The 143,687-nt window shown below is 45.0% G+C and overlaps 3 protein-coding genes, 1 long non-coding RNA gene and 1 pseudogene across 7 annotated transcripts; 2 read left to right on the forward strand and 3 right to left on the reverse strand.

Annotated features, from left to right (window-relative positions):
• Nucleotides 1–12,937: 12,937 nt before the first annotated feature.
• On the reverse strand, nucleotides 12,938–30,260 carry GP2 (glycoprotein 2). Of its 3 annotated transcripts, none has more exons than XM_077141724.1 (12): nucleotides 30,145–30,260; nucleotides 29,725–29,815; nucleotides 28,759–28,888; nucleotides 25,784–26,209; nucleotides 24,095–24,205; nucleotides 21,848–22,059; nucleotides 21,258–21,406; nucleotides 19,810–20,055; nucleotides 18,717–18,879; nucleotides 17,616–17,700; nucleotides 16,277–16,321; nucleotides 12,938–13,443 (listed from the first exon to the last, which is right to left on the reverse strand). In XM_077141724.1, exons 3-12 carry the CDS (start codon nucleotides 28,829–28,831, stop codon nucleotides 13,385–13,387), a joined length of 1,569 nt encoding a protein of 522 aa, XP_076997839.1. In that variant the 5' UTR covers nucleotides 28,832–28,888; nucleotides 29,725–29,815; nucleotides 30,145–30,260; the 3' UTR covers nucleotides 12,938–13,384. The 3 variants fall into 3 exon arrangements, with proteins under 3 accessions (XP_076997839.1, XP_076997840.1, XP_076997841.1); XM_077141725.1 differs by having other exon boundaries at nucleotides 29,725–29,788; nucleotides 30,145–30,163; XM_077141726.1 differs by lacking the exon at nucleotides 29,725–29,815 and having other exon boundaries at nucleotides 30,145–30,242.
• A 3,992-nt stretch (nucleotides 30,261–34,252) lies between these two features.
• On the reverse strand, nucleotides 34,253–46,554 carry UMOD (uromodulin). Its single transcript, XM_077140267.1, has 10 exons — nucleotides 46,470–46,554; nucleotides 44,386–45,162; nucleotides 44,186–44,293; nucleotides 42,724–42,932; nucleotides 41,823–41,971; nucleotides 39,545–39,790; nucleotides 36,900–37,062; nucleotides 36,355–36,436; nucleotides 35,623–35,664; nucleotides 34,253–34,548 (listed from the first exon to the last, which is right to left on the reverse strand). Exons 1-10 carry the CDS (start codon nucleotides 46,552–46,554, stop codon nucleotides 34,487–34,489), a joined length of 1,923 nt encoding a protein of 640 aa, XP_076996382.1. The 3' UTR covers nucleotides 34,253–34,486.
• An 8,909-nt stretch (nucleotides 46,555–55,463) lies between these two features.
• On the reverse strand, nucleotides 55,464–105,266 carry PDILT (protein disulfide isomerase like, testis expressed). 2 transcript variants are annotated; one of them, XM_077141727.1, is made up of 12 exons: nucleotides 105,023–105,266; nucleotides 95,202–95,419; nucleotides 81,935–82,141; nucleotides 76,196–76,329; nucleotides 74,870–75,007; nucleotides 72,494–72,604; nucleotides 72,278–72,403; nucleotides 69,246–69,443; nucleotides 60,349–60,469; nucleotides 58,073–58,251; nucleotides 56,802–56,891; nucleotides 55,464–55,836 (listed from the first exon to the last, which is right to left on the reverse strand). In XM_077141727.1, the coding sequence occupies exons 2-12, from the start codon at nucleotides 95,410–95,412 to the stop codon at nucleotides 55,603–55,605; spliced, it is 1,749 nt and encodes a 582-aa protein (XP_076997842.1). In that variant the 5' UTR covers nucleotides 95,413–95,419; nucleotides 105,023–105,266; the 3' UTR covers nucleotides 55,464–55,602. The 2 variants fall into 2 exon arrangements, with proteins under 2 accessions (XP_076997842.1, XP_076997843.1); XM_077141728.1 differs by lacking the exons at nucleotides 95,202–95,419; nucleotides 105,023–105,266 and adding an exon at nucleotides 83,272–83,445.
• On the forward strand, nucleotides 57,224–76,811 carry LOC143667468 (uncharacterized). The gene is made up of 3 exons (XR_013168049.1): nucleotides 57,224–57,277; nucleotides 66,183–66,334; nucleotides 76,592–76,811. It is a non-coding gene; the product is annotated as an uncharacterized LOC143667468 (long non-coding RNA).
• A 37,519-nt stretch (nucleotides 105,267–142,785) lies between the features above and the next one.
• Nucleotides 142,786–143,687, forward strand: part of LOC143666772 (FMR1-interacting protein NUFIP2 pseudogene) — a 2,105-nt pseudogene continuing 1,203 nt past the window's right edge.

Below are 143,687 nucleotides of genomic sequence, written 5' to 3' on the forward strand. Positions count from 1 at the left end.
AGTCTGCAGTCTCCTCCAGGAGACCGGTAAAAGCCACGAACCCATTCCACCAGCCTGCCACGGCCTACAGAAAAAGGGGCTCAGACCTTAATGTCAAGCAAACCCGGGCTCTAGTCTCTGCTCTGCCACTTACTAGCTTCACAACTCCTGGCAAGTGGCAACTTCTCTGAGGCTCAGTTTCCTCAGCTAAGAGCAAAAAGTAGCCCCATCATTGGGTTGTTGTGAGGATAAAATGAAATGCCGATAGCAGCTCAGATGTATTGATCCTTTAGAACATCCTTTAGGTACGGGGCTCGGTGCCTCATAAAAATAAAATGCAATGCTGCAAAGTAGCCACGTGTATTCTCCCCATTTACAGAGGAGGAGACGGATGGTCAGAGAGGTTTTGTGACTTATCCAAGCTTGCCAGCTCAGGGATCCTGGAGGCAGTCCCTAAGCCCAGCGCTCTTGGGTTCAAACTCTCTACTTGCTTTTTTCCAATGTTGGGAAAATGGCAAGAAGATTGCCTGGTACAGTGGGTAGTGAATATATGTAACCTCCTACTCTATCTGCTAAATACTTACATCCCTCATTACATGCCTGTAATATGTCCCAGGTATTAGAAATGCAATGATAAATTTCATGCAACCCTTGTCTTGGGAAAACTTAAGGTGTTTTAGCAGGAATATAATATACATATATAATACATATGTCTGTTTATATTAGACACATAGACAGCTGAAGACAGTGTGATATAAGAGTCAAGAACCCAGAATCTGGAGCGGCTAGATCTGAGTGCAAATATTTCCTGCCCCAACCAACCAGCTGTGTGACCCTAGGCAAGTCACTACACATCTCTGAGCCCTTGTCTCCTCATCTATAAAATGTCATTTTCAATGAACAGTCCGTGCCTTATGGAGGTGTTATGCAAAGTAAAAATGAAAATGTACCCATGACCCCCAGCACATTGGCCAGACTAGGTTAAATACTCCGTAAACAAGTAAATGTCAGTATTTTGATTATCCACTCAGTTATGCTAGAACCCAGAGTAGGAAATCAGGAGGGACTCCATGAAGGTGGGGAGAACCTTGGGAGAATGGCTGTCGGCCAGGCAGTCTGGGAGAGGAAGGTCGTTTAAGGCCAAGGATGGAGCTGGAGCAAAAGTATGAGACAGTCTGGGGTGTATGAGGCAGGGCATGCTGCAGGAATAACAACAGCCAGCATTTACGGAGCATTTACTATGTGCCTGGCACTGCTTTAGGCTGATACTTCACCACCTGAATGCACCTTAGAAAAACCTGCGGCGCTTCTTGTTTCATTTGCTTTGATACGTCCCCAGAGGTTCTTATTTAATGGTCTGGCATGGTTCAGCTACTAGCATTTTTTTTTAACAGCTCCTCAGGTGATGCAAATATGCAGCCAGGCTTGAGAAGCTCTGGTGTCTTCCAAGTATTAACTCATTTAATCTCTATGACAACTCCACATAGTAGGTACCAAGACTGGGAGAGATTAAACAACTTGCCAGAGATCACCCAGCTAGAAGCTGTAAAGTTGAATCAAGGCAGCTCTGACCAGTTGCAGGAGAGGAGGCAAGTCCTCTCCACTCTCAGACTATGTCTCTCCAAATGAAAAATGAAGTTGCATTTTATGACCAATGAGATCCCATCCAGTTCTAACATTACCAGATTCCATGAATCTGTGCCTAAAAATTACTCATGTAATACTGAAAGGGCCCTCAGCCTAATGAAATGTCAGAACATATTGCATGCTTGTCCATTCATTCATTCCTCTGTCTATCCGAAAGTTTTTACTGTAACTTCATCTGCCTAATGCTAAGGATGCAGCGCCCTGCCTTCCCTACCCTCTGAGCACTGATGGCTTTGCTGGGAAGACCAATATTAGCAAATACTAACAATATTAACAAATAATCCTGCAACCAAAGTGCTATACACAAAATGGACCACTATGTATTTGTGCTGAGGGAGATGTGGGGAACATCATGTAGATTGGAGGAAGGTGTCAGAAAAGATCTTCCCAAGAATTTGTTGTGAAGCTGAGACGTAAAGGAGAAGAAGCCAATTAATGGAAAAAGTCAGAGTAAGGCACATTACAGGCAGAGAGAACAGCAAATTCGGACACAGGGCCTGAGGCAGAAAAAGCTGGACTCATTGTAGGCAGCGAAAGATGGCGAGGGTGTACAGACATCATCGGCGGGGAAAACGCGGATGTGGGAAGAGGTTGGAGCCGTCGGCAGATACCATAGCTTGCAGAATCTCATAAGCCTTAGTAGGGCAGTGGGAAATCATTGACATGTTTTAGTCAGAGATGGTAGAAGGCTGTCAAGATCAGATTGGCATGTTTGCAAAAATTCCTCTTGATTCTACATGGATAAGAGATTGTAGAGGGGTCAGAGTGGAAGTGAATAGCCCTTTAGGAAGCTTTTGTGTCTGTCTGAGTAGGAGCTGAACAAGGCTTGGACTGGGCTGGTGGTGAGAAGCAGTTACCCTCAGAGTTATCTGGGAGATTCACCCATCCATCCATCCACCTATCTATCTATCCATCTCTCTGTGCATCCACCCAACCACCCATTCAATACCTGAAGGGTCTTTAAGCTCCAGGTTCTACACGAGATGTGTGGGATGAATAAGATAGTCCATTTCCAGTAGGAGTTCACAAGTTAGAAAGGTAGAGAGGGCCATATTCAAATTATCACGGTTCCATATAGGTCACAACAGCAGAGAGTGCCAAGAAGTTTTGGAAGAGACTCTTCAGGGCTCAATGGTGAGGGGAGGTGAACAGCTACAGGATGATTCACCACTCTGGCTGCCATGAGTGAGGACTTTTCTGGCCACTGGGAAATGAACACATTTGAGGGCAACAGCAAGACAAGGGGAAAATGACAGCCTTGGAATTTGCTTGGGGATAGGAAAAAAAAAAATCCCAGGAAATGTTAGGAAGTAGACACCTCCAGAATGGATGGAGCTGTCCCATGAATCTATCCCATGGAGTCCTTCAGGATAAGTTTGAAGCCTTCTTGTTGGCATCCCATTGGGAATTATTGGCTGGATTGCAGCCTCTGTCAGCAACAGCAGGATTGGCTGTCTCTGCTCCAGGCACAAAAGGAATTCTTCCAACCAGGATGCTGAGACTCTGGGAGCAGAGCAGCCATGGGCCCCAAAGCAGATGGGGCCATGTTTAATGGCTAAGGATGTGCCATATGTTTAATGGCTAGGGATGTGAACTCTGGAGGCTCTCTCTTGATTCAAATCCTGCCCCTGATATTTGCTAGCTGTATGACTAGGGCAAGTTACTTAACCTCACTGTGACGAAGTTGCTTATCTTATAGGTGAAGAATATAATTGTACATTTCTTATGAGGATTAAAAAACATATGGTATGGTCTTAGAACATGCCCTAGTGCCTGTCACATGATAGAAAAACTCTATGTATGTTTGTTGATAAGGTCAGTCCCGTTTTAGTTACTTTGTTGGGTTCTGTAAGCAAACTTCTGGAGTTAGACATATGCTCTCTGGTGGCAAGGGCAGTCCTAGGACAGAAGTACTAGTGTCTAGGGGAAACTATGGAATGAAACGCTATCAGGTGTAGTATTGTGTCTGCGGTAATCTGTATAGTTTCTTCCAGTAAACAAAAACTTGAAATGCCTTCCCAATGATTTTACCTCCCATTCCCAGGCACATGTCACTCAATCACAACACTCTCCTGCCGGCCTCATATCCAGTGGGTCTAAAGGATGCTTTAGTGAGACAAGCTTTGAGTTTTAGAGTCATATTTGGTTTCAATCTCAGCTCAGCTGTTGGCAAGTAACTTACCCTCTCTCTTGAGTACCAGCTGTTTCTACCAAAAACAGTAAATAGCTTGAGAAACTTTGGGATTAGGTAGCTGAAGCCCAAGTTAAATTGCTGACTCATCAGTGGTGGGGCAGAAAAGCTGTGGAGCTAGAAGCAAGCACAGACAGAAAGTCATGTACCATAATGGTTAAGGTGTCAACTCTGGAACTCGACTTCCTGGCTTCAGATCGTCTCTTCTTTTTTATTTCATTTGGATCTTGAAGTGCCCAAGGTCATGAATCGATAGCTGGGGCAGTGCCAGCATGTTCGGCTCTGACCATTGCTCCCGGAACTTCTAAGCATTTCATTAGACTCCTCTCTTTAGCAGGTGAAGTGTTTTCATCCTCCCTCGGGTTTGGTAACTGGGGCCCAAAGAAGTTAACAACTTTGGCAGAAAAGGGTTCAAGCCAGCACGTGCTACCCAACATATGGATCCACCACTAGGAAAGTGTGATAACAATGGGTGGTTGCACACTGGGGTTCACATCCCTTTGTCTAGTCTTTCTTTAATATGGTTACCTTGTATTTTAAATTCAAAAAGAACAAAATCAGAATTGGGAATGAGAATGGACCAAGAAGAAGATGAAAGGCTGGCCTGCTCAAAGATTGCAATGAGTAATTTCACTCAATTTCCTTGATATGCACCCTGAGTAACTGTGCCTGCCACTTTCTAACTGTGTCATCTTGGGCAAGTTCCTTAATGCCATCTATATTTTCCTTATATATCAAATGGATTTAATAATGTCCCTCCCTCACAGGGTTGCAGTGAGGGATAAATTTGTTTGCCTTTCTCAAAGTGTGTAACCCAATGCCTTGAACTCAATAGGAACTAAACAAATGCTGTGTCCATTCAACCAGACACAGGCACAATCTCCCGCCTTCCCTCTTGACAGGAGATGATGAGCATCTTTGTTGGATCCACTCCCAAATCCTCCTCCTTGCCACAGGCACAACAGCCCAGCTTACCATCGGGACCTCTAGCAGTATTTAAGCTTTTTGCTGGGCTTGGGTAGGGGAGGGGAAGAGCCAACTCACCAATGGCTTTCAGAGTCTTATTCAGACAGATTTGCATGATAAAACATTTCTAGATTCAATTCCAATTGAACAGCGGGGCTGTTCTGGGTAGCTACGTTTGCTCCATTGGAACACACTCTCTTCCACTGATCGTTGTCCTCTCAACAACTTCCCCAGTGACTTGACTCTTTTCCCCAGAAATGGGTGGAAGTCAGGTAAAGCTGAATTTGAATATGGTCCCTGGCTCCCACTAACAAATTTCATTGACTCTAAGATGACTTTGATTCTAAAGCACACAATTATTTTATCTATCACTGAGACTAAAAGAAAGCTGCCTCCCCAAATATGACATGCCATTAATTATAAAACTTACTCCAGTTTCAGATGTCATAAAATGTGGGGAACATGAGCTTTTAGGGGGTCATTTTCCCTTTCTAAGGAACAAGTTGAGGAAATGAACAATTAGCAAGTGTTTACCATATGCCAGCTCCTCAAGTCACCTTCATAACAACCTGGTGAGATGGGTAATAGCAGCATCATCCCCACAGGGGAAGAATTGAGTCTCAGAAAAGTGAGCTGGCTTTCCCAAGGTCACATAACTAATAACTGAGTGACCTTGGATGTCCCAGTCAAGCTGCCTTCTCTGGGCTGCCTTGTGAGGTCCCCTTCGCTGATGGCATGCAAATATAGGATGGGTCACCAGACAGGGAGGTCTACTCAACAGATGGCTGGTGCAGTTATCTATGCACTTGTAAGATACAAAAGTGAATCTGCAGCTCACAAAGGGAGAGAGCACCTCGGCGAGTTTAGTGACTAATGCAAGGTCATGATGCTAAGAGGATGAGCTGGGATGTGAACCTAGAATCCTTTCACTAAGTTCAAAGTCTACTGCAAGAAGCAGAGGAGTTGCAGCAGTCAGTAGATAAGCAGACAGGAAAATAATCCAAGTGATTATAGGATCATTGCAAGAGTAAGGAAGGAAATAAACCAGGGGATGTGGCAGAGAGGAAAGGAGTGAGTGATCCAGAAAGGTGATCAGGAAAAGAGAGATTATCACTGGACCCTCAACCCATGCCTGGTTTGAGGCTCAAATCTGGTAAAGCGCATAAGGCACGTATCCTAATATTTGGCGCCTCAGCAGTTCCCAATAATTGGTAGCTATAATTAAGGAATAGAAAATGATTCCTCCAAGATCATTGTGGAGTCAAAGGGGGGGGGTGCATGCTCTTGTTCCTGGACCCCTTCTTGCACGGACTAGGAAGGAGGGTGGTCAGGCGCTTGGGGCGCGGACTTCTGCAGACTCCAGGCTACCACGGACGGCAGCGGCCTCGCGCACGCCTGGCGACAGCGCGAGGAAAGCCAGGAGTCGTCTCCACCCGCCACGTAGTCGCTGGGTGACCTTGGGCAAATCATGTCCCCTGTCTGGGCATCTGTTTGCTCATCTGTAAAATGAAGGTTTAGGCCTAGATGGGTTTTTATGGTCCCTTCCGGCTCTCAGTCTGTGTCATCCCAGCTCTGACCGGCTCCTCCCTCCGTCTGCGGATGTGTTCCCACAGTGCCCTCTACTGGCCATTCGGCAGAGAACAGGCACTGCGCTGACCTCAGAAAGAGAGGTGCTCACAGCTGGGGCGCTTGGGACACAGAGCCCACCAGCTGCTCCTCCCCCATGGCGGACTGGAAAACCTTGGGGGCACATGCGGATGAGAACACGTGCAAAAGGGTCGGGAAAGCTGAGAATCGCAGAATTTTGGAAAGAGAATTTATTGCAACCGCAGCAAAATTAGTTAACATTTGCCTAGTGCATCTACCAGTCACCGGCTAGACGTTATGCATGCAGCGCTGAATTAACAGGAGCAGCCTGCTTGAAAGAGGAACCGCTTATTTGCGACCTAAGGATGCAAGCCGTCCATTTGAAGATCCGTTGGAAAGATTGTGACAGGCAAAGAACATCATGTCCAAAGGCTCTGAAGGAGGAGAAGTCCTTGGTGTGTCCAAGGAACAAAGGAAGAGGAATCGATAATTACTGCGAGGTTCTACCTAGATGCTGGACTAGAGAACACTGAAATGTTAAAGCCATTATGTGCATTTGAATGTGGTTAAAAGGGGAAATCTTAGGTTGTATCCATGTTATTAGAATACAATTTTTAAAAAATCCATGCAACTGCAAAGCATAAACAGTGAGCCCTAAGTTAAACCATGGATTATCGTTACTAGTACAATTATAAAAATTGTAACAAATGTAACAATGCAAGGTGTTAATAATAGGGTAGGATAGGGGAATTGTGTATTTTATGGCTGATTGTTCTGTAAGCCCACAACTTCTCTAATAAAAAAAATCATTATGTGGGATGGAAGTACACTCACCTTGGGAAATTGCTTGGCAGTACCTGGTAGCACTGAATATACGCATACACCCCCAACAGAAGCAGGTACTATATGTTCACCAAACGATGTGTACAAGAAAATAGCACGCTTCACAATGGCCAAGAATTGGAAACCACCACCCACGCAGTCATTAACAGTAGGACGGATCAATAAAATAGGCTCTAATTCTTCCAAAACACAATATGCAGCAATTAGAACAAACTATAATTAAGCACAGCCATCTGGATGCGGTTCACAAAGAGAACCAGACAAAACTAATCTGTGCTGCTAGGAGTCAGGATACCAGTTACCGTGGGGAGTGCAGGGACCGGAAGGAGCAAATGGGGGCTTCTGGGGACCTGGCAATGTCCTATTCCTTGATCTGGCTGCTGGCTCCTTTTTTTGAAATTCATTGAGTTGTGCATGTATAATATTGGTATTCTATGCCAATAAAAATGTATCAAACTCGTTGTGTGACTTACAAATGAGTTAGATGTGACCCTCTTCACAGTCACACCCATGTCATCAGCAGCAGAAGCAACACAGTCACAAATATTTGGGGGACAAGATCCTAAGCGCTACTTTTCCATCCGAGGAGTTCCTACCAGAGGGGACCCTTGCCAAGGTAACTCAGTTCTATTGAGTCCCTGAAGAGTAAAGAATGGCTGCAAAGGGGCTGGCTCACCAAGCTCTTCAGAAAGCGCCTGAGGAATCAAGGAAGGGATGTTTCTCCCAACGCTTCTCCTGAGTTCTGACCCAGCTCCCTTCCTGGGGTTGAGGAGCACAGAGGCATTCGCCCAGGCTCTGAACCAGCCAGAGGGTTCCGAGGCCAAGTTTACCAATGGGAATTTGTCTTGGGACAGCACCAGCCTGGACAAGAGGGCTGGGCTGGGGTGGGATGGTTTCATGTCCACGGCTTGTCAATTACAGAGTCACAGATCATCCAGTGGAGCAGAAGGGAATCTCATTATCCTGATTTACAGATGACCCCCTGGTGGCTGGAGAAGTTAAGTGGCTTTCTTGGCCTCATATATAAGCAGAAGTCAAATTGAAATGTGAACGTCTTGATTTGGAATCGAGTGACCTCTGGATGTCAGTTTTCTCATGGACACAAGTAGGTGATTGGGTTGGATCACCTGAAAAGCTTCTGAGTCTCCCAAGTTGGAAGACTCTTAGAAGAGTTCCTGCCAAGTGTGAATATCATGCAGCCTTGTCAGAGTTCTTTAGTAGCCACCACACACACACACACGTCTGGACACAGTACTGAAGTAGGTTTTTAGGTGTTATTGCAGAGCCCCATGTGTCATGCAGGGAGGTAGTGTGGCACCGAAGAAGGCGTGCACCTTTTAAATTCAGCAAACCTGAGCACAAATCTTGGGGTCTATCACTTCCTAACTTCGTAACCTTGAGTGACCTTACCTAACGTTCTTGAACCTCGGCCTTGGATGTAGGTTGTAGGAGGCAAGAAGGAAAGTAAAGGGGGCAAATAAAGAGATGCCAGAAGCAGTTTAACCCACTAAAAGTGAAAATAATAGTAGCTGTGATGATGATGATGTGCTGCAGCTGTCCTCGGAATGATGCAAAGTGGCTTCACATCCTTTCTTTCCTTTATTGCCCTAGCAATGCTCGGAACTGTTAGAGCAGCTACTATTTCCATTTTCATCTACAAAGAGGCAAGTGCATGCTTGCCTGGGTTGAGACCCACACCCAGAGGTTCAATCCTTTAAAATTTTACCTCTTTCCAATGTCCTTGGAGCCAGATGGTAAGCACAGAAATAAAATATATGCAACCAGAACCCCATGCTCACCAGAACCCAGGTCCCAAGCTAAGTACTCTATGCAAAGAAAGCTAAAGCCGCTCTCTGCCATAGACCTCCCAGAATTCAGTATTTTGTCTGGTCTCACAAAAAAGACTTACTCTGACACTCATGTGTTTGCATGTCCCTCTCTCTGACTTTCTAGGCTTTCTTTGCTGATTGGTTGGTATTTGCATTAAGTTCAGGACTTCAGTCTCCCAAGCTCCTTACAGGTTTTTTTCCCTGCCATTACATAAGTAGGCAGCTTCATTCCACTTGCCCTCCACCAATACCATCATCACTATTCCATTACACTCAAACTTCTGACCACCGCCGCCGCCGCAAAGCCACAGAATCTGGGAACTAAGGGGAAAGAAAAGCAACCATCTGCTTACAGGATTTCTGTGGTAGGGCCCAGGGTTCCTGTTTCCTATTCTGATTTAACTCTTTTACCTACTTGTGCCAGTGAGTACATCTCCTTTCCTTCTGATACGAAGTGGTTTCTTCCCCTCCTGGAATTTGATTATCTGGGGTGGGAGTGGGGGTGGGGGGCAAAAGAAGCAAGGAGAAAGGGAATGGCCTGCTTCTTCATTTACTTAGCCAGCAATATGCGAATGTGGTGAAGTCCCTGCCCTCCAGGAAGCGACAGTCTGGTGGTCGGGGGTCACAGGACGGGACGAAAGTAAAAACTTATCAGTTCAGATGCGGTGAGAGACATGATGACGGAGAGCTCCGGGAAAGGGGTCACAGGCCAGAGGGCCAACAGCTCCAGACTGGCGAGGAGGGTAAAGGGAAGTCTCACAGGGTCCTGAAACCAAGTCCTAAAGCAAAAGTCAGCCATCCCCCAAGGAGTGGAGAGGCTCCCAAGCAGCCCCCCAAAATGCCCCAGGTTAAGGCAGGGTCGTGGGAAATAGTACATCCCCCAGGAACTGGGGGAAATTCAGTGTAGCTGGAACCTGGATTATGAAGAGGAGAAGTTAAGAGCTGAGGCTGAAGAGTCAGGTTCAGAAGGTGGGGGGTCCTCAATCGAAATTTCCTCCAGGTGACCAGCTCTACCTTTCTCCCACCTGACTCCCGCGCCTACCTGGTCACCGCACAATTTACAAGAGATTGAGAAAGGGCATGCCACTTCTCTGCTGGGCCTCAGTTTCCAAATTCCCTGGGGCCACGTCCTCCCTTCGTCTCCCAGGCCTGAGCCAACTCTCCCTTCTCCAAATCCTGCAGCAATGCCTGCCTCAGTCTCACACGGCTTAGCTTTGCTGCCTGGAATTTACCCAACCGATTTCTCCAAGTACACTTTACATTTCTCGAGGCCAGGAACTGCCCTACACTCCCGGAGTCCTCCCCCGGCTGCTCTAGTGCTCCTTTAGGACTTGCTGACTGTGGGTGAGATTCGCACTCAGCGCCTCTGGCCTCCTACTCCACAGTTTCCAAGGGCTGGGCCCAGAGCCCAATTTTACTGTGCCCTTGAGGCTGGATTTCTTCTTGGCCCAAGGCCCAGGTGGGATACGGGCATATGACTGGGATATGGGGCACAGGAAAGCTAAGGGGGAGGGAAACAGGGGGGCCCATTCCTAGGCCTGGGGGAGTTGGATCCAGGTCTTGTGTCTTATGTGTGCATGTGTATGTTCGTGCGTATACGAGTGTGTGTGCTTGTGCATTAGTATAGGATGTGAGTGTCCCTGTGTTGTTTTTCTTACAACTGTGTACGTGAAGGTCTGACATGTCTACATATACAGCCCTGTATTAATCAGTCTTGTATAAATCAGTGTACCTTTGTTAGCATCACCATACATCTATGAACGTCAAAGCCTGTGTGTGTATGCGAGAGGGGCTGTGCTGGCCAGGTGTGGGTGTGCCCACAGATGAGTGTTAGTAAGCAGGTATATGCTCCCATGTGTTGTATGTGTGTATGGCGGTACAGGTGGGTGCATACGTCTGCATTTGTGTGTGTGTGTGTGTGTGTGCGTGTGCATTTTGTATAAACACATAGAGTACCGTGTCCGGTTAAGAGCACAGGCTACCTGAGTTCAAGTTCTGAATTCAGGCTCTAAGAACTACAGGCTTTTGGGTGTGCCACTGTCTTCTTTAAGCCTTCAAGTCTAAGGTGAAGATAAAATGATGCAACGCCCACCAGGCACTTAGAGTAATGCGTGGTGCAAAGGAGATGCTCAGAAATGCTAGCTGTTACTAGGCTATTTGTGGCAATACATGTGTAAGTGGCCCTGGGCTGGAGGGTACAGGTGGGGCACACAAGATTGACAAGTATATTTGTTGAAATGTGCACACCGGTACAGATGGGAGTATCGGGGCATATGTGTATGAGTCTGAGGTCGGTGTGTGTGTGTGTTTGAGTGTGATCTGCATGGGAGAGCCTCTGTGGAGATTCGTGTTCCACCAGATTGTGAACATTTTATCGGCAGGGATGGTGTCTCATTTATTACTGAACCTCAGGCCCGTGGACCCAGAATAGAGCAGTTTCTTTGTAAGTTTGCGTTGACCAAATGAATGAGGTAGATTCAGCATTTCAAAACTGTTCCTCAGGCAGCGTGCCCATTTGTAGAAAACTAAAAGCTGTATCTAGCCAGCTAGATGAAAGGTAGATAATGATAGATGGATGGATGGATAGATAGGTAGATGGTAGAAGGATAGACTGATTGATTGATAGAGATAGCTAGAAAGACAGACAGACCTCAGTCAGTTCCAGTAAGGAGAATCCATGCATCTCTGTTCCTGGTCCTTTTCTATGGCAACACCTTCCTTGGAATGTAGTCAGGAAGGATACTCTGGGAAGCAGGGGGTAATTCCCATAGAACCACTTGTTTAAAGAAGCCACTCTCACGGTGGCCTGTGGAAATTCTATCCAAGAAACCCCATCAGGCAGCTCCCATCAGGGTGTCCGCGCCAGCTATGTCTGTTTTCCCCAAACCTGCTTCAGATGAACAGGTTAGGGGAAGCATTCTGTCTCAAACAGGGGGAACCACTTTGTTTCTGACACAGGTTGGATGTGGGACATCAAGATACTAGTCAGTCTTTTTAGGTCTTTGAATGAGGAAGATGTGAAGCTGGGATGTCCTTATTTATCTAAGAGATGAATGAAGAGAAAAGGCTAGTTTCAGAGAGAGAAGAAAAATGAAGAAGATACATAAAGAAATGCAGACTTAAGGGGCTATGTAGCTTCAGGAAGAGTGACAGAAAGACGAACAAATCTTGGCTTCTAAATGGTTTTCCAGACCTAACTCCCAGGCCTTGCACAGACAGAGTTTCTGTCCAGCCCTTGGACTTTGAGAACCAGGATCTTTATAATTAATTCCCGTTTTGCCTAAATTAGTTGAAGCGGGTTTCTATTTCTTACAGCCGCTGTCTCTGAACAAGGCAGCTACCTCTGAAGGTCTCCTCCTAGCAGAGAAACAGGCTTAGCATCCAGTGGTCTGTCCCTGCTCCTGTCATTTCTCCCGAGGCCAGCTTGGAGATGCATAATGCAGTGGGAGAAGATGTATTCTCCTTTTGTGGCATCTTGTAGAGTACCTGGTGAGAGCTCATTAAAGGTTTCCACAGAGGAACTTCCCCCAACTCTCTGGCTCTACTGCTAAATTGTCATGGGAAGGAGTGCATCGTTTTCTGCTGGATTCCCTGGTTAACTCTACAGAACAAGGACAGCCACTATTTAGAGCTAGAGGTGTGCTCTGGGGCAACAGGGACTCTTGCAGCAGTTTCTCCAGGATGTAGGTCCCAAGGGTAGATGTTTTGTGATTCTAGGCAAACCAAAGTATACCTGTGGAGGGATGAGGAACAAGGAGCTATAGGGATGAGCGTTTCCTGGAGCAATTTCAAAAAGTGACACTGTTTGTGATGGCTCAGTTCCCTTACATGTTGCCATGGCGATTGTTGAGACCATGATGGAAACACATCGGAAGAAGCAGTGTGAAAGCAAGGGTCAGTTCATCAGCAAGGTTCAATTCATCAGCAATCAGAACAGAAGGTACTGGAAGATTCATGGGGGGTGGGCCCCTCTTTCACGTGCTTACACCCCCCCCCAACACCTCTCCCTTGGAATTACAAATATGTGCTACTCTCTAATGAAGGGTGGAGCCACACTTAGGCACCTAGCAAATTTGCCTTCAAAATCCCACTAATAAATGGGAAAGTCAGCCCAGCACAGCCCAGCACAGCCCCACCATGAGAAAAAGAGGAGTACAAAGGCATGGAGAGGGTTAAAGAAGGGGAACGTTCCTCCCCTTCCCCAAGCCGAGCCAAGCCTTGAGTCTATATCAAAACCGTCTACGTGATTTGGAGATGGAACCAGCGATGCTGCTGAAGGCTGTGTGGGAAACACGGTCAGGCGATGAACCTGAGCTTCGGAGCCAGATGCCCAGCTGAGTTCTCAGAACAGCCAAGCCAGGACGACAGGCAGGACAAGCATGGGCCAGAGGGCCAGGAACCCTGAAACGCAAAAGGGACGACAGTCAAGTGTTGGACTTTGGAACTCAGCAGCAAAAAGGAGCTAACCCTCCTATCTTTTGCTGTGCAAGCACGAGAAAGACAGCACACCCTTAATATTCAGTCTGAGTTACGGCTCCTGGGAGGCAGTGAAGGGGTGATAGACACAAAGCTATCTATCCACCAAATGCTTTTTCATTTTTTCCTCTGGATGCAGCAGAAGGTCATTTTCCCCACCCTCCCTTGCATGTCACTAAATTCTGCCCAATGGTACATGGATAGAAGTCACATGTGCCATTTTCAGACCTGGTCCTTAAAATTGCCTGCATGCCACACCAGGCTCTTCTCCTCCATCTCGGGACCACATGCAGAGGGTCTGGGGTAGGACCCTGAGGGGAGAGCGGACTTACCAGAAGGTCACAGGTACCTACATGGGGCAGAACTGCATTTCTCAATGATTTAGTGAACATTAAACCAGTATTGTGTAAAGCTACAGAAAATAAGGGAGTGTTTGTTACAGCATCTTGCATGATTTACTCTGACTGATACTGAAAAGGAAGAACAACACAAAGGTCAAACAGTGCTGACTCAGCAGCCAGACTGTTGAGCTTAGAATCCTAATTCAAAAACTAGCTGCGCAGCTCAGGCAATTTATCAAACCTCTTTGTGCCTGAGTTTTCTCATATGCAAATAGAAATACAACGCCAGTGATCTCATAGAATCTTTTTTAAGGCTTAAATGAATGAATTCTTATGAAGCGTTTAGAGCAGTGCCTGATAGATGGTAATCCTGTAAGCCCAGGTTTTGAAAATTGGACTCTAAGGTTCGGGGGGCTGGGATGATATCAGTTTTTCATATCCTGGGTGCTGAGGAAGAGCATGGATCTTGGGCGACAGTTGCCTTGTATCGGGGGGCCCAGATGAAGCTTGTGCACCCCCCCCCACACACACATGCTTATTATCTCTCCACACTACCAAATTATTACATCTCCTTATCTCCCAAATTCCAGAGTAACTTCCTGATGTCCTGGCAGTGGGGAGAGAAATATCATAATTTTCAGAAACAAGTTAAAGAAGATATATGAAACAGACTGATGTTGAATTAATTCTAAAATATCAAAAATGCTTGAAGGGGGGCATGGGGAGTTCAGTGGTAGAATTCTCACCTGCCATGCAGGAGACCCGGGTTCAATTCTGGACCCATGCACTCCCTCCCCAAAAATAAATAAAACCATTCAATAAATGGTGCTGCAATAATGGGATACTCACATGGAAAAAGGATGAAATGTGACCCCTACCCCACAGCATACGAAAAGAAAAAAAAAATGCTTGCACTATCAATTCGAAGTTTGAAAATAACGGGTGCCCCCTTGTGGTGATCTGCTACCACCACATCAGATTGATTCCTCCACCCACCTGGTACCCTAGAGATGAGTCAATGCAGCCAACACTACTGAGAAACCATGTTGTTTCGGGCACTGCGCTAATCTTAAGGACTGGCAGAAAGGAATGAGACTTGGGGTCTCTGCCCTCAAGCTGCTTACAGTCTGGACTCTAATTATGCTCATTAAGGAGCACTACTTTTCTTAAGCAGTGTCTAAATATTAGCACTAAGTATGGCTTCATTTGGAAATATTCAGTCTTTTATCTGGTTGGGGATTTCAGAATAAGAAGAAATTTTTCACGCTTGTAATCAATATAGGTCATGTAGGGAGACAGAAAAATTTCAATAGCATGTGCTTTCCATTCTGTCCATACTACATTTCTTAGATTTGTCTACTTATCGAACTCCAGTTCATCCATCAAATCCCATTAGGTATGACCGTCTGCTGAAATTCTTCCCTGACCTTACATAATGCAGTTACTCTTCCATGTGCACCTCTGCACCAACCATTTGTTTTTATTGCTGTGCTTGCCACTTATCTGCTTACAACCCATTTCATTTTTGCTATCATTTTTCCTTCTGCCTATAAGGCTCATTTCCCAAGTATTTGCACATCTGGCTCCTTTTTCTCATTTGGATCAGGTATCATCTCTGAAAGTTTCTCTGGTTTTATTCCTCCTACTCTTATAATGCAACTATTAAACATTGGTTATGCACATGGCCACTCAGAAAAAGACTATACTTTCCAGGTTCCTTTGCAACCAGGTGTGGCCATGTGACTAAGCACCGACCTATGAGGTGTAACTGGAAGTGTTAGGTGCCAGCTTCCTAACATTCCAAGAATGTTCCTTAGCATGCAGCCCCTCCCCTTCTTCCATATTTCCTCCATCCTGCTGCCTAGATCAGAAGGCTGCTGACTGCTATCTTGGAGCATGAGGATAAAAAGTGGAAGAGTGAGCTGGAAGGAACCTCAATCCTTGATGACTTCACTGTGCCACCATACTAGCTTTAGGATATGTGCCTCCAGACTCCAGTTCAGTGAGAAAGAAATAAGCTTCTGTATTCTTTAAACCATTATTTCCCATGCTGGTAACGTTCTATCATATCATCCTCTTTTATTTATTTAGAGCAGTTATCACTATCTAAATTACCTAGCTTACTTGTTTATCTTTTATTTATTTCTCTCACTGAAACATAAGCTTCATAAGGGCAGGCACCCAATCTGCTTTGTTGACAATTCTATCTTCAGTGCCTGGCACACAGTAGGCACTCAATAAATATTTGTTGCTAAATGACTGTTTCTCCTGCTAGACTGTGAGCATCTCAAGAGACAAAGTCTTGGGTCTGATGCATTTCAGTATCCAAAGCCCTAGCAAAGAGGCTGGCATCCAGGGCTGAATTGAAAAGAGGGTAGGGAGATGGGGGCAGGGGGAGGTTGGAGAAAATGATGTACCTGCAGTGCTGGGGGTTCCACTCATGACTCCAAGAGACTGGGCACCTGCAAATAAGAGCAGAAGGTGAGGGTTTCCCCAATCGCATCTGCTGATCTGAGCACCATGGCCATAACTGCTCCAAATCCTCTTGGTCATTATAGCCACTGACAGTTAACATTCTGGAAGCATCTGTTCTTGCCCAGGCATCTTTCTAAATACATTACATGCCCTTTAACTTTAATTCTCCTAAGAAATCTGTGAGGACCATACTCTTATCCCCATTTGACAGATGAGAAGACTAAGGTTCAGCAATGTAAAGTGTCTTACCACGTTGTCATTGCCAGTAAGTAGCAGAGCTGGGATTCGAACCCCAGTGTGTCTGATTCCAAAGAAGTTCCTAGCCCTCCAGCTAGCCTATGGCACCACATAAAGCATCAAGCTGAGGTCTCAGCAAAGAGACAGGGTAACTCAGGGCAGACCTTTTCTCAAGGCAGGCTATTTGAGACTCAGTTAACTCATCTGGCAAATGGAAGTGGTAACAATATTGACCTCCTAGGAAAGTTATAAGCATTTAATGTGATAATGGGCAAAAGGCATTTGGCATGGGCTAGGAACAAAGAAAGTATTATCATCATTATTATTATTATTACTAATTAACACTGCTGCACCCTAATTTCTTTAAGACAAAAAAGAGCTTTACTTCTTTGGGGTTTCTTGACTCCTCCATGCTGTTGGGAATTAAAAAAAAATGGATAGCCCTGCAAGCCCACAAAGGGGACAGATGAAACTTTGGGGAAGAATTTGGAAAACTTCCGCTCCATCATGCTCCCGAATACTGTAACTGGATTTTGAAAAACGCAACCATTTATTAGATAAACAAGTTGCACTTCAGTGGTCGTTAGAACATCATCCAAATGGGATTGAGTTATGGGATCTGGAAACGGGTGGACTAAGGAAAAGAACACATGTTTTGGAATCAGACAAAGCTGGGTTCAATCCGAACTCCAGGAACTCATGGGCCCAGTGCTCTTGAACGGGATACTCAATCTCTCTGAGCCTCAGTTTCTCCCCTGTAAAACGGGGACTTTGGGGAGGATTAAGAGAGTTGATGGATGCAGAGAGCTCCGCGTGGTCTCTGGCAGATAAGCGCAAAATCACAAGTGGCAAACATTATTGTTACCCAAAGCACCTCATGGAAAGAAAGATTCACACCCACCCCCACACACACACCCACCACCACCACCACACCAAGGGGCTGTACTGAGGAGGCAGAAAGGCCCTGGGTAGTTGGGTTGGTGACCCAAGGCACCGTCAGCACTTGGTCAGCTGCCCCTTGTCACCAGGGCTCTGTCCACTTACCTCTCCGAGTGATGGGTCCCAAATCTAGAACCTGGGCTGTGTCGATGGCCACCACTTCACTGCGGCGTTCACTCCGCGAGCACGTCTGTGGGGGTCGGGAAGTCCTGTTATATCACAGTTTAAATGCACGGTTCCCATTCAGACCGCCCTCACGATGGGCATCTTTGGCCTAAGAACTGGGCCGCACCCACCAGATGGTCCTAACCTGACCCTGTAGTCCCCTCCATGGAGGGAATTCTTACTCTCATGTCAAACAAATCTGGGTTTGAATCTCATCTCCACTGTCTCGTAGCATCATAACTTGGGGCAAATTACTTCACCTCTCCCAACCTCGCTATTCCCATCTATAAAATGGGTAACAGTTGTACCCTCCTAGTTGTGATTATTGACATGGGATATGTCTGCAACCTACTTAGCAAAGCACACAGGTACACGGTAAACATTCAACAAATGCCAACTACTGGGAGACAGTGACAAACGGGCTAAGAGCTTGGGCACTAGAGTCAGACTGCCTGGAGACACAGCTCAGTTGGACCTTCTAGCTGTCTGGCTTTGGGCAAGTGTCTTCTCTGAGCCTCAGTTTCCTCACTTTTGCAATGGTGTTGATAAATGCATCTACCTAAAGGGGAGTTGTGAGAATTATATTAGATAAGGTACAGGGAAGGTTTAACACAGTGCTTGACATGGAGAAGACACTAAAAAAGTCAAATATTAGAATCCTTTAAAATATGCCTTGTGTCAAGGAAATTTAATCAGCAGGCTCCTTCTCTAATTTTCCTTCTAGGTTCGGAAAAATTGCTTGCACATGGGATTTTTGGAGTCCTAAAGTCCATTTCCTTCTTCCCTCCCTTCTTTGCTACCTTCCATCAATCACCCACTCACCTCACCCTTCTTTCCATGTCTTCATACAGCCATTCAACCTTCTTTCCTTCCTCTCTCTTTCCTTTTCTTCCTCCCCCCACCCCTTCCTCCTTCCTTCCTTTGTTCCATCCATCCATCTACCCATATTTCCAGTAAATATTTATGGACGGCCTGCCAGGGTAGGCCTACACCAGGCTTTGAACTGGCAATCCATAGGGTCTGGTCTGTAGAGACACTCACCGGCTGGCACTGTTCATTAAGGGAGTCACAGAGGTGAACCTCACAATGCAGGAAAACTAGGTCATAATTTCCGGCAAACATGAACATCTGAACGGAGAATCGGCTTTCCGCAGACACCCCATTCTCCTTCACGTGGATAGTGGAATCACGAAGATTTGGGCAGCTGGGAAGGTAACAGGGACAGAGATCTAACTTCTGGAGCAGCTCAGAGGTCCTCAGAGTCCTGACTGCACTTCCAATCCATACCCAATATAAGACAGCATGAGAGAGAATTAAAGAGGCACCCAGGTCCCCTCTACTGGGACAACATGCGCGTCTCTTAATTTGTCTATGTTTCCTCCAAGATGTTATCCATAAACTCATGTGGTTTAAGTTATTGGGGGCACTGTCTCTAGCTGGTGACAGACTGGCTTCAAATTCTAACTTCACTCACTTTCTGCCCAAGTTAGTAGGGGCAAATTACTCAATCTTGCTGAGCCTCAATTTTCTTATCTATGAACTAGAGGCAGAAATACTCATCTCACAGGGCTGATGTGAGCATTTAGTGAGACAGTCTATGTATATTGCTTGGTGCATTGCTTGGCCCACAGTTATGCTCAATGATAAATCTTAGCTACTATTATCACTATGATTTGAATCATAATCTCAACAGACATTTCTTCAGTAAGTGATAGCTATAATAGTTTGTCCCATAACATTTGTCATATTGCTTTCACGTTGAACCATATTAGTATCAGTATAAAATTCCATCTTACTTAATTGAGCCTATTTTCAAACAACGAACCTATTGCCAAAGTTATAAAGAATACCGAAATGAAAAATAATGGGCATTTCTTTAACCTGCCCACCTCTTCTCCATTAATGCTTAATTAATTCTGCATTAATTTTTAGGCTAAAAATTTCAGGACTCATAGTCCAGGGACAAAGGGTATGTTCATGATTGGCAATACCACATTATTTTTCCAAAAGAGGTAAACCAATTCACACAACTGCCAGGCATGGAAGAGGTGATGTGATTATTACCCCCACTCCCTGCAAAAAAAAAGAAATAAAAATCAATAAGGTGAAAATACAATACCAGGTGGCCCAATACCTGTTTCTGATGATGTAGTATTTCACAGGGTCAGCCCTGTCCTCAGTGGGCGTGGCATAGCAGTTCCTCAGCAACAGGTTAAACCGGGAGGTGTCTCCTCTCTCCAAGATGGCGCCCACATAGAGTATGGATTCCACAGATAGCACAGCCGCGGCCCCCTCGTAAGGAGACGTGTAGTTCTGGTCTTGGAAAAGGGCCATCCTGACAGTGAACTCTCCACTTCCACCCATGCTAATGTTCAGAGAACTGAGGAAAGGCAAGCCACAAGAGTTGGAGCCTCAAGCTTTGACTAACAGGAACAAAATTATCAAGCTCTGCGGTTGTGCAAGATTGTGGGGCAAAGGCGTATCATTGATCTTTCAATGAACGATTCAATGGTTTGCTTATATCTTCCAGGCAATAAACTTGAAAGATACATAAATAATAAACAATCGTAGAGGGAGTCCATCTCTACGATTTCGGCCAATCTTCGTTGCATCCCAGATCACATATATCTCCATCATTCAAAGAATGGTTTGAAACCCACACCCCTGTAATTCTAATCTATAGAACGGAGCTTAGACCCAGATCTCTGGGTTCACAATTTTTAACAGCAAATATTTTTCCTCTACACTGAAATCTTCAATAAAATGCCAATTTGGAAAAGATAAATGACTTTAATCTTTCTTTTTATGAACCTTGGACCCCTACACAATATAGTCTGAAAAGCATTGAAACAGGAGCTGCCTAAAGAGTGAGCCTAGAAGGCAATGAGAGAATGGGAAGGGTACCTTGGATTTCTGAATTTCCTAAGTACATTGAGGAGTTCATTCAGTAAGGCCATGTTCCAGTCGTTGGGGATACGGCAGTGAACAAAACAGACAAACTCCCTACCCATGTAGAATCACACCAAAATTGCCATTTGGTTCTATTTCTGATGGTGGAAGTGCCACTTTTTTTCTAATCAGATCACTTTTCTTAAAAAACAGAATGCAGGATATACTGGCCTCAAAAAACTCCACATCTGCAAGGAAGCCTTCCTGCCCCCTCTATCCCCACTCCATCAAGATTAAGTAGGGACCTTGGTTTCTGTTCCTGCAGCACCCCACATTTCTCCTAAATAGCATTCATCTCATTTGTAAAAAAAATTATTGGCATAATTAGTTGTTAAATCTTATCTCCCCAAGATGAATGAACTTATCCTGTGTTTCTGTCCCTTAGCACATTTAATAAACATTTCATGCTGTTGCACTGCTTAATAATAATAATCATTAATATCCACATAATATTCTATTTCTATCTTGCTCATCTTTAATATACAATTAGCAAATATTTGTGGAATGAATAATTGAGTGAATGGAAGCTCCCAAAGGAAGTCAGTGGCATCCTGTGGGCATCCCAAGTTGTACTGGAAGCGAGCGTGACCAATGTCAAGGTTGCAGGGCAAAGGGCAAAGGTCAGTGCCATACCTTACAATGGGCTGCAGGGCAGTTTGAAGGCTGACTTTCATGTCTAGTGGATAGGCACACTGGAAGTTGATGTTGAGAACGATGTCTCTGATGATGTAATCGTTGACCAAGGAGAGGGTGTTTTTGTAGATGGCATGGGTTTGATTTCTCTTTGGCAGAAAAACAAAGCCACGTATGTGTTTCCACGTATGTGTCTGTCGATTGTCTTGAACTCAGGTCTGACACCAGAGCCAATGACCTCAACTGTTCTGCTCTTCTGCATTCTGATCTCAATCAGACACCTCCCCAGAGACACTGGCATATCTGGGGTGAAGACCCCAGATCCAGAGCGTCCTACAGATCTCGCTCCTCTGTTGACTCCTCCCACGCCACCCCTGATCAAAACGATCATAACCACAGTCTGCAGTCATTGACCTCAAGAGTCAGAACTGTCCTAAGCTTTTGACATAGATGAACGTGTTTAACCTCACCTATTCCTACAGCCACGTAATTTGCTCATGACTTGTGTGAGGACTCACAGCCACTAAATGGGGGCACCCACTAGCCCCACCGCCCACCCTTCTGGCTGCAGTGGATTGAAAGTCACTCACCTCTAGAATGTTCCCGCAGGCAGCAGCCTGGGCCGGGCTGGTCACCGACATCCAGTTATTCTCCTCCTTTTGCGTGACACTGCTGCAGTTCCAATCTCGCAGGTAGGCAATGACCTCCTCCCCTAAACCCAGGCTTCCCAGCCGACACCTGTCCAGTGATACCTTGAACTCTTTGGCTCCACAGTCCAGCTGAGGCTGCAAATTGTGGACATCTGGAAAGCCGAGAGCAGTGCAGACAGAGTGAAGCAGGAGCAGTGGGCCAAGCCAACGTTCGCTGCCCAATTGCAAAGCCACAGTGCTCACAAGGAAGCTGTGAGTTGGTCTGGGACCCAGCTAAAAATCACCCCCGGCTATGTGAGGTCGGCAAGAAGCACCTAGCCAAAGGTTTCTAACCAACATGTGTACAGGCTTGGCTAGAGTTTTGATGTCCAGTTTCCCTTAGGAATTGGATCTCTGGGAAAGGACTGTCCTGCATTCCAGACTAGAATTGAAGGTAGAAACACACTACTTCCTTCCAATTCCCGGCTTTGTGAGGCTAGCACACTTGACAAGTTCAAAGACACCCCCTTCATTCATTCAACAAACATTTCTTGAGCAGTTACGATCTGCCAAGTAATGTTCTAGGCACTGGAGATAAAGTACTTATCAGAAGCAAGAAAATCCTAACTTTTAGGGAATTTCCATTCTGAAAGGAGAGACAGATGGTAAACTAATAGAAATAGAATTTAATTCACTTGCGAAGGCATTGATTTAACATTCACTTATAATCACCTTCTCCATGTGCTAGGAACATTCAACAGAAGATAAAACATGGCCACTAAGCTGAGAATCCCTTTGTCTTGTGTAAAAACCAACATGTCAACAGCTCTTAACAATTCAGTATGGCGCAGATACTAAAAGTTGTAGGCTCTGATGCAGGGGTGTTTTGGTTAAGTCAGGGAAGGCTTCTTAGAGGGCTGCAACTTGATTGGTAGGTAGGAGTTGTGCAGCTAAAAAATGTAAGTAAGAATATTCCAGGCTAAGGAGACAGCAGAGGCAAAAGTATGGAGAGGTGTAAGGTAAGATGGTGTGTTTCTACAAGTGCAGAGTTTGGAGTCCAGGAACCCAGAAATGGCAGGCCTGCAGCTGTGGGCAATGGAGACGTAGGGAAAGGGCAGACCCACTGAACAGCCACTGTTCTTCCACCACTGATGAAGCCGGAGGCAGGCCACCTGCTCACCCCATCAGCTGAGAGGCCTGCCAAGGATGCCTGGCCTGGTACAGATCCAACTTCTGATCCTGCAATGGTCCCAAACCTCAGAAAACAATGCCGACCTTCTGGGGTCTCATCCTCCCAATAAGCAGAGAGCCTTCGACAGCGGGAATGTCCCCTTCCTATTCTCTGCTCCTCATCCCCCAGTCCACTCCTGCCAGGCATACCCAGTCACCACCTTGTCCACACCCCAGTCCGGTTTTCCAAGCACCTCAGGTGCTTTCTTGTCTCTCTGCCAAGGAGACTCTCTTTTCTGTAGAGACTGAGAACATGCTCAGAGTAAGGCAGGTTTGTGCCCAGAGGAAGAGGCACAGGCCCTTGGTTGAGTTGTACAAAGTAATCGTATTGGGAAGTTCACCCAACCCCCATGCTGGGCTGATGGCCTGTCAATGGCAGCCTACCCATGGCCCACCTCCTCTGCTTGCTCACCTCTTGGAACAAGGAGCTTATCTCCTCCCGAGCCTGCCCCTGTGGACTGCTCTGATACAATTCTCACAATAGTCCTTATCATCACCTTATCCCCATTTTATAGATGAGAACATCAGGGCTCAGGGAAAGTGACTTGCCCCAGGACACAAAGCAGTTACCTGGCAAAGCAAGGGTGGCACAAGAGTCCGTCCATGCCCCTCACATGAAGCTTCTGCAAATAGTGAATGCAGCCCCCACCTTGCAGTCTTCAGTAACTTTGTCCCTCACAGGTCAAGCCACCCAGGCCAGTCTTTCCTTGAGGACTTTCCAACTCTTTCTGTGCTCTATCCCAGCCCTCCCATCCTTGCAAACCCAGTGGCTTCATGTCATCTGGATTGAACACTGGGATTCCCTTAGCATTCCATGAACCCCCCCCCACTCTGTCCACACTCTGAAGGACGCCCACTTCCTCCCGTCCCAGGTCCGCCGGCCCCGCCCCCAGCCCCGCCCAACCGGGCCCCACAAACTCCGCCCCCTCCTCGGGCCCACAGGCCCCGCCCCCGCCCCGTGTTGGTCCTGCTGCTCACCCGAGCCGTTGAGGTTGCGTCTGCAGTAACAGCCCCAGACCCCGTCTTCCGCGCGGCACTCCTCCTCGGGGCGGCAGGCCATCTCACACTTGTCCTTCACCGTGGAGGGGTCTGGGAGGGGGGTGAGACACGGGGGAAGAGCATCGGATGCAGAGAGGACGCGGCCTGCCGACACGGAGCCCAAACCTCCCCAAATCTCTCACTCTCCCCTGGCACGGAGGTCGGGCCTACGGTTGTGGGGCACTTAGTGGAAGGGTGAGGCCCCCCCAATGCAGTGGAGCCGGGACCCCAAGCTGCCAGCTTACTCCTGATTGCCTCGCAGGCCTAGGCTAAGAACTCTCCGTGCTTTGGATCCCTCGGGGCTCACGATAACAGCAGGAGGCAGTGTCGCAGGCAGTGTGGGGTGCGACCCCAACTCCACCACGTTCTCACTGTGTGATGCTCTCTCTGTGGCTCCAGCCTCTGGGGTGGCTATGGTCCCTATCCTCCTACATGAGCAGGATTAAATGAGCTAATGTATCCAAAGACTTTAGGATAGCGGCAGGGACTTTGAGCATTGTTATTTTTGCCGTTATCCTTTTTTCCGAATAGAAAACTGAGGCTGAGAGAGAGAAATTAAACTGCCTGAATAGAGCCAGAATGCAAAAGAACCTGAGTTCTCAGGTAGACCTTGCTACCTATCATAACCTGCTAACCCCAAACAGGATCATTCCAGCCAATCCCAAAGAACACCTAGCAATTTATAAGATTCCATAAGGGTTCCAGGCACTAGACTAACTTGCCAGGAACCTACAACCTCCAGATGGGTCCCTAGTCCAGATAAATCCTGAATCCTAGCCCAGCCTCTCCAGAGCATCAACTAGTTCCATCTCCCTACCCCATATTAGTGACAGACTCTTCCAATATCAAAAATTTAGAATTGCCATAGCCCAAACAACCCTAATGAAAGGTATGGAAAGATCAAAGGTGCTGGTGGAATTATACATAGAAGATAGGACTTAACAAATGACTATGAATGCTAAATCATTAAATTGATATCTCTTTTAGTCTCCGGTATTTTAGAGCAGCTAGAAGTAAAAACCTAAAATTGTGAAATTGCAACCCACGTCAAAGTCTGAAATACGTTCTACAACTAATTGTGGTGCTGTGCTTGGAAATTTATAGCTTTTTTGTATGTATGTTATTGTACACAAAAAAAAAGAAGGAAAAAAAAAGTCGATTGTGATGATAAAAAAAATATTTAAGCCCGCTAGCCTCCTATATTCAGGAGCAGCTAGAAGGGAAAATCTGAGAGGATCGTATAGTAGTCCATGACAAACTCTGGGATCTGTCCTGTAACCACTTGTTGAAGAGTGCTTTGAAAACTATTGCTTTGTTATTTCTTTGTTTTTGCATATATGTTATGCTATACAATAAAAAAAGTTTGAAGAAAAGAACCTGAGTTCTTAATATTATGCCACATGCCATTTATAAATCAGATCTCACCCTCACGTATGAATGTCTGGCTTTCCTTGGAAGTGTTAGAAGACCTGGCAACCTTGGCCCTAATCCCACAGGGAAGAGCCGGCAGAAAGTAAGTTCTGAGTAGTCTCCATTTGCCCAGAAACCCCTGCTTTGCTGACCTCGGGGCTTTTATTTCACGGAGTCCCCCGCCACACCGGTGCCTGTGGGTTCTCCCCCAGTGCTTACCCGTGCAGAATCTCAGATCACACTGGGGTGTGCCCTGGAGCCGGTACACGTGGTAGCCACCCTGGCAGGTCTTCACCTGGACTTCAGTCTTCCAGAGGCAGCAGTTACTGCTCCAGTGGGCACAAGCAGTGCGGGTGACAATGCCCTCCTCCACGGAAGGGTGGGTCCCATTCAGCCACAAGGGAGCAGCTGTCTGGCACCGGTACACCGGTACACAAGTTTCTGGCATCCTCACCCCTCCTTCGCCTACAAAGCGGTACCAGCCTTGCATGTCCCGGTCACATAGCTGGTCACCTCCTGTGTACTCTGTGCTTCTGGAGGCTTCATCCAGTTGGGTGTAATTCTGGCAGGGGTCAAAACAGAGGTTGGCATCTGTACATTCCAAGTCCAGCCCATAGGAACCGGCATTGATGGGAGTTCTGAAACCTGGGAAAAGAACAGAGCGTACTTGGGTTTACTAAGCACCCCCCAAACCTACAGAACTTGGATGTGCTTTTGCAGATGTGCTAAGGACCCTATTGCAGAAAACAGGCACCCAGTCCAAATTAAACATCAAACTTCATCACTCTGGCATCAGAACAATCAATGAAGGCTTCAGGTAGAATTCTATAATCATTGAAGACATCAGGGCCATGCACCTGCTCAATCCCAGGGGGCCTCATTCACACTGAGCTTGTGCACTGCACCCCCTGAAGTTGTGAAGTGCTTCCCTGTGCAGCCTCTAGAGCTGCCCTGTTTGACCCATCCACCTTGATACTTGCTTTTCTCATTATAAAAGTACAACAAAAAAATTTTGAAAAGTACGACAGACTCATTTCAAAAAACCTCAAACATCATTGAAGTGGAAATAAAAGTTGTCATAATCCCATTCTGACCCAGAAGTAACTATAAATCCATTGTATAATCTTCACATTTCTTCCTCTGCATACATTTAAAAGATTTTTTTTTAAATAAGATGGGTTTAATACTGTACTGCTTTTTTACCTCCTGTAATTTTTTCACTTACTATATCATAGACATTTTTCCGTAGATCGAACACAGAATTTTTCAGCTTTGGCACTACTGACATTTGGTTGGAGGATGCTTCCCTGGGGACAGGGAAGGGACCCGTCCTGTGCACTGCAGGATGATCAGCAGCATTCCTGGCCTCCACCCTCTAGAAGCCAGTAGCCCCCTTCTGTTGTGACCCCAAAAATGTCTCTAGATATTTTCCAATGTCCCCTGGGAGCAAAATCACACCTGGCTGAGGACCACTGATCAACAGAACCATTTTCTGAGTGCTAATCTTCTGTGGTTTTTAACTGTTTCAGGGACTGTGACATAAATAGCATTTTAAACAGATGAAGAGCCCCCACCTTGGGGCATGATGTTTGCCACCTCTGTGCCCACCTATCTTCTTATTGACTTAAAATGTTTCTTTCGATGGTCCTTTCTAAAACTTACTTCCATCCTAAGCAATAACATCTGTGAAACCGTAGGCATGATGTGCTAGTTATATACTTTTTCAATTACGATTGTTGATAATTTTTCCACGCACCCTTAGGATATATGTGTTGATAATTTTTCCATGCACCCTTAGGATATCTGTGTTGATAATTTTTCCACGCACCCTTAGGATATGGATGTCCCATTTGGGAAAGCACAGCCTTAAGGGGTTGTTATGGGATTAAATGAGACAATGTGTGCAAAAGCACAAGCAGAACTCCTGGGTGACAGTAAGAGCTCAAGCTAGTTAGTTCTCTTCTCTTCTGGTGTGTTGAATAATCTGAGGGTCTGAGTGGCCTGTATCCAGGAAAATGGTATCAAAGAACAGGCAAAACCACTGAGACCAAAAGCAGATTTGTGGTAGCCCAGGGCTGGGGGCAGTGGGGAGTGGGGAGTGGCTGCTAATGCGCATGGGGTCCATTTGGGGTGATGAAAAAAAAATTCTAGAAGTAGATACTGGTGATGGTTGTACAACACCGTGAATGTACTGAATGCCACTGAACTGTATGCTTTAAAAGTAGTGAATTTTGCATTATATATTTTGTTTTGTTTTTGTTGTTGTTGTTTTACTTTTTTGGGCATAGACAGGCACCAGGAATCGAACCCGGGTCTCCGGCATGGCAGGTGAGTACTCTGTCTGCTGAGCGACCGTGGCCCCCCCAACATTATGTGTAGTTTTTTTTTTTTTAACATGGGCAGGCACCAGGAATCGAACCCGGGTCCTCGGGCATGGCAGGCAAGCATTTTTGCCTGCTGAGCCACCGTGGCCCGCCCCATTATGTGTATTTTATCTCAAGTTTTCAAAGAGAGCTTTTCATGCCTTGCTCCAGTACGTGCTTCTTTTAAGGACACGTGTCTCTGCACCTGCTGTCTTTGGATGATTTCCTGCACACCTTTACATTTTCCCATCAGTGGCCATGAGCTCAGTTCTCCCACCCACCCCCCTCCACAGGTAACGAGGGCAAATGTCCTCCCCCTCTAAGGTTAAGCCTGAGAACCCTTTCTGCAAGTATCTAAGATGTCCCCATCCCAGAAACTCAGGGAAAGGGACCCAAGAGAGATCCTCAATGCAGTCATTTCACTGTTCAGATGAGCAAAACTATCCCCAGGTTAAGGAAGGCACTTGCCAAAGCATGGCCTCGTGAGAGGGCTGCAGAGAGAGGAAAGCAACCAAGTCTCTCCAGTCCCAGCCCTTTGCCATCTGCAATGATTCGTGTCCTCGTCTTCCAGTCCGGGCTCTCTGATCTTCACCTTTGGGCTGGGGACTTAGATGAAGTGCCTCCCACCACCCTTTAAGAGCCATTTCTGATTTGACCTTCGATTCGTTGAGATAATGAGTAGATTCCCATCCCTCTCATCACTCTTCCCCTGGCCTCCAGTTTCTGGGTCACTGTTTTAGACTTGCCCCATTCTCTTGCCTGAGGTTGGACCTCTGCACCTCCTTGCTCATTCTCAGGCATCTGAGTCGACCAAGCGAGAAGAGCACTCACCTGGCTGCACCGCAAATGAAGAGCCCAGAATGCAGGAGGCCAAGGCCAGCCACAGACAGTGAGAGGTGGCCATCCTTTACATAAGCCGAGGTGTGCAGGTCACTCAAGAGCCTGCAGACTTTTCCTGCAACTACAAGAGGGGAAAACCTCAGTTAAGATCAAAGCAGCAAAGTCTGGGCGTGAGGGTGAGAAGGGAATTCACATCAGCTTAGCACCTGCTCAGTGGCATGACTTATACTGAGTCCCTTGCAAACCTTATCTCATTTAAGACTGAACCGCTCTACCTGGAAGATACTATTATCATGCCCATTTTACAGATGAAGAAGCTGAGGCTGAGGGAACACTCATCCAAGAAGTATTTATTGAGTCCCTTCTCTGTGCAGGCACGGCACTAGAAGTTAAGAGCTTGCCTAAGACCATGGGCCCATGTCCTCAGAAATTGAACCTTTAACGTTCTTTCTGAAGGACAGCATTGTTTTAAAGCTGGGTTGGCTTACAGAAAGGGGGTGGGATGGTAGGATGCGAGACTGGCCAAGGGTTGATGAAGTTGACAGCAAGAAAACCAAAGGCAAGGCTGGAGCCAGCCAGTTCTGCAGAATGTCCTAGAAAGTTCTCCAGATGGACCCAGCTCAGATTTGGGGTAAAGGCTCTCTGGGGATTTGGGGCAGAGGCTCTTTGGAGAGTGGCTGGAGATGGAGTGCTATGGTGCCTGTGAATATGTGAATACCTACTGACAAAAAGTAACAACAGCCCTTTCTTCCTCTATGCATCAGGCACTATGTTAAGAGCTTCCTGAAGGGGGCTCCATGCATGTAGACTCCGCGAGAGTGGGACCGTGTCAGACCAAGCTCCGTGTCCATTGTTCTTGGCACATAAGAGGTGCTCAATGAAGTGTGGAGGAATGAATGAATAAAGAAATGGAGGATACAAACAAAGCAGTGAAAGGGCTGCCAAGACCCAACTTACATTTCCTCTTCTGGAAAACTTCTTTGCCAGAATGGGCAAATCTTTGGATGAAATCTTACGGGCTCTGGAAGTTTCAATTAAAGTCAGAGATCTGTTTCATGAAGGGATATTATGAACATGTTATCAGACATGGACGGGAGAGCACCCAGCCCTGAAAATTCTCAGAAATGAGGTCCTAAGCAGAGGCTTATCTTCCGGGTGGAGGTGCCCAGGGGCAAGGGTGAGGCTGGCATCTGGAAGCCTGGCCCTGCCAACAGGCAGCTGGAATCAGCAACTGAGCAGGACATGGAGTAATAGCAGAACCGCTTGACAATGTTTAGCATCCAAACTCTTTGCTGGATCTTGACAGTTTCCAGAAGCAAACAACCCCCAGCAGGTCCAGTGGGTCAAGAGAGGGAGCCCCTCAGGGGCAAGACTTACCTTGGGTGAGAACACAGAGGGTGGGAAGCCCTCCTGCTCTGGCCAGCCGTGGGAAAGCAAGCCTGCTGTGAGCTGTCCTTTTATCGCAGTTTCCCACCCATGTGGCTCTCCAGGATTGGTGCTGAGTTAATCTCAGAGGCTCATGCCAGGCTGGTGGGGAACGGTGAGAGAAGCAATCCAGCACAAAGAATGGTGAAAGCAGGGCCCTTGGCCGCCACCACCCCTAGGTAAACCCTCGCAGCAGTCTAACCTTCATCCAAATATTTCTCGAAGCACAATAGCAATACGCATGGGATGCTGAAGGCTTTGCACCTCTTACTTTTCACACTTAATCCTCACAATAAACAAAGGAAGCTCGTGCCATATTTACTAGCCGAAACCAAACACTAATAATCAAAAGTAAGCTTAATATCCAAAGGGAAGTAGGAAGAAATTAAACAGACACTTGTTTGCACAATGGATTTTCAGGCGTACTTTGTGTCCCCAGCTAATCACCAAGAACACCCTGCCTCCACCCCAGCATGGGGCCAGTTAGAGTAAGGGAATACAAAGGGAAGGGGAGTGGGTGCTTCCCATTGGGGGGCCATAGAATCTGCCCAACTTCAGATGCTTAATGCTGAGGAGCCTGGCAATGGGAGGTTTGGTGGTGGTGAATTATGAATTGGCAAAAGACAAGAGAAGGTCAAAATGAGCATCAGAACAGCTCCCCTCCAATCCCACTCGATAGGGGGCTACCCTAGAGAGCGGAAGCTAGGGGCCTGAGAGGAGGTGCTAAAAGACGTTGGATGTTTAAAATACATGCTTGGACCTGGCTTTCATGGCACGATTGATATTATGGAGTTCATAAAAAGCCAAAAAGTTGTGCAAAGTGAGTGGCCACTGCCTGTTCTGTGTTCCTCTGGGACTCTTGAAGGGGCAAAAGGTGGCAGAGTTGGGGGCAAAGAGTGGGGCATCCTGGCATTGGCAGCATTTTCCAGTAAAATCCCAACCTGGTGCTACACGCGACCCTCTCTATTCTAACGCAGTTGGAGGAAAAAAAAAAAAAAAAAACTTCTAATTGTGGAACTTATCATAAGCACAAATACAGAATCCCACAATTCATCTGGGCCTACAAAATAACCCAGGGATCCATTCCTAATGGCCATGCACTTCCCCCAGTGTCCCCAGTGGCCACGCTCCACCTTCTCCACCCTCTTAAATGGTCCCTGCAGCTGTCACTACCCACTCAGCCCCCATTCTCACTCTGCAGGCTTCTTGCACCTTACTTCAAAAATTCAGGTCATCACGCCTGGCCCCACTCAATGGGGTGCCTCTGTCCCCTATAAGCAAACAAACATCCACCCACCTTCCTTTCACCCCCCGATGAGGTGGTCCTCCTTCCTTTCAAAGGCAGTCCCTCTAGCCCTCTTCTGACCCCTCCTTTTCCACCTGGGTTCTGTGGCCAAAAGTGCACTCTAAGGTCACCCCCTAGCCAAGTCCACTGGACATTTTTGTTTTCACTCCCTTTGTCAATCGTAATTGTTTGCTCTTCCTCTGGGTACTCTGCATTTCCTTGAGTCCCACATGACATTATTTTCTCGATCTGCCACAATCTATTTGGAAGCACTTGCTCTGCTCTTATGGGATCCACGTCTTCCATCTGCCCCTAAAAGTGCTGATAGGTCTCCTTGTTCTTGTCACTCCGCCTGCTCTCCTGGGAGATGTCACATTCTCTCACGGTTTCACGCACCACTCACAGGCTGGTGAATTCCAGACCATTATCGCTGAACTTCAGTTCCATCTACCCAGCCACGTGCTGGACGTCCCGGCTTATGATGAGATGCCTGAGGACCTCAAACCATCAGGTCCCAATCTGAACTCGCCAGTGCTCCTAAATCGCCTCCTCTTTACTGTATCCTCTATTTTAGTCAAGGCCCCATCACCCACCCAGTCACTCAAGCTGGAAACCTGGCTCACTCCCTTCCAGCTTGGTTCCTTCTACCCTCACCCCTTACTTCCAACAATCACCTAATCTTGCTAATGGGTCTCTCTGCTTTTATTCTTGTTCCCTGTAAATCTATTATGTCCCCTGCAGCCTGCTGCTGCTGTATCATCTCTCCAGTATCATTCTTTTACTCCTGGCACTCTGTGCTCCCTGCTCACAGCTCCCACCCCACCTACAGCTTCTCCTCTGCACACGGTAAGCCCCAGCCTGTGAGTTCATCCTCATCTCCAAACCTTTGCACATGCCACTGGATCTCTCTGTATCCAGTCTCTTCCTATTAATCATGTGTGTTAAACTCTTCCAGGAAACCTTCCTGACTGCTATCCAGGCTGGCTGATGCCCCTCTTCTGTGCCCCAATGCCTCTCTGGGCTAGTTCCAATCACATCCAATAATCTGCAGACCCTGTCTCCTTCTGAAGGCTGTAGTATCTTTGTGGAGTAGGGATCCTATTTTTGCCGGCCTGTACTAACCAGCACCTGGCTTTAGGACTGAAGCTTACCAAGTACTCCTTGAGTAAACAAATGGACAAAATTAAAATATGCATGCCCCAGACCCTCTCCAGTGAGTGATGTCTCAAACTTACAGCTGCCCTAGACTCAGTTAAACCTTGGTAGAAAGAAGCAAGATCCTGCCTCAGGGCCTTTGCATTTGCTGTTCCCCCAGCCTGGAATACTCTTCCTCAGATATCCATGCCCCTGATTCACTCCCTTCTCTCAGCCTCTGCTTAACATTATATCGTTTCTAGAGAGACCTCCCCTGACTATCCTATATAAAAGAACACCAGAATGACTCTATCCCCCTTTCCTTGATTCTTTTCCTATAGTCTTATCACTACCTGACATATCATATAGCTATTGCATATGTACATTTCTCTTTTAAATGTAAGCTCCTTGATGGCAAGACCTCAGTCAGTTTTGATTACTTGCTGCTTCCATGGTGCCTAGAACAGTGCCTGACATTGAATAGATGCTCAAAATATCTGTTGACTATACTGAGCTGGACAATTAATTGAGAAAACAGAAAAAGAAAAGAGAGGAGACGAGAGGAGACAAGAGGAAAGACACAGCATTAACTCTGATGTGCTTCCTTTTCCCCCGCTCTTTTTATCTTGGTCCAGACTTTTTCTTTATGTGTTGTTGTTCCTGAGTCAAAGCATAAATGAGTCTGCACGTGGCCCACCAGGCAGTCAGCTCCCCAGTCCTCCTACATAAAACTCTGACGTAAGAGCAGCAGGCATGCATGCTCACAGCACATACCTGTGTGATAAGCGCTCCCTTAACTTAAGATACACTGGCTAAGCAGCCCCCATTTGCTGATATACATGTGTGTTTTTCCCTGGGATCAGAAGGCTCTAATAATGAAAAGAACCTTGACTTCTTCTGGAAAGCCACAGCTGGAGACCAGAGAAGCAGCTGGCACCCGAGCAGATATTTCCCACTGGCATTGGTTTCCTTTTGCCCACTTGGCAAAAGAAGTTTGGGACCCCTGGGTTATCTGGGTGTCCCTGGGCCCAGTCACCCCATGGCTTCTGGTGGTACCTCCAAAGACTCTCCTGGAGGTGCCTTCGTTGCAAAGCCTCCCCTCCCAGTGGGAGTAATGAGTTTGTTGTTCACCGATGATGGGGTCCTGGAAAGAAGCTGACATCTTCTGGGTTGGGATGCAGAAATGCATCAAAGAGAGGGTGTCCCTAAGATGTGCCAGGTCCCTGACATGACCTCCTTCCATTCCATACCTCCTTTAAGGACTGAGAGACTCCTGAAGGCAGGGGTTACCTTCTGCCATATTAGTGCCTCCCCAGCACCTGGCACAGCGCTGGCATATAGTTGGTGCTTAGTAAATAGCCCTTGAATGAATGAATGAGTGAATGGAGCTCAGAGACATCATGTATCTTGTCGAAGGTCACACAGCAGAATCAGAGTTCAACCTAGACCCTCTGATCAGACTGTGAACTCCATGAGGGTAGAGACAGGGTCTGATTTTACTTGTCTTGGGACCCCCCAACGCCTCAGACCATATTTATACATTTAAGGTGCTCAGTAAACACCTGTCGAATGAATGAATGAATGACTTCAAAGCCTGGGCTTTTGAAAGTGATGATTATTTTGCACACTCATGAAGGAGGCAGGGGTCTCATATACAGACACATTACAAGTCCCATCTGGAGAGCAGGCAGCATTTAATAACACAGGCTGTTTTTCCAAGAGTAAGGTTGAAGGAGAGAAAATATGAGAAGCTGGTTGAAACATGAGCCCCCTTTCCCGTGGCTGGAGCACCAGCCTGTGCCATCCACCCCTGAATTCCCCACATCCAGCCGAAGTGAGGGGGACCTACAGACCACAGGTTTTCCTGCTTCTGGATCACTGAGACATCAGGGTCAAGGCAGCCAACAGAAGGTGAAGCAGCCAAGCTTGCAGGAGCCCTGAAAGGAAAGCAATGACGGGGTCACCGCAGGCACAGACGTGCCTTTATGTGAATGTAAAAAAAGATGCCTCTCTAGGCAGATTCATGGGGAAAAGCCATCCTCTCTGGATGACCAATTAGAAAGAGGCAGCCACTTTGGGTAGAAAATGGAAAAAGGTGCCCTTCCAGGTGGGCCAATTAGAAAAAAGGCAGACTTCCCCTGGTCTGAGGCTTGGTAGCCCTCTTAGGGTACTCTTGTGCAATATCTAACCTACTCAACCATACTTGGTGACCCTGGGGGACGCTCACAGATGGCAAACCTCTCAGGACACCCTGGATCTCCAGCTCTGAGCATACTGTGCTGGGCTAAGTTAGCTCAGACCAAACACCGGGTCCGTGAACGCCCTCCATGGACCTGGCTGACCGGAACCAAGCCAGACAACAGCTTCACTGGCTCACTTTTTATCCCAATTTCCAGACAACTGAGTGGTCATGAAAATCAAGGATCTTCAAAACGCCACCAGCCCCTGCCTTTTATGTTCAGAGGAGTAAAGAAGCAAAGAAACAGGGTCCCTGCTTGGCTTCTGTGTTCATCCCAGCACTAAGTATGGGAGGCACTCAACACCTGTGTGTTACCTGTTGGATGATGCTGGAAAAGACATTGATGATGAGCCGTGACATTTTAGCAGGTGCACAGATGTAGTTATGGAGTGTGTGAGTGCCCATTTGTGCCCAGGTTTGTAACAAGTGGGTGTTCATCTGTACCTGCAAATACATATGCAAGCACTTGCAGTTGTCTGTGCATCTGCATATACAAATATGTATGTATGCACACGACTTCGTGCATGTGCAAAAGTGCCCGGATGATCTACAGACTTGTGTGCCTGTCTGTGCATGCCTGTGTCTGTGTGTACAGATGCACTGTTCTGAGATGGCACGGACATAATGCATAGCCCTGGGGGCAGGTGCTTGCATAGACACAGCCAACTCTTCAGTGCTCAGAGCAAGCTGGCGCATACCCAGGGACCCAGAGATGGAAGCTCTAGAGAAGGTTTCTGGAGAAGGCCCCTCTGCAGAGAAGACCTGAACTTACCCAAGCTGTGGGCAGCAGCCACAGACACGACGGCCTGGACATCTGTAGGTGGAAATGGAGGGATCAGTGCAAAGAGAGGTACAAGGGGAAGAGATGAGGTTGGCAAGGGGGCCCTGGGAGAGACCTGGTCCATCTTTCTTCACCTGGAAGCCAGAGTGGTCATTTAAAAACCCAAACCTGATCATGTCACACCTCTGCTTCAGGCCCTTCAAGGGTTCCTTCTTGCTTGAAGGAAAAGGACCCAAACTTAACAAGAATGAACAGGCCCCATGTGCTCGGGCCCCTCTCCATCCCCATCAGCTCATTCTGCATGGCTCTCCTCCTTCCAGCCTCCCTCAGAGATCCTAAACAATTCTCTTCCTTTCACTTATCATAACTGCAGCTATGGACAAGTGGGATTATTTAAATCATGTCTTCCCTGCCGGTCCAAAAGCAGGGTCTGTGTCTGTTTTTGCTCATAACGAGATCCCCAACCTCTAGCACAGAGCCTGGCACACTACAGGCAATAAAAAAAAATAAGTGTGCAATGAATGAATAAGTGAACTACTAGAAACTGGCCAAAGGAGGGCAGCTTCCGTTCCATCTTGCCTCCATGTTCCACCTCGCCTCATGGGATCTGCTTGCTCCCAGTTATTCAGATCCCAGTATGATCCCAGACTCTGTTATCCCCCCACTCCTCTCCAGAGCATATTCCCTGCCAGGAATGTGGGGGCAGGGAAGGTTCTCTCTCACCTTTCCGTGCGATGGGACCCAAATTCAGGACACGGGTTTGGTCTATGACGCCCCCACTGTGGAATCTGGTCCCAGAGCAAGTCTGCAGAGGAGAGTGACAGAGAAAACTCCCATGAGGTAGACTGAATGTGGTTTGCTGTGGGGAGAGAGGTGTACACCTAGAGGAGCCCCCAGGCTGAGGCTTGGGGATGAGGCAGGTGGAATGGAAGATGGGTTCCATTCTAGCTCTGGATATCTGGGTTCATATCCCACCTCTATCGCTTGCTAGAGAAACCTCTCTGTGTCTGTCTCCTCATAAAGAGGAGCAGTTTAGTCAATGCTACAGCACGGTGTCAATGCTACTTGATTTCCCAAGGTGTCTTGCTTGGTCACACCTACCCCATCTTACTGCTTACTTTGTACCCGTGTACTAAAAGAGGGAAATGTAGTGGAAATGTATGTTTTCTTTCAGAACTTGTAGCCCATGCGTCCTTGAGGTCAGTGATTACGGGAGATGGGTGCAGTCAGGTGATGGCCAGGAAGCTGGGAGGGGAGAGCCAACTCACCGGCTTGCACTTCTCGCTCCTAGCGTCACAGAGGTACACTTCGCAGTGCAGGTAGACCAGGTCGTAGTTTCCAGCAAAACGGAACATCTGGACGGAAAATCGGCCCTGAGGGGACTCCCCATTCTCCACCACTTGGATAGTCGCGTCCTGGGTGCGTGGGCATCTGGGAGGGTCACATCATGTGGCTGGTTAAGCCAAGACTCTGGGTCAGATTTTGCTCCGCCACCTATCAGCTGTGTAACCTTGGGTAACTTTCTTAATCGCTCTGTGACTCAGTTTCCCCATCTGTATAAAGGGGATAATAGTTGTAACCCAACTTATCAGATCATTGTGAGGATTAAATGGGTTAACTTGGCAAAGTGCTTAGCATGGTGTGTAGTACATAGTAGGTGCTACATATACATGATGCTAAAGTAAAAGTATCAATGCACGGTTGAAACTATTCAAAAAATCAGCACTTCTTGATGTCCTAGGAAATGACCTTCAGGAATTGGTAGCTACCTTTTATTGGATGTTTATCTATGGTATGCTTGGTGCTGATTTTAACAATGGAGACTTCTGAGTACTGAGGACCACTGGCCAAACTGGAGAGTTTGCATGTGCCCCCATCTGCACATGCATTCATTGCACCCAAGCACACAGGCGAATTTGCACTCAGAGTCACACCTGCAGAGACAGGAAAGTGTCGGGCTGGAGAGGGTGCACAGGTGTTCTGGTCAGACAAATCGGGCGCCTCTTCTTGTTCACAATTCATTTAGAAAGGAGGCTGATTGCTGACTACATTGAGGAGGAACTGACATGAGGACTTCTGGGGTTGGCTCTGTGGCCCCCCACAAGTCAGATCTGGCCCCAAAACTGTGTATTCCACTTGGCAAAATCAAAGCCCTGAGGTTAAGCGGACCACCCCTCCTGAAAGTCCGAGTGGCCACCTTTGCATGGCCCTTGGTTGTCCCACAGCCTCAACACAACAGGGTGTCCAGTGGCCCCTCCAGCCACTCACCCCCCTCTGCTGTCCTGTGATGTCTGGGCACCTCTCCTAGACCAGCAGTTCTCAACTCATGTCTCACACACCCAGGCAGAAATAACACTGGCACACCCAGGATTTCTTCCTGCTTATTTCTACTTTCAACACTTGCCAGATTTCCCATAATGTACATGCAGCGCTTTCATACTCAGAAAAAAAAAGGTTAAGAGAAAGTCCCTGAATGTTCATATGCTAAGAATGTTTGTGCTTGTATGTTGTTATGTTTTATCAATTTTAAAAAAAAAAAAAGAACCCCCAGCAAAAAAAAAAAAAAAGAAGAAAAAGCCCTTGCCCAGTAGGTAGCATTTACCCTTATTTCACATATGAGAAAATTAATATCCAGAGAGATGAGGAAACTTGAGTCTCAGAACTAAGAATTGGCAAAGCCAATTTGAACCCCAATCTCTGTGATGCCACAGTCAAGGTCATGCCATTTGTTTCCCAAATTTCAGTTCTTTATTGCCTCATCTAGATAGCCCCTTCATGAATGTTTTTTTATTCATCCAACACCTGTTATGATTTGCTTACCATTTGTCTTGAAAGTCACTTAGAATTCTGCATTTACTTTTTTTTTTTTATTTTGCATGGGCAGGCACTGGGAATCAAACCCAGGTCTCTGGTGCATTTAGTTTTGGAAGAAGTTTTAGCTCGTGTCCACAAATGGCAAACAGTCTCATTTGTCATTAATAAAGCATGACTATAGAGATAAACACAAGGTAAACAAAACGGGGCTTTTACATTTTGGCTCGAAAGTGTTGACTGAAAAAAGACAATTAGGCAGACTTCTTTCTTTTCATTATGAAGGCAGATTAGCAAACAATAGACAGGTCAAGTTACATCCAAGTGAGACCTTCCCTTTGAGGTATCCAGGCAGATTCAAAGAGAATTGAGAAAGAAATAGGTCACCATCTCTAGGTGATGCTTTCCCTGACCTTGCTAATAAAATTGCAAATATTCCTCTCCTTCCCCTGCTTAGTTTTTCTATAGAATCTTTGTATCAATAATGCATTTTAGTCTTGTTTAATGGTCTATCTCCCTCCGTAGAATATAAACTGTCTGAGGACAGATGCTTGTCTCAACTGTTTTCATTGCAGTATCCACAGAGCCTGAACACAGTAAGCTTCCAAAATTATCTGCTCAGTTTATGAAAAAGTGAACTAGCAGTTATCTAATACCTTGACACCCATAGCCTCGCTGTTCCAACTTTCTCAGACACGTCCCCCCACCCCGAGCCCCGGAATCTCAGGAAGCCTATATCCCACCTCAAGACAATGTTCTTAAATGCATAAAATAAAATGCACAATAATTATAAAGGAAATGAATTCACTCAAAACAGTTCTCAAAATAAACATTTGATATAGGTGCTTCTTTATGAATGCATGAAATACTAAGGATGGGTGGAAATTCTAATAACTGTAGCAATTCAGAAGGAATGAAGGACATAAAAGTTATCTTGTATCTTGCTAACAATTCTGCCGCTTGTTGTCTCTACTCGTAATGGATGCAAATGCGAAATTTCGGTTCAAGGCTAACGAACAGGAAGACGTACATTTTCCGCCATCCAAGTCCAGAGACCCCCCGAGTCCATCCCCGAACCCCCAGGTAAGCACCTCAGCCTTACCGGTCTCGGATGATGAAGTACTTCACAGGATCTGTGGCGTTGCCGCTGGGCGTGGCGTAGCAGTTGGTCATCAGCAGGACGAAGCGGGACAGGTCGCCGCCATCCAGCATGGTGCCCACGTAGAGAAAGGCCTCGGTGGACAGCGTCACGGCCGAGCCTTGGTAGGGCTGCGTGTAGGCGGGACTCTGGAAGAGGGCCATGCGCACGGTGAACACGCCTGTCCCGCCCACGCTGATGTTCAGGGCACTGCAGGGAGGACAGAGGGGCTGGGTGAGGGTCTCAGAACATCAGCGGATGGACCACCCTTCGGGACCTGCCTTCCTGAGCAGTTCCTTGCCATTATTTGCTTTTTAAATCCAGAGGGAGGACTGGAATGCACCCACCAGGGCTTTGCAAACTGCACGGAGAACTCCCCTGGAGATCTTTATTGAAATGTGGGTTCTGACTGGGCAGGTCTGGGGTGGGGGCCCAGGATTCTGCATTTCTAACAAGCTCTCAGGAGATGCCAGTGTCGCTGGCTCAGAGACCACACTTTGAGTAGCCAAGGACTTAAACCATGCCCGCTTGGTTCCATTGATGCCTTCAGGACTTGGAATCAATCCAATCCTCAAGGGAACCAGACTCCCAGCTTTGGTCTCAACCTAGAACAGGTTAAAAGGCATGGGCTGGGTGCACTGGTGGTTCAGTGATAGAATGCTTCCCTTCCATTCTCAGACCTTGTGCGCTCACACACACACACACACACACACACACACACACACACAAAGGCATGGGCTCTGAGTCCCACAAGCTTAAGTCCTGGTTCCACTGTGATGTACCAACACCTATATCAGAAGCTTGGGGTGTTTTAAATGGGTTACTATAAACTGGTGTATACTTCATTAAATGATCCCACAAAGGGCATGTAAGAACCATGCTCAGGAAATAAGGCTTGTGAAAAGTACTCGATAATGTGGATGTCCAAGGTGAACCGAGGGGAGAACCAGGTTCTCAGTTTGGACTCAGGATTGGAGGGAGCAGAGAGTGGGACCAAGATTTCCATCCCAAACCAGATGGGTGGCACCCTGGAGCCCACCAGGCCTAGTACACAACCACGTGGCTCAAAGATGTTGCTTCACTGGTGAGTGCCCCAGCCAAAGCCCTCTAATCAGCAACCTTCTTCTCCCACCCAGCCATGCATTTGCCTCAGCTCCCAGCACTCCTCCTCAAGTTTGGTTGACCTGGAGAACTTGTAACCAAGGCCAAGCTTTAAACTGAAGATCATGGAGGAATGGGGGCCCAAAAGCCTGGGTTCGAATCTCAGCTCCACCACTTACTAGACTCTGCAACCTTGGGCACATTACTCACTTCTCTGAGCCTCAATTTCCACACCTGTATAATGGGGATAATAACAATAGTAATAGCTACACCTGCTAGGGCTGCTGTGAGGTTTTAATGAGATATTCCATGTAAAGTGTTAAGCATAATGCCTGGCAGGGAGTAAACTCTCAATAAATGCTCATCATTACTAAGACTATTGTTTTTTCCAGCATCAGCGTCATTGCCCTGTCCAGCTTCTTCAGAGATTTTCAATTTTATTTGGCAACAGGATCTTTTTTTTTTTTTTAACATGGGCAAGCACCAGGAATGGAACCCGGGTTTCTGGCATGGCAGGCAAGAATGCTGCCTGCTGAGCCACCGTGGCCCACCCAACAGAATCTTTTTAATATAATAAAATCTTATGTGGCATGCAATATGGGTTGAACTACTTCAGTTCACTTCTGCAGGGACTCCCACGCCACTTCCCTGAAGACCCTCAGACTTCAAGGAACATAATCTGAAAAATACCTCTTCTAATCCAACTCCTTCAATTTCCAGAGAAAGAACCTGGGGTCCAAGTGTTGGCCACGATTTACCCGAAGGCCCACAGTAGAGCTGGACTGAGCCTTTCCTTCCTCCTTCCAGACCAAACCCCCTCAGTGCCCCCAGTAAGCCAGAGACACTAATTTTTGATTCACATCTGCAGGGCACTGCTGTGCTTCTAACAGAGGCAGAGCAGGTATTTCTAAGGCCATTTCAGAGATGAGAAGACTGATACCCAGCAAGGTTGACTTCCCAAAGCCATCTGGGTTAGCAAGTGACAGAGCCTCGAGTAGAATCTGGGCTGTGGAATTCCTAGCGGGGCTCCTCCACTGGGCTTCCCTATGGGTGGCAGGGGACAGGGAAGCTCAGGGCCTCCTGGGTAAGGTGCTGGGGGATGGAGCCTGTCAGGGGCATTGGCGACCCTCTCTGGCCACACCTGACCACTGGCTGCAGGGAAGTCTTCAAGCTGACTTTCATGTCCAGGGGGTAGGAGCACGCGAAGTTGATCTTGATGTTGACATCACGGATGACGATCTCCTTTGCCAAGTAGAGGGTGTTGCTATACGTGGCATGGGTTTCATTCCTCTGTGTCAGGGGGGTAGGAGAAAGGGGCAGGAGAAGCTGAGTAAGACGGCAAAGCCAGAGGCCACCCCCAAGTGCCCTCCCGGTCTCCATGACAAAAGGTTGCAAGAGCAGTGACCAATGACGAACCAGCACCCTGTGCCAGGCTTTGTACTAAATGCTCCTCCTGCTACCCCATACTTCCTCTCTGGACAACGAAAGAGACTAAGAGCCCTGCACTGAGTTCTCCACTAATGGTGGAATTTCAGACACCCTGCTGAGCAAATGAGACTTTATTCTTTCTGGGAATAAGGGAGGCAGGAGAAAGCGGTGCTCCATTTGCACAAATGTTTTCTCTGGTTCCCTCAAGGAGGGCTCTGCAGGCAAAGTCTTGGTACTCTGAACGCCGGTGATGCAACCCCTGCTTCTCAGGCACTTCCACGACGACTGGAGAGAAACAGATCTGCTTCTGGACCCAGCTCTGACATTTACTGGCTTGGATAATTCACTGCCTCTCTGAGCCCCACTTCCCCCATCTGCAAAAGGGGGAGCTATCATCCACAGAGTGCCTTACTGGCAGCTGACATTTCTTGAGCACTTACAAGGTGCCAGACACTGTCCTAATTAGTCCACGTGACTTAAGGAGCATGTACTATCATCACCCCATTTTACAGTTGAAGAAATCGAGGCACAGCCAGGCTGAATGACTCACCCAAACACATCTAACTTGTAAGTGGTGGAGCTGGGGCTTGAACCAGGCACGTTCCAGGACTCACCATCATCACAGTCCCACACGGGCCAGCCCGGGCTGGGGTCACAACAGACACCCAGTTCCGGTTGCTCCTCTCATTGAAGCCTGAGCACTGGCTGTCCTGCAGGTACATGAAGACCTTCTCAAAGCCCAGGCTGTCCAGCTGGCACCTGCTCAGGGACGCCTTGATGACACTGGCCCCACACTCCAGCCTGGGTTCCAGGAGGGAGACATCTGGAACAGTCAAGGAGGAGGGGTTGGGGGCAGGGGGGGCTGTGCCTGAGGCTCAGGGGTCAGCACATCCCCAAGGGCAGGTCCTAGCTGGCCTGGCTGGCCACCCCCTGGGTACTCAAAGGCACTTCAGCTGATCACACTAGTGTGAGACCCTGGATTGGCTTCAGTGCATCCTCTGGATGGAATCTGGGGGCAACTGGCCAGCCCCCCTTTCCCTATGTGTGGGTTGTATATAAAATGCAGGATGATTTGGGGTTATTAACTGCCCCAGCCTGTGATTACACTGACTCCCAGCCGAGGAAGAAAAAAAAAGTCAATTGCTATTTCTTTCCAGCTTTTCTACATCACCATGAGAGTCCTGTTTTGTCACTGCTGTCTTTAACACCCTATTCTTACTAATTTTCCTTGTAACAAACAGAGAGCAGGCCTCCGACTCAGAGTTTGGGGGCAGGTAACAGCATTCAGCTAGAATGGCTTTCCTAAACTGTTTTTTCTCAATTGAAGTATTACACAGCAGCATTTTCTTTTCGCTATCTTCGATTTAACAGTTACCATCTATCCAAGGGAAGTGTTACTTGTCACAGACAGACACAATAGGGACTATAAACATCCCAAATTTACTTAAAAGAAGAAAGGATTCAATCAATTTGAAGAAAGACAGGTAAAGGAATAATAAAATTCACAGTGTTTGAAGGTAGTAGTTGGATAAAGCAAAACTTGCAACATTGGCCCTAGGGTGTGACTAAAATCAGGACTGGAATTTGAGAAATATTAGCCTGTGTCAGTCATTTTACAGATGGGGAAACCGAGGCTCTGAGAGGGCCAGGGCTGTGCCCAGGGACTCTAGCCGGTCAGTGGAGAGCCGGGCCCCGGAACCAGCAGAGTGCCAGCTCACTGCATTTTCTGGTGCCTAGGAAATGGCCTTTGGCGAGCAGGGGACCGTGACTGAAACTGCTGCATTGTGGGGGCCTCAGAAGGAAGGCTGGGGGTGAGGGGGTTCCCAAAACTCTGGCAGTTTGAGGGTCAACTAAGAAGAGACTTAGGAAGCCCCAGAGAGCTTCCTGCTGGTTTGAATGGGTACTGATGGGATTTCCTTTTTCAAAGCTATTGGATAATCTGTGTCCCTGGGTCACACTCATAGGCGCCCCCCCAACCCCGACCCGCCACCCCCACAGGAACACGTCTCTCCCCCAGGCCCTGACCCTTTCCTCACCACCTTGTTCTCCCACGCCCACCCCCCCAGGGGGCCTCACCGGTGAGGTTGAAGTCCTCCTTGCACTGGCAGTACCACCTGCCACTATCCGACTTGCAGGCCTCATCCACGCCACACTGCTCACACGTCCCCTCCACGGAGCTGGGGTCTGCGGAGTCACAGCGACAGACCGACAGGCTGAGGACGCCGCGCCCCTGTCCCCCGCGGTGGGGCGGGGAGGCGGGGAGCAGGCCGGCTCACCTGTGCAGTAGGCCAGATGGCACTCGGGGGGCGGCGTGAGGTTGTAGACGTAGTAGCCTCCCGGGCAGGCCTTCACCCGGACAGGCGCGTCCCACAGGCAGCAGTGGCCGCTCCAGTGCGCGCAGGCCGTGCGGCCGACGATGCCGTCCTCGCTGGACGGGTGCGTGCCGTTGAGCCACATGGGCGCCGCCGTGTTGCAGCGCAGGGCCGGCACGCAGGTCTCCGGCAGGCGCACGCCGCCGCGGCCCACGAAGCGGTGCCAGCCGCGCAGGTTCGAGTCGCAGGAGTAGCCCGGCCCGTACGCGACGCTGCGCCAGTACTCGTCCAGGGTGCGGTGCGCCTGGCACGGGTCGGCGCACACGTGCGTGTCGCCGTCGGGCACGCAGTCCAGCCCGGGGCTGCAGGAGCCCGGGGAGCACTCACAGTGCCGCCCGTCCCCCCAGTAGCCCGCGGGGCACACGCACGAGTAGTTGCCCGGGGTGTTGACGCAGGCGGCCAGCGCGTGGCAGCGGCTGAGTCCCGGCTCCGCGCACTCGTCCACGTCGGTGCAGCCGAGCCCGGGCGTCAGGCGGAAGCCATCGTGGCAGAGGCACGTGTAGGAGCCCAGCGTGTTCACGCAGCTGCTGTCGGCCGAGCAGTTGGTGGCCCCCGGCGTGGCGCACTCGTCCAGGTCCAGGCAGGTGAGGCCGTCGCCGGTGAAGCCCTCCTGGCAGGAGCACGTCGTGGCGGCCCCGTTCTCGGCGCAGGTGGCGTTGATGTGACAGTCAGAACAGCTTCCTGCGGACAGGAAAGCCCACCCAGCCTCAGAGTGGAGGCAGCCAGAGCAGTGTCTGGCTTTCAATCGCAACACCAAGATGACATTTATTGTGCCCCAAAGTACTCCCGCAAAAACCTGGAAGCAGCGGGAGGGAAGTGCTCAGCCCAAAGAAATAACTTCTGAAGGGTGAAAGGGGAGATATTTGGGAGCCACATGGATGGGTTCCCCTAGACTCTCAGGGAACCCACCTACCAGCCGACCACCCTCCAAAGCAAACAAAAAATTACAGAACCCCATGATAGAGCCTAAACTTTCACCATTCCAACTTCACTGTTAAGCTTTACCTTCCAGCTGCATCTTTTAAAATATCCACATTGCAACATCCAGAGGAATCATGCAGAGGGCTCTTGACACTGTGGTGGGAACTTGGGGTGAGCCTGCTGCCCCTTCCTATTTTTGCACATTATGCCTTCTGCTCAGCTCTCCTTCCCTACCAAAGAGCCTTCATCCAGACCCTGCTCAGTGTCCCCTCCCCTCGGAAGACCAACTGAACACACACTTGGACTGCTCCTCCTTAACCATAGTAGCAGAAATGAAAATACTGACCTGCCGTTTATTAAGCGCTTAGGAGATGGGCAGGAACTAAGAGCTATGCTTTTCATTCATTATTTCATCACATCCTCTACAATGGCCCTAGGGATCAATTTTTTTATTATCCTGATTTTGAAAGATGAGCAACTGAAATTCTGAAGATTTAAGCCAAACGATTTAAGCTGATGAGCAGCTGAGCCAGGAGAGAAGCCCAGGTGGCAGGCCAGAGGGTGTGTGCTTTCTACCATGACACCAAAATGGCATTTACTGCCCCCAAAGCACTCCAGGGAAAACATGGAAGCAGCAGGAGGAAAGTGCTCAGCCCAAAGGAATAACCTCTGAAGGGTGAACGGGGAGGTATTTGGAGCCACCTGGATGGGTTCAAACCTCCCTGCATGCTTGAGTATGTTCTAGGAATCTGCTGGAGGCCTGAGAATATGTTCCAGCCCCTGCTTATCAAAGTGTGGTCCATGAGCATCATCTGGGAGCTTGTTAGAAATGCAGCCTCTCAGACCCCGTTCCAGATCTACTGAACAAGAATCTGCATTTTAGCAAAATTCCCAGGTGAGTCCAGTGTACGTTAACACCTAAGGAACTGATTTAGAATAAAGACTGCACAAATCCTAAATGTAATAGAAGGGTAGAGACCAACTCTTTCGCTAAGGGCATCGCTCCCTGCACACACATGGGCATGCACACACAGATACACACATACGCGAGAGTGCATACCACTTACTTGCTTCCGGGGTGTCAGTGGCTGCAGCTGTGATGAACCCAGAGGTCACCACCAACAGCAGCAGTAGAGAGAAAAGCCTTCCCATCCTCTCTCCTCTTCACAGCTACTTCTGGTCTTAGGAATTGTTGCCCAAAGTCAAGGACAGGTAGCCCCCTTGGAGTTGCCTCCCAGTCTCTGATGCAGGAGGTCCTGAAAAAGGATGGATGTGACAAATATGTGATCTGACTCCCCTCCTCGCAGTTGGGAGGAGCTTCGGCTGTGCCCTGCACAAGCCCAGGGTGTGCCATGTCTGTAGACTACAAAAAAATGTGCAAGCCACGGCCCTGGCTCTGGTGGGGTTTTCCCCACCATGGACCCGTCCTCCTTCTCCCCACACCCCAGCCCTGACTTCCCAAATCCTGGTGAATGAGAAACAACTGAATCTCTTCTTTGAAGCAGGAAACGGCAAGCAGGGGTAGTGTTCTGAATTCACTACCTTTACTGGGAGAAGCTTTGGGCTTTAACAACCAACTCCTGCCTTCCTGCTGGAAAACTTTAAACTTGCCCAGATCCATTTATTCATTCAACACATATTTACTGAGGAGCTATTATATATCAAACATGGAGCTATTCACCAAGGAGAGCGGTGTACGAGACAGGTAAGATTCCTGCCTTTATGCAACCCATATATTGCAACGAAGTAGCTTGAGATAAGCAGCTGGAGAGGTAATTAGCCTTTGCAATGCATTTTAATGCTTTTTAGAGCAGGCACTTGTATCACCCAATTGATGAGGTAACCCTAGGCGAGTGTTACTCTTACCCTAGATTTTGAAGCTGCAAAATAGAGTAGCATGGAGATCAAGTGTGTGGGACCTGAAGCCTACAACCAGGATTCAAATCTTTATTTTACTCCTCACTAGCAGTGTGACCTTGGACATGGAACTTCAGTTCCTTGAGACTCAGTGCCCTCATCTGAAAATCTGCTTCCACCCAGGGAGCACCCACTAGGAGCAAATCCCTGAGCTCCAAGAACGGGTGCTCTAGATCAGTATTCTTCAAACTTTTTTGACCCTGACCTACAGTGAGGAAAACATGTCACTTCATGACCCAGTGCATTACATGCATGGCTAGAGGCAAATACACTCACACAAGTTAAAGAAGAGTTTCACGGAATGGTACTTATCCTTATGATGTACGTTGCTTGCTGATGGATTCTCTTCTTTTTAATTATAAGAAAATTCCTGTCCAGCCCACTGATGACTACATGACCCATTCTCGGTGGTGAACCATAGTTTGAAAAACACGTGATGGGTGATACCTGGCTCCCTATGGTTGCTATGGGGATTAATTAAGAAAATATACACAAAGCAGGGCCCAGCATGTTCATTGCTGTATCCCCAGTGCATGGTCCATAGTAGGCATTCAACAAGCATTCATTGAATGAGTGAAAAGCTGGCAGTCGTTATTCAGAAAGCCTCAGAGAGAGGGAGATTGAGTAAGGGCACAGACCCAGGTGTGTGACCCCAGTGGCCAAACCCTTAACTTCCTCTCCCCTTCCCCAAATAGAATAGGACCCGATAGAAAACCAGATAAAGGGCTACAAGGAGAGAGCTGAGACAGTCTTACCTGAAGCCAGAAAGGTAGATTTAGTCTGTTCCTGGGTACCTGCCTCCTATATATATAAATATTTGCCCCTGCAAGAAATCTCTCCTCCAATTATTCTCTGGTTCTTTCTCTTGAGATTGTTTTCTTGGGGGCGGACTATTTTTTCTTGTGACGTAGTGTTCTCCTTTTCAAAGCCCTGAAGTGGATGCTGTTCTGTTTGCTAATGAGGTGCCAAATGATTGACATTTGGGGGTCACCCCTGTGTCTGGAAATACAAGGCTTCTGTTTTGCACCTTTGGGGAGCAAGAGATTCCTTAGTTAGAAATTAACTGGTAAAGCAGTGCCAAGGGCTTGGTTTTTTCTCGGTCACCGAACAGGGCAAGGTGGACCCAAGGAACCAGGCAGATGCCAGTGTGTGCAGCCAGGTGCGCTAGGATGGCCATCGTCCCACGGAGGCATGCCCCTGTGGTCACTGCGTTTCCCTATCCTAGAGTGTGTACCCATTGGAAATCCACCCCCTCCTTACTGGATCACCTGTCTCCCCTAGGGTCCAGGTGTGCATGGGAAAGTAGTTAGAATAGCAGGTCAGAGCTGGAAGTCAACTCTGACATCACTGGACCTAACCCACCCTCTGAATCGAGAAATCTGAGGTCCTACCTTGTAGGCCCTTACAAGGTAGAATAACTTCACGAATCAATACACTGGCTGTGGAGTCAGGCCGCCTGGATCCTGGATCTGCCAGTGAGCTCATGACTTAGCCTTCCTGGGGCCATTTTCCTCATCTAGAAAATGAAGATCCCAGCAATACCCATCTCATAGAGCTGTCGTGGTTGTTAAAGGAGGGGACGCAGGTAAAGCCCTGCAGGAATGGTTTCATCAGTGGTGGGCATAACAATGGCTGTTCTGCTGTTGCATGGGGGTGAGAGGTGACAGAGCCATGTCTCATGACCCAGTGCCCAGTGGTTGACAACACAAAACCCAGTGGAAAAACAGACGTCGATCACGTTGGGAAGGTGTGTGAACTTGGACTGAAAAAAAAACTGACTTTGAACCTTGCAGTTTTTCATTTTTTACCATGTAATCATCCAGGGTATACAATCAGTGGCTCACCATATCATCATATAGCTGTGCATTTATCACAATCAATTTTATTATGTGAAAAATAACATATACACAAAAAAGCAATAAATTTCAAAGCATATTGCAACAATTAGTTGCAGAACAGATTTCACACTTTGGTATGGGTTATAGTCCCACAATTTTAGGTTTTTATTTCTAGCTGCTCTAAAATACTAGAGACTAAAATCAATATAATGATTCAGTAATCATACTCATTTGTCAAACCCTTCCTTCTCTGTATAACTCCACGATCACCTTTGACCTTTCTCCCATTCTTTAGGGATATTTGGGCGATGCCCATTCTAACTTTTTCATGTCAGAAGGGACTTTTGATAATATGGGATAGGGGGATGGAACTAGTTGATATTCTGAAGAGACTTGCCCCTCAGCATTTCAGGGTTTATCTGGTCCAGGGACCCATCTGGAGGTTGTAGGTTTCTGGGTGTTAACCCTAGTACATGGGAACTGTAGAACCTTATGTAATGCCCTAGGTGTTCTTTGGGATCGGCAGGAATGGTTTTGGTTGGGGGTTAGCAAGCTATGATAGGTGGCAATGTCCCGCTGAAGTTTGTATAAGGGTGACCTCCAGAGTAGCCTCTTGACTCTGAACTCTCTCAGACACTGATTCCTTATTTGTTACACTTCTTTTCCCCCTTTTGGTCAGGAGGGCATTGTTGATCCCACGGTGCCAGGGCCAGGCTCATTCCTGGGAGTCATCTCCCACACCGCCAGGGAGACTTTCACCCCTGGATGTCATGTCCCACGTAGTGGGGAGGGCAATGGTTTTCCTTGCAGAGTTGGGCATAGAGAGAGAGAGGCGACATCTGAGCAACAAAAGAGGTCCTCTGGAAGTAACTCTCAGGCATAGCTATACGTAGGTTAAGCTTCTCCAGTACATACATAAGCCTCACAAGAGCAAGTCTCAAGATGGAGGGCTTGGCCTATTGATTTGGGTGTCCCTAATGTTGGACACAGTATCCGGGATTTCCCTGGTGGCAAAGTTTATTAGTTTCACATTTTTTCTCTCACCCCTCAAGGGACTTTGACAGTACTTTTTGATTATCTTCTTAATATACTCTGGGATGTATGCAGGCATTCCATTAAGCTATACAGGATTAAAAGCCCTCATTCTTATTGTGGGCTCCCCGTGTTTTGATTGTTTAGGTTCTGTACAAAATAAACCTTTGTTCCTTTGGTCTCAAAGAGTAGATGAGGTTCTAAAATATAAACAATGTCTTCCTTACCTCTGTATTCTGAATCACCTTAATCCCAAACTGATTGGCTTCATTCTTATGTCTTAGTACCAGGTTATACATATATAAAACAGTCTCTCAAAATCCAGAAATAACAATTACTGCCCTAGACTAAAGGCAACTGCTATAAGACCTTACGATCTAGGCCCCAGTTTTCTTATGAGTATTTTCTAAATGAGATCATACGATATTTGCTCTTTTGTTTCTGGCTTATTTTGCCTCACCAAATGTCCCGCAGGTTCATTCACAACGTTGCATGCCTCATGACTTCGTTCCTTTTTGTAGCAGCACAACATTCGATCATATATATATATATATATATATATATACATCATTGTTCACCAATCTCCTTTGCAGTCAGTGCAGCCTTCAGCCACCTCCATTCATTGGGCATCATGTATAATATCCAAAGTCAACAGTCCGTCAACACTTTCAATTTTAGATAATTTCATTGTTCCCGAGAGAAAGATTACCAATAAACACACCCTCAGCAAATAGAAAATCCAAACCTTCCCTTAACTCTTGTCCCCCCCTCCCCCGTTGTTTACCCCTGGTGCTGCTGTGGTACTGTTGATGTTTTCCTGTCACTCATAGCCCGTAGCATGCAATAGCAGCTTTTCCCCTATAAGCCGAACTTACCCACTCTTTATACGAGATTCACACCTTTGCAGTAGTTTATGCAAGAACTTATTTATATTTGTAGTGTTAATCAGTGGGGCACGTAGGTTTATACAACCCCTTTCAATCTTGTCTACCTCCAATGTGGTAAGATTACTTATAGACCCACTGGTCAACCTCCTTCACATCTCTCTATCCCCTTGCATTGGAGTTCAATCTCATTAGAAACCGTTCACCCATCTCGAGCTTCCCTTATATTCTGTATTATAAGCCTCTGATTTTACCTTTACCACGATCATAAAAGTGGATCACACAGTATCTTTCCTTTTGTGTCTGGCTTGTTTCACTCAGCATTATGCCCTCAAGGCTCATCCATCTTGTCATGTGCTTCAGGATGTCATTTCGTCTTACGGCTGCATAATATTCCATCATATTTATATATGACATTTTGTTAATCCACTCGTCTGTTGATGGGCACTTGGATTTTTCCATTTTTGTGATTGTGAATAATGCTGCTATGAACATTGGTGAACGAATGTCACTACTTTTAGCTCTTCTGGGTATATATACCTGAAACCTTCATTTAGGGGGAACTTTCTCTTCCTGTCTCACTCAGAGGCGGTGCAGCCATCAGCGCACAAGTGTACCATCTCCTCAGGATAAATTCCTGGGAACGAAATTCCTGGGTCAAAGAGGTAGCACAGCTTTAAGAATTGGATACTTCTTCCCAAATGGCAGCCCAGAGATATTTTTTTTTAAATGAGTTTACAATCCCAGCCACAGCTCCCACCGACCCTGAGCTTTGTCAGCCTGTTTTTCTCCTTTGCCAGAAAGATAAGGGAAAAATATCTCATCTTTGTTTACTTTTGCAATTCTTGGACGGAAAGAGAAGTTCTCATTTCTGCATTTGTTTGTTCACTGTTGACTCTTCTTTTCCAAACTGGATGTCTGTGTCCTGTGACAATTTTTTTTTCCTGCAGGCATGTTCCACCCCCACCCCCACCCCGCCTCAATTGTTTTAGACAAAAATAAAAGCTCTTAATATTCTTTTTCTCCATCCTGGATGAGGTTTATAATTTTTGGTTGGGAAATAAGAGGCCATGTCTCAACCTGAGTCTGGCTGTCTTAAAAGGACTAAGGGAATTTGGCTTTTGGAGTGGTCTCAGTGGAAAAACTTGGACTCTGGGCCGGAGTCTGACAGTGACTTAAGAATCACTGTCACTCCGCACAGTGGGGCCCCCTGCTCTATTTCGTTAGCTGGTCACTTCCCCACTCTGTCCTCAAACCTCCTACCCTCTCCCCAGCCCCACTGGCTTAATGAGCCCGTGTTGTACTTGCCTCTAAGCCACGGCAACCTCATCCGCCTGGTCTACCACGAGTGCACACGCTTTCCACGTTTCACCTTCCTGACGCCAGCAGGCAGCGTCCTTCTAATAAAAGGCCTCTCTTTCCTCATCTGCTGCTGACCCTTCCTCTCACCTTCATCCTCCTTCCTGCTTCTCCTCGCTGCTGGGTTATTCCCCTCATCTCTAAGGCTCTCCCTTGACCCTACAGCCCCTCCCCAGCTACCATCCTATTCCCCACTTCTTTCATAGCCAAACTTCTCAAAAGATGCACCTGCCCCCCTCTCCACTTTCTCAGCTTTCACTTACTCTTCAGCCCACACCAGTATGCTTTCAGGGACCACCAGCTGCACCGACGTTTCTCCCCAGAGATTTCCAGGTGACCAAATTCCATCACTGTGTTTGCTGTTTCTCTTACCTCGACGTCCAGGGAAGCGTTCAATGACTATTTGTTTGTACCTTACTCCATCTCTTGGCAGCTCCCTCCTCCTTGAAACCCTCTTCTCTCTTAATGTGCAAATGCGGGTCAGACCCTGTAACTTAAGAATTTTGGGGCTGCTGCAGACACCATGCCAAGGGCTTTTACAGTTGTCACAGGCAGTGAAACCAGCAGCCCAAGGTCCAGGAAAGGCAGCTGGAGTTCCCAGAGGTTGAGCAGCTCGCCCCTGATGACAGAGCTGGCTGGTGGTAAGCCCAGGTTAAAACCCTGGCTTGGCTTTACCCTCTCGGATGTACTGTATTCCTTGGAGGTAAAGAATCCAGGCCCAGCCATGAGGGAGCCTTAGGGGGACAAGTGGTTTCAGGTCTTTTCCAAGAGTGTGAAGTTAAGGTATGGAGTTTTGATAAATTGATCATTTGGAACATATAGGGAAAGAACGAGAGGTGGTGTGTGTTGGGAGAGGGGAAGGGGAAAAGGCCTCCTCCCCAGCACAGGACTACCCCCTGCCCTGCTTCCTATGCTGCTTGCCCTGTACGGAGCTACCACCTCCAGGGACCCCAGCACACCTGGGGGGGGCCAGCAGTGGTGCCCCCGCTCCCTGGCTCCTGGCCTGTCAGGGGCTCTGTCCCATGTGACTTAGTCCTCGCAACCCCCACCACCACCTGGGGGGGGTTCCCCACCTTCACCCAGCAGCCATCTGGCCTTACCGCCGAAGCAGGTGAGCTGCATGCCGTGTCCTGAATACTAACACCTGGCCCTGTCAGGGTATCTGGCACCGGTGAGTTCCAGGGCCCCAGGCTGTTCCCTGCTGTGTCTGGACGTGGACAGGCCAGGGCGGTGCGGGGAGCTGGCTCTGGAGACCTGAGAAAGCCCGGGTGGCCTCTGCCCTCCATGACAGGTGAAAAGTGGAATGGCCCAGAAAGTTTGTGGAGACCAAGACCCCTGAAACAACACCTCCAACCTTCTCCCCAGAGACGCCCTGTTATCACCTGGCTGAAATGATCATCAGGATTCAGCTGGAAAACGGCCCCCCAATATGTCATCTAATTCCTTGATCTGTGAGTGTATCTCAGACGGCAAACGGGACTCTGTTGATGTGATTAAGGATCTTGAGAGAGGGATCTTGGATTACCCGGGGAGCCCATGGCAATTACAGGGGTCCTTATAGGAGGGAGGCGGGAGGAGTCAGAGAAAGTTAGAAGATCTAAGGAGGAAAGTAGAGGCTGGAGTGATTCGAGGAAGGGGCCCCCAGCCCAGGAAGGTAGGCAGCCTCCAGAAGCTGGAGAAGGCAAAGGAAGTGATTCTTCCTAGAGTTTCCAGAAGGAACCAGCCTGATGACACTTCATCTTTCATTCAGTGAAATCGATTTTGAACTTCTAGCCTTCAGAACTTTAAGAGAACAAATTCGGGTTGATTTAAGTCGCTTGTTGGTAAATTATTGCAGCAGCCATGGAAGATTCATAGAGTCCATTTTGGATCTGGAGGCAGCACAGTTGGCACCTCCCCTTCTGGGATGACTGTGCAATCATGTATCTCTCACTGTTAAGGTGCTGCCTGACACAGAACTTCTCTCATTCAATCTGTTGACACTTACTTATTGAGCACCTACTATGTGCCAGGCAGAGGTGTTGGCAATGGGAATATGGTGGAGAAGTAGAGAGACCAGTCTGTTCCCAGGGGCCAGTATGCTGAGGGGAAGGAGGCAATGCACCAGTGCACAACAAAATAAGCTTCTTTCAAACATCAGTATTCAGGGAAGGCTTCTTGGAGGTGGTGACGTTTGAGTTGAGCTGTGAAGGTTGAGGAGGAGATAGCTAGATGAAGATCTGGGGGGAGTTCATTTAGGCTGGGAGAACAGGCACGAGGAGAGAGCAGGCTCAGCTTGTTCAAAGACAAAGTGTGTCTGCAGCCTGGAAAGGAGACTGGCTTTTAGCCTAAAAGCACTGAGAATTATTTAGAGGGTTAAAACAAGGTAGTGATGTGAGCACTCATAGCTACGGCTTTGCAAATGGTCACCCCAGCTACTGTGTAGATATGAAGTTTGGTGGGGGGAAGGGCCATCAGAGAGACCAGTAAGGAAACATTGGAGCAGAAGGGGGTGAGGTCAGTAGAGATGAGAAGAAATGGGCAGAGCCATCACAATTGGATGTGGTATTAAGAAGAAAGAGGGGAATTGAGGATGAGTCTAGATTTCGAGGGAGTGGGTCATTCACTGATATGCAGAGGTCTAGGGGGTGGGTCTCTTTCCTACTATGCCAAAATACAGCTCAAGCAAATTAATCCACCTTGTTTGAGAAATTTAGCCTAACCCCATGGTGCACTAACCGTGTTGCAATGTGCTTAGGTGCACGGTTTCTGGAGTAAGATTGCCTGGGATCAAATCTCAACCCCTTTCTAGCTGAGTGATCCTGACTGGCTGCTTTACTTCTGTGCACCTCAGTTTCCTCATCTGTAAAATGGGAATAATGAAACCGCCCTCTCAGTTACCTGAGAAGTAGGTGAGTGCCCAGCATGCCTTCTAAGTGTTCAATCGTTGTCATATGCCTTTCCTTGCAGCCCTGTCTGAACTGCAGACCAAACAGCTCTTTTAAGTCAGGCAGCCCCAGCCCAGAAAAGGAGGTGATGAATCAAACAGGGCCAAAGAGATCCAGGGGTTTTATTATCCAGTCCCCACTCACTCCCCAACAATGATATATAATTTTATTGGCTTTAGATCCATCCAGGAAATGATGCCAGGGCCTGGAAGATGGGCCCCTTCCCTTCTGACTTGGAAGAAGTTATAGTTCTTCCTTGACTTTTGGTCTCTTCTCTTGCCTTGGAAGTTTCTTTGGCTGAGGCACCCCCTCCTCAGCTGGCTCTCTCTGGCCAGATGGCCTTTCCAGCTTTGTCACATTCTCCCGCTCAGGCAACCTATGTTTAGTTAACACTTTCTCCTCAAAAAATACCTTCTCTTCCTCTTCCTCAGGTAGTACTTCCTGTTCTATCAACTCTCTTTGATCGATAGGTAATATCTATTTAAAAAGAAGAAGGAAGGGAGAGAGGGAAGAAGGGGATAAAGAAATGAGGAGACAAGAAATATGGGATGACAGCAATTGTAATTGTCAGGGTCTCTCTTCCCGGGAGGAAGTCTCCAGACAGGAAAAACCTTGTCCTGAGATCCTCAGAGACCCATCTGCCTTGGGTGGTGAAGGGCTCACTGTGGTTCTGACCACCTGGCATGGCGTCCCTCCCCCAGCAACTCCACTGGGCAAGTGGCCCAGCCCGAGCCAATGCCCGGGGCGCTGACCGGGGCTCCCAAAGAAGGAGGTGCTTTCTTTCTAAACTGGTAGGATCTTAGTTTGGAGCTATGGGGAGCTCTTTGATCCTTCATAGGCAAGAGATTACTTGAGAACGAAGCCAACATAGAGGAAAACAGTTGGCAAGAGAGAAAGTAAGTTTAACACAACTCTAAGCTTCTGGATCCACCCACACCTGACAGTCTACAAGTTATATGGGAAAAATTTTTTGCTGCTTAAACCAATGAGTGCTGTTTTCTGACATCTGCCATGGAAAGGGTCCTGATTAATGCAAATGGCACCTTCTGGCAGATGGCCTCACCAAGGCAAGGGGAGGAGAAGGAGAAGGATGGTCCCTTCCATCAGGAAAATAATGCCAGCAGGCAGAGCCCGGCAAGGCACAGGGTTACCATCTTGGGAACAGGGGACCCAGGGAAGCAGCTTGCAGGAGCCGAGTGAACCTGCAGAGCTTATGCCCTTCCCTGTTTCTAAACCTGCCATTTCTGCTTCCTCCTAGTAAATGCCCTTGAAATAAAAGTGACTAGCAAAGTAATCCAAACTGGATGCATGGTCTCCCATCCTCAGTCATCTCCAGAGAGGATGAGATTACAAAAACTTTTAGCACACTCTTTTCCAGTCCACTGAGTTCCTGGCAATTCTATAGGGACAGAATAACTGAGGGTCTTGCCATTTCCGCTTACCTCATCCTCATACTCAACAATGGTCTTGATTTGGCTTTCCAGGAAGTCAGAAAAGCCCTTCATGGTATATTCTCCCTTATATATCACAGCCTAGGAGGAAAGCAGAACCCCGGGTCAGGACGGTGGCCTTGCAATCATACATCCAAGGTCAAATTCTTAACAACCTGAGTGACCTTGACAGGTTACTTGGCCTTTCTGAGCCTCTGTTGGTAGGGCTCCAAAATAAGGATTTTTTAATAAACATTTCTCTATCATAGGGTTATAATATAGTGGTTCAGAGCATGGACACTGGAGCCAAATTGCCAGGGTGCAAATGCTGGCTTCATCACTTAGCTTTGTGATGTTGCTGCTTAACCTCTCTGTGACTCAGCAACCTCACCTGTACTATGGGGATAATAATAGTATCTACCTCCTTGTGTTGTTATAAGGATTAAATTAGGTTATATACGAAGCCTTTATAGAGTGTCTGATGCAAGGTGAGCACTGTGTTATTTGCTGTTATTATTATTATAAGAATGGTTATTATTATTTTAGATAGCATGTGGCTCGTGGTGGGTGCTCAGCCATCCCTAGTTCCCTTTTCTGTTTCAGTCTTTAAGAAGGTCAGGAAGCTGCTTCCTGCCCACTGGTTGTCTAAATGCCTTTTCTGATCACTTCAGACCCTGTCAGACTTAGCCCCATTTTCCAGGACTCCTCCACACGCATCTTCTGCACCAGGAGAATGGACTCTTCTTCCTGGTGCTGGGGTCCCACCTCTTCGTTCATTTTACTGACAGTTCAAGCCTCCCCTCCTCTAATCCCATTTAACCCCCCCATCATTTTTCAAAGTTCCAGTGTCTACCCTGAAAATGCCAGCCACATCTGCCCTCCAGAACCTGTCGCTCCCCTCAATTCCAATTCACTTAGAGACGGTCCCCACCATGGTGTCTAACGCCCTTCCGCTCCCCCTCGCCCACCCTCAGCCATGTTCTTCTGGGAAGCAGGGACCCCAAAGCTTACACTTCATTGACTGCACCTCCCCCCCCACCACCAAGGGGCATGGAGCATGTGTTCCGCCAGCACTGGGGATGGGGAGCAGCTACCATCCAAAGGCGTGAAGGATATCGATGGCATCTAGCGTGCATCCTTCCTTCTTCACCGTGAAGGAGCAATGGGGGCAAGAGCTGAGAATGGAGCTCTTTCCAGGGAAGGCAGAGCTGGGGATTGGGGGATGCTGAGTCCCTGGGGACGGGATCACGTTTTCCCTGGGATGAGTCCCGAGAGCCCCTCACCTGTTGGGAGTCGGTGGGGAAGAGCCGGAAGAATGGGTACCGGTCCAGGTACATCAGCTGGATGTCGTTTGCCGTGATGTCGATCTTGGCAATGGTGATTGTGGAGTGGTTTTGATACTTTCTGCCCAACTCCTCCAACAGCGGGAACAGGGCTATGCACTTTTCAGACCAGGGCGCGTCTGGAAGAGAAGGACGGCTGCTGGGGCACCCTCCCAGGGACGCTGAAAGCTCCACCCCGCCCCCAACACCACTGCCATGTCCTTACGTGCCGCCCTGCTGCTCTGCAAACCGCACTCCCTTTCTCCTTTAGCGGTGCATTAGGTCATGTTTGTATTGCAAACCTAGTTCCTGGGCCTTATGAAATACATTAGAAACAAAATATTTAACTTAGTCTCCTCCTTCCACCCAGACACTAACCCTTTTAACGTGCTGGCATTTTTTTATATATATATATATTGTTTTTAATCCTTTCTATTAATACAGCTGTCTTCACCAGCTGAAGAAAAAAAAACAAGAAAAACATTTACCATAGATGATTCCTCATGTTTTGCCAAAGTGTTTTAGCGTGTATGGACACGTGAGTGTGTGTGTGTGCATGTGAGACGTGCATGTGTGTGTGTGTGAGACAGCACAAGGGTTTTCCAACAGAGGCTAAGCTTTGTGCCAAGGTGACTCCACTGTTAAGCAGGAGACTGGGTGTGAGGACAGGAGCCTGGACTTTGGCCATCCTGCCATACACTGCCTTTCGGTCCCATGGAGGAGGATGTCCCCAAGAGTGAACCAGGAGTTGTACAACGACCCATGGAAAGATATGTCCCTTGGAAATGGGTGGCCTTGCTCACGGACAGTCCCTTGAGCTCTGAGACCAGCCAGGGACCAGCTCCAGCGTGGAAGGGAAACTACATGTTGCCTTCTCCCAATCAAGTCTGGAGGTCTGGGTTCCTGGCTCTGTAGGACGAATGGCCTCCAAGGACCCCAGACACTCCACATGTGGGTCATCATCCCCCACCTACAAACCTAATGCCACAATTACTGTCTCCTCCACCACCAGCATCCCCAGCAGCCACCTGGAACCAAGTGGTCCCTGACGAGGAACAGGGGAACCCCTGACCCTTGAGGGGGTGGTGGCAACAGAGCTCACTTTGAACTTCTTGCCTCGCTACTTCCTTGCTCTGTGACCTGGGATGAGATGATAACCTCTCTGATCGAATTTCCTAATAAATGTCATAGCAAAGGCCATCATGCCGCCTGTTGGGAGGAAGATATGAGCGCACGCACGTACAAGTGGACTCATGCATTGTAAGTGCTCTATAAACAGTAACTCCTGTTAAAATAAAAGATATGTGGCAAGTAGCTTTGGGACCACCGTTCTCTGCATCTCAGGGCAGGAGAGGATGCCTCTGGCCTGGACTCTCACGTATAATTCATTCAGAGACAGTGGAGAGAGGACAGCAGCCCTCAAGGAGCACTGGAAAGAATCACAGTGATAGGAATAAAAACCACAAAATGTTTTTACTCCTCAATCAGGAGCTTACAATTTGCCAGGCCCTGGACTGAGTCCTTTACATGCATGATCTGGGTACCCCTTGGTCACCCCAACTCAGCATAAAGGGGTCATTTGCTAAGTCACGTCACACCAGAAGCTGGGGCACTCTGTGGAGCAGTTATGAGGGTGGGCTCTGAAGACAATGCCTGGGCTCAAATCCCAGCTCCAGCACTCACTAGCTATGTGGCTTTGGGAAACTCTTTCCTTCCCTAAGATTCTGTTACTCCTCTGTAAAGTGGGAGCAATAATAGCAGCTATTTTCTATTAGGATATTATAAGAATGGCATGAGATAATGCATATAAGAGCTCACTGGGAGCTCTGATACACGATGGCACTCAATCAGTGTTAACTTCTGCATTTTTATTGTGGAATCAACCACAGGCCTGGAGTACGTGGAAGGTGTCTCACATGTTCCAAGAATCGGATTTCTGAGGAGAGAGTTGCATTGTAGCTGATAGCATCATGCTGCAAACTCTTTGGATGCCTGAAGGCCATCTTTGGCAGGATGCTTTGATAGGTTCTGGAGATATCAGTGCCCAAGAATGCAAAGGCAACATTTAAAAAGTAATGTTAGGGGATGGGTGCATGGGTGGTTCAGCAGTAGAATGCTCACCTTCCATGCAGTAGACCTGGGTTCAATTCCTGGACCATGCACAAACACCACCCCCCCCAAAAAAAAAGTAATGTTGGGGGAGATTGCCTCCCATCAGTCTCTGTGGAGATACTTACAGAACATCACAAACACATCCCTCTCCTTGTCAAAGACAACTATGTTGAAATTCTTTCCCACGAGCTGCTTAACTGGCCCCTGGTCCCAATATTTTGGAATCTCTTCACTGGATTGATGTTTCTAGAAAGAAAATCCAAGAGGTCTAACAGTCTCTGGAAAGGAGCTGGCAGTTAAGGCACACGCCCTGATTGGGAACCATGAAAGGTTTCCCTTACCGAAGAGGGGAGAGGGTTAAAGACACTGAGATAGACAAAGAGCTTGATGTCAACGCTGGATTGTCCAAGGGAAACTGGGACCGAGGGCTGAGGAGCAGACAGAGCTACAAACTTGGATGGATTCTAGCATTCCCACTATTTCACTCTGAGGATTCTTAGATGAGAGTGGGGCTCACATCTTTAATATCTTATCTAGGTTGCTTTCCAGAGGGCTAGCCTCTTTCCCCCCTCAAGGTCTTGGATTATGCTGTTCCCTCTGCCTGGAGTGTCTTCCCTGCTCCCTATTCCTGCCCTGACTTCTTTTTCTAGACATCTCACCATCATCCTTCAGAATAACCTCAAGGAAGGTCTTGACTGTGTCAGGTCCTGCTCTAATAAGTTCTCATGACACTTGGTGCTTTTACTTGTATCATTTATTCAAGATTATCATTTATATTTATTTATCTGGCTACTTGATTGGTGTATATCTTTCCCTCTAGGTGGAATGTCATGAAGGATATCCCCCTTCATCAATGAGTATCCACTGCCTGAAACAGAGTAGGCCCTTCAAGAACTATTTTGTGAACGAATGAGCCAGTTCTTGCTTCTTCTGGAAGGAGGTGGTAGAAGTCTCAGGCCACATTATACTTTTCTTTAGAACTTTTGCCTCTGGTATCTCTAAAATCTATACCTTCTCTCCATCTGCATGGTTCAGATAGCTTTCATCTCTCATCTGGATCACCTCAGTAGCTTCCGAATGGTCTCCCTGCTTTTCCTCCTCAGCCCCTCCATGCTTTATTCTTCTGCCATGCAAATCTGACTACTGATTGCTCTTCAGATAGCAAGTCCTTAATATGCTGACAATGCTCCTTCCCCTAACGGGCATAAAGAGTCATTCAGCTCGAGCATAAAGGGCCAGGAGAGGGCAGAAAATGATGAAGTGGACGGTAAAGAGAAGGGGAGACCTCACATTGTGAAATGGGGGGTTGGGGGCTCAGGAGACTGGAGGCCATGAGAAGGGTGAGGAGTTCTAGCATGGGAAGTACTTGAGAAGGGAACTGAGAAGGATGGGACGCTTGAATCAGGATTTCAGAGGAGGTGACACCTCTACAGTGTTGCTATGAGAGTAGGTGGTTGAGGAATGGACGACATCAGTGTATTAGTCAGGGTTCTCTAGAGAAACAGAACCAACAGGAGAGATCTGTAAATATGAGATTTATAAAGGTGCCTCACACAACCGTGGGAATGTAAGAGTCCAAAATGTGTACAGCAGGCTGTGAAGCTGGCAGCTCTGATGAAGGGTCTGGATGAACTCCACAGGAGAGGCTCGCTGGCTGAAGAAGCAGTGAAAAAGTCTCTCTTCTTTCTTAAAAGCCTTCAACTGATTAGATTATCTTGTTGTGTGGGGGACACCTTAGTTGATCACAGATGTAATCAGCTACAGATGCAATCAACTGAATGATGACTTAATACACCAGTCTTCCGATTTATCAACCAACCATGAAATATCCTTGCCGCAATGGTCAGTCCAATGCTTGCCTAACCAGACAACTGGGCATAATCACTTGGCCAAGTTGACACCAGAATCTAACCATCAGAGTCCACCCCTTGTCAACTTGGCAGCTATACACATCACCTTGAAAACACGCTTAATTTCCAAACAGAACACAATAAAAGACATATGTTTTGCCTAACAATACTTAACTGTCCTGTGTACAACAGAAAACGCACTACATCTCTCCAGAATAGGGTGCAAGTCCTTAGGTAACATTCATTCTTAAACTTCATATCCTATGACTTCAATACTATAACATAAACAATACAATTTATGTCATATAATAAGAGGAAAACAAGATATTTGCTTATACACAAATGCAAACATACTCTTTACAAAGCAGGGAGGAAACAGTCATATAATCACTGTCCTCATTTCTGTACTAGTCACGTGGTCACAGTTTATTTTAACCACTACGTTCTTCTACTACCCATTCCATGTTCCCTTTACCCTCAGCAAGCACTTCAGCTGTCCATGGTTCTTTGCCAGGTGGGGTGATCCAAACCTTCATTCCTGATATTTCTTGGCCATTGGTAGTCCTGCATGGATTGGGTTGTCGCAGTTTTCCATTGACTAAGTAATAACAGACATCCTAGAGGATTTCCTGTAGTCCAGGAAAACTCTTCTTTACCTCCGCTGTGTCTTATTTCCCCTTGATAGACAGAAAAGTAATCCCCTTTCATGCCTGTTGATTCAGTGGATGAGAAGACCAAAGTGCCAGTTCAATGGAATCATTGTTGTGTCTCCTGATAGGAGCACTTCTCCTTTTGGAACGAAGACCTGTAGACCAGCAAAGCTTAAATTTCAGGTACAGGAAGCTAAAATTTTCTTGGTGGATCACTGGGGTGATGGTGAGTGGTACCACTCCCATTTCCACACCTTGATTCCTGGGCCCGTGAATCCTGGCTACAGAAGAAACAGCACGATAGAGTGGACGCTGATTCAGAGCATACACAGCCTCCTGAAAAACAATGCTCCAGCCCTGCAAGGTATTGCCACCTAGTTTGCACCTTAATTGGGTCTTCAAAACGCTGTTCCAGAATTCTATCAACCAGATGCCCCTGGGTAGTGGGGAATATGATAAGACCAGAGAATTCCATAAACATGTGCACATTCCCACACTTCATTTGCTATGAAGTGGGTTCCTTGATCAGAAGCAATGCTATATGGAATACCATGACAGTGGATAAGGCATTCCATAAGTCCACGGATGGTGGGTTTTGTGAAAGCATTGTGTGCAGGGAAGGCAAATCCATAGCTGGAGTATGTGTTTATTCCAGTTAGAACAAATTGCTGCCCTTTCCATGATGGAAGTGTTCCAATGTAATCAACCTACCACCAGGTAGAAGGCTGATCACCTCAGGGAATGGTGCCATATTGGGGACTGAGTGTGGGTCTCTGCTGCTGGCAGATTGGGCACTCAGCAGTGGCCATAGCCAGGCCATACTTGGTGAGTGGAAGTCCATGTTTGTTGAGCCCATGATAACCTCCATCACTATCAGCATGACCACTTTGTTTATGAGTCCATTGGGCAATGGCAGGGGTTACTGAGGAGAGAGAATGACTTGTATCCAGAGGATGGGTCATCCTATCCACTTGATTATTAAAACCTTCCTCTGCTGAAGTCACCCTCTGGTGCGCATTCGCATGGGACACAAATATCTTCATGTTTTTAGCCCACCCATAAAGGTCTATCCACATACCTCTTCATCACCAATTTTCCAATCATGTTCCTTCCAAGTCCCTGACAATCCAGCCAAACCATTAGCCACAGCCCATGGGTCAGTATACAAACGCACTTCTATCCAGATTTCCTTCCAAGAAAAATGAGCAATCAGTGCACTGTTCAAAGTTGTGCCCACTGGAAGGATTTCCCCTCACAACTGTCTTTCAAGAATATCCCAGAAAGGGGTTGTAGTGCTGCAGCTGTCCACTTTTGGGTGGTACTTGCATATCATGCAGAACCATCTATAAACCAAACTGCTCAGTCAACTGACTATAAGGAAATCCCCAAGCTCTGGTCTGAGAAAGAGAAGGTAATGTGACAGGATTGGGGGCCATGGGCATTTGGGCCACTTCCTGATGTAACTTACTTGTGCCTTCAGGACCTGCTTGAGCCCTATCTCTTATGTACCATTTCCATTTTATGGTGGAGTGCTGCTGTGCACACCCAACTTTATAACTGGGTGCGTCAGACAATATCCAGCTCATGATAGGCAACTCAGGTGTCATGGTAACTTGGTGGCCCATGGTTAAGCGTTCAGTCTCTACTAAGGTCCAGTAGCAGGCTAAAAGCTGTTTCTTAAAAAGAGAGTAGTTATCTGCAGTAGATGATTGTGAAGTCTTGTGGGAGGGCTTTGCTCCAAAATCCTAAGGGTCTGCATTGTGATTCTCCTATAGGGGCCTGTCAAAGGCTCCAGGCAGCATCTTTATTTGCCACTGACACTTTCAGCACCATTGGATCTGCTGGATCATATGGCCCAAGTGGCAGAGCAGCCTGGACCTGTCTCAGAGCCTCTTCTTGTTCTAGTCTCCACTCAATTCTAGCGACTTTTCTGGTCACTAGGTAAATGAGCCAGAGTAGCACACCCAAATGAGAAATATGTTGTCTCCAAAATCCAGAGGCACAACATCTTTTTTAGCCATAAGGAGGGCTAGACGCAACAGCTGATCCTTCACCTTAGAAGGGATATCTCAACATGCCCTATACCACTAGACACTAGAAATTTCACTGGGGTGGAAGGGCCCTGTATTTTGGTTGGATTTATCTCCCATCACCTGACATGAAAATACCTTATCAATAAGTCTAGAATAGTCGCTACTTCTTTCTCACTAGATCCAATCAACATGATATCATCAATATAATGGATCATTGTGAATTCTTGTGGGAGGGAGAAATGATCAAGTTCCCTGTAGACAAGATTATGACATAGGGCTGGAGAGTTGACACACCCCTGAGGCAGGACAGTGAAGGAATACTCTGGCCTTGCCAGCTGAATGCAAACTGTTTCTGGTGTTCTTTACTGACAGCTATTGAGAAAAAAACTTTCGCCATCAATAGCTGCATATCAGGTTCCAAGCGATGTGCTGATTTGCTCAAGCAATGATACCACATCTGGGACAGCAGCTATAATTGGAGTCACCACCTGGTTAAGTTTACGATAATCCACTGTCATCCTCCAAGACCCATTTGTTTTCTGCACAGGCCAAAGAAGAGAGTTGAATGGGGATATGGTGGGAATCACCACCCCTGCATCCTTCAAGTCCTTAAGAGTGGCAGTAATCTCTACAATCCCTCCAGGAATCTGGTATTGCTTCTGATTCACTATTTTGCTAGGTAGGGGCAGTTCTACTGGCCTCCACTGGGCCTTTCCTACCATAATAGCCCTCACTCCACAAGTCAGAGAACCAATGTGGGGATTCTGCCAGTTGCTGAGTACGTTGATTCCAATGATGCATTCTGGAGCTAGGGAAATGACCACAGAATTGGTTAAGGGACCCACTGGACCCTCTGTGAGACTGATCTGAACTAAAATTCCATCAATCACCTGGCCCCCTACTCTGACTGGTGGACCAGAGTGACATTTTGGGTGTCCTGGAATGAGTGTCACTTCTGAGCCACTGTCCAATAATCCTCCAAATATCTGTGCACAGTCACCCTGGTAAAAGGTCATAGGTCTCCTTGGGGAAGGTCGGGAGGAAATTTAACAGTGTAAATTTGGGGCAGTGTAACAGGGTCCTTTCCCAAGTGTACCTGGCCCTCCCTTCATTCGAGGGACTCTGGGTGTGTAAACCGTCTCAAGTCTGGGAATTAAGGGGTATGACTCTGTTTTGGTAATTCAAGTTAGAATTCTTCTGCTTACACATCTCAAACAAGAATTTAGTAGACTGCCCATCTGTTTTATTTCTAGTACCCCATGATCTACTAGCCAATGCCACTAGTCTTCTGTGAGTCAGATTATTTTGACTGCTGCTTTGAGTCTGCTGTCTATTGTGGGGACCACGTCCACCTCGTCTGTGGTGATTAACTGTCACCACATGGCTTCTACCAACTTACGGTCTGATCATCCCCATTTTGTTTAAGGATTCCAGCTCAGTGACTGTACTTCCCACAGTAACACCTGACCTACAGAGAAGGGCAACTACAGAGCTCTTCAGAGATGATGGCGCTAGTCTCATGAATTTATGTCTCAAGGTTCTGCTGAAAGATGTGTCCTCTGGACATTCCTGGGATGGGTGAGCAGTTCTTCCATGATAAATCCACTCTAACATTCCATTCCTCTAAGCCTCTGGATCCCCTCATCTACATTATACCAGGGCAGTTCTGGCATTTCCACCTCAGATAATATCGGCCACCTCTGATCCATGTTTCAGCCAACCATCCAAACAAACTGATAATGCTCTTTCTAGCCCCTCTGCCTACAATACTGAAAGCAGAATTTCTGCTTAGTGGGTTCATATCAATAAATTCAGCTTGATCCAACTTTACATTCCTCCCACCATTATCCCATACCCTTAATATCCATTCCCACACATATTCCCCTGCTTTCTGTCTATATAGAGTGGAAAACTCATGCAGCTTTTCTGGAGTGTAGTGTACCTCCTCATGGGTCACACGTTGGTCATCATCTTTCCAGGCCTGTTGGGACTTTAGTCTAGTTATAGGTCTTGAAGAAAAGAGGAATGGCGGGGGTGAGAAATGAAAAGAAATAGAAGTGTCTTCCACGCCAATTACCTCAAGGCATTCAATTGCAGTTTCATCTGGTGAAACAGGATTAGTTGCTCCAGACAGAGACTTGAGGGCTGTTTACCCAGTGGAGGTGGTTACAGGCTTAGCAGGCACTGAAGGGTTAATCTCCTTAGGTGGAGGTTGGATGGCAGACTCCTCTGGGCAGACTGGAGGCTGGGAAGCTCTTTCCTCAGGACAGTCCTTTACAGATCTATCTGGCAAAGGCTCAAGCAGCTTCTAAGGATCCTGTCTCCCCATCGTCATCGTTATCAAGCCTTTTATCTCCATTTTATGTTTCAGGATCCCATTCTTTTCCGATTCAAACCCTTACTTTAACAGCAGACCCCCTGCAAGGTTGAGATTTTAATTTACATTGTAAATCTGCTACTCCAACAATGAGGCTCTGTGTCTGGTTTTCAGAGATCTCAAGTCTTTGACGACAGGAAATAAGGTCTTCTTTCAGGGCAAACATGGAAACTTTTACATCGTTCATACAGTGCTGGTGTTGCAGATTTGAAGCCTTCAGCTCATCCCTTTCCCTCATCACTGTATCCATCATATCTAAGAACAACCAGCCAACATCATTGCACCTCTTAATGCCACAGAACTCTGTTAAGGTGTCAAAAACACTCTCACCCAGAGCCTTGCCGCATATAAGCATACAACTAACAGAATCTAATGGCGACATTGAGTATCTCTTTTGCCAACTCACCCCATGGAATGTCAGTGCATGGAAACAGAGTCATCAGTGCCTCTGAGTCTAGTCAGAGTAGAAAGCAATTATAAAAAACCATTTTTAAGATGCTGTTTCTCTTGAACCACTCCTGGTGCCAAGCTGTATTAGTCAGAGTTCTCTAGAGAAAGAGAACCAATAGGAGAGATCTGTAAATATGAGATTTATAGAGGTCTCTCGTGCAACTGTGGGAATGGAAGAGTCCAAAATCTGTAGGGCAGACTGTGAAACTGGTGGTTCTGATGAAGGGTCTGGACGAACACCACAGGAGAGGCTCGCTGGCCGAAGAAGCAGTGAAAAGTCTCTCTTCTTCCTTAAAAGCCTTCAATTGATTGGACTATCGCATTGTGGGAGACACAGCTTAGTTGATAGCAGATGTAATCAGCCACAGATTCAATCAACTGACTGATGATTTAATCCACTAGCCTTCCAGTTTATCAATCAGCTATGAAATCTCCTTGCAGCAATGGTCAGGCCAGAGCTTGCCTGACCAGACAACTGGGCATCATCACTTGGCCATATTAACACCAGAACTGAACCGTCATCACACCCAGCTAGCAGGAAAGAGAACAGGGATCTGAATGCTGATGTCTCTGGTAGTGACAACAGGAGATGGGGGGAGGGGAAATCTACCGTCAGAAGCTTTACATCCTCAGAGAAGGGCTGCTGGCCAGAAGACAGCACAGAGGGTCTAAAGTTTGAAGCCTAGGGAGCCAAAGGATCTGGGGTTTTTGAAGGTGGAAGGAAGAGAATAGGTTGGGAAGTGGCAAAGAGAACACCAGTCTCATCACTTAAAGCTCTTCTGCTCATGCGCTTAAGAGAAAACCAGCATCTGCTTGCGAAGGCTGCTAGGGAAGTGGGGTTTTTTTGTGGCTATGGGTCAGAAGGCAATGGAAGCCCTTGGGGATGAGGAGGCCAGGCATTTCAGTTGGCCTGTAAAAATCTCAACTTATTCTTGTTGTTCCAGAACACTTTTTTTTTTTTTTTTTTGGCATGGGCAGCCTCCGGGAATCGAACCCGGGTCTCCAACTCAACAGGCAAGAATTCTTGCCACTGAGCCACCGTTGCACCTCCTGTTCCATAATACTTTTTTAAAAAGTCCCTTTTACTCTCAAATGGGTCTTGGTGTGGAAAGTAAATAACTTGGTCCCTCAGCAGGGTAGCTGAGAATATAGAAAGTGCTAAATAAACCCTGGTGATGTATGTTGCCTGTGTGGGAAACTTCAGCAGCTTCTGCTCCCTTTAGGCAAAACAGACCACACCCTCCCCCACCCCGCTCCACTTCGCTCAGAAAAAGACCTCGAAGACCTTTGAGGCTGAATCCTGATGGCTCTATGGGTTCCACCCCTCCCTCTGCCCATAAGCATTTGTCTACTCTTGGGCTAAGTAAATCCTTCACAGTAGAGTCTGAAAGAGATCAATTAGGCTGAGGGTCAGCATTTCAATAGGAAATTCCGATGAGGGAAATGCCTTTACTTTAATAAAGGGCTAACGGGATTACAGGCTCAGGACAGGTCAAAATTTGAATAGATTTAGGGTGGGAAAGATGAGGGGATTTGCCCACACTGAACCAGGAGATCAGCCCTTATTCCACACCCCCATTCAGGGGGCTCAAAGCCGGCAGTGTTTCGGAAAAAAGGATGAGTCTGAGATTCTGGATAAACGTTGTCCAAGAAGGAACTTACCTTGGCACTTCTATTCAGGAAGCTGCGGCCAAATTTCTTGAGGTTCTTGTAGGTAATCTCATCCGCAGGCATTTTGTACCTGGCATCAGAGCTTAAGTTTAGGATTTGGACAGATGGGACATCGACCTCTGTGATCCGGAAGTATTCAAAGACACGCCCGTTTCTGGGTTCATCTGTGTTCACAAGGATGAAGAGGATCTGCAAAATCAAACGGAACTCATTTCTCTCTGGATCCTTGGCCAAGGGAGAGAGACTAGTGGGGAACCCGTGGGAATGCACTAATGGAATGCAAATGGCGGAGTCTATGGAATGCTTCTTGACTTGGTAAAGGTCCCCTTCCTGCAGGAAGGTGCAGCCCTAACAGAGCACGCAGCCAGGAAGTGGCCACCAGATTGGTTTCAGTCCCCCACTTGACCCCTTGGGTGCAGCATCCTTGTGCCAGGAGGGCACTGCTCCTACAGCCAAGGAAAGCCCGGCAGCCCTGAGCTTGCAGTCTGCTTCCCCTCCCTGTATCTCCGTTTCCTTATCTGTAAAATGATGATTATCAGAGTGTGGCTGTGAGACTCAAACAGGACAGCGTATGCAAAAGTTTGGGAACTGCAGGTGGGAAATGTTCAACATGTTTCAACTCATTATTATTGTTATTATTATGCTAAATTATTCTTTCTATCAAGGAAATCCATGATTTCCTATTTGTGGAGTGCCCACTATGTGCTAGGCATTTTGCTAAACACTGGGGATGCCACATGTCCAAGGAGGACAAAGCCCTGCTTTCATGGAGTTTATGTTCTAATGGGGAAGATGGACACTAATGCTTTCATGGAGTTTATGTTCTAAAGGGGAAGATGGACACTATTGAATAAACATATTAGTAAAATACATTCAGATAGTGATGAATACCAATTAGACAATAAAACAGGGTGATATCAGAGTGACTGCACAGATAGGGTGAAATAGGGGCTCACTGTAGGGTCGAGTGGTGAAGAGACAGCATCCTTGAGAAGGTGGCATTTAACTGGGACCTGGGGGAACAGTGATCCAGGCAGTGCAAACATCCAATGCAAAGACTTGGAGCCAAAACATGAGTTTAGAGTATTCTAGGAATAGAAAGGGAGGGCCTGTACTGGGACCTGGGGGAACAGTGATCCAGGCAGTGCAAACACCCAATGCAAAGACTTGGAGGCAAAACATGAGTTTAGAGTATTCTAGGAATAGAAAGGGAGGGCCTGGGCAACTTCAGCACCATGAGGTTAGAGATGTGCATGGGAAATGAGGTTGCAGATGTGTTGGACTTTAGTGGCCCTGGTAAGGTGCTTGGGTTTTAGTCTGAACGTGGTTGGAGGTCATAAAAGGATAGCGTTGTTTTTTTTAAAGATCACTCTGGTTGCTGTGCAGGGGATGGGTTGCTGAAGAGAAGCAAGAGTGAACATAAGGAGATCAATTAGAGGCTACTGCAGATGGGAGGTGTGAGGTAGTCACAGGTTATTCATCCATCAAAATCTCAAGTACCCTATTAGGTGGCAGCCACTCTTCTAGGTGCTGGGGAGACTGGGAAAAGCAAAGCAAACATGTTAAGACCATGGTTGTAGACTTTTAAGAATTTGGACCATTTGCTATGGGCTGGGCATAGAGAGAACAAAAATGATATGGAGTATCATCTATTGGAAAAGTAATATTAATCCAACTGTTTTTCTTTGGCTCTAAAATGGATCAACATCAGTAAACACTATTGGGGAAGCCTGCTAATAAAGGTAACAGCTGATTAGAACCTCATCTCACAATATATCCCAGTGTAAACTCCAGCTAGATTTAAAAATTAAATAAAAAATAAACTGAAAGAAAATATCGTTCAGTATTGACTATTATAACATAGGAGAAAAACAGAGAAAGTACTCCAATTATAATTGACTTAATGGCATAAAAATCGTAAAGCTTAAAGTGTAATAAACTGGGAAATATATTTGCTGGCAATATCTTTGTGATTGGAATGATCTTCCTTCAAAAGAATGCAGTGGGGTTCACATGACCGCTACTTTCACACGCTGATCCCTGACACCCCGTTTTGTTTGACTTTCAGTTTTTAACCGCTTGATTTGAATCTCAAAAGAATTTTCTTCTAAAGAAAAAAAGTCTGCCATTGTTGTACTTTTTGTTAAATGGAAAAATAAATAGTCCCCACAGCACACCTGCTGGCAACTACAGTAAACATAGGGATGAAGCTTAGGAGAAACAGATTTGCTTCTAATGATGGCAGTGATCACGTCGACACTGACATCTATAATTATAAGCACCACCCATTGGGTCCCGGCTCTTTGCCTTACAAATAGCATCTCCAATTCTTATCATACCATTGGAAAGTAGGTACCCATACTGAAAAGTTAAGAAACTGGGGCTGAGGCTGAGGCTGAGGCTGAGACATTAAAAAACTCACCTAAGATAATATGGGTTGTAAGAGGAAGAGAATTTGAACCCCGGTCTGAGTGCTGTTAAAGCACAGACTCAAGTTACCTGCTCGACAGCCTGGGCTGCGTCACACCTTTAGACTTCTCACACTCTGCGACCTGGGCCAGGAGGCGCCTTCCCTTCCCCTCACCTCCCAGCCGAATCCCATTCATGGTTCAAGGATCCACACTGTGGCGTCCCCACTCTTACCAGAGAATGACCCATCAGAAAGGCAGCCGAGCCACCATGCTTTTACAGACCATGTATTAAAGGAACAAAGGAAGAAGGAACATAGGTTTGGCAAGAAAGGAAGAGACACTGGGAGGGAGGAGAGTGGAGGCTTTTTAAAAATTAAGTCTTAGAATTAATATCTATAAAATTGATATGCAAATGCATATGAAAATCAGGATGCCTTTTAGCCATTTCTGGGGATGAGCCTGTCATTTTCCTTTCTCACACATGCAACAATTATTAGCAAGTGGTGAACGATTTCCGGCTTGGTTTATCAGCAGGGCAGGTGAATTAGAAGGGTCTACAGATGGTCGATCCTCCTCCCAAAACCCAAAAGAGCAGTGGCACTTTCCACAGACCTTGTTTTGGAATTCCTTCGATGCCAACTTATAATGCTGAATTATGACAGCAAACGACTCTGAGCTTTTGGAGGCGAAAAGCAGCATGTGATTCAGGATGTGTAGTTCGTAAATCAGATCCTTACTCTGAAATAACAAGGAAAACAGGTCATTCCATGCGCGCACACCCACAGCTGCCCCAGCTGCCCTTCCCCCCAGGACCCTCTGCTCACTGACCTCAGTGTTGTATTCAATAACAAGATCTGTGAGCTGCTGTTTGATGACTTGATTGAGGATAATTTTGTTGGTACTGTCATTAATTAGCTCCTGGCGGTTCACGACCTTTCCCTTAGACAAAAGGAGAAAAATGTTGGTGGGTAGTAGCTTTCATGATGCAAGCACTTAATAAATATAAATAGCACAATTTCTTCCTTAGATCAAAGAAAAACAGCAAGGAATGAAGGCATCCATAATCCATAATCCATGTCCTTGATAAATCTAGATAGCTGGGCACATTAGCCTATGGATGGTAAATGGGTGTGTGGCAGCTGTGACAATCTCTCCCATCTCCAACCACAAAGAGTGTAACCAACTGTGAGCCCCAGCTGCTGTGCTCTGATATCCATCACTGGTTTGTGCTGAGGCCATGCTTCTCATACGTTGCTTCCCGTCAATTACAGAATATATCAGGGATTCTAAGGCAAGCTTATTATTAGGAGTTGAGGGGCGTGCTCAATGGAAAGCTTTGCTTAACTCCCTTAGAACTCCACTGCAGTCTAAGTCTCCTCCAAAGGATCAGACCTTTACCATACTCTGATGGCTCTCTTGGTCTCCCCCAACTCCTCCTCGCTTTCCTTCATAAGTGTTTTCCCCTAATAAATCTTTGGCACGTCCACTCTTTATGGGTGAATGTGTCTCAGGAGGACCTGGACTAACACAGGATATAGCATGATTCTTTGTATCCCAGGATCAAAGCCTAGGAGAAGGAGAAAGAAGCAGGTCTCTCCCAATTTCTCTTTTTTCCATCTCTTCATCTTCACCAATCCTACCGTAGTTCAAACCTCTCAACTGGACTCTGCAATGGTCCCCTAAAACTCTTCCAACTTCACCCCTTGTTTCCTTCCTCTCTATGTCCACACTTCAACCAGAGTTAATGTAGAAACACAAATCTGAGCATGTCATTCTCTTGCTTAAAACACTTTGAAGACCCTCTTTCCCTGCCAATTGTCCTCTGGATAGAATGCAAACTTTCTACTGATCATGGCAACAGTAATAATATTCATTAGACTCATCGAGAGCCCACATTGTGCCAGCCACAGTTCGAAGCATGTTAAATGGACTAATTCATTCAATCCTTTTAACATCTCATTAAGTTAGGTACTATTATGTGCCCCATTTTATGGGTGAAGAAACTGAGACATAGGGAAATGAAGGAACTTGCCCAAGGTGCTAACTAGTAAAAGGTGAAGCCAGGATTCAAACCCAGGCAGTCTCACTCTAATGTCCATGCTCTTAGGCATTGAAATAGGCCAAACCCATCTCGAATATGTTTTCCAAGTTGGCTATTTATCATTTGATTATTTTGTGATGGGGTTTATTCTGCAGAACTTTAAACTTTTTATGTGGTCCAAATGTATAAATACTTTCTTTTTATGGTTTCCAGGGTTTATGTTATGTTTATAAAAGGAGCTCTTCATTCTAACATTAAAAAATAAATGTTCCCATGGCATCTTTAAGTCTTTCCATAGCTTCACTTTTTTTTTTGTATTTTTAAATCAGGAATCCATCTGGAATTTAGTTTGGGGTAAAATGTGATATATGGATCGAGCTTCAGTTTTTTCCAAAATGACTACCCAATTATCTCAACATTACTCATTGAATAATCCCTATTTTCCCCACTGATATAAAATGCTATCTGTATGATATACTAAATTTCCATCTGCATTTGGATCTATTTCCAGACTGCCCCATTTAAAAACAAAATCAGATTATCTTATGCCTCAATTTAAAACCTCTTAATGGCCTTCATGAAGACACTTGCAGTAGAGATAGAAAGATGTGGATGGATTCCAGGGGTATTTTGAACATAAAATCAATAGGATTGGGGTGAAGGATTGGCTATGAGGAGTGGAGAAGAGAGAGGTGTTAGGATGATGCATGGGTGTTCTCACTAGCTCAATGGGATGGGAGTGATGGTGGTGACACTGAGAGAGAGAAAAATCCTGGGATTGGAGAGGAAACCATGACTTTGGGCCAGGCCATGTTAAGACATCTGGCAATGGATGTAAAGGTCTAGATATTAGAGAAGTCTGGCTGGAGACGGATATATACATGGGAAATGCTGATGGGGGGCGGACGAGGGAGCATGACCACAAGTGTTCAATTGAGCCTCTACGAGCAACATTTCCTGGTTAAAGACAGAAGGAGGAGCTTATGATGGACAATAGCTAGAAGAGCCAGAGAATTAGCAAAAGAGTGATTTCAGGGATGTCTGCCAGTCCAAAGTCACACAGCACAGCAGTGGCAGAACCAGAATTTGAACCCAAATCCCATACATTTCCCATTATATCGAACCAGAGACCCCCTCGCTAGCAAATGGGGTCAAAGTCCTACCTTTTTGAACACCAAGACACTGTCGAGGGTGACATGGAAATGTCCCATGGCATTGCCAATCGATATCACACCAAAAGTTAGCTCGGGGTAGTCTTTGATCACGTCGAAGAACAGTTCTGCTACTTCCTCCTCTACGTCCTGTTTAGGAAAGGACGTTTGTTAAGGCTTTGGTAGAAAGCAAAACGCCTGATTTATATAAGGAGAAGGTGGATATAGCAGCCAATTTGTCTCCTCACCTTTCCAAGTTCTGGGGTTTTCTTTGGTCACCTAACTCTTCTTTCATGGCTATTTCATACCCCAAAAGTTTCACTGGCTACGACCAAGCCCAAAATAGGGAAATGCACAGAAATCAATGTAGACAATCAATAAACTTGACCTTTTCCAGTTATTAGAGTGAATGCTTTTTTAACCCTGGGGTTGAGACTTTTTAACATTTGCTTCATAATTGCTTTCAGAAGAAGCTATTACTTTGACCACATCTAGCACCAAATATAAACATGTATCAAGCTATGATTATTGTCTCAAACTTTGTTCTTTAGCTTGAAGGAAAACTGGGGCCAAAAGCACTGTCCCAGAGAGGGGGAGAGAAGCACATTCTCTCTCCCTGTATAAATGTAATGCTAAAGTTCTGGTTTCCACTGGGAGAAAAGGAGGACATCCTAAGGTACATGAGACATCCTCCGAAAGTAAAAATAATTTGCAAATTATTAATCGATACAGAAAACAAAATCAATTCAAAGCTATCACGAGACGGTCATTAACATATCTAATTTTTTTATGTCCCACCCCAAACATTGTACTCTGCTGCATCGAGGATGAGGGTTGGAATCTTTTCAAATGGCAGCATACTTATAATGTGTTATGGATTTTAATATGCAGAGACGCTTGCTTGCAAAGGGGTTAAGGTGAGAGGCTGGCCTGGCCCAAACATGGCTCCTTGCTGTCAGAACCATAAAAAGCGATGGCTCTCAAATCAGAAAACAGGGCATCCCTCTATTGAATGATGTTCTGAATGGACCCCAAAATTATTAGTTCTACTCTCAAAACCAATTAAATAAATACGTCAATCTCATCTCTTCCTTCTCTATTCCCATCCATCCTTTTTATAGCTGGCTTGTCCTACCACCTCTGCTTCCATTTTTCTTTCTCATTTTAACCCTGCCAATTCTGCCCATCCCCCCCCCCAAAAAAAAACCCCCAGCTCACTGGATGGGGAAGGATGGGCATGGAATTAACTCAGCTAGAAGGGCTCCCCTCACCGCCCCCTCCTGGACACAGGACCCCTTCGCAATCACAAAGCCCCCTCCCACCTGTGGACCCCTGTACCTGGAAGAAGCCAATGATGATCAAGGGCCTCGATTCCACAGCCTCCACCATCTGCTTAGTGTTGGCGAACAAAAATGCTTTCTGGCTAATCTGTCTTCTCAGCCAAACGACTAATGCAGTCGACTCAACCACTCCTGCAGAGAGACACGGTTAAGTGGATTTCACGGAGGTTACTCCTTGAGCTGGAACCAAGATCTGCCTTCCCCAAGCTTAGTAATCAGGAATATTTTGTCTTGGGCTCCCAACCCCCGAAGGCCGGGAGCAGCTCTTCCATCTCCCTAAAGTCCCAAAGCAGGGACACAGACAGCAGCAGGGAGGAGAGCCAGGCATCCTGCGGAGCGTTCTGCAGGTACTAAATCCTCGTGACATCGATGCTCTTATCTCACTATTTTGCAGACGAGAAAAGTGGGGATTCAACTTGCCCAACTGGTCACCCAACTGGCAAGCTGAGGAGTCAAACCCAGGAGGAAGCATTTCTACCTTTCTTTTCTTATCCACCCTCCAAAGTGACTGGGAGGATGGACTGATTTTCAAAAAAATATATATTAATAAAATGTGAATAAGAAGACCAGAGAAAACCGTGGTAAACGTGTGTACGTCCAGTTCCTCAGGTGAGACCCAAATCTGCTCTCAGGTCACAGAACCCTGACTTACATTTCTCAGTTATCATATGGGAGGAGCCAGGCACGCAAAACTGGACACATAGACCACCTGGGAATAAGCAACAGGGTGCCAGAATATTCACAAGGCGCCACGTGTTTCCCAGGATTATCAGTGGCACATTGCTGGCAGGAAATGTTGTTTTATATTAAAGCCTGCTATAGAAGAGAGTGAACATTTTAATGATGAAACAATGTATTTTTAAAACCACGCTTGTTGTGAGTTGCTTTGGGCTATATCCACAGACCTTTACACATTCACTCGTCATTCCTTCACTCAGTCAATCATTTGACAAATATGCATTGGTTGCCTGTTATGTGATCAAGTGGTGTGCATGGTTCTGGGGATATAATAGTGAGCAGAGACAGACACATTGCCACTATTCCATGGCTCTCGTTTTCTTGTGCAAGGCAATCATCAAATAATTTCACAAGCAAGAGCATAATCCCACCCCGGGTAAGTATTTTAAAGCAAAGTTATATGAGCCTAGAGCAAAGATATCTGAGCTCGATTCAAAGTCAGAGAGAGATTCCTGGAGGAAGCGGCACATAAGTTGAAACCTGAAGGATGCACAAGAGTTAACCAGGAGGCAATAAAAAGAAGGAAAAGCTCCAGGCAGAACAAGCAGTCTGTGCAAAGGTCCTGAGGCAGGACAAATCACCACAGGAGGCTTGGTGAATGCACACTGAGTTGCTGAATCAGTTGGAAGGACTTATTTCACTGATTTTGCTTCTGTTTCTTAAGAACATAAGACCATTTTTAAAACTTACACTGAAGCATGATACACATGCAGAAAGGTGCACAGATTATAAGGTATCATTTGAGGAATTTTCACACCTAAATTGTAAGTCTACCACCTAAATCAAGAAACAGAACATGACTAGTCCCTCAGAAGTTCCCATCGTGCCCCCTCCCAGCCACTGCCCTTCCCAGGGGAACCGCTATCCCACCTTCTAACAGCACGCATCCGCTTGCTGGTCTTGGGCTTCACAGACTTTTCTGTACTTTGGGAGCTGGCTTCCTTCTGTTTGAGAGCCATTCACGTCCTTGTAGATTTACCCCCACTGCTGGGTGGCATTCCTTTCCACAACTTATCAGTTCTCCGTTGAGGGCATTTAGGTTGTTGGCAGCTGGGGACCATTATGAATAATTTCTATGTGTGTCTCTGGGGACACATGTGCATGTACATCTATCGGGTCTATTCCCAGGAGGGCAATTTCTGGTCCTGTACTCTGCCATGCTCAGCCTTACAAGCTAAGGAGAAGGCAAATCTTAAAACCACAATAAGTTGGGCCCATAGAAGGCTCACTGGTGGCTGTAGTGACCTTGGAGGAACAGAGAGGGGAGTAAGAGGTGTCATACCATCCTCCGACCACTGAACTCCACGACCTCCATCTGGGCTGCCCTTTCCTCGGCTTTTCAGAGAGCGGTTCCTTCTGGGTATTCAGATCTCAATTTGTCCTTTTACCACCCACCCTACTCCCCATCTCCATCATCTACCACCCCCAATTTTCCAGTTCTTCTTTTACTTATTTCTTCACTGAAGCTATCGCTTTCTGAAATTATTATTTTGGGTGAACGTGTTTAGTGGGAGCTCACGGAGCCTCTCTAATGCCTGGACCCGCCAGGTGCTCAAGAAGTAATTGCAGGGTGAGTGCATGAGGCGAGTGCGTGATTAGGTGAGCTGGCTTGAGGGAGCTCGATCGACGGCCCCCGTCTCTGGCCTGTTTGCCCCCCTGGATCCGATGGGACTGTGTAAGGTAGCTGTGAGTGTGGCAGAGAGTCCACTCCTGTCTGTGGGCTGGGCACTGCCCCGGTGGCTGGCTCTCAGCCAGAGGACGTGGTGACAACTGAGGTGTGACTGCTATGGCAATGATTGACTGGAAGCTGCGCTCAGCTGCCTATTTCCAGGTGCGAGCTGTGAATGCATCATTAATAAAGGCCCTCGGGGTTACCTGAATCTCCTGCTCTCCAGGGAGGCAGCCAAGCCCGAGTCTCCCACCATCAATCCTCGGAAATTAAAGGAGAGTACGGACTTGGGCTTTGACCTGGCAAGGACTAAATCCCACCTGCCTCCTGAAGGGGGTTTCAGCAAAAGCCACATTGCAGGAGCCATGTAAAGCACCGTCCCGCCTCTCAGCTCAGAGCAGCCCTGTCAAGGAGGCAGAACTGGCATTATTCGTCCTGTTTGGAAAGGAACGAATTGGAAGCTGGGTCTAAGAGGCTTGCTCGAGTTCACACAGCTAGTGCAGGCAAAAAAGGCTGGTTTTAAAATCATGCATCCTGAAATCCTAGAATGAGCTGGGACTCAGCATCAGGGATTGAGAAAGCCTTCTCAACTGAAAGGAGGAAGAGAGAAATGAGACAAAATGAAGAGTCAGTGCCTGAGAGATTTCAAACAGAGATGAGAGGTTATCCTGGAGGTTATTCTTATGCATTATATAGATATCCCCTTTTTAGTTTAAGATGTATTAGAGTGGCTAGAGGGAAGTGTCTGAAAGTAGAGCTGTGTTCCAGTAGCCATGTTTCTTGAAGATGATTGTATAACAATACAGCTTTCGCAATGTGACTGTGTGATTGTGAAAACCTTGTGTTTGATGCTCCTTTTATCTACGGTATGGACAGATGAGTAAAACATATGATTAAAAATAAATAAATAATAGGGGGAACAAATGTTAAAATTAAAAAATATATATATTGGATAGATGGAACTACTAGTGGTCAATGAGAGGGAGGGGTAAGGGGTATGGTATGTATGAGTTTTTTCTTTTTTCTTTTTAGTTCTTTTTCTGGAGTGATGCAAATGTCCTAAAAAATGATCATGGTGATGAATACACAACTATGTGATGACATTGTGAGCCATTAATTATAAACCATGTATGGAATGTTTGTATGTTAAGAATGTATGTGCTTGCATGCTGTATCAATAAAATTATTTAAAAAATCCACGTGTCCTGAAGCCTGGCTGACCCTTTCTCCTGGCATCCTGTTACCTCTTTCTCTGGCTGGGGGATACTGAGGAAAAGGGCAGACAGGCCCAGCTGAAATATGGGCCACAATTCATCCCATTCGAACTCAAAAATTATTTAGGTGCCTAAATGCTCCACCTGCTGGAAGCAATAATAGTTTGATAATAGCCACAACCACAACCGCCATTTACTCAGAATGCAGCACAATGCAGAGCAGGGCTGGGCCAAATCTGGCCCAATGCTTGATTTTACTAAGTAAGGTTTTATTGGAACATAACCATGCCCATTTGTTTATATTGTTTTTTTCCACCCTACCATAACAGGGTTGTGTAGTTGCAGCAGAAATTGTCTGGTCCAAACTAGTTTTAAACTAGCCTAAATTAGTTTTATCTCGCCCTTTATTGAAAAAAATAGATTTGCTGGCTCCACTGCTTCCTACCTGAGAGACTTTGAGAAACTGATTCCATCTCCCTGTGCCTCAGTCTCCCCAGCTAAAAGCACCTTCCACATGGGATTGTTGTGTCATAAGAAAGGGTCTAGACAGGGCCTGGAACACAGCGAATGCTGCAGCTCAGTATCAAGCCCTGCGCTTTGCAAATAGTATTGCCTGTGCCCAGCCGTGCTAGGGGGTAGAGACTTTCACCACATCCCCATTCGACAGATGAGAAAACTGAGGTGCAACAAGAGCAAGGAGTTTTTTATCAGGCGTGTAGCAAGGATTTGAATTCCAAAGCCAAGAAGTTGTCACCTCATCTCTTATGGCCTCTATCTGGAGAGATTCAGGCCTCACCTGTCCTTCCGGAGGCAAAATGGGTCCCTCTTCCAGCCCCAGCCCCTGAGCCTCTCTCTGTGGGCAGACACAGACCTGGACAAGGCAACGGGGGACCTCTCACTTCCTCACAGCCCTCCACCACGCCAGCTCATCACAAACGGCTCCTTGCTCCAGATCAATAGATCCCACTGCTCCTGCCCTTCTCCCCCCACCTTCCCGCCTCCCCCTACACACACCACCCTCCCCCATGCCTGCTTGGAGCCACAGCCCTGTGGGTTCCCTTATATAACCGGCCATGAGCTTCCTCTGTAAGTTTGGCCTGTGTCTCTCCTGCCCCCTCGTGTCCATTCTGAGAACTGCAAGGCATCCTGCATTTGGTGCTGGGCCAGCCCTTTGATTCTTACAGCATTAAACAAGCTTATTGGAAACCTGCCGTATACCAGGCCCTGTGAAAGGCAGTCTCCGTTTCCTTGGATGCAGTCATTCGACACATATATAGGGGGCTTTCTACTAGCAGAGTAGGGCCTGGGCTGGGCATGTCTGTGTTCATCGGTTTTATGCCATCCGCCCATCCACCTGTCCATCCATCATGCATCCACTTATACATCCATCTATTTCACACTTTAAAAATCAGGACGTACCAGGTGCCACGCCAAGGTACATAATTCTTCAACATCCCCAACATCGAGATGGGGCTTGACACCTTGCAGGGCCTCAGTAGATTGGTGTTGAATGAATGAATGGATGAATAAGGGAATAAAGCAGATGTAGAGAAACTAAGTTTAAGTGTTTAGCAGAGGCCTCCTCCCAAGCCTGCTTTGTTCCCTCATGGCTCAGTGTCCCTTTTGGCCAGCTAGTGCTTCCTTGGCTGGTGACCATGTGAAAACCGTTCACAAGTTGAAGATGGGAATGGGGTGGAGTTAGGTTTCTATGGCCCACCAGCTGTGACAGAGGCAGCGACCCTTGCACCAAAAACCCCCAGAGCTGGACCACAACACCCAGCCTCTCGCACAGGTGGGGGCAGCCAGGTAGCAGAGTCACGGTCAGTGGAACTCAAGCAGAAGTGATGGTAGCCACTTCCGGATCCCAGGGGCACACAACGACCTCCTGGGCGAGCCTCTGCTTCCTTGCCCCAGCTGCTGGCCAGATGCAGAGAAAGGAGCCTGGGGAGGGCAGGCTACAGGCTGCAAGGAGCCTGGGTCCCTGAGAGTCTGTGTGGAACAGAGCCCCTCTCCTTCACTCAGCAGCTGCCAGCTGGGCTTTGCATGGGGCAAAAGACTCAATCTGGAACTGTTAAGCCCCGGAAATGCTGATGCGTATGTTTCTAAGCCCCGTTACCTTTGCAGCTGATGGGCTCCGACCTGTTGCCCTCAAAAAACAGCATCACCTCTGGGGCCTTCTTGATGTCAAACTCCTCCCGGAGCTCCTTCTCCACCGTGATGTCCACTTTGCCGAAGCCAATCCCGTTCTTGCCTTTGCCCATGATCTCTGCGGCTTGGCCCAGCTCCTCCGCCAGGCTCCTGGACCGCTTTGAGGATGGGTTGTCTGAAAGAACCATGTGGAGACAGAACGTGCTGGAACCTGTGCCCCCTCCCCCTCTCCCAAGGAGGCTTCTTTGTTTGGGCCCCATACCTCCCGGGCCTGTGCTCAGCTGGGTACATTGTCAGAAATGTGATGGGATGGGAAACCCAATGGGTCATTAAATTGGACCCTAATGGGTTTTTTGGGTTCAGCAATACTGGAGACCATAGCCTTCGGGCAGCTTACTCCATCTCCCTAAGCTTCAATTTCCTAGTGACTGTCTCCCAGAGTTGCCAGAATTCACACATATTAACTCCTTTACTCCTTTCCATAGCTCTTCAGGTAGGTATTATGATTATTATCCTGATTTTGGAGATCGGGACACGGATGCACAACAAAACGACCTGCTTACCCAACTCTCCATGACAGTAAGAAGCAGAGCGGGGGATAGGAGCCCACTCATCGGGCCCCGGAGTTCGTGCTCTCTAAGCCCCTCTATGCATGTAAAACAATGGACACAGCGCCGGGTACATGTTTAAGTACATGATTATTACGGTTGGAAAAGTTCTAGAGTCAGCAATTATAGCCCAGAGCAGGATACGTGCGCCACCTGGTGGACAGTGCTGGAGCTAACAGGCCAAACTGGGCCCCTCGGGTGCCAGGCAGCTGCAAGTAAGGGGTGGGGGTGGGGTGGCTTTTATGCTCCTCTGCCCGCTCCGAAGCCTCCCCCGGCCCGGTCTCTCTCGGATGGAGCTGGGCGGGCGGGTGGCGGGGAGCCCTTTCTGCAAACAGCCTCAGGAGCTGCCACGTGGCCTTGGCAGTGGGCGAGGTGTCCCCAGGCAATTTGGAAGGGACCAAAAGGCAGACAAGGTTGCCTTTCCTCCCCTGCTAACAGGATGAGACCGCGGCTCTGGCAACGGTTCCCCGAGCCCCCCCCCCCCCCCCCCCCCCCCCCCGGATGTCCCAGGCGCACGGGGGCCGAGCCAGGGCAGGGAGTCCCGGGACTTCCTTTTCAAGGCCGAACTCTTGATACTGTTTAAGCCCCGGTCCATCTGGAGCACTTGGAGAAAGTGCCAGTCCCCTCCCCGCCGCGGCAGGACGGCGGGAGCCCCCCACCCCACCCCACCCCGCCCCCCGGCTGCTCGTCCGCACACCTGTTTCTGCAGAGGCCCCGAAAGTGAGTAATCGTTTTCATTAAACTCCCAATCAATGGCCGGGAAATCGGGGCTTTTCGCCTTCCTTCCAGATCGATGCGTCTCCACTGCCTACTTTGTCTCCACCATGGTCTCGCCCGTCCCCCATCCATCATCTCCCGTGGGCGCTGGGGTGGTGCCCCACCCCCGCCCCCACTCCCGGGCTGCTCTGTGCGTCCCGCCCTCGGGGTCAGCGCCGCCCACGGACGTTGTGACCAGAGCTGGGCTTCTACGGGCAGCAGCTCAGGGCCAGAGGGACTCCTGGAGTGAGTGTCCAAGCTCTCAGCGGTTCCACAGCAAACCCTGTGCACCGCAGGGTCCCAGATGGAAGTGAGAGAGAGAGCTGTGAGGGCTGGAGCGCTGGGATCTGAGAGCTAGGGGGGCCGGACCTGGAAGGCAGCATGAAGGGGATTCATTCGTGCATTCATTCAACAAACACTTTCCAGGCTCCACCAAGTACCAGGCACGGTTCCAGGTACCAAGACAGCTACTAAAGCATCAAAATCCCTGCCCTCATTGGAAAGGGCAGAAAATAAACAAAATAAAGAAGTATATGTTCTATGTTAGACGATATATGCTATGGGAAAAAAAAAAAGCAGGGATGGGGGATTGGAGGTTAAAATGGGGGGTTAGGGAAGGCTTTGTGATGTGACATTTTAATGAGGATGGAAGGGGATGAGGGAACAAGGCACTTGGAAATCTGGAGGGAGAGTTTTCCAGGCAGAATAACAGCCAGTGCAAAGACCCTGAGGTGGGAGCTTGTCTGACTCGTTTGAGGAACTGCAAGTCCCTCAGAGTGAGCTGCAGCGAGGGGTGAGAAGATGTATGGCCTCGGAGACTTTGACCTCTCCTGTGAGTGATATGGAAAGCTATGGAGGGTTTGGGGCAACGTTGAATGATGTAAGCTGACCTTCTTTTTAACAGGATCGCTCTTAATGTTCTAGGGAGATTGGAGCAAAGGAGGCAAATAGTGGCTGCGGGGAGCCCATGTGGAGCCGAACCCAGATGAGAGAAGGTGACGGCCTGAGCCATTGGTAGTGTCAATAGAAGGGATGAGAAGTGGCCGGTGTCTACAGAGGTCTTAAAGGAGGGCTGACTGGATTTGTTGATAGACTGGATGTTGGGTGTAAGGGAAAGAGATGAGCCAAAAATGAGCCATTGTAAGGATCACAATTACAATAATGATAGAAATGACAGCAAAATAATAATATATGGGAAGTTCATAGTATATTATTATTATTTAAATTTTCTGTATTCACCCAGATATGTAAATCTCCCAAGCAACGTGGCATCTGCCTCCTGGAGATGAGCCGGAATCCGGCATCATGGAATTGTGAAAGGCTTCTTGACCAAAAAGGGCATGAGAGAAAAGAGACAAAATGAAGTTTCAGTGGCTGAGAGATTTCAGAGTCAAGAGGTTATCCAGGAGGTTATTTATGCAGTATACAGATATCCCCTTTTACTTTATGGTGTATTGGAGTGGCTGGAGGGAAGTATCTGAAATTATTGAACTGTGCTCCAGTAGCCTTGATTCTTGAAGAAGACTGTATAACTATACAGGTTTTATAGTGCGACCGTGTGATTATGAAAACCTTGTGTCTGATGCTCCTTTTATCCAGGCTATGGACAGATGAGTGAAACAAAACAAAACAAAAAATGGATAAAAATAAAAATAATAGGGGGAGATAAAGGGTATAAATTGGATCAATTGAAATACTGTGGGTCAATGAAAGGGAGGGGTAAGGGGTATGGAATATATGAGTTCTTTTTTTTTCTTTTTATTTTTCTGGAATGATGTGAATGTTCTAAAAATTATCATGATGAGGACTACACAACTAGGTGATGATCTTGTGAGCCATTGATTGTATAATATCTTGTGCTCTGTGTGTGTGGTTATTTCTCATAAGATTTCTTTTTTTAAGTAAAAAAAAAAAATTGCCTTGGGGGTTGGGTGGGAATTTTATAGTCAGAAATTCAAGACCACAAAGGGAGCATGTTCGCCATCTGGTGGTCATTCCTGGAACAACAGCAACGTCTATCGAGCACTTACTTTGTCAAGCACTTAAACTAAGCGCTAAGGGTCTTGGTTAATCTTCAAATAACCCTACGAGTTTTCTCTTATGAGATGATCAGTGTTATGGAAGAGGAAACGGAGGCTCAGAGATCTCACAGCTAGTAAGTGTTTTGGCTGAGATTCAACTCCAAGGCCAACTGACTCTGAGTTCTGTGCTCTAACTTCATAGGCCAACTTGCCTGAAAAATGTTTCTTTTCCCTGGAGGGGCGTGATGCGGCTGCATGCTCCATCTCCCATGCTCTGGGTGTCCCCCTGCCAGGGCAGAGAGCACCTAGGGAACCATACCTACTCCTCACGATTCACAGTCCTGTTCTCTGGCTTCTGTTCTTTTTTAAATGTGCAGCTGGATTTTGCCTCTGAACTTTGGAAACTCAAACCCCAGGTTTGCAAAGATAAGATGAAAGCACGCACCTCTCAGGTACCCGTGCCTGTGGCCCGCCCTGGCCAACTAGGTATGCCAGTTTGGCTGCCATGTGGGGGAGTTTCCGATCCACTTTGTGTGTGGGTGCCTGGTGGGCTATGGGTGGGCAGGGGGCCCTTTGCAGGGAGGCTGGGAGCCCCCAGATGCTCAGCCGCCCTAGGTTCTGGGCCTGAACTTAGCTCACTGTTTGGCACATACTGGGTGTGAATTCCTTAGATTTTCTCAATAGACAGAGGCAGTTACGGCAGTTTAGAGCCCTTACGGTCCAGGCAAGGTGCCTCACTTTCCCCACCTATAGGATGCGGGTATGGGTGGTTCCTATATCTCAGGATGGTCCTACAGAGTAAGACAATGCATACCAAGCTCTGCCCCAAAGCCTGGTCTGGAAGTGCCTGATAAACCTTGGTTATGACCACGTGCTTCCTGGGAAGGGAAGATCCTATGGAGATGTCAGGATTCCTAAGCAGACACTCTGGCTTCTGGGGAAAGTAGGGACAAGGTTGGCCAGCACCAATCATCCACTTGGAGTCGTAGGCCTGTTGTGTGGTTTTCACATGGATTTCAGGTTCTTATCAGAACAGGCACCCGGGGCCATGCTAGAATAGGCAGCGGCTCTCTGAACATCTGCCTGCTGGGTAGATATGTTAATGGCTAATGGACCTAGAATCAATGTTTGCCTGGGTCTCTAGCAGATAACCTCGAACTCCTTTCTCTGAGCAGCCAATGTGAGTCCGGGGAGGAGCTGATGCATGGGGGAGGTGGGAGGGGAGGGACTGGGGATTAATTCCCAGCACGAGGAGCTGGGCTCTGCCTTCTTCAGACCAGTGGTTCTCAGCGGAGGCCATTTGATAACATCTGGGGACATCTTACAGTGTCCCACTTGGGGGATGGGGTGCTACTGGCATCTAGTGGGTAGAAGCCGAGGATGCTGCTTAACAGTCCTACAATGCACCGGACACCTCTCCCAAAGAGTTGTCACTCCCCAGATGCCAATAATCCTGAGTGTGAAGTGGATGGAAATGGCCGTCTGCCATCCCAAAGGGCCCTTTAGAGTACAGAGGTGCTCAGAGCTGCTGGGCACTTTGAGAGAGTCATCTGCCCCTTCTGGTTCCTCAGAGGCCAGCCAAGAAGTTGTTCTGACCTCTACGATGGTCAGCACCACTCCAAAGGATATGTGCCGCATCTTTCAGGCCCCAGCTCCTTCTACTCCTCTCAAAACTCAGGTTGAGCCATGCTGGCTTAGCCAACCCTTTTCCCGCTGTTCCTTCTGCCCCAAATGCCCTCAGCAATAAACACCCTCATAGACTGTCCCCTCACTGCCTTCAGACCTCCGCTGCTGTGTCGCCTTCTCAATGAGGCCTTTCCCGGTCACCCTATTTTTTTTTTTTAATAATATACTTTTTTAATACCACAAAAACACCAAACAAACACAAACATTCTTATTTTGATCATTCTGTCCTACATATATAATCAGTAATCCACAATATCATCACATAGTTGCATATTCATCATCATGATCATTTCTTGGAACATTTGCATGTATTCAGAAAAAGAAATAAAAAGACAACAGAAAAAAATTTAAACATACCACACCCCTTACCCCTCCCTTTCATTGATCACTAGCAAAATTTCAAACTAAATTTATTTTAACATTTGTTCCCCCTATTATTTATTTTTATTCCATATGTTCTACTACTCTGTTGACAAGGTAGATATAAGGAACATCAGACACAAGGTGTTCACAATCACACAGTCACACTGTGAAAGCTATATCATTATACAATCATCTTCAAGAAACATGGTTACTGGAACACAGCTCTACATTTTCAGGCAGTTCCTTCCAGCCTCTCCATTACCTCTTAAATAGCAAGGTGATAAAAAAATAAATAAATAAATAAATAAATAAATAGCAAGGTGATATCTACTTAATGCATAAGAATAACCTCCAGGATAACCTCTCGACTCTGGAATCTCTCAGCCATTGACACTTTATTTTGTCTCATTTCTCTCTTTCCCCTTTTGGTCAAGAAGTTTTTCTCAATCCCATCCTTGATGCTGAGTCCCAGCTTATTCTAGGATTTCTGTCCCATGTTGCCAGGAAGGTCCACACCCCTGGGAGTCATGTCCCATGTAGATAGGGGGAGGGTGGTGAGTTTGCTTGTTGTGGCCACCCTATTTTAAAGTGCACACCCCCCTACACCCACTCCTTGGATTTCTTATCACTTTTCTCTAGTTTCCTTCACAGTGTTTTTTAACCATTTGACATAACTACCTATTTTCATTACTTTCAACTGAACTAATTTAGTCATTGGTCTCTCCCCTCCAGGACGCAGGGGTTTCATAAGGGCAAGGATATCTGTCTGCTTTGTTCACCACTATCCCCTCAATGCTTAGCATATACCTGCAACATAAGAAGCTTTCAATCAATATTTAATAGATGAATGAATAAATGAAAGAATGCTCCAGTTTTCAGCACATGCTGTACAATGGATTGAGCTCCAGTTGTGGCATCAGGTTTGGGCTTAAAGTCAGGCTTCACCACTGACTAGCTGTGTGACCTTGGACAGATTAACCAACCTTTCTGATACTGATCCGTAAGGCAGAGATAATAATACCAAGTACAGTGCCTGGAACCAGGTGCTCAATAAGAGGTATCATCATCATCATCGTCTTCGTCATCGTCACCGTAGCCATCCCCATCATCACCATCATCACCATCTTCATCACTTTCCCCATCCACATCCCATCACTCATCATCACCATTGTCTTCATCCTCATCACTGTCGCTTCCATAACCTGCCCCACCACCATCATCATCATCGCCATTGTCTTACCTACTCCCAAGACAGACCCTTGCCATCTCTGCCTTGGGAACGTTGCTGAATGACCTTAGAGACAGCTCATGATAAAGCTCATCATGGCCTCTCGCCCCAGAGGATAGCCTTCGCTTTTCTCCTTGTCTCATTCAAAGAGAACATTAAGGACCAAAGGGCAGCTGGTCTCATTCATTCACTCAACATCTAAGGAGGCCTGCCATGCTCCTAGTACCATGCCGGATGTTAAGAATCAAGAACTGAATACTGTTTGCTCCCGTCCCCCACGGCGCTCACAAGTTTAAAAGCAGTTTCAGTACATTGTGGCAAAGGTGATGTAAGGGAGGGCGCAGAGGGCTGTGTGAGCATCTGAGAGGGGCTCCTGGCCAGCTGAATGGGAGTGAGGTGGGTCCAGCCTCCAGACACAGTGGCTCCAAGAGCTTAAACCTCACAGCCCAGGTGAAGACATGGAAGAAGGACACTGGAGGCAGAGGGAACAGCCAGGGCGAAGGCTCAGAGGCCTGAGTCAGCATGAGCCATTCTGGCAACCACAAATAAACTCAGGGTCTAGAGCACAGTGTTCAGGTTGGGCAGAGAAGCAAGCACGGGTTGGATCAAGTAGAGTTTGAGATGTTAAAGAACCATGGAGGGAGGGGGAGTAATTAAGGAGTGACAATGTCAGATGATAAATCTCTCTAGGAGGTTGCTGCAGAGGTTTGGGTGAGGAATGGTGAGGTTGGAACTCAGGCAGCAGTGGGGATGGGCAGAACTGGAGATTGGAGAGGGATTTAGGAGGTGGCATCGACAGGGCTTGGGGATGGATTGGATGTAGGGAATGGATGAGACTAGAGAGTGGAGTCAAGAATGACCATGTAGTTCCTGACCTTGACATTGGGTGTAGGTGGTACAGTCAGTTCATGCGGGACAAGAAGAGGACCAGGCTGTTGGGAGCAAGTCAAAGATGCTACATTGTTTGGGGTACTTGTGGCATTTGAGACATCCAGGCAACATCCAAGAGGGAAGGTCCCACTGACCGTTGACTCTTAGGCCAGGAATCCCCAGAGAGATGAGAAGCTGAGCAGTAGCTAAGGGTCTGAGAGTTATTGGGGTCTACCTGGGCAATATTTGAAAATTCCCTTTTGTAAAGAATTTTGACTGGACAAAAGCTTTTATGATGCTTTCTCTGTGTGATTAGTTTTTCCAAAGGTCACTTTAGAAGCCTGTAGTTTTTGAAAACTCATTTTGATTTCCCTTGTGTATTGGCAGGAATCAAATATTCAAATGCAATTTGAGTTTACTTGAAGGTCTCTTTCAGATTAAATCTCTGGATTAAGTTTAAAGTATTCAAATGGGTTGTTATCCAATGCAATTAAAATTGTAATTTTACAATGCAATTGTAAAATTGATTGGCTCCCTCATTAGCCCCAGGTTCAGTGTCACTCCCTGTGGTAGTTAGAGTCAGTTTCAACTTGGCCAGGTGAAGGCACCTAGTTCTGTTGCTGTGGACATGAGCCAATGGTACGTGAACCTCATCCTGGTGCTGATTGCATCTGCAGTCGGCTAGGAGGCGTGCCTGCTGCAATGAATGATGTTTGATTTAATTGGCTGGTGCTTAAATGAAAGAGCGCAACATAGCACAGCCCAAGCAGCTCAGCATACCTCATCTCAGCACTCGCAGCTCAGCCCAGGCCTTTTGAGATGCAGAAAGAAATCACCCCAGGGAAAGTTGTTGGAACCCAGAGGCCTGGAGAGAAGGCCAGCAGAGATCGCCCTGTGCCTTCCCACGTAAGAAAGAACCTCAGTTGAAAGTTAGCTGTCTTTCCTCCAAAGAACTAATGAAATAAATCCCCTTTTATTAAAAGCCAATCTGTCTCTGGTGTGTTGCATTCTGGCAGCTAGCAAACTAGAACACTCCCTAAGTTACAGAAGTCAGTTAAAGCCCTCAAAGAGCCATATATTTGCCCTCTGCTTTGATTAAGGCAGAGCAGCCACCAGGCAGAGCCTTGCATTCAACTTTGGGTATTGCACTGACAGCACATCTTCCCCAATCTTTTTCACCCGCAGGGTCACTTTTTCGAAGCGTAAACGTGTATATGGTACATTGTGCAAAGTATGGAAGTGTTAATCCTTCTACATCTCCATTGAGGGTGCAGGGCCAAGATAATAGAGCAGCAGCAAAAAAAAAAAGAGATGGCTTTGGTGTCTGACCTGCTTCTGCAAGCCATTAGCTTACAATTCCATGTGGGCAGCCAATGCTTCAGGGTTCTCAACTCTCCCCCATGGAAGGGACTGTAAACCGGATGCACAAGTGGAGGCTGAGTTCTGGTGTGAATGAGGAGTGTATGGACAGGTTGTGGGAATTATGCAGAAAAATAGAGACGTCTGCCCTGCTCACAGGCCCCTACAAAGAAATGGCCCAAGGTGCGTCTCTCCTATAAGGACTCACTCAATGGACTTGAAGTAAAATCAAACCTATGCCCTGATGCTTAGATCAAAGGCAACCATTACCTGGCTGGACTAGAGGAAAGTCAGAGGCTTGGAGCTGTTTTGATGGAATTCCGTGCAAAAGGCAGGCTTCAGACGAGATGGAGGCAAAAATGACCCAAGCAGAATTTCCCTTCTGCGAACAATAAATGTGACGGTGAATGACATTGCCTTGAAGTGGCTGCTCAACCCAGCTGGAGAGATGTTGGGATCCAGGGGGACCAAGCTGCTGCTGATGTCACACGCACCCCAAACTCCCTCACTCAAGTGGCATCGTGCTGAGGGGATGTGTCAAGTGAGAAGAAACAAAGACCGAGGAAGGAGCTGGGAGGTTAGTGTTTCAGCAGTGCACACAAATTCCAAAGCTACGAGGGAAAGCAGGGTAAGTGAATGGGTGGGGTTTACAGGATAGAGATGTGGTAAACAGAGGGGCATATTCTTTGACTAAAAGGGGACGCAAGGGTAATTGAGTGGTAGAATTCTCTCCTGCCATGCAGGAGACTCAGGTTCAATTCCCAATCCATGCACTTCCCTCCCCCCAAAAATAATTCCAACAAATGGTGCTGTAATAATGGGATAGTCACATGGAAAAAGAATGAAATGTGACCCCCACTATACAGCATACCAAAAAAATGGGGCAGGGAATCATGACCCATCTCCAGTCAACTTTCACCTTGTAGGAAAGTGGGTCAATGTTCTCAGATCTTCTGATTTTAACAGTATGTAAATTCAGGTTTTAATTGGGAAACTTCCTAATTTCTGAAACACCGCGTGGGCCAAACATAACCCAATTGCTACCAATTTCAGCCATGGGCTGCCTAATACATCCCCAGATGTCAGGATTGGGAGATAGAGGAGGAAACTTAACAAGGAACTGAGAAAGGGGGGCCTGAGTGTTTAGGAAGAGAATGAGCTCAGGGGAGACAAGGAAGCAGAGGGTCTCAGAATAGGGGTGCAGAGGGGACAAGGAAGGTGAGGCCTGGCAAATGTCCATGGGATTGGGGAACTGGCAGTCCTTTGAAGGTTACTTGAGCTAAACAGAGTCAGGAAACTCAATCTTATGTAAGAAGTACTTGGGATTCCTGCTCAGAAGATCAATCTTTTCCAAGTGGTTCATGGTCTTGAAGAACTAACACAACTAGGCTGCCCCTTAGACCAACTTTTGGTTGTTTTTGACCAAAGGCCATTTCAACGCCTTTATAGCAAAAAGAAAGTGCGATGTGATTGAGGCCGACAGTGCCTTGGATTCCCCAAACCCTGTTTCTTTTTCTTCTTTGTGTGCACAACTAGACCGCCTTTCCCAGCCTCCTTTGCAGACAGGTATGGCTGTGGATAGAGGGATTCTCCACTAGAGCTTGCGACTTTGCCGTGCATACGAATCACCTGGAGCGCCTGTTAAAATGCAGATTCTGGTTCCGTAGATTCTGGGTGGGGCCCGAGAGTCTGCATTTCTAATGAGCTCCAGGTGATTTTGACACTCCTGGTCCTTGGCCCACACTTTGGGTAGCAAGGATGTGCCGCTCCCAGGCCTGGCCCAGCCCGTAGGCGTGTCTTCTGTCTCGTTCTTAGTTTGCAGGCTAGAGGCAGAGGCTGAGTCCTCCAGGTCCTCAAGGGAGGTGGAACCACTAGATGGGAGGAGACTGGGTACCAGAATGACTGTATAGAGATGAGCTTCTCCAAAGACCTGCATGTGACTAGGACATAAGCAGGAAATGAGCATTTATGAGCCTCGATCTGGGGGATGTCATACCTGCTAACCCAGTGAACTTGCTTTGGAATATGCAATCGAGATCAGAAAGAGTCTGAGTGTAAAAGCGGAGTGAATTTTAGAATCGTTCTTTCTTTAAAAGACTGCATTCATCTCACATTAGTTGAAAAGCACTTCGTATGAACTTTGCCTCATTTAAGTTAACCTGGGATTTTGTGGCAAATACTGTGAATCAGCTATTTGCAACCCCCTTTTCTCTTGCCTCCTTAATGACAGTTTGTAAACCTAAAACACCATTCTAGACTCTTCAGGCAGGGATAGCCACGGGGCCCGTTCTGGTCAAGAAGATGGAACCAAAGTCATTGGATGGCACTTCTGGAAAAGCTTTATGTTTTTAAAGTGCAAACTTGACTGTCATGTCTTTTGTCCCTCTGCTGTTGGCCCAGCCCCTTTTCCTACCTAAAATGTGCAACACCATGCAGAAGGCGCGGTGGCATCTTGTGACCAGGAATTACAACATGTCAAGGATGATGGATCAAGGATGTAGAAGGAGCCTGGATCCTGGACATTTGGAGCAACCATCCCAGTTACTGACCCCTCTCCGTGGACTACACAGCACATGAGATAAACTCTTGGATTTAACCCACCATTCATAGATTTCTTTAATACTTTCGACTGAACACACTCCAAACTGATACAGGATCAATGGAGTGCATCTATTTAGATAAAGATGCAGGATGAAGAGAGGCCGGGAATTCACATATATTGAGCATCTTCTATGGGTCAGATCCTTCCAAGACAATATGTCAGTTCATCTCTACAGTGACTCTGTCACTTTCATTATTCCCACTTTACAGAGAAAGAAGGTGAGATGCAAAGAAACTTACCCAAGGCCACGTAGCTAGATCACGGCTCTAAATTCCATGCCCTGGACACTACATCCCCATAAGAGAGGCAGTATCAACCCACTGTGCATATGATAACAATAATGGTAGCCAATAAATTCTCCAGCTCTTTTCATGCTCACCACAGTGGTAAGCACACTAGCTCATCTGACCTCCACAATCACCCTAGGAGATTTTTAACTTAATCATTTTTAAGATTAAATTCCTCATTTTTCAGCCAAGTACACAGAGGCTTAGTGTTCAAGGTCACCAAATGGGGAGTCCAGCTTTTGAACACAGGACTGTGAAACTCTAAATCCCACCTTAATCCCACTGCACTGGCTGAACTGGGAACCAAAGAGGGGCTGGAAGGGTCATGGCTAGGAGATGGGGAGAAAGGGGCATCACAGAACAGTAGCCGAGAGGAGGGGGAAGGGCCATGTGGATGGAGGGCTGCATGGGAAGGGGACAGGAGCAGAGAAGGGAAGGGTGCCCGTGCCTGCTCTGCCCTTCTCGGCTCTGGAAGTTCCGGCACTGCCAGGCCCTGAGAACCTGGGAGCTGCTCAGGCCTGCTGTGTCCTGGAAGCAGGCTTTGGGGACTGGCTCGGGGCCAGCATGACCTATGTCAAGATTCTGGAATCCACCGTTCATACATGTTTTCTGCCTTCCTCAAACCCCTCCATGGTATCGGAAGGCAGTATAGCACGGTGCCCAAAGCTATCACCTGTGAGCTGTGTGACCTTGGGCAAGTCACTCGGCTCCTCTGGGTTTTGTTTTCTCTGCTATAAAATGGGGAGATGAATAGTGCCCATCAAAGTAGGGTAGTTGGGAGGATTATATGATTAACATTTAAAGAGAAAGTTAGGACAGTGCCTGGCACATAATAATGCTATGTGAAAGCTGTTAGGAAAATCCTTTGTAGTCTGCCCCTAGGTGCCTTGTGAAGAAAGAAGTCTGTTCTCTCCCACAAAATGTCTGCTGATGCAAAGAACAGCAGTCTGCAGAATAAAGGTGGGCATGCAAAGTTCAAATGACAAAGGTGATGGTACAAAAATCCTTTCTGTAAAGCTAACCCATAACCGCCATCATTTATTGATCTGGTTATATTCAAAGAATTTACATCATCTCATTTAATCTTTGTGCTAATCCAGTACAGTCATTATTTTCATGCCCATTTCACAGAGGAGAAAACTGAGGCTCAGAACAGCAAAGACACCTGAGGGTGTCTTAACTTCAACAGGACTAAAAGACCCACATGCAAATCCAAGAGTAAAGGGAGAACTTAGCCTCTTGCAAACTGTTTCCTCTCCCCAGGTCTCAGTATTCTCATGTGAATTTGAGGAGGGTAATGTTATATAACGATTGTTTTTATCTTAAATATTAGTAATAGGTGTTCTCGGCTGTTGAGCAATACATGGAGCTTCCGTGGCCCCCAGAAGCAAGGAGGCGGGCTCCCCACCCCCACCCATCACCCACCCCCCCACCCCCCAGAGGGGACACACTCACGGAAAATCACCATGAGGAAGCGGGTCTGGTTCAGCATGTAGGTCAGGCTGGCAGGTGTCAACACCAGCAGGTTCCCTTCCTCTGGGATGTGCAGGGGCGGGGGTATGTTGTCAATGTCCTCCTGGGAGTTCACCTTTGATGAGCCCTGGACAGCATGGACAGGAGAGCCCCAAGAGGCCACCAGCAGCAGGGCCGTCCAGAGCAGCTCCATGGCTGTCCTGTGGGGGCGGGGGAGGAGCGGGTGCCTTATCAACGCAGGTGGCCGGCCCCACGTCATCACTCCCTCCCCCTCTCCTTCCCGGTGCCCGCCACTCTGTGTGTGGAGCACCTGGCCGCAGCACTGCCCGCTGCCTCCCACCCCCAGCAGTGTCCCCAGTAGTACCAGAGGAGAGGCAAAGTGTTAGGTCAACCTCAGGTCCGGTGGCCACTGTGGGGGGGGCGGGTCTCAGAGCAGCAGGAAGCCAAATTCACACCCAGGCCACCAGCTCCCTGGCCGCCAGGTGAGACCTTTGCAGAGAGATGGTCCCAGCCCAGAGCCCTACCGGGAACCTCTGCATCTCCGGTATGACCGGCCCAATCCTCCATCAGGAATCCCTCTAGGAACAGTGCCTCTGCTTCACGGCTCCTCCAGCTTTCACTTGAATGCCCCTAAAGCAGGAAGCTCACTATCTCGCAGTGCACCCTGTTTGACTTTTGAATGGTTCCCTCATATATGTAAATATTTTATCTTAAAACTCAAAACTATGCTGCATGCTTGTAAAACTGCCGCGTGATACAATAAAAGTATGCCAGTTAGAAAACAGAAATCTCTCCTATGATCCCACCCACTAAGAAAGCCACTGTTAGTAGTTTGGAATGATTCCTGATCGATGTTGAAAGTACATATATAAACATACACTTGAATCTAATGGAATCAGACTCTGGGTATCACTTGGCACTTCTTCTTACTCTATAATATGTATTTGATCCTAAATACCTTCCTATACCAGAACAAAGAGATCTACAGCATCCTTTCCCTTCCTTCTTTTTTGCCTCACTCTTTCCTTTTTTCCCCCTCTGACAATTTTTAACTGTTAGGAAGTTCTTCCTTTATCTAGATTAGGAGCTGCCTCCCAGTAGTTCCACTCTCCCTGGTAACTTATGGCTTCCAGAAGAATTTAGAGCAAAGTGCCACCTCCTCAGATCTTTGCATGCTTTCCACAAGCACAGGGCCCCATTACCCTGTGAAAAACTACTTGAGTGTCTGAAAAAAGAAAACATGTAGCAGGTGTATCCTGGGTCACCTCCTCAGAGTTAAATTTATAAGGACTGTAGCTTCTTTGTTGGCTGCTATATTCCCAGAGGCTGGTATTGATGGTAGAGAAATGGACAAATGAAGTAAATGAAAACGAATAAATTAATGAATCTTTGATATTTACCTGGGAAATATGTCTGGTAAAATGCCTGAAGTTATTTTATTTATTTGTTTGTTTGTTTGTTTGTTTTTGCATGGGCAGTCACTGGGAATCGAACCCGGGTCTCCGACATGACAGGTGAGAATTCTGACACTGAGCCACCCTGGCACCATCTCTTTTTTTTTTTTTTCTGAAGGCTTTTTAAAAAAATAGATCCAAAGGCATTTTCTTGGCCTAACATACAGAAAATTGTGACCAATTCTCAGTAATAAATGTTTAAATTACCTGAAGCTGAATATACTTTTCATGTACTGGGCTTTTCATGTTCTGCTTTTTCATGTACCAGCTCCATGTATCAACAATCCTCTGATGTAGGAATAGTACTATTATAATACTATATGTATTTTATATGTCATTTATACATTATATACATTTTATATGTCCTTTAGTGACGTATAAAAATGAGGCACAGAAAGGTTAAGTAATTTTCACAGGGGCACACAGCTAATAAGAAGCAGAACCAGGATTCAAACTCAGGCAATCTTGTTCCAGAATCCATATCCTTAACCACACTGATAAACTGCCTCTCCAGCGCCCAATGCAAAAAGGATGAAATGAACTATGTTTATAGAAATGAATGAGGCTCCCATCCTCCCATCCTGCTACCTATGACCTTTCCCCACTATTCAGTCCTGTCCTGCCTGAGGAGGGGAGGGCTGAGGTGACAGAGAACTGAGTCTGATTTTTGGCTTTCAGTTCCAAAACCGGCTACTGAAACTTAAGGCAGGGACAAGGCACTTGCAAGCTAGGGTTCCGATCGCGAGAACCAAGCTTTTTAGAGAGAAAGGGTTATTGAGCTCCCAAAGGTTAGGACAAATTTATGCTATAAACTTCTGGGTGAGGAAGCAGGTGCCTCGATAAGTGTGAAAGGGGGAAAAAGCATGACTGCCCATCAGGAGGAGGTGGATGGGGGGAACTGGCTGGAGTTTTGATGTTTCTGGGGTCCTGAGCAAAAGCCCTGCCCCTCCGCCCCTCCTCTGAGCTGAAGCCCAGCCCCACCACCATTGCATCCCCAGCACCCAGCAGAGTAACCAAAGGAGTCAGGATCAGCATTTATTGAGCTCATTTCTGAGCCTTACACTCAGCATCCCATTAATTCCCCCACATGGCAATAAGGTACGTACAATTGTGATGCCCATTTTACAGATGAGGAAACTGAAAAACTCAAAGAACCTGAAATAACACATCCAGAAGGAGGAAGACTCGGGCTCAGATCTAACCAGAGCTCAGCAAGTGTGGCCCACTGCCTGTTTCTGCAAATACAGGCTGATTGGAAAGCAGCCCTGCCCATTCCTTCACCTGTCTATGGGTGCTTTTGCGCTACTAAGGCAACGTGGTTGTGAATCGGTCATGCTTGTCCTACAGAGTCAAAAATATGTACTCTTTGCCCCTTTCCAGAAAAGTTTGCTCACTCAGGGTCTAAACCACCACCTTCGTTCGCCCTCCTGTCCACACCTCAGAGCTTAGATTTAGGGGGTGTTTACAGATGTCCAAATTTGCAAGCTCAGAGTGTGGCAGCATCTCCATCTGTAAAGGAGGTTAAGTAGTCCCTGCCTCCCCGGGTAGCTGTGAGTTCATGATGAAGGACACGTGGTCAAGGCACATTAAAATCCCTTGTAGCTCAGTGGCAGAGTTCCCACCTGACATGCCAGAAACCCAGGTTCAATTCCTGGTGCCTCCCATGCAAAAAAAAAAAAAAAATCCCCTGGGGAGCTGTTTAAACATGACTGACGCTGAATCCCACCACAAACCAATTAATTCATCACAGCTCAGGGTGGGGCCCAGACAGCTGTACGTTTTAAAAGCCCCCCAGGTGATTTTTTTTTTAAATCTTCTGAATTGAAAATTTTGAGCTTACAGAAAAATAGAAGGATATAAAGAGCCCCCAAGCTACCCACCCCTCTACTTTCATTAAGAAACGACCAATAGTATTTCAATTATATTCTCATCCACACCCTGCCCTGAATTATTATTATTTTTTTTACCTAGAATTAACTGTCTTTATTTGTAAAATAAAGCAGACATTTTAAAAAGAGGAAAACATGCCCCTCTGTTCTAGTTTCCTAGACACTAAAATGCAGGTACCATTAAATGGATCGGCTTTTAACAATAGGAATGTATTAATTTTCAAGCTTACAGTTTTTGTTTTTTTTTTTTTTTTTAAGAATTTTTTTTTTATTAATTAAAAAAAGAATTAACAAAACAATTAGAAATCATTCCAATCTACATGTACAATCAGTAATTCTTAATAACATCACATAGTTGCATATTCATCATTTCTTAGTACATTTGCATCGATTTAGAAAAAGAAATAAAAAGACAACAGAATAAGAATTAAAACAATAATAGAAAGAAAAAAAACAAAAAAACAAAAACAAAAAACCTATACCTCACATGCAGCTTCATTCAGTGTTTTAACATAATTGCATTACAATTGGGTAGTATTGTGCTGTCCATTTCTGAGTTTTTATATCCAGTCCCGTTGTACAGTCTGTATCCCTTCATCTCCAATTATCCCTTCTCTTTTTTTTTTTTGTAATTAACGGAAAAAAAGAAATTAACCCAACATTTAGAGATCATACCATTCTACACATGCAATCATTAATTCTTAACATCATCACATAGATGCATGATCATCATTTCTTAGTACATTTGCATTGGTTTAGAAGAACTAGCAACATAACCGAAAAAGATATAGAATGTTAATATAGAGAAAAAAAATAAAAGTAATAATAGTAAAATCAAAACAAAACAACACAAAACAAAACAAAAACCTATAGCTCAGATGCAGCTTCATTCAGTGTTTTAACATGATTACTTTACAATTAGGTATTATTGTACTGTCCATTTTTGAGTTTTTGTATCTAGTCCTGTTGCACAGTCTGTATCCCTTCAGCTTCAATTACCCATTGTCTTACCCTGTTTCTAACTCCTGCTGAACTCTGTTAACAATGACATATTTCAAGTTTATTCTCGAATGTCCGTTCACATCAGTGGGACCATACAGTATTTGTCCTTTAGTTTTTGGCTGGATTCACTCAGCATAATATTCTCTAGGTCCATCCATGTTATTACATGGTTCATAAGTTTATCTTGTCTTAAAGCTGCATAATATTCCATCGTATGTATATACCACAGTTTGTTTAGCCACTCTTCTGTTGATGGAGATTTTGGCTGTTTCCATCTCTTTGCAATTGTAAATAACGCTGCTATAAACATTGGTGTGCAAATGTCTGTTTGTGTCTTTGCCCTTAAGTCCTTTGAGTAGATACCTAGCAATGGTATTGCTGGGTCGTATGGCAATTCTATATTCAGCTTTTTGAGGAACCGCCAAACTGCCTTCCACAGTGGTTGCACCCTTTGACATTCCCACCAACAGTGGATAAGTGTGCCTCTTTCTCCGCATCCTCTCCAGCACTTGTCATTTTCTGTTTTGTTGATAATGGCCATTCTGGTGGGTGTGAGATGATATCTCATTGTGGTTTTGATTTGCATTTCTCTAATGGCCAGGGACATTGAGCATCTCTTCATGTGCCTCTTGGCCATCCGTATTTCCTCTTCTGAGAGGTGTCTGTTCAAGTCTTTTTCCCATTTTGTAATTGGGTTGGCTGTCTTTTTGTTGTTGAGATGAACAATCTCTTTATAAATTCTGGATACTAGACCTTTATCTGATATATCATTTCCAAATATTGTCTCCCATTGTGAAGGCTGTCTTTCTACTTTCTTGATGAAGTTCTTTGATGCACAAAAGTGTTTAATTTTGAGGAGTTTCCATTTATTTATTTCCTTCTTCAGTGCTCTTGCTTTAGGTTTAAGGTCCATAAAACCGCCTCCAGTTGTAAGATCCATAAGATATCTCCCAACATTTTCCTCTAACTGTTTTATGGTCTTAGACCTAATGTTTAGATCTTTGATCCATTTTGAGTTAACTTTTGTATAGGGTGTGAGAGATGGGTCTTCTTTCATTCTTTTGCATATGGATATCCAGTTCTCTAGGCACCATTTATTGAAGAGACTGCTCTGTCCCAGGTGAGTTGGCTTGACTGCCTTATCAAAGATCAAATGTCCATAGATGAGAGGGTCTATATCTGAGCACTCTATTCGATTCCATTGGTCGATATATCTATCTTTATGCCAATACCATGCTGTTTTGACCACTGTGGCTTCATAATATGCCTTAAAGTCAGGCAGCGCGAGACCTCCAGCTTCGTTTTTTTTCCTCAAGATGTTTTTAGCAATTCGGGGCACCCTGCCCTTCCAGATAAATTTGCTTATTGGTTTTTCTATTTCTGAAAAATAAGTTGTTGGGATTTTGATTGGTATTGCATTGAATCTGTAAATCAATTTAGGTAGGATTGACATCTTAACTATATTTAGTCTTCCAATCCATGAACACGGTATGCCCTTCCATCTATTTAGGTCTTCTGTGATTTATTTTAGCAGTTTTTTGTAGTTTTCTTTATATAGGTTTTTTGTCTCTTTAGTTAAATTTATTCCTAGGTATTTTATTCTTTTAGTTGCAATTGTAAATGGGATTCGTTTCTTGATTTCCCCCTCAGCTTGTTCATTACTAGTGTATAGAAATGCTACAGATTTTTGAATGTTGATCTTGTAACCTGCTACTTTGCTGTACTCATTTATTAGCTCTAGTAGTTTTGTTGTGGATTTTTCCAGGTTTTCGACGTATAGTATCATATCGTCTGCAAACAGTGATAGTTTTACTTCTTCCTTTCCAATTTTGATGCCTTGTATTTCTTTTTCTTGTCTAATTGCTCTGGCTAGAACCTCCAACACAATGTTGAATTGTCCGACATCTTGGGGTGACCTAAGGCGGGTCTGCGGATGCTGTAAAGGGATGAGCTGACCACTGCCCCTGAATTATTTTGAAGGCAATCCTAGGTATTATAACACTTCGTCCATAATTATCTCACTATGAATCTCTAAAAGATAAAGACATTTTAATAAACCATAGCCACAACACTGTTATCATATCTAATAACATTAACAATTTCTTAATATCAGCAAATATCCATACAAAGTGCAAATTGCTCTGTCTCATAAATTTTTTCTTTTAACTTCGTTTGAATCAGGATCTAAATGAACTCAGTGCCTTCTCTTGGATCACTGTGTCTCTTAAGCTTCCCAGTTCGGGCAGTTTGTAGGTGGAGAGCCACGTTGTCAAAGGAAATCAACAAAGCCCAGCTGAGAGGAAGACGTAGGATGGCAGCGTGATTTTCCAGAAAACTGAGTGATGCGTATGATTTAAACCTGTATCTGCCTCCCTAGTTTTCGGGGTCCCTGATGAATCCACAAAGTCCTAGGGTCTACCAGATGACATGTCCCTTGCAGCCCCCTGGGTAAGTCTGGCACCAGCCCGTGTTTTAGTTTGCTAATGCTGCCAGAATGCAATACACCAGAAATGGACTGGCTTTTACAAAGGGGATTTACTTTGTTACAAATTTACAGTTCTTCTAAGGAAAGGCAGGTAGCTTTCCTTTGCGTTCCTCTATCACGTGGGAAGGCACATGCGACTTCTGCTGGCTCCCTCTCTCTCAGCCTCAGAGTTCCACTGGCTTTCCCCAGGGTGGTTCCTTTTTGCATCTGCAACCATCTGGGTCTGAGCTGCTCTGAGCTCTGAGCTGCCTTGTGGGCTGTGCTGAGCTCTGCTGAGCTGTTCTCTCCCTTCTGACTTCTCCTTTTAAGCTTCACTTACTGGGAAAGACACTCTCCTCAGCTGACTGCAGATGTAATCAGCCGCAGATGAAATTCACATGCTGACGTTTCAAGCTCCCAGCCACGGAACAGCTGGGTACCATCACCTGGCCAAGTTGACACCTGAACCCAACTACTATAGGCGGTGACTATCAGATGGAACTTTCATTGAAAAAATTAGTTTACTTGTGTATTTGTTTGTTGTTCATTTACTGGCGAGAGAAAGTGTCATTTGAAAGTTCTTTGCCTAGGTAGGGACGTCAACGTACTTTAGAGTTAATTATTTTTTTCTACAGAAAATCACTAGTTAAGTAACTATAAAGCGGTGACTGACCGCTACTGTCCCTTCCAAACCCTTTGTACCTAGAATGCCATGCTTGGCAGGAGGGGATGAGTTGGCGGTTCACACTGTTGGGCCCACTCGGGGGTCTGGAAGGCACTTGGCCAGGAGAAGGGGAGCCTGGGCTGGGGACCCGGTGTCAGCTGCAGGACCTTCAGGAGTGGGTCAGTGGGGGGCTGGCGGGGGGCTCCCCCTTCACAAGGCCTTTGATGGCGATTTCCCCCAGAGATTCCTGATCAGTTTGTGGGGAAGGAGCAGGGGAGGCTCCGAGAGGGAGGAACCAGGTTTCCTGCTAACCTGGGCAGGAGGCAGCATGAGCCTAAAAATGCTTCCAGTGTTCTCCAGAGTTCACGCAGGTGCAGCGCCCTCTCCACGTGCCAACTCCAGCCTTCCCTCCCACCGTCATGGAACCCGTCCCTTCGCCATGCCTACCCGTCCAGCCATCATTTGTTCATTCATTCATTCACTCAACAAATATTCTGATGGTCCTTACACATGCTAAGGACCGTCCTAGGTGCGAGAGATAGAGAAGTGAGCAAAACAGGCAACAGTCCCTGTGTTCACGGAGCCTTTGTTCTAGTGAGAATCAGGCAGTAGATGAGATAAATAGACCCAGCAGATTATAGGTCTGATGCTGATGCAGGCTAAAGAGAAAAAAACAAGGGGAGATTAGGAAGTGACGGGGGAGGGAGAAGTGTTGGCATTTTAAACAGGGTGACTAACAAGTGTCATTCAAAAGCTGACATTTGGCTAAAGAGCTGAATCAAGCAAAGGAGTAAGTTTGAATTTCTGGGGGGGGAGTAAGCTGTCTCTCTCTGTGTCTCTCTCCTGAGATCCCTGTTAGGGATTGAATCATATCCACCCACCCACCCCCAAAAAATGACACATTCAGATCTTTGCTGTGTTCCTGTGTGAATGAACCCGTTAGTAAATGGGGCCTTTCGAGGATGTTATTATTAGTTAAGGTGTGGCCAGAATGAATCAGGGCGGGTCTTAACCCATATCACAGGAGGCCTTATAAAGACAGAAAATTCAGATGGAGTCAGAGAAAGCCACAGGAAGCCAGGAGGAGAAGCCAGAGAGGAGAGAGAGAGAGAGATGGCCAGCGCCAGAAAGTTCCTGACGCTGGGAGAAGGCATGGCCGCCATCTTGCCGTCCAGCCTTCAGACCCCTGAGACAATGAATGCTTGTGGTTTAGGTCAACCCGTTGTGTGGTATTTGTCCTAGCAGCTCTGGTGAGCTAAGACAGGCTATCAGGCCCTGGCTTGGCCCTGTCTCCTCACAGGCAATGGCCATGATGGGAAACAATTTCATTCATGAAAAGAAGGGCAACTGGCATTGAGGGTTTTCTAAGCCATTCACTGGGCTGAGCACTCAATGCCCATTTTCTCCATCGTTCCTCTCACTCACCACCGTCTCCCAGCACCACAGTAGCCTCCTAACTGAATCCCCTGCTGCTGCCCTGTGCTTCTCCCCAGTCTGTTTCCCTCACAGCAATTAGAGGGTTGCTTTATTTTTCTAAAATGTAAATTACACGGCACTGCTCCTCTTCTGAAAGCTTCAGTGCTTTGCCATCACATTAGAGTATAATTCGCAGCCTTTGCTGTGGTCTATCGGTTCCCCCCACTCGGCGGACCCCCCCCCCTTCTTCTCTGAGCATCTCCCCGTCTCGTTCACGGCGACCACCCACTCTGGTCTCTCTCCCCTTTTCCAGCACACTCAGCCTCGGGAGGCTTTGCCTCTGCCTGAGACAGCCTAACCCTGGGTCTTCAAGTTTTGGGGTCTCATTCAGATCCCAGCTCAAATATCAGCTCCTGACAGCCCCTTTATCTCACAATGCGCCCCCCTTCCAGAACTCTCTACCCCATCTCCATTGTTTATTTTGTATTTTTTTCCTCTCCTTGCTGAATGGCCTCTGTTTATATTTTTTACGTACATATACTTTTGTTCACTACTCTTTCCCCACCTCCTAGAACAGTGCCTAGCCCAGCTCAATAAATGCTTGTTGAATGAATGTGCAATCTCATTTAATTCTCACATGGTCCATTTCACTACTTCTCAACCATGACTGCACATTAGAATCCCTTGGGGAGCTTTAAAAAAAAATGCTGATGCCTGAGCCCCAGCCCAATGGGCTCTATTTTAATTGGTCTGCAGTGGGATGAGTCTGAACATCTCTCTTTTTTAAGCCCACTATGTGAGGCTAGTGTGTTGCCACCTGTGGTAAGATCCGCAGTTAATTTGGAGACCTTCTGGGAGGGGGAAAAGGCAAGGGGCCTGGTGGTCAGAGGGGTCATTATCACTCAAGCTCATACCTGCAGGGGACCCCGTATCTCAGACCCACTGGATCCAGCCGGGGCAGGGCAACAAGCTTCACAGGACTTGAAGAGAGAAATTATGGTCCAAAGAGTGGACTTCTGGCTTCCACTGGTGACCAGAGCAGGACCTACAGGCTGCTGGCCGTTCTCAAGAAACTCAGAGACGGAAATGAAGTCCCTCACCAGGTACCCTGATTCTCAGTAGCCACAGCAGCAACATTCTGAGTTCTGGGGTTCTGGAAGATACGGGTGGGGCCCCAGAGAAGAATGGACCATTGTTGAGTAAGAGAAGGCCCTGCCTTATCCCTCCCTCCCACTCACCATGCTTCAGTTTCTCTTACCTCTTTGCCATTCCTGGAATACACAGTCATGCACCACCCCAGGGCCTTTGCACATGCAGTTTCTCTGCCTGGGAAGCTCTTCCCCTGGGTAGCCTCAAAATTCACTTACCTCCTTCAAGCCTTTGCTTAAGGGTCACTTTCCCAGCAAGGTCTTCCCTGACCACTTTGTTTAAAATTGTAGCTACCCCAAATCCCTCTCAGACCCTCCCTGTCCCCTTTCCCAGCTTTCTTTTCCTGCATAGTACTAATCACTTTCTTAATGCCAGATAACTGCCTGGCTGGTACTAGGCGCACCATAAATATTTGTTGCATGAATACATGGATGGAGGTGGTTATCATCATCATCATCATCATCATCATCATTATTGGCAGAATTTTTAACCTCCAGGCATCTGCTGCCGGAATCTCATCAAATTCAGATGGAGGATAATGATACAAAGACCAGATTGCCTGAAGGACAGGTCACAGTCCATCCACCTCTCATTGGATCTGGCTGGAAATCCAGAGATGAGGATGGCTGTCTGGGACCCAGTAGAGGATGGGGCACTGAGGAAGGTTCCCTCGAGGGTCAAGGAGAGTATTTCCTGTAGCCAAGCATGGCATGGAGAGAGCTGCCCGTCTGGAAATGGGCCATCCTGGCCCAGCCAGGGAACGAGACAGAGCTTCAGGGGGACAAACTATGGTGGGAGACGAAGACCCCATGTGATGTGAAATTACTGCTAAGATGGACAATCAGTACCTGAGCATTCTTTTTCTGGGGCATCGGTGGCCCCGTCTCCATGGGGAGGGAGCGGGCTTTGGTCTAATTCTAGGGCTAAGGAGGATGCTCTGAAGATGAAATGAGCCTGGAGTTCCCACAGGCCCTGGTCACTGGGAGCTAATACCAGGTTTGTTCTGATGCTGGGGAAAGACTCATATTTTGCACCCAGAATGTCAGAGGACAGTCCAGACCACTGGACAGTCTCAGCACAGAGTCTGGCAGATAGAAAAGTATCCACTGATTATTAATTATCGTTTTCTGTTCACTGACTCCACGAGTGGTTCCCTGAACTCTCACAATACGCCATGCACTGTTCTGAGAGCTGGGCGTATGGCGCTGCAAAAATTCCACATCCCTGACCTCGTGGAGTTTATATTCATGCGTGTGGGGGGAGGGGACGTGTGAGATAAAATAAACAAAATGAATAAATGAAAAACACTGAATGTTAGAAGGTCATGAACGTTCAGGAGGAAAACCAAGCAGGGAAGGGGCAAGGGGCGGTACCTGAGTGTGCCAGGGCCGCTGTGACAAATACCACCTCCCCCGCGTGGCGTAAACAACAGGTATTTATGGGCTCACAGTTTTGAAGGCCAGAGTCAAGGTGCTGGCAAGGCCATGCTTCCTCCAAAGTCTGTGGGGTTCTGGTGGTGGCACTCCGGCACTCCTCCATCGCCCGGCAATCTGTCTTTCTGTCTCCTCCTCTGGCTTCTTCTACTGCTGTGTCCAATTCCCTTTGCTTACAAGGACTTCAGCCATATTAAAGCCCACCTCATTCAGTCTGGGCACACCTTAACTAAGAACATATTCAGAGATGCTATTTATGAATGGGTTCACAGCCACACAACCAAGATTCAGGACTTAACTGTGTCCCTTGTGGGGTTCATGACTCCATCTCCAAAAGGCAAGGGAAGTATCAGATGGAAGAGGTTCCCCATGCTAGTGCCAGGGACTGGAGAAGCCCCACTGAGCAGAGACCTGCAGGGGACAAGGTGGGGAGCCACTCAGAAGGAAGAGAGACCAACAAGCAAAAAGACAGGAAGCAGTGTTTTGATGCAGCCAGCTCGCAGGGGCACACGAGAGCCGAATGCTGATATCCTGGGATTTCATAAGCGGGCTGCTGAAACTTTGGCAGCTTGAAATTGGCAGGGGTGAGGAATATTTACACCACAGACATTGGCAAATACTACAAGGCAACATATTTTTGTTTCCAGTGTCCCCAGAAGGCCAATTTACCAGCAGCACACCGCAAGCCAAAAGTCCAGATTACGGCTAGGAGGCCAGGCTGACGGAGCATGGAGCTGAGCGGTGAGGGAGGCGGCCAGAGCAGAGCATGTGAAATCACCTGGGCTCTTGGAGGCCACTGCAGGAATTTGCCTTTTACTCTGAGTGAGCTAGGAAGCCATAGGAGGCTTTTCAAAAACAACCGTAACAAAACCAGCTTTTTTTTTTTAGGTATCATTTACATACCGTTAAGAGTCTCTCATTTTAATTGTACAATTTAAGTATTTTGTAGTAAATCTACGGAGTCGTGCAACCATCGCCACAATCCAAATTTAGAACATTTCTATCACCCCCAAAGAGATTCCCACTGCCCATTTTGCAGGCATTCCTTGTTTGAATCTCCAGTTCCTGGAAAACACTGATTGACTTTCTGTCTCTAATTACTGGAGGGTTTGGAGTAGAGGAAGGACATGGTGTGACATTCAGTTTATCACTATTGCATCCTTTCTGGTAAAACACAATAAAGTTTCCTGTTTTCCTTTCCGATTTCAGCAGCGAGGACGAGAGCACCCACCAGGGCTGGTGTTAAATCACCCAGCCATTGCGAGGTGTGGGGGAAGCTTGGTGGGTGGGGCGCAGCTCTCAGCGACTGCTCAACGTGCCCTGGCCAGCCCGAGCGGCTGCCTCTTCTGCTAGCTTTGGGCTCTGCTCTCTTTTGCCTGCGTCTGGGGCCAAAGGACCCCGAGGGGGCTGGGTCTGCCGCCTGCCTATGCCGACATTCCAGGAGCCTGGAGGTCTGCAGGCATCAAGGCCTGGGTTCAGCTAACGCACAACGCGGAAGCCTTTTGCAGTTCCTGGGTTCGAGAATTAGGTAATGCTGGGAGAGAACTTTCAGGGCTTGGGGAATCCAGGGGTCTGGCAGGAAGAGGAGAGGGTTTGCGGGGGAGCTCAGGAAGACTGAGGAGCGTGGGGCCTTTGGGGAAGGGGAGTCGCTGAGGTCAGAGGCCCTGGGTTGAGGGCCTTTGGGGAAGGGGAGTCGCTGAGGTCAGAGGCCCTGGGTTGAGGGCCTTTGGGGAAGGGGAGTCGCTGAGGTCAGAGGCCCTGGGTTGAGGGCCTTTGGGGAAGGGGAGTCGCTGAGGTCAGAGGCCCTGGGTTGAGGGCCATTACAGACGCCAGGAAGCCACTTTGCTTCTCCAAGCTTCATCGTATCTGTAAAATGGAGAAAAATAAAACTCTCCTCCCACCACCCCATGGCTTTGTTATAAGGATTCAATGAAACAGTGTGCATAAAGCACTTTCGAAAGGGTTGGCATGTATATGGGTGGTGGCCCTTGTTTTCCTTGTTGCTGTGACGTGGTACTGTTGGTTATGATTACCACCATCCTCTTGTTATGATTGTCACCAAGAGGCATTGGGCGGAAGGGAACCGAACCTGAGCACCCAGCCCTAGATGGGCGCCTCTCAAGCTTTAGTGCACCCGGCACTCACCTCGGGGTCCTGCTCACGTGCAGGTTCTGAGTCCATAGGTCTGGGGTGGGGCCTGAGATTCTGCATTTCTAACAAGCTCCCAGGCAATGCTGATGCTTCCGGTTCATAGATGACACTTTTGAGTAGTAAGACACTAACAGCTCAATGTCTAATGCCGGAGTCATCAGTTACCTGTGATTGATGAACATTTGGAATGCAGCCACTCCAAACTGAGACACACCTGAGAGGGTAAAATACACATTGGGTTTCAAGGATTTAGTAGCAAACAATAATAATAATCACGTAAAATCTCTTTAGTGATTTCTTTTAATATTGATTACATCTTGACATAATATTTTGGACATATCTGGTAAAATGCAAAGTATTATTAACATTTTTTTTTGCATGGGCAGGCACCGGGAATCAAACCCGGTCTCCAGCATGGCAGGCGAGAACTCTGCCTGCTGAGCCCCACCATGGCCCACCCTGCAAAGTATTATTAAAATTAACTTCACCTGCAGTTTTGGTTTTGTTTTTACTTTTCTTAACAAAGCTGCTAGAAAATTTTGAATTACATTTGAGGTTCACGTGATATTTCTATAGGACAGTGCTGTCCTAGAGCTTACTTCAGCATTGCCATGCAAGCTGAGGCTTGGCCAAGGGTTTTTTGAAGGACTACCTTTGAAGGATCGAGCCTAGAACAGGGGGCCCTGAGTTTCTGGATCTCAGGCCCATGGAGACCCACAGGCAGTGAAAGGTGGAAGGGATGAACCTCAGGCTCAGAGAGGAGAAATTACCTTACCAATGATACAGCAGAGCTGAGATCAAAGCACAAGACTCTATCTTACAAATCAGAAGGAACTATCTTCAGGTCAAGACTCACCTCTGCTTTCTCCCCAGAGCCCAGCATTCAGGGGAAGCCCTCTCTCCATTCCTTGGTGGCAGGCAGGAGGCTATGGCTGAGAGGCCAGCTCCTCCAAGCCCTGGGAGCACCTAGGGATTCTGCAGGACCCCTGGGAAGCCACTACCTCTACCTGAAACTTGGAAGGCTGTGGCCACTTGGGAAGCCATCAGCTAAAGGAGGCAGCCTGTGCCCGAGAACCTCAGTTTTGCCCAGGATGTGCTGGAAGGACGTGTGGAGTCAGCTGGAGAAGGTGAAGGCTGCTTGTGTGCTGGCATCCACTTTGGGCAGGTGAGGCTGCACCCAGGTACCCTGAGGAGACTCAAGGCTACCAGGTGTGGATGTTTTCACCTGGGAATTTTGCAAGTCCTGAAATATAAACTGCTAGCTTTTAAACCTCATAAAAACATTATGACCAAGTATTGTAAACTACAGATCCTTGCCCCGAGTCACACAGTTATGCTCCTTTGGATTCCCTTGCAAACCTTCGGATTAAGTGAAGGAGAAAGTCTTGCTTTGCTGTTGCTCTGGCTTTAATATCTCTCTCACTCTCCTGCACTTCCCATTCCAATAAAGAGAAGCAGGGCTCAGGCTCAAAGATTTTCACAGGCCAAAGTGCCTACTTAGAACTGAGAAAAATTATGCTGATTTCTTTGTGCGTCTGTGTGTGTGCCTTCCATCTTTATTATCCTTTCTAGATGTGTCTGTCATGTTTCTCTCTGCATTTTATGGTGGCCTTTTCTTTCTGTTGCATAGTAATGCTGGCTTCTTATTTATATTAGGGGAATACAAAATTTTATTTCAAATAAATTTATTTATGTCTATTTTGAGATGAGCATATTTAATGAATAAATATGAAGTGAATAATGCTGTTAGCAGATATGATAAAATTAAACTGTTGGCAGATTTGGCAAAACCTGTGAAGGTGGCATAGAGACGACCGAACAGATTTTGCCATCGGACAGTTTTGTTCATCCACTTACTTGCATGGTGACCTCGGGTGAATATCCTAAGCTCTTTAGGTCTGTTTTCTCACCTATAAAATGAGAGTAATACCATCTGCTAGTCAGGGTTGTTGTGGAAATTAAATGTAAAGTGTCTATAAGAAATAGAGCCAGGATGTTCTAATTCTAATTCTCTACAGAGTCTAAGCTCTTTCTACCACACTAGGGGGTAACCTTAAAAGACTTTTCCTAATGATGAAAACAAACAAGCCAGGTGATATCTGTGAAAACAGCAGAGTAAGGACCTCAGAAAATTCTCTCCTCCATAAGGTAACAAAAAACTGGCAAAAATAATTAGGTTCTATATTTTGAGAACTCTGGAAACAAATCAAAATCTTGCAGCAATGTGGGGAGCATTTATTTAAGGAAAACAGCTGAATCTAAGTTAAAAAAAATAAAAGAAACAGCAAGTTTTGTGGCATTTTAACTTGTCTTAGTTCCATAATCTGCTCTCCAGATATATGGTAGTCTTGATAAATAACATTACATTATCAGTGCCTCCTGGCAACCACTGGAATTAGTAGAATGGAACTGGAGCACTTTCAAAGCCTCTTTCCCAAAGAATGTACATCATTTGACCATCTGTACTTCCCTGGAAGACCCCACTTGCAAGGCTGCCTGTATTTGACCTGACCCAGAACTCTCCCAGTGTGAAAAACCTTTTCTCCCATGGAGCATTTGTCAAACACCATTACAAGCAAGTGTTTTAACTTTTCAGCTGTGTGAGGTAGTAGATATCAGTTGGTGCAAACAATAGACTAACCAAGAAGCTACAGTAAAAAAGCTGGAGTATAGGATGCCCATAGAGGCTTTGAAAAGCTTCAGCATATTCCTGGAACTCTGGAAGGCCACACATGTGAGTAGGGTTACGTGCATGCCCAGGGCTGTGTATATGTTCAGGAAAGGCTGAGAAGATCCTAAATGCTCACCTCTGGTTCATCTTCAGGCTTTGAGCAAGTGGGAAGTGAAGGTTAAGGCAGAGTTGCCAACTGGTTGCTATGAGTTGAACGCATGCCCCAACATGCACACAGAACCCCTCAGCAAAGACTGAGATTTATTAGTCCCACACATTTAAGGAAATCTCTATCCAATCATCAGCTGACCATGAAGATGAGTAGCGATTTCAGTGGCCACACATGACGAAGAACAGAGACTTCACAGAATTAATTCATTCCAGTATTAACTTCACAGAGTTCACAGAATTAATCCATTCAAACCAACAACTACAACAAACAGAAACAATATAGTCTGATTTTTGGAGTTGTCATATTACAAGATTTTAAATTTTAGGTTTCCACCAAAAAATTGCAAGACATGCAAAGAAATAGGAAGGCATGGCTGCAATAGGTGGAATTAATGCCCCTCCCAGTCCCTGCAAATGTCCACATCCTAATCTCTGAAACCTGTGACTATGTCATTTTGCATGGCAAAAGGAACCTTGAGGATATGATTAAGTTAAGGGTCTTTAGATGAAAAGATTATTCTGGAATATCAGGGTGGGGGGCCAATAGAATTCTTTCAAGAGGAAGGCAGAAGGGTTAGAATCAGAGGTCTTGTGACAAAGAGAGCAGAGGTTAGAATGATGCTGGGCCAAGAGCTAAGGAATGTGGGCATTCTTTAGCAGATGGAAAAGGCAAGGAAATGGATTCTCCCCCGAGAGCTTCCAGAAGGAACAAAACTGCCAACACCTTGATTGTAGCCTATGTAACTGATTTTGGACTTCTGACTTCCAGAGCTATAAGATAATAAACGTATGAGCTCTTAAACTTTTATGCAAGTACAAGTACATTCTTCTTCCCGTCCCATCTTTTAAATGCAAACGGTAGCATATGATTTACAATCTTCGGCACCTTTCTTTTTCTTTATTGAGATAATTCACATACCATAAACTTCACCATTTTTTTTTTTTTAACATGGGCAGCACCGGGAATTGAACCCGGGTCCTCTGGCATGGTAGGCGAGCATTCTGCCTGCTGAGCCTCTGTGGCCTGCCCAAACTTCACCATTTAAAAAGGTACAAGTCAATTCTTTTTAGCATATAGGCAACTGTAGTAGTCAACTTTCTCTAGGGAAACAGAACCAACAGGAGATATCTATAAATATGAGATTTTATAAAAGTGTCTCATGCAACTGTGGGAATGCATGAGTCCAGATTCCATAGGGCAGGCCACGAACTGGCAACTCTGCCAAAGGTTTTCAATGAATTCCCCAGGAGAGGCTGGCTGGCTGAAGTGGAGATTCTCTTTTCTGTCTTTTCCTTTAAAGCCTTCAACTGAATACACTAAATGTCACTGTTATGAAGGACACTCCCCTTAACCAACTATTGACGTTCTCAGCATTACTTGCAACCAATGTGCTAATTATTTAAGTCTAAGAAATGTTCTCACAGTGACAGACACCCAGTGCTTGCTTAACCAGGTAGTGACTTGGCACCATCACCTGGCTAAGTTGGCACACAAACCCAACCATCACAGTCCACCCCTTGTCAACTTAGCAGCTATACACATCACCTTAAACCATGTTTAATTTCTAAATAAAAAACAATAACAAGGGGGTGTGAGGGTAGTTCAGTGGTAGAATTCTCGCCTGCCATGTGGGAGACCTGGGTTCAATTCCTGGCCCATGCACTTCCCCCCTCAAAAAACAAACAAACAGAAAATCAACAAATGGTGCTGCAATAACGGGATGCTCACATGGAAAAAGAATGAAATGTGACCCTGCCATACAGCATACAAAAAATAAAAAATAAAAAAAATAAAAAAAATAAATAACACATATTTTTCACCTAACTCGACTGTCCTGCGTACAACCAAAAATTCACTGAATCTCTCCAGAATAGGGTGCAAGTGCTACCACCCTAAGAATCGGGTGGTAATATTCACTCTTAAACTGATATCCTATAACTTAAATACTACTACATGAACAATACAATTTATGTCATATGATAATGAGATAAGATAGAGAAGAAAACAAAGATATTTGCTTTTGCTTTATGTGCAAATACAAACATACTCATAACAAAACAAAGAAGAAATATGCATGCCATTACAGCCCTCGTTTCTGAAACTGGTCACATGATCATAGCTCATATTTATCTCTATTTTCTTCTACTACCCATCCCATGTTCTCTTTACCCTCAGCAAGCACCTCAGCTGGTCATGGTTCTTCGCCTGGTAGGAAGGAAGACCCCAAAATTTCATTCCTGATGCTTCTGGGCCATTGGTAGTCCTGCCTGGATTGGGTTGTTGCAGTTTTCCATGATTTTAACCACAGGGCATGGTATTACTAAGAGACACCGTAGAGGATCTCCTGTATTCCAAGCAAACTCTTCTTTACCTCCATTATGTAATTGCTGTCCTATTTCCCCTTGATAGTCAGAATCAATCACTCCAGCCAGAATAGTAATCCCCTGCTTTTCCTGTTGACATAGGGGCATGAGAAGCTCAAAGTGGCCAGGTGTCAGACTTAACTTCCAGTTCAATGGAATAGTTGTTGTGTCTTCCTACTGGAAGCACTCAGTTCTAGAACTAAGACCTGTAGACCAGCAGAGCTCAAGGTTGCAAAGACAGAAAGAAAAAATTTCCTAGTGGATCACTAAGAGTAATAGTAAGTGGTGCCACTCCCATTTCCACTCCTTGCTTCCTGGACCTATGCATCCTGGCTAAAGGAGAAAGAGCACCATAGAGTGGACACTAATTCAGAGCATACACAGCATCCTAGAGAACACTGCCTCAGTCCTGAAAGGTATCACCCCCTAGTTGGTGCCATAACTGAGTCTTCAAATGGCCATTCCACCATTCTATGAACCCAGCTGCTTCATAGTGATGGGGAACATGGTAAGACAAGAGACCTCAATGAAAGGTTAATTTCTTCAAGTGGAGGTTGGATGACAGACTCCTCAGAGCAGACTAGAGTTCAGAAAGTTATTTCCTCACAGCAGGTTGGCGACTGTGTGGCTCTTTCCTGAGGGCAGGGTGAAGGAGGTGGGGTGGCTGTATACTCAACACAGACCATTACAGGTTTATCTAGCAATGACTCAGCAGAATCTAGGTTTCACTGTCCTCACTGCCATCATTTTCATACCATATGTTCCCATCCCAACTTTCAATCAATGCCCTCACTTTAAAAGCAGACACCCTGCAAGATTGAGAATTTAGTTTATATTAGTTATGTACAATGAGACTCTGGGTCTGTTTTTCAGAGATCTCAAGTCTGTGGCCACAAGAAATAAGATTTTCTTTCAGGGCATCCATAGAAACTTTCACATTTTTCACACAGCACTCAAGCTGCAAATTTGAAGCCTTCAGCTCATCCTTTTCTTTTATAACTGTATTGAGCATATCTATAAACAACCAACCAACATCATTATACATTTTAACTCCGCAACACTCTGTTAAAGTGTCAAAGACACTGTCACCCAGGCCCTTGCCTCCTATAAGCATACAATTAGCAGAATCAAATGGTGATATTTTGTGTATCTCTATTGCCAAACCACACCACAGACTGTCAGTACCATCTTGATTACTGGAAATAGAATCATTAGTGACTTTGAGTCTAATCAGAGTGGAAAACCATTTGCAAAAACCCATTTTTAAGATTCTATTTCTCAAGAAGCATCCCACTTCTGATACCAAAGCTTTAGTAGTCAGAGCTCTCTAGGGAAACAGAACCAATAGGAGATATCTGTAAATATGAAGTTGTATAAAAGTGTCTCAAGACATACAAAAAAAAAAAGTATATCACACAACTATGGGAATACATAAGTCCAAATTACATAAGGCAGGCTGCTATCTGGCAACTCCAGTGAAGGTCTTCGATGAATTCCCAGGAGAGGCTGACTGGCTGAAGTGGAGAGAAAGATTCTCTCTTCTGACTTTTTCTTTAAAGACTTCAACTGATTAGAATAAATGTCACTCATTGAGGAGAGCACTCCCCTTAGCAGACTGCAGATGTAATCCACCTTAGATAAAATCAATGTGCTGATGAGTTAAGTCCAGAAATGTCCTCACAGCAACAGATAGACCAGTGCCTGCTTCACCAAACAACTGGGCACCATCACCTGGCCAAGTTGACACATGATCAAAACTTCCCTTTGGGGTATTAACATTGCTTTTCGTGTTACCTCAATGCCCCCAGTTCTCCCAATTGTACTGTTTCACCTGTTTTCATGCCCAAACAAAATAACTCAAGACCACATCTCACCTCACACTGCATCTCAAGTCTAATATCCTCTCCAGTATTTTAAAGGCTCCCTAAACTCAGTGTTCTTACATTCTCTTATTCCTGCATTTTCTTGATATAACATTCTCTTGTCACCTCTCATGCAATCCACTGCCTGACTCATTCCTCCTGCTGACAACAGTGGCTGTCCACCATCTGCTTTGCTCTCGAACTTGATTCCACACAGAACTGTAAGTCCCCCAAGCCGTGGAGGCTGGTGCCCCTCCCCCATAGGCACGGCAGCCTGGTTCCCGGAGGGGAAAGGAAAGAGACTTTACTAGCAGCAGGGGCTTAGCACAACCAAGCTCCACTTGCAGAATTAATTAACAAATTCTGAGTACTGAAAATAGGCCCCCAGCTCAGATAAACTTTGAATAAGACCTAGAGGTACTAGGAGTTTTTGACCCAGCACAGACATGGGGTAGGGCTGATGGAAGAAAAAAAAGAGGTTTTTTGGATTGGACAGTACAAAATATTTGTAAACGACTGGACCTTTAAAAAAAGGGGAGGGGGCATATAGAATCTGGAGATACATAGGGCAATGTACCAACTTAAGCTCTTGATTAACAATCCCGAGGAATGGGGGTCCTGCTCCAAAAAGGGATTTTTCTTTGCTTTGTTTCTATTATTTAACTGCTCTTTAGACAGAACTGCAAGGCTTCTCAGGCTCCAACTGCCCCAGGCACTGGCGGAATTAAGCTTGTCTGAGAGACAAAGAGTCTGTTCATCTGAAAGAAATTAATTCCCTGGAGGCTGTGCCTTCCCCAGGAGGGTGGTGGGGCCCAGCTCAGGTGGAATACCTCCCTCAAGGAATTCAGACCCCAGGGATTGGAAAACTGAAGTAATTAAAGCCAGACTATAGCCTCTCTTCTGTTTCCATGCCCCCAGCTGGGTGAGTCTGCTGAAGCTAAAGGCACCACAACACTTTATATTGGTGGGAAAACACAGGCAGAAAAGCACCACATACTGGGAAGGACAGGAAAACCACAGAGTCTAGAGTCTTCATAGGAAAGTCTGTCAACCTGCTGGGACTCACCCTCAGGCAAAACTGATGAGTTGACTCTTTCCTCCTGAGAGGAGGTCACTCTGGCCTGGGAAAATCTAACTGGGATCTATAATACTAAGTAGACCATTCTAAAAGAAGGCTCCATATAGGTGGGGCAAGAAACAGGAAAACAAGAACTGAAAATTTCTGGTCAGTTAAACAGAACTTGTGCTAGAGGTCTAGAATAAGCTGAACTGAATGTCAAAGAATAGATAAAGAGCAAAGCCATCTAGCAAAAAATCCTAGGTAAAAAAAAGTAAAAGCAATCTCCAGAATAAACTAATTAAGGAAATCAAATGCCTAGACACCAGCAAAAAAATAACCAGTCATCCTAGGAAAATTGTAAATATGACCCTTTCAAAGGAATAAACCAACAATTCAAATGAAATACAGGAGTTGAAACAATTAATTCAGGATGTTCGAACAGACGTGGAAAATCTCATCAAAAATCAAATCAATGAGTTGAGGAAGGATATGAAGAAGGCAATGGGTGAACAAAAAGAAGAAATCAAAAGTCTGAAAAAACAAATCACAGAACTTATGGGAATGAAAAGAACAGTAGAAGAGATGAAAAAAAATGGAAACCTACAATGTTAGATTTCAAGAGGCAGAAGATAGGATTAGTGAACTGGAGAACAGGACACCTGAAATTCAATAAGCAAACAAAATATAGGGAAAAATGGAAAATATGAGCAGGGACTCAAGGAATTGAATGACAACATGAAGCACATGAATATAGGTGTTGTGGGTGTCCCAGAAGGAGAAGAGAAGGGAAAAGGAGGAGAAAGACTAATGGAGGAAATTATCACTAAAAATTTCCCATAACTTATGAGAAACATAAAATTACAGCTCGAGGAAATGCAGCATAACCCAAACAGAATAGATTCAAACAGATGTACTCCAAAACACTTACTAATCAGAATGTCAGATGTCAAAGAGAAAGGGAGAATGTTGAAAGTAGCCAGAGAAAAGCAATCCATTCCATACAAGGGAAGCCCAATAAGACTGCGGGTAGATTTTTTAGCAGAAACCATGGAGGCAAGAAAACAGTGGTATGATACATTTAAGATTCTAAAAGAAAAAAACTGCCATCCAAGAATTATATATCCACTAAAATTGTCCTTCAAAAATGAGGGGGAGGGACTTCCGGAGAAGATGGCGGCTTAGTAAGACGCGCGGGTCTTAGTTCCTCCTCCAGAAAAGCAACTAAAGAAACAGAAACAATACAAAACAGCTCCCGGAGTCACGACAGAGACCAAAAAGACAGCGTACCCCATTCTGGAACGGCTGAACGGGCAGGGAGAATCTGCTGCGGTGAGATACCCGAGGGGCGCGCGTTTTCCCGGCCGGGGCGGCTGGCGACTGGGGTCCCCTCCACGCACGTGGGTCCCCGGTCTGACTGGGAACGTTGGATAGTGGGGCCCTCCCGTCACGCTTGGCGTCTCGGGCCAGCTGGGCAATTTGGACCGGCACTCCCCCAAGCCACGGCGGCCAGCGAGCCCCGACTCCACGTGCGGTTTCCCGGACCGACTGCGAGATTCGGATTGGCAAGTTAAAGGAGCCACAGCATCTTTTACTGGTGGGCCCCGCAGACAGACGAGCGCCACGAGCGCCACCTACTGGGCAGGAAAAGAAAAACAGAGCCCAGAGATTTCACAGAAAAACCTTTCAACCAGCTGGGTCCCACACCCAGGGTAATCTGATCAAATGCCCAGACACCAGCAGAAAATAATGGATGACGCTTGGAAAATTGAAGATATGGCCCAGTCAAAGGAACAAACCAATAGTTCAAATGAGATACAGGAGCTGAGACAACTAATGCTGAATATATGAACAGAAATGGAAAAACTCTTCAAAACCAAATCAATAAATTGAGGGAAGACATGAAGAAGATATGGGCTGAACAAAAAGAAGAAATAGAAAATCTGAAAAAACAAATCACAGAACTTATGGGAGTGAAGAACAAAGAAGAAAAAATGGAAAAAACAATGGATACCTACAATGGTAGATCTAAAGAGACAGAAGCTACAATTAGTGAACTGGAGGATGTAACATCTGAATTCCAAAAAGAAACAGAAACTATAGGGAAAAAATGGAAAAACTTGAGCAGGGGATCAGGGAACTGAATGACAATATGAAGCGCACAAATATACGTGTTGTGGGTGTCCCAGAAGGAGAAGAGAAGGGAAAAGGAGGAGAAAAACTAATGGAAGAAATTATCACTGAAAATTTCCCAACTCTTATGAAAGACCTAAATTTACAGATTCAAGAAGTGCAGTGCACCCCAAAGAGAATACACCCAAATAGGCGTTCTCCAAGACATTTACTAGTTAGAATGTCAGAGGTCAAAGAGAAAGAGAGGATCTTGAAAGCAGCAAGAGAAAAACAATCTGTCACATACAAGGGAAACCCAATAAGACTATGTGTAGATTTCTCAGCAGAAACCATGGAAGCTAGAAGACAGTGGGATGATATATTTAAAATACTAAAAGAGAAAAACTGCCAACCAAGACTCCTATATCCAGCAAAATTGTCCTTCAAAAATGAAGGAGAAATTAAAACATTTATAGACAAAAAGTCACTGAGAGAATTTGTGACCAAGAGACCAGCTCTGCAAGAAATACTAAAGGGAGCACTAGAGTCAGATATGAAAAGACAGAAGAGAGAAGTATGGAGTAAAGTGTAGAAAGAAGGAAAATCAGATATGATATATATAATACAAAAGCCAAATGGTAGAGGAAAATATTATCCAAACAGTAATAACACTAAAAGTTAATGGACTGAATTTCCCAATCAAAAGACATAGAATGGCAGAATGGATTATGACCCAGCAATACCACTGCTAGGTATCTACTCAAAGGACTTAAGGGCAAAGACACAGACGGACATTTGCACACCAGTGTTTATAGAAGCATTATCTACATTTGCAAAGAGATGGAAACAGCCAAAATGTCCATCAACAGACGAGTGGCTAAACAAACTGTGGCGTATACCTACGATGGAATATTATGCAGCTTTAAGACAGACTAAACTTATGAAGCATGTAATAACGTGGATGGACCTAGAGAACATTATGCTGAGTGAGTCTAGCCCAAAACTAAAGGACAAATACTGTATGGTCCCACTGATGTGAACCAACATTCGAGAATCAGCTTGGAATATATCATTGGTAACAGAGACCAGCAGGAGTTAGAAACAGGATAAGGTAATGGGTAATTGGAGCTGAAGGGATACAGACTGTGCAACAGGACTAGATACAAAAACTCAAAAATGGACAGCACAATAATACCTAAGTGTAATGTAACTATGTTGGAACACTGAATGAAGCTGCACCTGAAATATGGTTTTTTTGTTTGTTTGTTTGCATCTTTTGTTTTTGTTTTTTTCTTTTTCCTTTATATATATATATATATATATTTTATTAGTATTATTATTTTAATTCTCTTCTCTATATTAACATTCTATATCTTTTTCTGCTGTTTTGCTAGTTCTTTTCCTAAATCGATGCAAATGTACTAAGAAATGATGATCATACATCTATGTGATGATACTAAGAATTACTGAGTGCATGTGTAGAATGGAATGATTTCTAAATGTTGTGTTAATTTCTTTTCTTTTTTTTGATTAATAAAAAAAAATTTTAAAAAAATGAGGGGGAAATTTAAATATCTTCAGATGAAAAAATCTCTGAGACAATTTGTGACCAAGAGACCATTCTGCAAGAAATATTACAGGGAGCACTAGAGGCAGATAGGAACAGACAGGAAAGAGAGGTGTGGAGAAGAGTGTAGAAATGAAGACTATTGGTAAAGGTAAAAAGAGAAAAAAATAGATATGACATATAAAATCGAAAAGGCAAAATGGTAGAAGAAAGTACTACCCTTACAGTAATAGCACTAAATGTTAATGGATTAAACTTCCCAATCAAAAGATACTAGATTGGAGGATCCTTCTATATTCTGTCTACAGGAAACACATCTTAGACCCAAAGATAAACATAGGTTGAAAGTGAAAGGTTGGGAAAAGATATTTCATGCAAATAACAACCAGAAAAGAGCAGGAGTAGCTATACTAATATCCAACAAATCAGACTTCAAATGTAAAACAGTTAAAAGAGAAAAACAAAGTTACTATGTACTAATAAAAGGAACAATTCAACAAGAAGACATCACAATCATAAATATTTATGCACTGAACCAGAATGCCCCAAAATATGTGAGGCAAACACTGCAAGCACTGAAAAGGGAAATAGACACATCTACCATAATAAGTGGAGACTTCAATTCCCCACTCTCATCAATGGACAACATCTAGACAGAGGATCAATAAAGAAACAGAGAATTTGAATATTACAATAAATGAGCTAGACTTAACAGATATTTATAGGACATTACACCCCACAACAGCAGGATACACCTTTTCCTCAAGTGCTCATGGATCATTCTCAAAGATAGACCATATGCTGGGTCACAAAGCAAGTCTCAACAAATTTAAAAAGATTGAAATCACATACAACACTTTCTCAGATATAAAGGAATGAAGTTGGAAATCAATAATATGCAGAGCACCAGAAAATTCACAAATACATGGAGGCTCAACAACACACTCTTAAACAATGAGTGGGTCAAGGAAGAAATTACAAGAGAAATCAGTAAATATCTCAAGGCAAATGAAAATGAAAACACAACATATCAAAACTTATGGGATGCAGCAAAGGCAGTGCTAAGAGGTAAATTTATTGCCCTAAATGCCTATATAAAAAAAGAAGAAAGGACAAAAATTTAGGAATTAACTGTTCACTTGGAAGAACTGGAGAAAGAACAGCAAACTAACCTCAAAGCAAGCAAAAGGAAAGAAATAACAAAGATTAGAGAAGAAATAAATGAAATTGAGAACATGAAAACAATAGAAAAAATCAATAAAACCAGAAGTTGGTTCTATGAGAAAATCAGTAAGATTGATGGGCTCTTGGCAAGATTGACAAAAAGAAGAGAGAGGATGCAAATAAATAAGATCAGAAATGGAAGAGGAGACATAACCACTGACCTCACAGAAATAAAGGAGGTAATAACAGGATACTATGAACAACTTTATGCTAATAAATCCAACAATGTAGATGAAATGGACAAGTTCCTAGAAAGGCATGAACAACCAACTTTGACTCAAGAAGAAATAAATGACCTCAACAAACCAATCACAAGTAACGAAATTGAATCAATCATTAAAAAGCTTCCCAAAAAGAAAGGTCCAGGACCAGACGGCTTCACATGTGAATTCTACCAAACATTCCAGAGAGAATTAGTACCAACCCTGCTCAAACTCTTCAAAAAAATTGAAGTGGGGGGAAAGCTACCTAATTTATTCTACAAAGCCAACATCACCCTCATACCAAAACCAGGCAACGATATTACAAAAAAAGAAAACTACTGTTGTAGTTTGCTAGCTGCCAGAATGCAACACACCAGAGATGGATTGGCTTTTAATAAAAGGGGATTTATTTTGTTGGTTCTTCAGAGGAAAGGCAGATAACTTTCCACTGAGGTTCTTTCTTACATGGAAGGCACAAGACGGTCTCTGTGGTCTCTCCAGGCCCCTGGGTTCCAACAACTTTCCCCGGGGTGACTTCTTTCTGCATCTCCAAAGACCTGGGCTGAGCTGCAAGTGCTGAGATGAGGAATGCCGGCTGCTTAGGCTGTGCCACTTGGCGCTCTCTCATTTAAGCACCAGCCAATTAAGTCAAACGTCACTCATTGCAGCAGACATGCCTTCTAACTGACTGCAGATGTAATTAGCAACAGATGAGGTTCACATACCATTGGCTTATGTCTGCAGCAACAAGACTAGGTATGCTCACCTGGCCAAGTTGACAACTGAATCTAACTAACACAACTACAGACCAATCACTCTAATGAATATAGATGCAAAAATCCTCAACAAAATTCTAGCAAATCAAACCCAGCAACACATTAAAAGAATTATACATCATAACCAAGCAGGATTCATCCCAGGTATGCAAGGATGGTTAAACATAAGAAAATCAATTAATGTAATACACCATATCAACAAACCAAAGCAGAAAAACCACATGATCATCTCAATTGATGCAGAGAAGGCATTTGACAAGATTCAACATCCTTTCCTGTTGAAAACACTTCAAAGGATAGGAATACAAGGGAATTTCCTTAAAATGATAAAGGGAATATATGAAAAACCCACAGCTAACATCATCCTCAATGGGGAAAAACTGAAAACTTTCCCCCTAAGATCAGGAACAAGACAAGGATGTACACTATCACCACTGTTATTCAACATCATGTTGGTAGTTCTAGCCAGAGCAATTAGACAAGAAAAAGAAATACAAGGCATCAAAATTGGAAAGGAAGAAGTAAAACTATCACTGTTTGCAGATGATATGATACTATATGTCAAAAACCCTGAAAAATCCACAGCAAAACTACTAGAGCTAATAAACGAATAGCAAAGTGGCAGGTTACAAGATTTACATTCAAAAATCTGTAGTGTTTCTATACACTAGTAATGAACAAGCTGAGGGGGAATCAAGAAACGAATTCCATTTACAATTGCAAATAAAAGAATAAAATACTTAGGAATAAATTTAACTAAAGAGACAAAAGACCTATACAAAGAAAACTATAAGAAACTGTTAAAAAAAATCACAGAAGACCTAAATAGATGGAAGGGCATACCGTGTTCGTGGATTGGAAGACTAAATATAGTTAAGATGTCAATTCTACCTAAACTGATTTACAGATTCAATGCAATACCAATCAAAATCCCAACAACTTACTTTTCAGAAATAGAAAAACCAATAAGCAAATTTATCTGGAAGGGCAGGGTGCCCCGAAGTGCTAAAAGTATCTTGAGGAAAAAAAACGAAGCTGGAGGTCTCACACTGCCGGACTTTAAGGCATATTATGAAGCCACAGTGATCAAAACAGCATGGTATTGGCATAAAGATAGATATATCGACCAATGGAATCGAATAGAGTGCTCAGATATAGACCCTCTCATCTATGGACATTTGATCTTTGATAAGGCAGTCAAGCCAACTCACCTGGGACAGAACAGTCTCTTCAATAAATGGTGCCTAGAGAACTGGACATCCATATGCAAAAGAATGAAAGAGGACCCGTATCTCACACCCTATACAAAAGTTAACTCAAAATGGTTCAAAGATCTAAACATTAGGTCTAAGACCATAAAACAGTTAGAGGAAAATGTAGGGAGATATCTTATGAAACTTGCATTTGGAGGCGGTTTTATGGACCTTAAACCTAAAGCAAGAGCACTGAAGAAGGAAATAAACAAATGGGAGCTCCTCAAAATTAAACACTTTTGTGCATCAAAGAACTTCATCAAGAAAGTAGAAAGATAGCCTACTCAATGGGAGATAATATTTGGAAATGACATATCAGATAAAGGTCTAGTATCCAGAATTTATAAAGAGATTGTTCAACTCAACAACAAAAAGAGAGCCAACCCAATTACAAAATGGGAAAAAGACTTGAACAGACATCTACCAGAAGAGGAAATACAAATGGCCAAAAGGCACATGAAGAGATGCTCAATGTCTCTGGCCATTAGAGAAATGCAAATCAAAATCACAATGAGATATCATCTCACACGCACCAGAATGGCCATTATCAGCAAAACAGAAAATGACAAGTGCTAGAGAGGATATGGAGAAAGAGGCACACTTATCCACTGTTGGTGGGAATGTCAAATGGTACAACCACTGTGGAAGGCAGTTTGGCGGTTCCTCAAAAAGCTGAATATAGAATTGCCATATGTCCCAGCAATACCATTGCTAGGTATCTACTCAGAGGACATAAGGGCAAAGACACAAACGGACATTTGCACACCAATGTTTATAGCAGCATTATTTACAATTGCGAAGAGATGGAAACAGCCAAAATGTCCATCAACAGATGAGTGGTTAAACAAACTGTGGTATATACATACGATGGAATATTATGCAGCTTTAAGACAGAATAAACTTATGAAGTATGTAACAACATGGATGGACCTAGAGAACATTATGCTGAGTGAGACTAGCCAAAAACTAAAGGACAAATACTGTATGGTCTCACTGATATGAACTGACATTAGTGAATAAACTTGGAATATGTCGTTGGTAACAGAGACCATCAGGAGATAGAAATAGGGTAAGATATTGGGTAATTGGAGCTGAAGGGATACAGACTGTGCAACAGGACTGGATATAAAAACTCATAAATGGACAGCACAATACTACCTAACTGTAATGTAATTGTGTTAAAACACTGAATGAAGCTGCATGTGAGAATGATAGAGGGAGGAGGGCTAGGGACATAAATGAAATCAGAAAGAAAGATAGATGTTAGAGATTGAGATGGTATAATCTAGGAATGCCTAGAGTGTATAATAATAGTGAAATGTACAATGTACAAATTTTAAAAATGTTTTTGCATGAGAAAGAACAAAGGAATGTCATTATTGCAGGGTGCTGAAAATAGATGATAATTAATACTTTAAAATGTCACCTTATGTGTGAGACTAAAGCAAAAAATTTTTATTTTTTACAAAATTTATATTTTGACTAGAGCATTTCCTAATATAACTCATGTAGACAGTTTGATTGAATGTCATAGAACTTGGAATCTCAGATAGGACAGGAGATTTTGTTGGTTTGTCCAGAGTGATGCCCAGATGAATCCCAGAGCGATTTGATCAGTGACTGGAAAAGTATTTGCAAGCCCCCTTCGGGGAATGGTGAGAATGGGGGAAAACTCAACTTCCCCAAGTTGAATTCTTGATATTCTCACAAGCAGTGTGGACAACCAAAGCTATAGGCTGATCCCCCAGTCTAGGGGTTTGTTCATATGAAACTTAACCCCACAAAGGATAGGTCAAGTCTACTTAAAATTTAGGCCAAGAGTCACGCCCAAGAGATCCTCTTTTGTTGCTCAGATGTGGCATCTCTCTCCAGCCAACATGACAAGCAGTCTCACCACCCTCCCCCTCTCTGCATGGGACATGACTCCCCAGGGGTGTGGACTTTCCTGGCAATGTGGGACTGAGACCCTGGAATGAGCTGAGACTCAGCATCAAGAGACTGAGAAAAACCCTAGAATGAGCTGAGAATTAACATCAAGGGATTGAGAGAAACTTCTCGACCAAAGGGGGAAGGGTGAAATGAGACTAAGTGTCAATGGCTGAGAGACTCCAAACAGAGTCAAGAGGTTATCCTGGGGGTTATTCTTATGCATTAAGTAGATATCACCTTCTTGTTCAAGATGTAGCAGAGAGACTGGAGAGAACCGCCTGAAAATGTAGAGCTGTGTTCCAGTAGCCATGTTTCTTGATGATGATTGAACAATGATATAGCTTTCACAATGAGACTCTGTGAATGTGAAAACCTTGTGTCTGATGCTTCTTTTAGCTACTGTATCAACAGAAGAGTAGAACATATGGAATAAAAATAAATAATAGGGGGAACAAATGTTAAAATAAATTTAGTTTGAAATGCTAGTGGTAAATAAAAGAGAGGGGTAAGGGGTATGGTATGTATAATCTTTTTTTCTCTATTATCATTTTATTTCTTTTTCTGTTATCTTTTTATTTTTTCTAAATCGATGCAAATGTTCTAAGAAATGATGAATATGCAGCTATGTGATGATATTAAGAATTACTGATTGTATATGTAGAATGGAATGATATCTTAATGTTTTGTTTGTTAATTTTTTTTTAATTAATAAAAAAAAGATACTAGACTGGCAGACTGGATTAAAAAACAGGACCCATCTATATGCTGTCTATAGGAGATGCATTTTAGACACAGGACAACAGGTTGAAAGTGAAAGATTGGGAAAAGATATTTCATGCAAACAACAATCAGAAAAGAACAGGCGTAGCTATACTAATATCCGGCAATTAGACTTCAAATGTAAAACAATTAAAAGAGACAAAGAAAGACACTATGTGTTAAGAAAAGGAACAATTCAACAAGAAGACATAACAATCATGACTATTTATGCACTGAGCCACAGTGCTCCGAAATACATGGGGCAAACATTGAAAAGAGAAATAGACACATCTACCATTATAGTTGGAGACTTCAATTCCCCACTCTCATCAATGGACAGAACATCTAGACAGAGGATCAATAAAGAAAAAGAGAATTTGAATAATACAATAAACAAACTAGACTTAGCAGACATATATAGAATATTACACCCCACAACAGCAGGATACACCTTTTTCTCAAGTGCTCATATATCATTTTCAAGGATAGGCCAAATGCTGGGTCACAAAGCAAATCTCAATAAATTTAAAAAGATTGAAATCATACAAAACACTTTTTTGGATGATATAGGAATGAAGTTGGAAATCATAACAGGTAGAGGGCCAGAAAATTCACAAATATATGGAGGCTCAACAACACACTCTTAAGCAGTGGGTCAAGGAAGAAGTTACAAGAAAAATCAGTAAATACCTCTAGGCAAATGAAAATGAAAACACACCATATCAAAATTTATGGGATGCAGCAAAGGCAGTGCTAAGAGGGAAACTTCCTGCCTTAAATGCCTATATCAAAAACGAAGAAAGAACAAAAATTGAGGAATTAAATGTTCACTTGGAAGAACCAAAGAAAGAACAGTAAACTAACCCCAAAGCAAGCAAAAGGAAAGAAATAGCAGAGATCAGAGCAGAAATAAATGAAATTGAGAACATGAAAGCAATTGAGAAAAATCAACAAAACCAGCAGCTGGTTCTTTGAGAAAATCAATAAAATTGATGGTCCCTTAGCCAGGTTGACAAAAAGAAAGAGAGGATGCAAATAAATAAAATCAGAAATGGAATAGGAGACATAACCATTGACCCGCAGAAATAAAAGAGATGATGAAAGGATACTATGAACAATTATATGCTAATAAACTAGACAACATAGATGAAATGGACAAGTTCCTAGAAAGGCATGAACAACTAACATTGACTCAAGAAGAAATAGATGACCTCAACAAACTAATAACAAGTAAAGAAATTGAATCAGACATCAAGAAGCTCCCCAAAAAGTAAAGTCCAGGACTAGATGGCTTCACATATGAATTCTACCAAACATTCAAGAACAAATTAGTACCAATCCTGCTCAAACTTTTAAAAAAAAATTGAAGAGGAGGGAAGGCTACCTAATTCATTCTATGAAGCCAACATCACTCTCATACCAGACAAAGATACTACAAGAAAAGAAAATTACAGACCAATCTCTCTAATGAATATAGATGCAAAAATCCTCAACAAAATTCTAGAAATTCAAATCCAGTAGCACATTAAAAGAATTGTACACCATGACCAAGTAGGATTCATCCCATGTATGCAAGGATGGTTCAGCATAAGAAAACCAATTAATGTAATGCACCAAATCAACAAATCAAAGCAGAAAAGAACATGATCATCTCGGTTGATGCAGAAAAGGCATCTGACAAAATTCAACATCCTTTCTCATTGAAAACACTTCAAAGTATAGGAATAGAAAGGAACTTCCTCAACATGATAAAGGGAATATGTGAAAAACCCACAGCTAACATCATCCTTATTTGGGAAAGACTGAAAGCTTTCCATCTAAGATCAGGAATGAGACAAGGATGTCCACTGTCACCATTGTTATTCAACATTGTGTTGGAAGTTCTAGCCAGGTCAATTAGAGAAGAAAAAGAAGTTCAAGGCATCAATTGGAAAGGAAGAAGTTTAACTTTTCCTGTTTGCAGATGATGAGATCTTATATATTGAAAACCCTGAAAAATCCACAGCAAAACTACTAAGGCTAATAAATGAGTACAGCAAAGTGCAGGTTACAAGATCAATATTAAAAAATCTGTAGTGTTTCTATGCACTGGTAATGAGCAATCTGAAGGGAAAATCAAGGGAAAAAGTCCATTTACAATTGCAACCAAAATAATAAAATATTTAGGAATAAATTTAACTAAGGATACAAAAGACCTATGCAAAGAAAACTATAAGAAATTGCTAAAAGAAATCACAGAAGACCCAAATAAATGACTGTGTTCATGGATTGGAAGACAATATATAGGTAAGATATCAGTTCTACCTAAATTGATTTATAGATTCAATGCAATATTCAATTAAAATCCCAAAAGCTTACTTTACAGAATTAGAAAAACTAATAACCAGATTTATCTGGAAGGGCTATCCAAATAGCTAAAAATATCTTGAGAAAGGAAAATGAAGTCAGAAGTCTCACACTACCTGACTTTAAGGCATATTGTGAAGCTACAGTGGTCAAAACAGCATGGTACTGGCATAAAGATAGATATACTGACCAATGGAAAAAATAGAGTGTTCAAATATAGACCCTCTCATCTATGGACAATTGATCTTTGATAAGGCAGTCAAGCCAACTCACCTGGGACAGAACAGTCTCTTCAATAAATGGTGCTTAGAGAACTGGATATCCATATGCAAAAGAATGAAAGAGGATCCATATCTCACACCCTATACAAAAATTAACTCAAAGTGGATCAAAGGCCTAAACATTAGAGCTAAGGCCATAAAACTTCTAGAAGGAAATGCAGGGAAATGTCTTATAAAACTTATAATAGGGAGATGGTTTCCTCGATCTTACACTGAAAGCGCAAGCATTAAAGAAAGAAATAGATAAATGGGAACTCTTCAAAATTAAACACATTTGTGTATCAAAGAACTTTGTCAAGAAAGTAAAAAGACTACCTACACAATGGAGACAATGTTAGGAAATGACATATCTGATAAGGGTCTAGTGTCCAGAATATATAGCGAATGTTCAACTCAACAACAAAAAGACAAACAACCCAATTACAAAATGGGCAAAAGACATGAACAGACACTTCTCAGAAGAGGAAATAAAAATGGCCAAAAGGCACATGAAATGATGCTCAACTTCCCTGGCTAATAGGGAAATGCAAATCAAAACCACAATGAAATATCACCTCACACCCACCAGGATGGCCATTATCAATAAAACAGAAAATGACAAGTGCTGGAGAGGATGTGGAGAAAGAGGCACACTTATCCACTGTTTGTGGGGATGTAAAATGGTACAACTGTAGAAGGCAGTTTGGCGATTTCTCAGGATGCTCAATATAGAATTACCATATGATTCAGCAATCCCATTGTTAGGTATATACTCAGAGGACATGAGGGCAAGGACACAATTGGACATTTGCACACCAATGTTTATAGCAGCATTATTTACAATTGCAAAGAGATGGAAACAGTCCAAATGTCCATCAACAGATGAGTGGCTAAACAAGCTGTGATATATACATCTGATGAAATATTACACAGCTGTACCACAGAATAAAGTAACGAAGCATGTAACAATGTGGATGGACCTTGAGGACATTATGCTTAGTAGAATTAACTAGAAACCAAAGGACAAATACCATATGGTCCCACTGATATGAGCTAACATTAATGAGTGAACTTGGAGAATTTATTTTTACACATTATATAGAAATCTCCTTTTTAGTTTATGGCGTATTGGAATGGCTAGAGGGAAGTATTGAAACTATAGAGCTGTTTTCCAGTAGCCATGTTTCTTGAAGATGATTGTATAATGATATAGCTTTTATAATATGACTGTGTGATTGTGAAAAAAAAACATTTATCTGCTTCAAATGCACAATTACAACTCAACAGAGACAATGTTTGATTGAATGTCTTAAAGTAGCTAGATTCTATTTACACTAATGTATAACAAAAGGCATTTTTCTCTTCCAGAAAAACTTATAAAATTTAATATTTGTAATTTACTAAAGTACTTCAGATTTTCTACCTGGTAGCATAAATCTTTGGGGAAATTTCAAATGCATTAAATTTCATGGATTACCTAACATACCACATGTGCTGGTTTGAAAGGACTTATGTACCCTAGAGAAGCCATGTTTTAATCCTAATCAGTCTTGTGGGAGCAACCGTTTCTCTTCTCTTTAACCCCTATTCAATTATGTAGGTTAGAAATTTGACTAGGTTATCTCCACATTGATGTGATTCAATCAGTTGTGGGTATTAAACTTCATTAGATGGAGATGTGTCTCCACCCATTCTATGTGGGTTTTGATTACTTTACCGGAATCTGGAATCCTATAAATGAGGAGACATTTCGGAGAGCCTTCCTTTTGAGAATGAGGAGAGAGCAGCAGAACCACGACAGAGTGACAAGAGAACCAGAGTCCACCAGCCAGCGACCTTTGGAGATGAAGAAGAATGAAGAAGATGGAGAAGATGAAGCTCCATTAGGGACCTACATGAAGCAAAAGGCCTGGAGAGGAAGCTAGTAGATGTCACCATGTTCACTATGTGCCTTTTCAGTGGAGAGAGAAACCCTGTACTTCATCGTCCTTCTTTTTTTTTTTTTTTTTTTTTTTTTGCGTGGGCAGGCACCAGGAATCCAACCCAGGTCTCTGGCAAGACAAGCGAGAACTCTGCCACTGAGCCACCATGGCCTACTCATCAGCCTTCTTGAACCAAGGTATCGTCCCTGGATGCCTTAATTTGGATATTTTTATAGACTTGCTTTAATTGTGACATTTTCTTGGCCTTAGAACTTGAACTAGCAACTTATTTAATCGCTCTTAAAAAGTCAAAAAAAAAAACTGCTGCAGGGATTTTGGAGCTGTTTGCCCAGCATGATGGTGGACCAAGCGATTCCCCAGGAGACATCCTGGTCGAACTTGGAAGGTACAGTGCTGTTTTGAGGAATGGATGGATGTAGTCACACTTTGTGATGATACACCAATCTTCAGAGGTCCTGGAGAAAAGCAATATGCAATTCCTAGTGTGGGTGAAAGGGAGCATCTGCGAGACTTTATTGGGGAGTCAGCATTGGGTGAAGAAAAGAGTGCCATTAGCACCTGGGGCTGATGGAGAAGACCAGGCAAAGTGGACTTGGGTCGCAATCAGAGAAGAAGGCTTCTCTGAGCACGTGAGACAAGGAGAATGAAACAGAGTCAGCCATGGAAGGAAATAAGGAAGCCATGTACAAAGGCACTAAATATTCCTGCCTAGAAGGTGCTAAGAAAATTTCCACTTCTTTTTCTTTTAGAAAATAGGAGAGGATGCATAAGCATCAAAGGCCTAGAGCTGTTGCTGTCTAAATAACAGGGGGATGGGAATCCAGCCTTTTCCAGACTCCTGGCCAGCTTCCTTGCATCAACAGTCACTATATTTGAGTTCTGCAACCCTACCAAGGTGCACATAAGAAACTCAGAGACCATTTTATACAGCCTTGAGACTACTTTTCCTGGAACTGATGCATACATGGAAACAATAATTACAACAACTATAATTTCTAAGGCAAGTCCATGTGTCAAGCTCTGTGCACTAGGTATTTAAGATGTATCACTCAAGGTTCAGTTGAAGAAAATTAGTCAGCATTGTTACATAACAAACATCTCAAACACATCAGTGACTTAGAACCATACACAATTCCCACCATCACTCCACCCCTATGGCTTTTTGGATTGGCTATGAAAGTGCTGGGCTCAGATCAACTTCATGCAAATCACAATTTTGGGACCAAGGCTGAAGGCACAGCACTTACCTGATATGCTGTTCACATAACAGGGGTATTCATGTAAGAATCTCCAACCAACCACACAATCGCATCCGCTAAGCCCTCATCAACCAGAGCATACCCCATGGGGAAGCCAAAGTGAGTGAGGGTAAATACAAACCCTTCCCCCAAGATGCACTGGGTAATGAAAATGAATGGAGATACAAAATCCTATTACAGAAAGGGCATAAATTGTTGGGGACAATAATCCAATCTCTTATACCACTGTATTTTAAGCACAGTGGGTTTTATTATATAGAATTGGGTGTTTCCAAAACGAGTATGATTTCTGAGATGGGTACAGCAGAAAGAGGTTAAATAGATGCTGATACCAGTTCATTCATAACCACATCAAATCATCTCACTAATTCCTGGGAAGAACTAAGTCAGGTTGAGATGAATCTCCTTAAGCATCTGATGGCTAGTAAGGCAGACTGTACTGGAAGGGCTCACCCTGCGTCTCCTGTTTACTTCACAGGTCTGATCACATATTGGATGTGGAAACTCCAGGTGCTTTGCACCCAGTTGGGTACTCAGATGTCCACTCACGCTTTCCAGATTCATACCAGAAAACTGTCCACCTGGAAAAAAACTGCCAAGCTTAACTTTGCTAGTGATGAGATGGATCACTAGGCTGGCAAGGAGAAGGTAATAGGGTGGAGAAGAGGGACAGAGCTGGACAATTTGGCCACATTCATTAATTCATCCATTCATTCAATAGCATTATGATGTGTCAGGTACTGTGGTAGGTACTGGGACATAGCTATGAAGAAGATGCCCATATTCCATGGAGGCATCATGGAGTGGGAGTAGTGGGGCATGGGCTTGGCAGAAGGGTGGCCCCAGGAGGCTGGTTCAGGGTGGAGCAATCTAGTGACTCTCTAGCAGATGACGCATGGCTTGCCTACTCATACCCCACGTCCTCCATGTGACCTACCAATGGAAAAAAGGACTAGGGGACTGGCAGTAAGGGGGAAGCAGTTTCGCTTAAATAAGAAAAAAATCAGCACTGACCAAAGATGGAACCATTCTTCTCAGAAGATTAATTCCCTACTATTAGGATGGCCAAGAGTATGACCACTAGTCAGGGATGGTAAAAGGGCTCAGTTATGGGACATCAGAGAAAGACAGTGGTGGGAGATTTTGACCCTGGGTTTCTAGATACTACCCATTCGCTGCTAATCCCTGTCATTACCTTCACCTGAAGACCTGGAACCTTTTGGGAAGATGGACATATTCATCATGGCTAGGGTAAGAGAAGAGGTAGATGAACTATCAAGGGATTAAAAGAGTGGTACTCAAAGGAAGTCATAACCACGGCATTTTTGTAAGGCTGTGTGGTTCCACGCACAGAGATGGCAAGTGCTGGACTATAAGGTGAAGATGGCTTGTTGCACAGGATACTTTTAAAATTAAAAAAAAAAATCAGTCTACTCTAAAACTTGAAAAATATCAGATAAAGATATTGATTTCTGGCTTTTCTTTAAAAAATGACACCTCTTTGGAATAATGCGGAAGGCCTATACCACCAGAACTCAACATCCTGAATCCATAAAATAAATGATTTAATTAATTTACTACATGAAGTGCAGGAAACTTTTACATGGACAAACAATTCTACAAGCAAAGTAAAAAGTAAAAAAAAACTAATGACAGCTTGGAGAAAATATTCAATTCATATCGCAGTATAATAGCTAATTTCCCTAATATATAAAGAGCTCCTAAAAATCAATAATAAAAAGACAAAACCCAATATAAAAATGGACAACATACAACTCACTAAAAGTGAACTCAAATGGATCTTGCTTACATGAAAAAAATGTTTGGCCCCACTCATAATAGTAATGCAAATTAAAACCACTGAAGTTATATTTTTTATCTAGCTGCCTAAAAAAATACAAAAGTTTCACTATACACTCTGTGGATAAGATGATGAAAAATAGACACTGTCATATGTAACCGGTCAAAGTACAAAACAGTGCAACTTCTATGAAAGGGAATATTGAAATATCTAACAAATTTACCAACATGTTTACTCTTTGACATTCACTGTTGTTCTCAAACTGTTGTCCGAGAACCCCTGAGGTTACCCAAGACTCTTTCAGGGGATCTGTTAAATCAAAACTACTTTTAAAATAAAACTGAGATTACATTTGTCTTTTTCCTTCTCAAAATAGGCTACAGCAGTATTTTCCAGAGCCTACATGATGTTCATTAGCCCAAAGAATGAGGCAGATGCATATAAGGGAATCCAACTATCTACTGTTAAGGGAAATATGAAAGAGATTTACCAAATTATGAAACAATGCGTCTCTTCACAATTTTTCGGTTTTAAAAAGCATTCTTTCTTATATATTTAGAGTAATATGAATGGGTTTATTGTTATAGTTAAATGAATACATTCTTAAAATTTCTCAGTTTTAAATTCTAGTATAGATAACTATTGGTAGTCACAACCCATATAAATAAATAAAAATTTATTTAGGATTTTCAATACATTTTAGGACAGTATAGGGGTCTTCAGATTTAAAAAAAAAAAGCCTTACAAGCATTGACTCGCCAATTTCAAGACAGGGCATTTATGTTACCTGCTTGTGTTCCAATCCCCCAGCCCCCAATCAGCAGATCTTCTCTCTCTTCAGGCTAGCACACAGCCTCCAGGCCCAATGGCAATGGAGAGGAAGTGAAGTGGCACTTCAGCGAACTGAGTGAGCTCAGCCGGAAGGTAGCCAGAGCCCTCTCGGGGAACTGTGGTCTACACCATGGGGACCATGTGATGTGGTGCTGCCCAAGTGCCTGGCTGGGACCCTGGGCTGCATGCGAGCCAATTTGTAACTGACCACCCAGCCATGGCACTATTTCCCTTGTGGAGGATATTGGGGGCAGAGAAATGCAACCACCCCTCCTAAAAGAAGCTCCTTCCATGTACCATGTTATCCCTGCTCATACAGAGATGCCAACCTTTGTCCATTTACATAAGCAGACTATGCTTGAAGTACTCTACTAGAGGTCACTGATACAGAGTGGACCAAAGGTCCATTTGCTCATGGAGCTTATGGATCTTTTGGAGAAAGACAGATATCAAACTATTAACTGCATATGTAATTATTTCCTTACAAGTTTGATGAGTGGCAGGAGAATGTTATTAAGCCTATTAAACAAGGGTTGGTAAGCTATGACCTGCCGGCCAAATCTGGTCCACATTCTCTTTTTTTGTACATAAAGTTTTTTTTTTTTTTCATTGCACATCAGTTTATTCATCCCTCAAAATGAAGCTATCTTAACGCTCAGCTCCGGGATTAAACACAGCCCTATGCTACCATTTTCTGAGAATCTCTAAGTGTCCTACTCATTTTTTTTTTATAGTTTTTTTATTAATTAAAAAAAGAATTAACAAAACAATTAGAAATCATTCCATTCTACATGTACAATCAGTAATTCTTAATAACATCACATAGTTGCATATTCATCATTTCTTAGTACATTTGCATCGATTTAGAAAAAGAAATAAAAAGACAACAGAATAAGAATTAAAACATTAATAGAAAGAAAAAAAAAAACAAAAAACCTATACCTCACATGCAGCTTCATTCAGTGTTTTAACATAATTGCATTACAATTGGGTAGTATTGTGCTGTCCATTTCTGAGTTTTTATATCCAGTCCCGTTGTACAGTCTGTATCCCTTCAGCTCCAATTACCCCTTCTCTTTTTTTTTTTTTAATTAACGGAAAAAAAGAAATTAACCCAACATTTAGAAATCATACCATTCTACATATGCAATCAGTAATTCTTAACATCATCACATAGATGCATGATCATCATTTCTTAGTACATTTGCATCGGTTTAGAAGAACTAGGAACATAACCGAAAAAGATATAGAATGTTAATATAGAGACAAAAATAAAAGTAATAATAGTAAAGTCAAAACAAAACAAAACAAAAACCAATAGCTCAAATGCAGCTTCATTCAGTGTTTTAACAAGATTACTTTACAATTAGGTATTATTGTGCTGTCCATTTTTGAGTTTTTGTATCTAGTCCTGTTGCACCGTCTGTATCCCTTCAACTCCAATTGCCCATTATCTTACCCTGTTTCTACCTCCTGCTGGACTCTGTTACCAATGACATATTCCAAATTTATTCTCGAATGTCTGTTCACATCAGTGGGACCATACAGTATTTGTCTTTTAGTTTTTGGCTAGACTCACTCAGCATAATGTTCTCTAGGTCCATCCATGTTATTACATGCTTCATAAGTTTATCCTGTCTTAAAGCTGCATAGTATTCCATCGTATGTATATACCACAGTTTGTTTAGCCACTCTTCTGTTGATGGAGATTTCGGCTGTTTCCATCTCTTTGCAATTGTAAATAATGCTGCTATAAACATTGGTGTGCAAATGTCCGTTTGTGTCTTTGCCCTTAAGTCCTTTGAGTATATTCCCAGCAATGGTATTGCTGGGTCATATGGCAATTCTATATTCAGCTTTTTGAGGAACCGCCAAACTGCCTTCCACAGTGGTTGCACCTTTTGACATTCCCACCAACAGTGGATAAGTGTGCCTCTTTCACCACATCCTCTCCAGCACTTGTCATTTTCTGTTTTGTTGATAATGGCCATTCTGGTGGGTGTGAGATGATATCTCATTGTGGTTTTGATTTGCATTTCTCTAATGGCCAGGGACATTGAGCATCTCTTCATGTGCCTTTTGGCCATTTGTATTTCCTCTTCTGATAGGTGTCTGTTCAAGTCTTTTTCCCATTTTGTAATTGGGTTGGCTCTCTTTTTGTTGTTGAGATGAACAATCTCTTTATAAATTCTGGATACTAGACCTTTATCTGATATATCATTTCCAAATATTGTCTCCCATTGTGTAGGCTGTCTTTCTACTTTCTTGATGAAGTTCTTTGATGCACAAAAGTGTTTAATTTTGAGGAGCTCCCATTTATTTATTTCCTTCTTCAGTGTTTTTGCTTTAGGTTTAAGGTCCATAAAACCACCTCCAGTTGTAAGATCCATAAGATATCTCCCAACATTTTCCTCTAACTGTTTTATGGTCTTAGACCTAATGTTTAGATCTTTGATCCATTTTGAGTTAACTTTTGTATAGGGTGTGAGAGATGGGTCTTCTTTCATTCTTTTGCATATGGATATCCAGTTCTCTAGGCACCATTTATTGAAGAGACTGTTCTGTCCCAGGTGAGTTGGCTTGACTGCCTTATCAAAGATCAAATGTCCATAGATGAGAGGGTCTATATCTGAGCACTCTATTCGATTCCATTGGTCGATATATCTATCTTTATGCCAATACCATGCTGTTTTGACCACTGTGGCTTCATAATATGCCTTAAAGTCCGGCATCGCTAGACCTCCAGCTTCGTTTTTTTTCCTCAAGATGCTTTTAGCAATTCGGGGCACCCTGCCCTTCCAGATAAATTTGCTTATTGGTTTTTCTATTTCTGAAAAATAAGTTGTTGGGATTTTGATTGGTATTGCATTGAATCTGTAAATCAATTTAGGTAGGATTGACATCTTAACTATATTTAGTCTTCCAATCCATGAACACGGTATGCCCTTCCATCTATTTAGGTCTTCTGTGATTTCTTTTAACAGTTTTTTGTAGTTTTCTTTATATAGGTTTTTTGTCTCTTTAGTTAAATTTATTCCTAGGTATTTTATTCTTTTAGTTGCAATTGTAAATGGGATTCGTTTCTTGATTTCCCCCTCAGCTTTTTCATTACTAGTGTATAGAAATGCTACAGATTTTTGAATGTTGATCTTGTAACCTGCTACTTTGCTGTACTCATTTATTAGCTCTAGTAGTTTTGTTGTGGATTTTTCCGGGTTTTCGACGTATAGTATCATATTGTCTGCAAACAGTGATAGTTTTACTTCTTCCTTTCCAATTTTGATGCCTTGTATTTCTTTTTTTTTGTCTAATTGCTCTGGCTAGAACCTTCAACACAATGTTGAATAATAGTGGTGATAGTGGACATCCTTGTCTTGTTCCTGATCTTAGGGGGAAAGTTTTCAATTTTTCCCCATTGAGGATGATATTAGCTGTGGGTTTTTCATATATTCCCTCTATCATTTTAAGGAAGTTCCCTTGTATTCCTATCTTTTGAAGTGTTTTCAACAGGAAAGGATGTTGAATCTTGTCAAATGCCTTCTCTGCATCAATTAAGATGATCATGTGATTTTTCTGCTTTGATTTGTTGATGTGGTGTATTACATTAATTGATTTTCTTATGTTGAACCATCCTTGCATACCTGGGATGAATCCTACTTGGTCATGATGTATAATTCTTTTAATGTGTTGTTGGATACGATTTGCTAGAATTTTATTGAGGATTTTTGCATCTATATTCATTAGAGAGATTGGTCTGTAGTTTTCTTTTTTGTAATATCTTTGCCTGGTTTTGGTATGAGGGTGATGTTGGCTTCATAGAATGAATTAGGTAGTTTTCCCTCCGCTTCGATTTTTTTGAAGAGTTTGAGGAGAATTGGTACTAATTCTTTCTGGAACATTTGGTAGAATTCACATGTGAAGCCATCTGGTCATGGACTTTTTAGGAAGCTTTTGAATGACTAATTCAATTTCTTTACTTGTGATTGGTTTGTTGAGGTCATCTATGTCTTCTTGAGTCAAAGTTGGTTGTTCATGTCTTTCCAGGAACCCGTCCATTTCATCTAAATTGTTGTATTTATTAGCGTAAAGTTGTTCATAGTATCCTGTTATTACCTCCTTTATTTCTGTGAGGTCAGTAGTTATGTCTCCTCTTCCGTTTCTGATTTTATTTATTTGCATCCTCTCTCTTCTTCTTTTTGTCAATCTTGGTAAGGGCCCATCAATCTTATTGATTTTCTCATAGAACCAACTTCTGGTCTTATTGATTTTCTCTATTGTTTTCATGTTTTCAATTTCATTTATTTCTGCTCTAATCTTTGTTATTTCTTTCCTTTTGCTTGCTTTGGGATTAGTTTGCTGTTCTTTCTCCAGTTCTTCCCAAGTGGACAGTTAATTCCTGCATTTTTGCCTTTTCTTCTTTTCTGATAGGCATTTAGGGCAATAAATTTCCCTCTTAGCACTGCCTTTGCTGCATCCCATAAGTTTTGATATGTTGTGTTTTCATTTTCATTTGCCTCGAGGTATTTACTAATTTCTCTTGCAATTTCTTCTTTGACCCACTCGTTGTTTAAGAGTGTGTTGTTGAGCCTCCACGTATTTGTGAATTTTCTGGCATTCCACCTATTATTGATTTCCAACTTCATTCCTTTATGATCCGAGAAAGTGTTGTGTATGATTTCAATCTTTTTAAATTTGTTAAGACTTGCCTTGTGACCCAGCATATGGTCTATCTTTGAGAATGATCCATGAGCACTTGAGAAAAAGGTGTATCCTGCTGTTGTGGGATTTAATGTCCTATAAATGTCTGTTAAGTCTAGCTCATTTATAGTAATATTCAGATTCTCTATTTCTTTATTGATCCTCTGTCTAGATGTTCTGTCCATTGATGAGAGTGGGGAATTGAAGTCTCCAACTATTATGGTATTTGTGTCTATTTCCTTTTTCAGTGTTTGCAGTGTATTCCTCACATATTTTGGGGCATTCTGGTTCGGTGCGTAAATATTTATGATTGTTATGTCTTCTTGTTTAATTGTTCCTTTTATTAGTATATAGTGTCCTTCTTTGTCTTTTTTAACTGTTTTACATTTGAAGTCTAACTTGTTGGATATTAGTATAGCCACTCCTGCTATTTTCTGGTTGTTATTTGCATGAAATATCTTTTCCCAACCTTTCACTTTCAACCTATGTTTATCTTTGGGTCTAAGATGTGTTTCCTGTAGACAGCATATAGAAGGATCCTGTTTTTTAATCCATTCTGCCATTCTATGTCTTTTGATTGGGGAATTCAGTCCATTAACATTTAGTGTTATTATTGTTTGGATAATATTTTCCTCTACCATTTTGCCTTTTGTATTATATATATCATATCTGACTTTCCTTCTTTCTACACTCTTCTCCATACCTCTCTCTTCTGTCTTTTCAGTTCTGACTCTAGTGCTCCCTTTAGTATTTCTTGCAGAGCTGGTCTCTTGGTCACAAATTCTCTCAGTGACTTTTTGCCTGAGAATGTTTTAATTTCTCCCTCATTTTTGAAGGACAATTTTGCTGGATATAGGAGTCTTGGTTGGCAGTTTTTCTCTTTTAGTAATTTAAATATATCATCCCACTGTCTTCTAGCCTCCATGGTTTCTGCTGAGAAATCTACACATAGTCTTATTGGGTTTCCCTTGTATGTGATGAATTGTTTTTCTCTTGCTGCTTTCAAGATCCTCTCTTTCTCTTTGACCTCTGACATTCTAACTAGTAAGTGTCTTGGAGAACGCCTATTTGAGTCTAATCTCTTTGGGGTGCACTGCACTTCTTGGATCTGTAATTTTAGGTCTTTCATAAGAGTTGGGAAATTTTCAGTGAAAATTTCTTCCATTAGTTTTTCTCCTCCTTTTCCCTTCTCTTCTCCTTCTGGGACACCCACAACACGTATATTTGTGCGCTTCATATTGTCCTTGAGTTCCCTGATACCCTGTTCGAATTTTTCCATTCTTTTCCGGATAGTTTCTGTTTCTTTTTGGAATTCAGATGTTCCATCCTCCAGATCACTAATTCTATCTTCTGTCTCTTTGAATCTATCATTGTAGGTATCCATTGTTTTTTCTATCTTTTCTACTTTGTCCTTCACTTCCATAAGTTCTGTGATTTGTTTTTTCAGTTTTTCTATTTCTTCTTTATGTTCAGCCCATGTCTTCTTCATGTCCTCCCTCAATTTATCAATTTCGTTTTTGAAGAGGTTTTCCATTTCTGTTCGTATATTCAGCATTAGTTGTCTCAGCTCCTGTATCTCATTTGAACTATTGGTTTGTTCCTTTGACTGGGCCATATTTTCAATTATTTGAGTGTGATCCGTTATCTTCTGTTGGCGTCTGCGCATTTAGACAGATTTCCCTGGGTATTGGATCCAAAAGTTTGGAAGATTTTTCTGTGAAATCTCTGGGTTCTGTTTTTCTTATCCTGCCCAGTAGGTGGCGCTCGTGGCACACGTTTGTCTGCGGGTCCCACCAGTAAAAGGTGCTGTGGGACCTTTAACTTTGGAAAACTCTCGCCGTCCGGGAGGTTCGCTAGCCGAAGCGGCTTGGAAGAGTTCGAGCCGGCCCAGGGTCTGAACGCGGGGAGGGTTGCTGGCCGCCGCAGCCCAGGAAAGCGCCCGTCCGAATTTCCTAGTCGGCCCGGGCGACAAGCGTGGCAGGAGGGTGCCAGCGGCAGCGGCCCGCCCGGGAGAGTGCACGTTCCCGGGGAGTCGCGGGTTTGGAAGGGGCCTCCCCCGCCTGTCACCATTCTCCGCGGCCTGGGGATTTCCGATCCAATTCTCTCAGTTGGTCCGGGGGGCCGCGCGTGGTGTGGGCACCAGCCGCCACAGTTTCAGGGGACCGCCTGTCCAATTCTCCCAGCCGGCCCGGGAAGGGGGAAGGGAGTGACTCCGGCCGCTTGCCGCCCCGCCCAGTGAAGCCCGCGCGCCTTGGCGATCTCACCCGAGCGGCTTCTCTCAGCCAGCCAGCCGTTCCAGGATGGGGTACGCTGTCTTTTTTATCTCTGTTGTGGCTTTGGGAGCTGTTCTGTATTGTTTCTACTCCCCTAGTAGCTGTCCTGGAGAAGAAACTAAGATCCGTGCGTCTTACTAAGCCGCCATCTTCTCCGGAAGTGTACATAAAGTTTTAATGGAAAATAGACAGGGTCGTTTTTCTACATATCATCTATGACTATTTTTGCATTACAATGGCAGAGTTGAGTGTTTGTGACAGAGACCATTTGACCCACAAAACATAAGACCTTTACTATGTGCCCATTTACAGAAAAAGTTTGCCAACCCTTGCTATAAAAAGAAATACATACTCACTAGGCCAAGGGGTCATGGGATTCTTCTCAAAGAAAATGGTATTTGACTGAGTTCCGAAGGTTGGGCAGTATTTGGTAAGGAGAGGAGGCGGGGAGGAGGGCAGAGAGAGCAACATGTGTGAAGACAGAATAGGAGTGAAGCCTGCAAATGATGAGAGAACCTGAAAGGACGTCTGCCTTGCCAATATCCAGGCAGCAAGGAGAAGGTAACGCCAGATGAGCCTAGAAAGATGGGCAGGAATGAAACCAGCAGGGCTCTGTGGGCCATGGTAAGGATTCTGGTCCCTAGGCCCCTGAAGAATGGGAAACCATGGATGGATTGAGTGGCATGATCAGATTCTGTTTGTAAAACGTCACTCAGGATGCTGTGTAGAGAATGGGATAAAGGAGGGCAAGTGGAAGCGGGTTCTCCAGACAGGAGACAAGGGACGATGGGGGCTTCAAATTGGATGGCGTGGTGGAGATGAAGATAAGTAGATGAGTTCAAGGGGCTATTGGGGACCATCACCTGTAGCCCCACCAGTACCTGCAGCACGGGGCCAAGGGCAGCCCCAAGTCCCAGCCAAATCCACTGAAACAAGAGCAGAAACATGCCCTCCAGTAACACCAGGAAATGCCCCAAAAGAAACCAGGCTATAATGACCTACATGATAATTCTGGAGAAAGAGAAATAGCTTTAAAGAGCCTAGGTTCTGAGGACATTAACCTCAACGGCAACCAGCAAACGATGGGCACAAAGCTGAAGCAGTCTGTGAAGGCCAGCACCTCTGGAAAAGCAGGAATTAAAACCAAAAACTTCATTCAGAAAAACAGTATGGCCAAAAAGAGTGGGAAGTCTTACGAAAATAAATCTGGAGAGAACCAATCTTTAGACGAAACTGATGCTGAAGCAATTCCAAATAGTGTTTTGACAAATAATTCTGGCTTTATTACTGATGGTTATATGGGCAAAGGGGCAGATGATATGGTAGCGGACCTGAGAGCAGATACACCACTCTTTAAAAAAGAAAAACTGGGTGCAATAGTGCCAAGGGCTATGAAAACCTTAATTTAGTGTGGGACAAAATAATGCAGCATGAGTCCAGTGTCCCAATGCTAAAACAGGGACTTGAAACTTTCAAACCTGACTATA

Source organism: Tamandua tetradactyla, chromosome 23 (assembly GCF_023851605.1).
Source record: "Tamandua tetradactyla isolate mTamTet1 chromosome 23, mTamTet1.pri, whole genome shotgun sequence".
NCBI classification, from domain to species: domain Eukaryota; kingdom Metazoa; phylum Chordata; class Mammalia; order Pilosa; family Myrmecophagidae; genus Tamandua; species Tamandua tetradactyla.

Excerpts from the sequence above, each read along its gene's own strand:
- PDILT (XM_077141727.1), bottom strand. The coding sequence starts at position 95,412 with ATGGAGCTGCTCTGGACGGCCCTGCTGCTGGTGGCCTCTTGGGGCTCT. Across the intron at positions 82,142-95,201 it reads CTTCCTCATGGTGATTTTCC|ACAACCCATCCTCAAAGCGG; the intron begins GTGAGTGTGTCC and ends TGGTTCTTTCAG. Across the intron at positions 76,330-81,934 it reads GGAGCCCATCAGCTGCAAAG|GAGTGGTTGAGTCGACTGCA; the intron begins GTAACGGGGCTT and ends GTCTCTCTGCAG.
- UMOD (XM_077140267.1), bottom strand. The coding sequence starts at position 46,554 with ATGGGAAGGCTTTTCTCTCTACTGCTGCTGTTGGTGGTGACCTCTGGG. Across the intron at positions 42,933-44,185 it reads GGAGGACTTCAACCTCACCG|ATGTCTCCCTCCTGGAACCC; the intron begins GTGAGGCCCCCT and ends TGACTGTTCCAG. Across the intron at positions 41,972-42,723 it reads CGTGTGGGACTGTGATGATG|AGGAATGAAACCCATGCCAC; the intron begins GTGAGTCCTGGA and ends CCCCTGACACAG.
- GP2 (XM_077141724.1), bottom strand. The coding sequence starts at position 28,831 with ATGGCCACCTCTCACTGTCTGTGGCTGGCCTTGGCCTCCTGCATTCTG. Across the intron at positions 26,210-28,758 it reads TTCATTTGCGGTGCAGCCAG|GTTTCAGAACTCCCATCAAT; the intron begins GTGAGTGCTCTT and ends TTCTTTTCCCAG. Across the intron at positions 22,060-24,094 it reads ACGCAACCTCAACGGCTCGG|ATGTCCACAATTTGCAGCCT; the intron begins GTGAGCAGCAGG and ends TCGGCTTTCCAG.